The sequence below is a fragment of the Taudactylus pleione genome, unplaced genomic scaffold (genome assembly GCF_031769625.1).
Source record: "Taudactylus pleione unplaced genomic scaffold, aTauple2 ptg000914l, whole genome shotgun sequence".
Lineage (NCBI taxonomy): Eukaryota > Metazoa > Chordata > Amphibia > Anura > Myobatrachidae > Taudactylus > Taudactylus pleione.
Genome location: NW_028285315.1, coordinates 1076117 through 1220295, shown reverse-complemented (window position 1 = coordinate 1220295; position 144179 = coordinate 1076117). Strand labels below are relative to the sequence as shown.

At 31.8% G+C, this 144179-nt stretch overlaps 32 non-coding genes across 32 annotated transcripts; all 32 read left to right on the top strand.

Annotated features, from left to right (window-relative positions):
* Nucleotides 1-29214: 29214 nt before the first annotated feature.
* On the top strand, nt 29215-29287 carry TRNAR-UCG (transfer RNA arginine (anticodon UCG)). The gene has a single exon. It is a non-coding gene; the product is annotated as a tRNA-Arg (tRNA).
* A 3832-nt stretch (nt 29288-33119) lies between these two features.
* On the top strand, nt 33120-33192 carry TRNAR-UCG (transfer RNA arginine (anticodon UCG)). Its single transcript has one exon. It is a non-coding gene; the product is annotated as a tRNA-Arg (tRNA).
* A 6740-nt stretch (nt 33193-39932) lies between these two features.
* TRNAR-UCG (transfer RNA arginine (anticodon UCG)) lies at nt 39933-40005 on the top strand. Its single transcript has one exon. It is a non-coding gene; the product is annotated as a tRNA-Arg (tRNA).
* A 1663-nt stretch (nt 40006-41668) lies between these two features.
* Nucleotides 41669-41741, top strand: TRNAR-UCG (transfer RNA arginine (anticodon UCG)). Its single transcript has one exon. It is a non-coding gene; the product is annotated as a tRNA-Arg (tRNA).
* A 3339-nt stretch (nt 41742-45080) lies between these two features.
* Nucleotides 45081-45153, top strand: TRNAR-UCG (transfer RNA arginine (anticodon UCG)). Its single transcript has one exon. It is a non-coding gene; the product is annotated as a tRNA-Arg (tRNA).
* A 1159-nt stretch (nt 45154-46312) lies between these two features.
* Nucleotides 46313-46385, top strand: TRNAR-UCG (transfer RNA arginine (anticodon UCG)). The gene has a single exon. It is a non-coding gene; the product is annotated as a tRNA-Arg (tRNA).
* Nucleotides 46386-50228: 3843 nt separating this feature from the next.
* TRNAR-UCG (transfer RNA arginine (anticodon UCG)) lies at nt 50229-50301 on the top strand. The gene has a single exon. It is a non-coding gene; the product is annotated as a tRNA-Arg (tRNA).
* A 3336-nt stretch (nt 50302-53637) lies between these two features.
* TRNAR-UCG (transfer RNA arginine (anticodon UCG)) lies at nt 53638-53710 on the top strand. The gene has a single exon. It is a non-coding gene; the product is annotated as a tRNA-Arg (tRNA).
* Nucleotides 53711-54869: 1159 nt separating this feature from the next.
* Nucleotides 54870-54942, top strand: TRNAR-UCG (transfer RNA arginine (anticodon UCG)). The gene has a single exon. It is a non-coding gene; the product is annotated as a tRNA-Arg (tRNA).
* A 3338-nt stretch (nt 54943-58280) lies between these two features.
* Nucleotides 58281-58353, top strand: TRNAR-UCG (transfer RNA arginine (anticodon UCG)). Its single transcript has one exon. It is a non-coding gene; the product is annotated as a tRNA-Arg (tRNA).
* Nucleotides 58354-59512: 1159 nt separating this feature from the next.
* Nucleotides 59513-59585, top strand: TRNAR-UCG (transfer RNA arginine (anticodon UCG)). The gene has a single exon. It is a non-coding gene; the product is annotated as a tRNA-Arg (tRNA).
* A 3338-nt stretch (nt 59586-62923) lies between these two features.
* On the top strand, nt 62924-62996 carry TRNAR-UCG (transfer RNA arginine (anticodon UCG)). The gene has a single exon. It is a non-coding gene; the product is annotated as a tRNA-Arg (tRNA).
* Nucleotides 62997-66332: 3336 nt separating this feature from the next.
* TRNAR-UCG (transfer RNA arginine (anticodon UCG)) lies at nt 66333-66405 on the top strand. Its single transcript has one exon. It is a non-coding gene; the product is annotated as a tRNA-Arg (tRNA).
* Nucleotides 66406-68795: 2390 nt separating this feature from the next.
* On the top strand, nt 68796-68868 carry TRNAR-UCG (transfer RNA arginine (anticodon UCG)). The gene has a single exon. It is a non-coding gene; the product is annotated as a tRNA-Arg (tRNA).
* Nucleotides 68869-72703: 3835 nt separating this feature from the next.
* On the top strand, nt 72704-72776 carry TRNAR-UCG (transfer RNA arginine (anticodon UCG)). Its single transcript has one exon. It is a non-coding gene; the product is annotated as a tRNA-Arg (tRNA).
* A 2603-nt stretch (nt 72777-75379) lies between these two features.
* On the top strand, nt 75380-75452 carry TRNAR-UCG (transfer RNA arginine (anticodon UCG)). Its single transcript has one exon. It is a non-coding gene; the product is annotated as a tRNA-Arg (tRNA).
* Nucleotides 75453-78560: 3108 nt separating this feature from the next.
* Nucleotides 78561-78633, top strand: TRNAR-UCG (transfer RNA arginine (anticodon UCG)). Its single transcript has one exon. It is a non-coding gene; the product is annotated as a tRNA-Arg (tRNA).
* Nucleotides 78634-81741: 3108 nt separating this feature from the next.
* TRNAR-UCG (transfer RNA arginine (anticodon UCG)) lies at nt 81742-81814 on the top strand. Its single transcript has one exon. It is a non-coding gene; the product is annotated as a tRNA-Arg (tRNA).
* A 2107-nt stretch (nt 81815-83921) lies between these two features.
* On the top strand, nt 83922-83994 carry TRNAR-UCG (transfer RNA arginine (anticodon UCG)). Its single transcript has one exon. It is a non-coding gene; the product is annotated as a tRNA-Arg (tRNA).
* Nucleotides 83995-86102: 2108 nt separating this feature from the next.
* On the top strand, nt 86103-86175 carry TRNAR-UCG (transfer RNA arginine (anticodon UCG)). The gene has a single exon. It is a non-coding gene; the product is annotated as a tRNA-Arg (tRNA).
* Nucleotides 86176-93645: 7470 nt separating this feature from the next.
* On the top strand, nt 93646-93718 carry TRNAR-UCG (transfer RNA arginine (anticodon UCG)). Its single transcript has one exon. It is a non-coding gene; the product is annotated as a tRNA-Arg (tRNA).
* A 9204-nt stretch (nt 93719-102922) lies between these two features.
* TRNAR-UCG (transfer RNA arginine (anticodon UCG)) lies at nt 102923-102995 on the top strand. Its single transcript has one exon. It is a non-coding gene; the product is annotated as a tRNA-Arg (tRNA).
* Nucleotides 102996-106547: 3552 nt separating this feature from the next.
* On the top strand, nt 106548-106620 carry TRNAR-UCG (transfer RNA arginine (anticodon UCG)). The gene has a single exon. It is a non-coding gene; the product is annotated as a tRNA-Arg (tRNA).
* A 3108-nt stretch (nt 106621-109728) lies between these two features.
* TRNAR-UCG (transfer RNA arginine (anticodon UCG)) lies at nt 109729-109801 on the top strand. The gene has a single exon. It is a non-coding gene; the product is annotated as a tRNA-Arg (tRNA).
* A 5288-nt stretch (nt 109802-115089) lies between these two features.
* On the top strand, nt 115090-115162 carry TRNAR-UCG (transfer RNA arginine (anticodon UCG)). Its single transcript has one exon. It is a non-coding gene; the product is annotated as a tRNA-Arg (tRNA).
* Nucleotides 115163-117270: 2108 nt separating this feature from the next.
* Nucleotides 117271-117343, top strand: TRNAR-UCG (transfer RNA arginine (anticodon UCG)). The gene has a single exon. It is a non-coding gene; the product is annotated as a tRNA-Arg (tRNA).
* A 3108-nt stretch (nt 117344-120451) lies between these two features.
* TRNAR-UCG (transfer RNA arginine (anticodon UCG)) lies at nt 120452-120524 on the top strand. Its single transcript has one exon. It is a non-coding gene; the product is annotated as a tRNA-Arg (tRNA).
* Nucleotides 120525-123632: 3108 nt separating this feature from the next.
* Nucleotides 123633-123705, top strand: TRNAR-UCG (transfer RNA arginine (anticodon UCG)). Its single transcript has one exon. It is a non-coding gene; the product is annotated as a tRNA-Arg (tRNA).
* Nucleotides 123706-125813: 2108 nt separating this feature from the next.
* TRNAR-UCG (transfer RNA arginine (anticodon UCG)) lies at nt 125814-125886 on the top strand. Its single transcript has one exon. It is a non-coding gene; the product is annotated as a tRNA-Arg (tRNA).
* A 3108-nt stretch (nt 125887-128994) lies between these two features.
* TRNAR-UCG (transfer RNA arginine (anticodon UCG)) lies at nt 128995-129067 on the top strand. Its single transcript has one exon. It is a non-coding gene; the product is annotated as a tRNA-Arg (tRNA).
* A 3108-nt stretch (nt 129068-132175) lies between these two features.
* TRNAR-UCG (transfer RNA arginine (anticodon UCG)) lies at nt 132176-132248 on the top strand. Its single transcript has one exon. It is a non-coding gene; the product is annotated as a tRNA-Arg (tRNA).
* Nucleotides 132249-134866: 2618 nt separating this feature from the next.
* On the top strand, nt 134867-134939 carry TRNAR-UCG (transfer RNA arginine (anticodon UCG)). The gene has a single exon. It is a non-coding gene; the product is annotated as a tRNA-Arg (tRNA).
* The last annotated feature ends 9240 nt before the right edge of the window (nt 134940-144179 follow it).

The window sequence follows — 144179 nt, the reverse complement described above, 5'->3', positions numbered from 1 at the left end:
GATACTCTTACAGGGATAGGCAATACAATACAACAGTTTGGCATGAATCCATTGGTTCTTCTTCCTGGTTCTTCTGTTACAGTATAGTTCATAGGTCAATTCGAATGGACACAATCCAGCCTCCAACAGCCCTATGTGTCCTTTTTCCCGCTGCATAATAAATCTAAGCTGGCTACATTACAAAGTACATTTTAATGTTTAACTCTCTATAGTCCATAGTTTGCAGACACATTTTGAGATCTTCTCACCGATGGTACCAGAAATCTGCAAAGACACAGTGGATCAGTACAACACCAAACACAGTCTGCTTACCATGTACTAAACCTTAGATATCAAATTACATTTATTTCACAACATTAATAATACTGAATAAACCTTGATTATTACACTTTAATGCTAGGGAACCTTTTATGTAAGTGTGCAGTGTGTAAGTATTGGGGTTTTGGGAAAAGATGCTAGTTAGCGTTGTGCGACTATGTGTTTGTGAAGTACACCATGGTACGTGTTTTGCAGGGTTGATCATTTTATATGTTTTAGTGACTGTCTGTATTTATATGATGAGGACTTTTAACTTCTTTCTATTGCATGGGAATTGCACGACGCTAAATAATAGCATCGCCGTATGTACTTATAATGGGCGAGATTCACTAAAATGGCGCTGGGCGGCCAGTCGCAAAATGGTGTCTCATTGTCATTCGCAAAATGGCGTCACGCAGATTTAATTTTAAACCGATCCTGTCTCAGCCAATTATCCGGCTTCGACAGCACACCTTTGATAGCAAACAACATGCTATCCCACTATGATCTTAAAATTAATTTAGGCTTACATTATGACATATTATTTAATGTTAATTAATGGGATGGCACAATGTGGTTCATAATCCATCAATAATGTGTCTCTAGGAGGGGATATAAAACTTCCCTTATACGCACACCGCGAATCTTGGGAGATCATGGGAAAAATGTGGGGATGCACCAATCCTATAAAGGAAGTCTTGAGGGGGAATAGGGACTTACATTATTTAAGATGTTTTAAAATAACATTTTAATAACACATTTTTATGCCTCTCTAAATCTTATACATCATATGATGGTACCTTCTAGTTCAGGATTGTAATGCAGTCCTACATTTACCTCAGTATTCATATTGTTACTACTGACCACGATCGTAATTTCATTCTTTCGGTTCACCTTATCTTTACATTTTCCACATTTCAACACAGTAGGAACACACCTGACACATAGGCCAATTACTATGATGACAACCAGTATGAGGATCAGGAGTTTACCTATACTTGCAATCATTTCCTGGACCCACTCTCCTAGATCTGAGAACCATTTCACTGGATTCAACCAAGAAACCCATTCCTCTACCTTTTCTTCTACTTCAGCCACTGAAGCATTATGATTCCTTCGAAATTCCCATTTCAGCTGCAGAATTTCATCCATCTTCTGGTCTATTACCTCCTTGGGATCGCCGGTATCATTTGTAATGTAAGTGTAACATTTTACACCAAATTGGGTTGCCAAAGTTTCGCAATACCCTCCAGTGACAGCTGTTAAATAATTTAACACTAGTCTATGTTGCACGAGTTCTTTCTTGTAAGCTTGCAACTCCCTACCTGTATACCTGAATGTGTCATCATACATCTCAGTGATAATATCTATTAATTTAGCAAGATCTTGGATATATCTAAAATTTAATGTACCCCGAGAGATCCTGGTGGGATCCAATGCTACCAAAACTTGAAGGCCAGTTGTCTCACTAATTAACTGTGTGGCTTTATGCACGTCACCAGGTATCATATTTCTTTTGTCACTGTGTTCATACTGTGTGGGAAAATATGGTGTTGGTGTGTTTTTATGAATACCAAGCATTTCACCATGTGTAAGGATCATAACTTCTGGAACTACTCTTCCCAAGTAACACAAACCTTCGGAACTTGGAGAGAGCCACTTATACGCTTTCCTTCCACATATAAAATATACATCATCGGGGAGAACATAAGGAATATAATGCATCATAATCATCCAACACATTTCCCTCACAAATGATCCTATCTCAGGTTCTCCCATCTGGCTGATACATGTTTCTGGTTGTATAACCCTAGCAGAGTACCCTTCTGGTATTCTGCCAACCAATTCCTTGGTGTTACTTAGTGTATATTTATACCGGAAGTGTCTTCCACCTGACCTAATTGTGCGTAACAGTTCATAATTCATAGGCTCATGATCAGCTCTTTGTGAGAAGGTCATTGTCTGATTATTCCCAGTCACCTCCCAACTTCCTGGTTCATTGGAGTTGGTGATGTTCAAACATAAAAGTGTTTTATCTACCTGGTACTGGTGGAGTTTAAAATGGGGTGGTTTGGTGTTAAAAAATGTTCCATCCAGTGTCTTCCCTTTTTGCAATTCTAAAATTTCAAAGATATTTAATAGGAATGGCACTAATCCTACATTATGCTGTCCTTGGGGCATGTGAGAGCACACACAACAGTCTGTTTGGTTCAAAATTTTGCCCACCATGGTATGATAATCCTCTAAAGGATACCCATCCCAATACTGATTATACTTAGATTGGCACTATTGTATGCATCTCTCGTTGACTATGGACCCACAGAACTCACACATACAATAATCCTCAGACGATAAACCTTCACACTGTCTCCGAGTATCCAGAATAGCAGATCTCTTAACAATTACTGTACTAAGGTTGGTCAGACACTCCCCTGATTGGCATAGCACTCCTCCTCTTGACTTTACTCCATCAATACTGCCATTAGCTCCCATCTCCTCTATTGGTCCCCCTTCACAGAAACCAGAAATCCCCGAACAAACCAGGATGATGGAAACTCTGGAAAAGAATACAAAAATTAACACAGCAGACCAGTCCATTGCCGTAGCAAGGAACTACAGATTTCTTTAGTTCTTTAGTTTAGATATCTCACTGCAACCTTTTAACCCTCCTGGAACAAGCTCGCGATCGACAGGTCCATGTTATCTGCCTCATCTCCGCCTTGTATCTCCACCGGTTGGTTGACCTTCATACAGTGAGTGGAATGGACCCCGGTATCTCTCTCCACCACCTTCAATGAGGTTGTACTTGTCAGCAACACCTGATACGGACCTTCCCACAGATCAGTCAAACAACCTGAACGCAAGAAATTTCTGATCATAACAAATTCTCCAGGTTCAACATCATGATAGTTTGTTTCAGGCATATCATGTGACAACAATTTCAGTTTCTGCTGTTGCTGTTTTAACTGCTTACTCATTGTTATAAGATACCTTACAGTTACCTCGTTGTTACCTTTCAAATCTTACTGCGGACTTATAATCAAATGAGGTTGTCTAACAAACAGTATTTCAAAGGGGGACAGATTAAGAGGAGGCCTAGGAGTTGTCCTGATACTATGAAGGACAAGTGGTAGTGCTTCTGGCCAACCTAGTCCAGTTTCCAACACGATTTTACTTAATTTGTTTTTAATAGTCCCGTTCATCCTCTCCACCCTGGCACTGGCTTGTGGTCGGTAGGGGGTATGAAGTCAACTATTAATACCCATCAGCTTACACATATTTTGGAAAACATCACCTGTGAAATGAGTACCCCTATCACTCTCAATAATTTTATGGATACCGTATCTGCATACAAACTCCTGAACAATTTTCTTGGCAGTAAATGCAGCAGTATTAGTGGTATGCCTCAACCCAATTAGAAAACACGTCAGTGCACACTAATACATACTTGAGATTCCTGCAGGGTGGTAATTGTATGAAATCAATTTGTATTACCTGAAAAGGTCCATCAGTCGGAGGAATGTGGGATGGTTCGGTAGGGATCGTTTTCCCAATGTTTTTCCTCAAGCAGGTCAGACAGGACATTGCTCTCTTTTCCGATTGAGAAGAAAAACCCGGTGCACAGCAGTATGCTCTCACCAATTTGCACATACCTTGCTTTCCCAAATGAGTCAGACTGTGTGCTGCCTCAGCCATGCTTGGGTAGTACGCCTTGGGAGCCACTGGCTTACCTTGTCCATTTCCAGAGTCCAGAAGACTCTTGCCCACATCCCTTGGACCTCCAGACTGCCTTTTCCTGAATGGAACACAAATTTTGCATCTCAACTAATTTCAGCATGTCAATCGTTTGAAAAGTCATCATTTGTTCAGTTGGTACATTAATTCTTAACCCTGCTGCCCATTTTGCAGCTCCGTCTGCCCTGTTGTTGCCCTGTGACACCGGATCATCCTCACATGTATGGGCTTTACACTTAATTACCGCCACTGTTTTAGGCAATTGGATTGCTGTTAATAGTCCTTTTATATGTCTGGAATGTGCAATTGGTGTGCCTGCTGCTGTCATAAATTTTCTCAGATGCCATAGAGCGCCGAAATCGTGTACTACCCTGAAGGCGTACCTAGAGTCATTGTAGATATTAGCAGATTTACCTTCCGCTAATTCACACGCCCTCTTTAGTGCCACCAGTTACGCCACTTGGGCCGAGTGTGGTGGGCCTAAAGGTTCGGACTCTATAACGACCTCGTCATTTACCACAGCATAACCTGTACATAACTTTCCAGTGTCAGTTTGTCTATGACAACTCCCATCCGTGTAAAATGTCACATCTACATTTTCTAAAGGTGTATCCCGTATGTCAGGTCTTGCAGTAAAGGTTTGATTCAGATATTCCATACAATCATGTGCATCAATATACCTGCAGAACTCACCTTTCACCAGCGACTCACCTCTCTACACCCTTTGTGCATCATGTTGCACATATGGTAAATACGTAGCTGGGTTTAACGTACTGCACCTTTTGATGGTGATGTTTGCAGGTGCTATTAAGGCTAGTTCACATTTTGTTAATCTAGCTGAGGAGACATGTCTGGTTTGGGTAGAGTTTAGCAAAGCAGATACCGCATGGGGAGTATAGACAATCATATCATGGCCTAGTACCACATCCTCACTCTTACTGACCAATAGAGCAGTTGCTGCTACACTTCTTAAACATGTTGGGAATGATCTTACCACAGTGTCCAATTGTGCACTGTAGTATGCTACGGGCCTACTTGCATCACCATGTTTTTGTGTGAGGACACATGCTGCACAACCATCAGCTTCCGTACAATACAAGTCAAAAGGTTTTTCATAATCAGGTATTCCCGATGCAGGTGCTCTTGTCAGACTATCCTTAAGATTAAGGAAAGCCTGCTCTGATTCCTCTCTGTGTATGACATGATCGGGCTTTGAGGAAGAGATTAAGGGTCTCATTCAGACCCGATCACGAGCGCTATATGCTCACAAGCGGGTCGATGTTACCCAAATGTGCATGAGCATGATGGAGGCGGCTCCGTCGCGCGCATGCGCAAGACCTGGCGAGTGACGGGGAAGCTGTCACGCGGGGTCTCGCACCAAAGGGGGCGTGCTGTCGATGGTGAGTGACAGCATGCCCCCTTTGGTGGGCGTGTCAGAGGCATGGCTGCCCAGACAGAGGCGTTCCCATGGGAACGCCTACCGTCTGGGTCCGGCCCCACTGACATCACTAGTGATGTCAGTGGGAGTGTTTTTGGCTCTGATAGAGCCAAAAGCACTCCGGGCTTGCGGCAGACGAGACCCTACCGCAAGGGTCTCATCGCAAGCCCGATGGTCACGATGGTCTTGACCATCGCAACCATCTTTTTGGCCGCTCGCATAAGCTGTGGGTGGTCACCCACAGCTATGCAAGCGGCTAGGAGGCCGCTCCAATTTGAGGTAGGACGTGCCAGATTCAGAGCGAGCGCTCTTGTCAGAGCGTCCGGCTTGAATCAGGCCCTAAGTCCTGTATTGGCAAGGCCAAAATACAAAAACCTGGGATCCACATCCTGCAGTATCCAAACATTCCCAAGAAGGTACGAATTTTCTGTTGATTCTGCGGCAGTGTCATGTTCTGTATGGCCTGGATTCTGTAATTTGTCAGATGTCGTAGCCCCTGGGTTAGGCAATGTCCCAAGTATTTAACCCTGGACTGGCATGGCTGTAGTTTGTCCTTAGCAACCTTGTGTCCTGTTTCCAAGAGATGAAGCAATAAAAGTTTAGTATCATTTAAACATGACATAAATGAATCAGAACATAACAATAAATCATCCACATATTGTATTAGAACAGATCCATTGGCAGGTTGAAAAGATTGTAAACAGTCGTGTAAGGCCTGGGAGCAGATACTGGGACTGTCTATGAAACCTTGGGGAAATCGTGTCCATGTGTATTGTACACCTCTGTATGTAAAAGTGAATAGGTACTGACAGTCAGGATGAAGAGGTACAGAGAAGAAAGCATAACAGAGGTCAATGACAGGGAAATGGGTTGTATTTGGTGGGATCTGCATAATAATGACAGCTGGATTTGGCACTACGGGAAATTGGCTCTCTACTACCTCATTAACCCCTCTAAGGTCTTGTACCAGCCTATAACCCCTCCCACCACTCTTCTTCACAGGAAAGATGGGACTGTTGGCTACACTTGCTGTATGGACTAAAATTCCCTGCTGTAATAACCGCTCAATTATGGGATAAACCCTTAACTCTACCTCCTGTTTTAATGGTTACTGGGGAATTTTTGGAGCTTGCCTACCATTTTTTAGATTTACCATTCCGGGAGCTACATTTGCCATTAATCCAGTGTCCTGTCCATCCTTGGTCCAAAGTGAATCTGGAATTTGGGATAACATTTGATCTACCTGAGATGGATTTTTACCTGAACCTGTAGAGTGATACATTATCCTTTGGAGAGTGTCCAACATATCCCTCACCTTGTGCACAACTCTCTCTGGGATATCTAGAAATATACCATCAGGGGTACAATATATGACACATCCCATCTTACATAACCAATCCCTTACCAGTAGGTTAGTAAGAGCCGCTGCTGCCAGGAGGAAAGAATGCCTGGTATGCAATGGCCCGATAGTGACCTCTGTGGATTTGGTTAAAGGATAATGTTGCAGTTTACCCGTTACACCCACTGTCTCGCTGGTCACCTGTAAATTATAAGGAGATTTTATCACTGATCTGGTCACCCCTGTGTCTACAAGAAAAGGATATTTAGTACCAGCTACATCAACCATCATCACCGGTTCTTCCCTAGTACTTCCTGTTAACCTGACTATCTGTAGACTACAGGTATGACCTGACCCCTAGCGTTGACTCTCACTCTCCAATACAGCATTTAAGGCCACAATTGGAGCTGGTGACTGTTGTAAATTTCCTGTACTTTGTGTATATCCCTTATGGGGATATCCAGGTACTCCCTGGTTAGGGGGTCCTACCTTCTTCACCTTACAATTCCTACTTACATGTCCCACTTGGTTTCAGTTAATGCACCTTCGTGAGTGGGGTGGGTGAAAGGGTTGCTGTGTGGGTTGAGCAGTAGGGAAAGATTGTAGGGTGTGGATAAGGATGTTGAGGGTTATATGGTGGTTGTGGATAGTATGGGTTTTGAGGCTGTGTGTGATAAGTGGGATAGGGCTGTGTTTGTGGTGGTGCAGGATTGGTGAGGATGTGTAGCTGTGCATGTGAATGTGTGTCTGGTGGCTGTGATGTTACAGTCATTCCTTCTAGAGCTTGAATGCTAACAGCCATTAGCTTCTTGCTCTGGGTCTCTCTCTTTTTGAGGATGTTTTTATCATGTTCAATAGCGGATTCTATGAGTGTGTCTACAGTAACTCCTCTCCAGCCTGGTAGTGAGGTCTGAACTTGGGTCTTTAGATTCTCTTTTAGACACTCCATAAGTACCGTGATGATCATTCCCCTGTGATGAGTGCTATCTTTAATATCCTCTATCCTAGTGTACTGGGTGATAGCCTGCAGAGCTCAGTTACAATAATCTTCTGCAGATTCACTCTTTTTGTTTTATGTTGAAAATTTTACTCCAGTTAACTACTACTGGAAAATATACACCCAAATGAGTTATTATGCGGGTAATGTTACCTTGGTTACTCTCGTCTGTTATGGGACCATCTCCATCCAATACGCAATCCGTGATAAACTTTTTCACATCGGTATTGTGTGGGAGACAAGCCATTAACACCACTCACCAATCTTTATTGGTTGGCTCATGAGCACTACCCAAATTTTTCAAAAATCTTTGGTATTTGGCTAATTCCTTTTTAGGATCAGGGAAATCATTCATTATGGAATTTAGCTGCAAACTTGTCCAAGGACAATGCATTGCTACCTCCCCTGTGGGCACTGTTCGCATCAGCATTCCCATTCGGAACAGTTATTGTCTGGATGGGATGGAGGGGTTAACACGGGTGCAGTGGATGTTAACACTTCCTGTACTATCACTGATGAAGATGGCAGCACCACTTGTGCTTGTTGTGATGGAGCATCTAACATGTGTACAGCATGGGAAATGGCAGACATAACAACATGTTCATCATCCGCATCATAAACATTTTCTTTGTGATTACTCAAGAGAGGGTACAAGTTACTTGTTACATTTTTATGGGTTTTTACAATGACTGTACCTGCATCTCCATCCGCATAGGGCGGTGGTGGTGTGCGTGAACCACTGGCAATACCTTCTGCAATGCTACCGTGCTGCACGTGTGCGCTATTTTGTGGCGCACACGCACCGCAGTTTAGCGCTGCGTGTGCACTCTCCTGTAATGTGCTCATGATGCTAGTTTGCGTCGAGTGCACACCTTTAAGCCACGCATCCCCCTCACGCTGCCACAACTTTAAACACTCATTATATTTTACCTTTTTCATTTGAGAGCGCATCATACAGATGCTATCTTGGACATTGTTCAATACCTCCTTATCAAAGCTGCCAATTCTGGGGAAAGGTCTTACACTCTTCATCATCATTTTAAACTATACATCACAGTACTTAGTCGCATAAGCGTCATATTTAGTATGCATAATACGCCGTGCCGACCCAAGCGGCGCTTCCAACAGCAGCACATCATCTAACATCTCTACCGTTTGCTTCGCTCCCATTCTGGGAGAACCCTAAGCTTTTCAATAGAGATTTAGACTGGTGAAAGAAAGTCAAGATACTTTCACTTTACCTGTGGATGATATTAACAGGATGCGCCCACACACCTATGGAAGAATAACCAGGCTGCTTCCATGCACCTAATCCCTTTTTGACTACCTTTCAACTGCTAACATGTAGGCATTCCAATAACACCTACCCTTTTCAGTGATTTCGTCCACCCTCTACCCAGTTCACAATCACAATTCAGCCAAAACTGTGCGGTTCAATTACAATGCTCATATAACCCTAACTGATAACTGAATACTGTAATCACACAGAGAGCCGAAACTACAACAAAACCAACAACTACACCTGCTTATGTGTATAGACTGCGGTATCTATGACTGAGCCACTAGGCTGACACCAGCTGCCTAGCACTTAAGGGTCATACGATACCCTTAACTAGGGAACATGTTACCCCTACCAACAAATATTCACTGTTACACACCCTTTTCTTGCGCAGAAAAATACACGTTTTCCCAGACCATGGCAACACTGATTCAAGATATTTACAACAATGCTATCTATAAATGCAATCTCAATGGCTTTGTTTAAACTACGTGGCAGCAATACAGGAAATACGTATACGCTATTGTGTGACTGGTTGCATACACAATAATGTGACTACTACACAAAATGTATTATTACCCTTACGCTATTGTGTGGCTTCCCCTTTTTAACATAAAAAAAAAATCTATCAATGAAGGAAAACAAACTTTTTCCTCCCTTGTCCCTGGATTCTAATCAGCGCTCCTTAAGCCACAATAATAATGGGTAGCGGACTCTCAGCAACAAAGTGGTAGCAGATTTTTTAAGGCACAATGCGTTCTCCTGCTATGGCGCCTCCACCCTTTTGCTGAGAGATCGCTGACCGAGTGTTACTAAGTGACTGGTAGCGTGAATCAAACTGCAAGCCCCCAACAATCAATTCCTACCTATCGATTCCTACCTACCTATACCTTCTAAAATTGTCGCTATTTAGCGTTACGAGTCGCACAAGAAATAAATGCTTTCCGACTTTGAGTGCAGTTCCAAAGCACAAAAAGTTATTATTCAATATAAAAACAGATGGTTACACGCTGTGATCTAAATACAGTTAGCGCAAATAAATCATACAGACCCAAGGTACAGTTGTTACATACGCACGCGCTCTGGACCCAGATACCAGCATCAATATAGAAACCTCCGTCAAGAGCAAGGCAAGAAGACTGGCATCCAAGTTTAGAGAGCCCACATATATACTCTTACAGGGATAGGCAATACAATAGAACAGTTTGGCATGATTCCATTGGTTCTTCTTCTTGGTTCTTCTGTTACAGTATAGTTCATAGGTCAATTCGAATGGACACAATCCAGCCTCCAACAGCCCTATGTGTCCTTTTTTCCACTGCATAATAAATCTAAGCTGGCTACATTACAAAGTACATTTTAATGTTTAACTGTCTATAGTCCATAGTTTGTAGGCACATGTTGCGATCTTCTCACCGATGGAACCGGAAATCTGCAAAGACACAGTGGATCAGTACAACACCAAACACGGTCTGCTTACCATGTACTAAACCTTAGATATCAAATTACATTTATTTCACAACATTAATAATACTGAATAAACCTTGAATATTACACTTTAATGCTAGGGAACCTTTTATGTAAGTGTGCAGTGTGTAAGTATTGGGGTTTTGGGAAAAGATGCTAGTTAGCGTTGTGCGACTACGTGTTTGTGGAGTACACCATGGTATGTGTTTTGCAGGGTTGATCATTTTATATGTTTTAGTGACTGTCTGTATTTAAATGATGAGGACTTTTAACTTCTTTCTATTGCGTGGGAACCGCATGATGCTAAATAATAGCATCGCTGTATGTACTTATAATGGGCGAGATTCACTAAAATGGTTCTGGGCGGCCAATTGCAAAATGGTGTCTCATTGCCAATCGCAAAAAGGCGTCATGCAGATTTAATTTTAAACCGATCCTGCCTCAGCCAATTATCCGGCTACGACACGGCTCTCAGCCAATCAGCGTTAAGCCCATTTAATATGCACACAGGAAGCAAAAGAAAATAGCGCCCACCATCCCGCTCCCCTCGACCACATGCACCCCTGCTGCCGACACCGCCGGCACCCCACTGGCAGTATCCCTCACTGCTGACACTCCTGCACTGCTGCCCCACATACTGAGGACACCGTCAGCGACCCCCACACTGCCGACACTGCCGGCACTGCCACACTGTCAGCACACATGCACTGAGGATACCGCTGGCTCCCCCGCTCTGCCGACACCACAGGAACCCTGCATTAAGAACACCCCTGCACTGCCGACACAGTCAGCAAACCTACACTGAGGACACCGCTGGCACCTCCGCTCTGCCGACATTGCTGGCACCCTGCATTGAGAACACCCCTACACTGCCAACACTGTCAGCAAACCTGCACTGAGGACACTGCTGGCACCCCCGCACTCTCGACATCACCGGTACCCTTCACTGAGGACACTGCCAGCACCACAGCACTGCCATTCCATGTACTAAGGACACCACCAGCAACCCCTGCACTGCTGACACAGCCAGAAAACCAACACTGAAGACACCTCTGGCACCCCTGCTCTGCCGACATCGCCAGCACCCTGCATTGAGAACACCCTTGCACTGCCAACACAGTCAGCAAACCTGCACTGAGGACACTGCTGGCACCCCCGCACTGCCGACATCGCCGGCACCCTTCACTGAGGACACTGCCAGCAGTGGAACACTGCCATTCCATGTACTAAGGACACTGTCAGCAACCTCTGCACTGCCGACACAGCCAGAAAACCTTCACTAAAGACACCACTGGCACCCCTGCACTGCTGACATCGCCAGTACCCTTCACTGAGGACACTGCCAGCACCACAGCATGGCCAATTCACATACTGAGGACACTATCAGCAACCCCTGCACTTCCGATGCAGCCAGCAAACCTGCATTAAAGACACCACTGGCACTGCCGACATCGCCAGTACCCTTCACTGAGGACACTGCCAGCACCAATGCATTGCCATTCCATGTACTGCTATGCCAACACTGCTGTCACAGTAAGTGCACTATTGCTATCACTGTAAGTGCACTAGGGATACAGTGTATAACACACTGTATCCATGTTGGAAATTGAAAGATGAACTGCCACATGTTAGTGTCGCCCACTGTGTCACTTAGCTTAGTCAGCCAGCTAGCTGGATGCAACCATTTGACCTTAACTAGATGAAAAAAATAATATTGTGAGGTGGTCAAAATTACTTGGAAATGACTGTAAATAAATGTTATTGAGGTTAATAATACTGTAGGAACAAAAACAAGCCCATTTTGTTATTTTAACTGTTTTTATGATATTTTAAGAAAATATCCAGATCCAAAACCAAAACACAAAACGCCAAGGAAAAAAATCCAAAACCAGACTCAGATCCAAAACCAGGGGAGATCCAGATCCAAAACCAAAATACGAGGGTGGGCGCACATCTCTCTCTCTCTTTCTCTCTCTCTCTCTCTCTCTCTCTCTCTCTCTCTCTATATATATATATATATATATATATAGCAACAGACATACTGAGTATACTTTACTGTAATAACAAAGTGGAAAACAAAACATTGTGCTTCCAGCTACATTACTGGTCAATGAATGTACAATATAACCATGGAAAATGAGTACAGTTTTGGGAGGAAGGGAGGGACTGAAAGTACAAAAGTGTCTCTAGACACAAAGGGCAACATTAATGAGTAGTAACAAAACACGGGGAGGGCTAATGAAAACTTGATTTGTTGTCTGTGTAAAATGTGCAGCCTTTACAAATGAATTCCTCCTCCCTCCCCCTCTGTGTTGAGGCAAACAATGGGCAGGGTTATTCTGAAAAAGGACATGAACAAACTGTAAATTACTGATGGCCAGTTTTTGAATTATAATGTATATCTAGAACCAGTACTGTATATGAATACTGGGATGGCAGTGCTGCAGTGCTGGCAGTGTCCTCAGTGACAGGTAACGGAGGTGTTGGTAGTGTGGGGGTGCCAGCAGTATCTTCAGTGCAGGTTTGCTGGCTGTGTCGGCAGTGCAGGGGTTGCTGATGGTGTCCTCAGTACATGGGATGGCAGTGCTGTAGTGCTGGCAGTGTCCTCAGTAAAGGGTACCGGCAATGTCAGCAGAGCCAGTGGTGTCTATGGGTGAGAGGGGCACACAGAGCCACTGCTGCTGTGTTCATAGAGGGGGAAGGAGGAGGAGAGCTGCTGCTGTAAAGGTGCATACACGTAGCAATTTAAAAGGATTATTTAAATTATATCGATATCGTTATCGTTACCGTTATCTATCAAATCATCCTTTTTTAATGTAGCCTACTAAATTACCTTCAACCAGCAATGTGCAGGCACGTATGGATGATAGCGATATCGCCCATCGCCTCTGCATGCTGCACAACCTGCTGATCGTGTGTCGCTATAGTTGCTGGCAAGTTATTGGTGTGTTGGATTATCTATATAGATCATCCAACACACCAGGGAGTGTGCAGTATGATCTACCAGCGATATTGTATTGCTGGCAGATTGCTACGTGCGTATGCACCATTACACTGCTATGGGTGGGGGAGGGGGGCACACAGAGCCAGTGATTCTGTTATTAGGATTAGGGGGATGGGGAGAACTGCTTGGCATGTGTGCACTAAGGATAGGACATAAAAAGACACCATTGAAGGTACTGTACAGTTTTTAATGTTGATTACAAAACATTGTTTAGACCTAAACATTGGATCTGGAACATCGATGTTAACCAATTTTTCTATATTTTAATAGACCTGTAGGTGCTTAAATATATAAAACACCAATAAACTTCTGAAATCATACTTATTTTATATTTAATTTATGAGGGCTTACAGTATGTATAGTCCCACATACTGTATATCACTCCCTTGGAATGGCACTCTTTGGGCCTGATTCAGAGTTGTACACTAACCCAATGGCTAGGGCACATCTCCGATGGTGGGAGGACTGCGCATGTGCAGCCCTCTGGCTCTGAGTCCGCTTACAGTGTCTCCCGGCTGCAGCCTGATTGACAGGCTGTGGCGTTCTGGAGGCAGAGCGGGGGTGGTCCCTGGCAGTGGGATGGTAGGCATCCTCATTCAAACGAGTCTTAGTGTTTTTATTTTCAGGACTTGTTATTAAATATAGAGGTCCTGTTTTTTATCTTTAATATATTTAATAAAATAGCTGTTTGTTGAAGCAGTATTATGCTACAGTGCATCCGGAAAGTACTCACAGCGCATCACTTTTTCCACATTTTGTTATGTTATAGCCTTACTTCAAAATGGAATAAATTAATTTTTGTCCTCAAAATTCTACACACAATACCCCATAATGACAACATGTAAAAAGTTTTTTTGAGATGTTTGCAAATTTAATAAAAAAAAAACACTAAGATATCACATATACATAAGTATTCACAGCCTTTGTCATGAAGCTCAAAATTGAGCTCACGTACATCCTCTTTCCACTGATCATCCTTGAGATGTTCCTACAGCTTAATTGGAGTCCACCTGTGGTAAATTCATTTGAGTAGACATGATTTTGAAAGGCATACATCTGTCTATATAAGGTCCCACACTTGACAGTGCATATCAGAGCACAAAACAAGCATGAAGTCCAAGGAATTGTCTGTAGACCTCTGAGACAGGATTGTCTCAAGGCACAAATCTGGTGAAGGGTACAGAAAAATATCTGCTGCTTAGAAGGTCCCAATGAGCACAGTGGTCCCCATCATCCGTAAATGGAAGAAGATCGGAACCACCAGGACTCTTCCTAGAGTTGGCTGTCCATCTAAACGGAGCGATCGGGGGAGAAGGGCCCTAGTCAGGGAGGTGACCAAGAACCCGATGGTCACTCTGTCAAAGCTACAGCATTCCTCTGTGGAGAGACAAGAACCTTCTAGAAGGACAACCATCTCTGCAGCAATCCACCAATCAGGCCTGTATGGTAGAGTGGCCAGATGGAAGCCACTCCTTAGTAAAAAGCTCATGGCAGCCTGCCTGGAGTTTGCCAAAATGCACCTGAAGGACTCTCAGACCATGAGAGACAAAGATTGAACTCTTTGGCAAGAATGCCAAGTGTTCTATTTGGGGGAAACCAGGCACCGCTCATCACCAGGCCAATGCCATCTCTACAGTGAAGCATGGTGGTGGCAGCATCATGCTGTGGGGATGTTTTTCAGCAGCAGGAAATGGGAGACTAGTCAGGATAGAGGGAAAAATTAATGCAGCAGTGTACAGAGACATCCTGGATGAAAACCTGCTCCAGAGCACTCTTGACCTCAGACTGGGGCGAGGGTTAATCTTCTAGCAGGACAACGACCCTAAGCACACAGCCAAGATATCAAAGGAGTGGCTTCAGGACAACTCTGTGAATGTCCTTGAGTGGCCCAGTCAGAGCCCAGGCTTGAATCCAATTGAACATCTCTGGAGAGATCTGAAAATGGCTGTGCATCGACGCTTCCCATCCAACCTGATGGAGCTTGAGAGGTGCTGCAAAGAGGAATGGACAAAACTGCCCAAAGATAGGTGTGCCAAGCTTGTGGCATCATATTCAAAAAGACTTGAGGCTGTAATTGCTGTCAAAAGTTCATCAACAAAGTATTGAGCAAAGGCTGTGAATACTTATGTACATGTGATTTTTTAAGGTTTTTTTTATTAAATTTGAACAAATCTCAAAAAAAAACTTTTTACACGTTGTCATTATGGGGTATTTGGTGTAGAATTTTGAGGAGAAAATTTAATTTATTCCATTTTGGAATAAGGCTGTAACATGACAAAATGTGAAGAAAGTGACGCGCTGTGAATACTTTCCGGATGCACTGTATGTACTGTACCTCTATTTACTTTTATGTTAGTACATGAAATATCATCTGGAAATCATCTGTTGGAGTTGCAATAAAGGATTTTATTGAAATCTACTGTATGCTGTTGAATCCTCTTTATGTGAAGAAAATTATAAGGTAATCTTAAAACCTGAAGGGGTAATAAGAGGTGTTTGCTTTAAATATATCAAGAGGTATGTACCTTGAACATCAGGTGGATGGGACTGTTCTATCAACACCTATTTTTCAGATATAAATAATCCCGCACATTGGGTGGATCAACAATAATTTTAAAATACTACACTATGGGTCGCATTTATTAACGAGTTTTATCCCAGAATGAGTGAAACATTTCACTGTGTATGATAAATGATGCTCCAGCCAATCAGCTCCCAACTGTCAACTGTTAGAAAAGTGACAGTTGGGAGCTGATTGGCTGGAGCAAATTTTATCAAACACAATGACATTTGTCACTCGTTTTGGTGATAAAACTAGTTAATAAATGGGTGCCTTTGATTGTTTCCTTTTCTTGTCATCATTTTGAGGTATATATAAGGACACAAAGGGCCTGGATGGAATTGCAGAGCTGCACATATGTGCAATTCTGTTCATTTAAAATGCAAATGCAGAAGGAGGTCTCGCACACCTCCTTTCTGCATTTGCATGATCTCAGCTCTGCAACTGAGGCCACAGCCTGGTGTCACCATCAGAACAATTGCGACTGATGGTTGCCGATGTTCCTTAGGCCAGGCTGCGGGAGCTAAAACTTCCCACAGCCTGGCCAGGTCCTGGCAGCTTGCAAGGCCAGAAAGTCTGCGTGCACCCATATGGACACTGCCCTCACCCCTTCTTGAAAACTGGGGCAACATGCCCCTGTTTCCGGGAACGCTGCCAGGGAACATCCCCGCTCCACCTCCAAAACACTGCAACCTGTCAATCAGGCTGTGGCCGGGAGACACTGCAAGCAGACTTGCAGGCAGAGGGCTGCACATGCTCAGTACACCTCCTGCGCATGTGCAGTCCTACCACCATCGGAGATGTGCGCTAACCATTGGGTTTCAAAACCAATGTTTAGGTCTAAACAATGTTTTGTAATTAATGTTAAAAACATTGGTACAGTACTTTCAATGTTGTCTTTTTATGTCCTATCCATAGTGCACACACTCCAAGCAGCTCTGCTTCTCCCCCATCCCTGATAACAGCATCACTGGCTCTGTGTGCCCCCCTCCCCCACCCACAACAATGTAACAGCAGCAGCTCACCTCCTCCTCCTCCTTTCCCCTCTATGAACACAGCAGTGGTGGGTCAGTGTGCAACCCTCACCCAGGGCCAAATTTAGGTCTGTGGGGGTTCCTGGGCAACAAATGTGGGGGGCTATCAAGATTATTTATATATATATATATATATTTATATATATAGCAACTGGCATACTGTGTATACTTTATTGTAATAACAAAGTGGAAAACAAAACATTGAGCTACATTACTGGTCAATGAATGTACAATATAAGCATGGAAAATGAGTACTATTTTGGGAGGATGGTAGGGATCGAAAGTACAAAAGTGTCTTAATACACAAAGGGCAACATTAATGAGTAGTAACAAAACACAGGGGGAGGGCTAATGAAAACTTGATTTGTTGTCTGTGTAAAAAGTGCAGCCTTTACAAGTGAATTCCTCCTCCCTCCCCCTCTGTGTTGAGACAAACAATGGGCAGGGTTATTCTGAAAAAGGACATGAACACACTGTAAATTACTGATGGGCAATTTTTGAATTATAATGTATATCTAGAACCAGTACTGTATATGAAATATTGAGCCATATTTTCATGGGGAAATTTCTACACTAAGAAATCACTACACACACACGCCGTCCTCATTGACTCAGATCCCCACATAGTGTACACATATTTCTAGATGAAATATGATATTATTCTAAAAAGTTTAATTATTATTACAATAATATTATTGATATTATTATATTATTCAAATTTATTTTTGGAGCAAAAAAAAATGTTTACACTGGGATTTAAACCCTAACTGCCAAGTGTGATGTGCAGTGACTTTACCACTACACCACAATACTGGTGAACGGGTAGTATAGAATCTGTCTTTTTAGGAACTGATGACAGTTTCCTAGTGACAGTTTTTTGGTGCTAGTACAGTGTTTAAGCGGCTAGTACAGTGATATAGCCGCAAATGCATATAAACTCATTTAATATGCACACAGGAAGCAAAAAAGATGGTTTCCTGTCATCACCCACTGCATGACACCGCCTGCACCCTCGCTGCTGACACAGCCAGCACCCCACTGGCAGCATCCCCCACTGCTGACACCACCACTGCCGACACTGCCAGCACCCCTGCACTGCTGCCCCATGTACTGAGGTCACCGTTAGTGACCCCCACACTGCCAACACTGCTGGCAGTCCCACACTGAGGACACCACCAGCACCCCTGCACTGCCTACACTGTCAGCACACATGCACTGAGGACACTGCTGGCTCCGCTGCTCTGCCGACATTGCCAGCACCCTGCATTGAGAACACCCCTGCACTGCCAACACAGTCAGCAAACCAGCACTGAGGACACCACTGGCACCCCCGCACTGCCGAAATCACCAGTACCCTTCACTGAGGACACTGCCAGCACCACAGCACTGCCATTTCATGTACTTAGGATGCTGCCAGCAACCCCTGCACTGACGACACAGCCAGCAAACCTGCACAAAAGATACCACTGGCACTGCCTACATTGCCAGTACCCCACACTGAGGACACTGCCAGCACCACAGCACTGCCATTCCATGTACAGAGGACACCGTCAGCAACCCCTGCACTGCTGACACAGCCAGCAAACCTGCACCGACAATACCACTGGCACCCCAGCACTGCCGATATTGCCAGTACCCTTCACTGAGGACACTGCCAGCACCTCAGCACTGCCATTCCATGTACTGAGGACACCGTCAGCAACCCCTGCACTGCCGACACAGCCAGCATACCTGCACCGAAGATACCACTGGCACCCCCACTCTGCTTACACTGCCAGTTCATTGCACTGTGGATACTGCCAGCACCACAGCACTGCCATTCCATGTACAGAGGACACCGTCAGCAACCCCTGCACTGCTTACACAGCCAGCAAACCTGCACCGACAATACCACTGGCACCCCAGCACTGCTGATATTGCCAGTACCCTTCACTGAGGACACTGCCAGCACCACAGCACTGCCATTCCATTTACTGAGGACACCGTCAGCAACCCCTGCAATGCCGACACAGCCAGCAAACCTGCACTGAAGACACCACTGGCACCCCCGCTCTGCCGACATATATAAGGATATTTGCATATCTGCATATAAAAATTACAACTCACATGTTTAGAAGCAATCAATGAAATCAGAACACCCATAGTTCAATGAGAAATTGCTCTAAAGCCTACATCCCTAATATTTTCATAAAACTTTAGATCATGCTTATAGAAAAGTTAAGTTATTTCTCAGCTAAGTTAAGGATTTTTCAAAATCTAGTCTATGTGAAAGGTATACTTTGTAATGTTCTCTCAAAATAAATCATTAAAATATGTTGTTGGATTTCATTTTGTAATTCATATGCAAAACGTCTACATTTTGAATGTTATACTTGAGGTTACTATTACCACACCTTCCACAAGTTCGACTACTTCTACATGGATGACCGCATGGCCTAATGGATACGCTTTCTTTTTGATTACTATTTGAACTTTTCATGAAATCAATGGATGACAATGTTGTAAAAAATTTACATTTCTAAATGTAATTCCTAAAGGAAAATAAATACAACTTAAACAATGATGTGTATGATGTACACATAGTTACTTTTTTTTTTAGGTTTTTGGTGGATAGTAAAAGGTATCCTTTTGGAAAGGTAAGTGTTTACCTGTTAACTTGTTCAATTTTGGTAATCTGTGTTGCAAAACAATTCTTTGACCAAATTGATACTATCATGGTTATTTGCATATCTGCATATAAAAATGACATCACACATGTTTAGAAGGAACCAATGAAATCACAACACCGATAGTTCAATGAGAAATTGCTCTAAAGCCTACATCCCTAATATATTCATAAAACTTTATAGCATGACTATAGAAAAGTTAAGTTATTTCTCAGCTAAGTTAAGGAATTTACAAAATCTAGGATATGTGAAAGGTATACTTTGTAATGTTCACTCAAAATAAATCATTAAAATATGTTGTTGGATTTCATTTTGAAATTCATATGCAAGTTTTTCCAAAATATTCCTCTAGAAAAAACTTCTACATTTTGAATGTTATACTTCAGGTTACTATTACGACACCTTCCACAAGTTCGACCACTTCTACATGGATGACCGCGTGGCCTAATGGATAAGGCGTCTGACTTCGGATCAGAAGATTGAGGTTTCGAGTCCCAACGTGGTTGAGGTTTTCTTTTCGATCACTATTTGAACTCTTCATGAAATAAATGGATGACAATGTTGTAAAGAATGTACATTTCTAAATGTAATTCCTATTGGAAAATAAATACAACATAATCAATGATGTGTATGACGTACACATATTTACAGTTTTTTTAGGTTTTTGGTGGATAGTAAAAGGTATCCTTTTGGAAAAGGTAAGTGTTTACCTGTTAACTTGTTCAATTTTGGTAACCTGTGTTGCAAAAAAATTCTTTGACCAAATTGATACAATAAAGGATATTTGCATATCTGCATATAAAAATTACATCTCACATGTTTAGAAGGAATCAATGAAATCAGAACACCCGTATTTCAATGAGAAATTGCTCTAAAGACTACATCCCTAATCTTTTCATAAAACTTTAGATCATGCTTATAGAAAAGTTAAGTTATTTCTCAGCTAAGTTAAGGATTTTTCAAAATCTAGTCTATGTGAAAGGTATACTTTGTAATGTTCTCTCAAAATAAATCATTAAAATATGTTGTTGGATTTCATTTTGTAATTCATATGCAAAACGTCTACATTTTGAATGTTATACTTGAGGTTACTATTACCACACCTTCCACAAGTTCGACTATTTCTACATGGATGACCGCATGGCCTAATGGATAAGGCGTCTGACTTCGGATCAGAAGATTTGGGGGTCGAGTCCCTTCATGGTCGAGGTTTTCTTTTCGATCACTATTTGAACTCTTCATGAAATAAATGGATGACAATGTTGTAAAGAATGTACATTTCTAAATGTAATTCCTATAGGAAAATAAATACAACATAAACAATAATCTGTATGATGTACACATATTTACAGTTTTATTAGGTTTTTGGTAGATAGTAAAGGGTATCATTTTGGAAAAGGTATGTGTTTACCTGTTAACTTGTTCAATTTTGGTAATCTGTGTTGCAAAAAAATTCTTTGACCAAATTGATACAATATAGGATATTTGCATATCTGCATATAAAAATTACATCTCACATATTTAGAAGGAATCAATGAAATCAGAACACCCATAGTTCAATGAGAAATTGCTCTAATGCCTACATCCCTAATCTTTTCATAAAACTGTATAGCATGCCAATAGAAAAGTTAAGTTATTTCTTAGCTAAGTTAAGGATTTTACAAAATCTAGGCTATGTGAAAGGTATACTTTGTAATGTTCACTCAAATTTAATCATTAAAATATGTTGTTGGATTTCATTTTGTAATTCATATGCAAGTTTTTCCAAAATATTCCTCTAGATAAAACTTCTACATTTTGAATGTTATACTTGAGGTTACTATTACCACACCTTCCAGAAGATCGACTAGTTCCACATGGATGACAGTGTGGCCTAATGGATACGGCGTCTGACTTCAGATCGGAAGATTGAGGGTTCAAGTCCCTTTGTGGTCAGGGGGTTTCTTTTCGATCACTATTTGAACTCTTCATGAAGTCAATGGATGACAATGTTGTAAATATGTACATTTCTAAATGTAATTCCTATAAGAAAATAAATACAACATAAACAATAATCTGTATGACGTACACATATTTACAGTTTTTTGGTGGACAGTAAAAGGTATCCTTTTGGAAAAGGTAAGTGTTTACCTGTTAACTTGTTCAATTTTGTTAATATGTGTTGCAAAAAAATTCTTTGACCAAATTCATACAATATAGGATATTTGCATATCTGCATATAAAAATTACATCTCACATGTTTAGAAGGAATCAATGAAATGACAATGTTGTAAAGAATGTACATTTCTAAATGTAATTCCTATAGGAAAATAAATACAACATAAACAATAATCTGTATGATGTACACATATTTACAGTTTTTTTAGGTTTTTGGTAGATAGTAAAAGGTATCCTTTTGGAAAAGGTATGTGTTTACCTGTTAACTTGTTCAATTTTGGTAATCTGTGTTGCAAAAAAATTCTTTGACCAAATTGATACAATATAGGATATTTGCATATCTGCATATAAAAATTACATCTCACATGTTTAGAAGGAATCAATGAAATCAGAACACCCATATTTCAATGAGAAATTGCTCTAATGCCTACATCCCTAATCTTTTCATAAAACTGTATAGCATGCCTATAGAAAAGTTAAGTTATTTCTCAGCTAAGTTAAGGATTTTACAAAATCTAGGCTATGTGAAAGGTATACTTTGTAATGTTCTCTCAAAATAAATCATTAAAATATTTTGTTGGATTTCATTTTCTAATTCATATGCAAGTTTTTTCAAAATATTCCTCTAGAAAAAACCTCTAAATTTTGAATGTTATACTTGAGGTTACTATTACCACACCTTCCCCAAGTTCGATCAATTCAACATGGATGACCACATGGCCTAATGGATAAGGCGTCTGACTTCACATCAGAAGATTGAGGTTACCTCGTCCCTTCGTGGTCGAGGTTTTCTTTTCGATCACTCTTTGAACTCTTCATGAAGTCAATGGATGACAGTTGTAAAGAATGTACATTTCTAAAAATTATTCCTATAGGAAAATAAATACAACATAAACAATAACGTGTATGATGTACACATATTTGCAGTTTTTTTAGGTTTTTGGTGAACAGTAAAAGGTATCCTTTTGGAAAAGGTAAGTGTTTACCTGTTAACTTGTTCAATTTTGGTAACCTGTGTTGCAAAAAATTGATTTGACCAAATTGATACAATAAAGGATATTTGTATATCTGCATATAAAAATTACATCTCACATGTTTAGAAGGAATCAATGAAATCAGAACTCCCATAGTTCAATGAGAAATTGCTCTAAAGCCTACATCCCTAATATTTTCATAAAACTTTATAGCATGCCTATAGAAAAGTTAAGTTATTTCTCAGCTAAGTTAAGGATTTTACAAAATCTAGGCTATGTGAAAGGTATACTTTGTAATTTTCACTCAAAATAAATCATTAAAATATGTTGTTGGATTTCATTTTGAAATTCATATGGAAGTTTTTCCAAAATATTCCTCTAGATCAAACTTCTACATTTTGAATGTTATACTTGAGGTTACTATTACCACACCTTCCACAATATTGTCGTTTTTTACATGGATGACAGCTTGGCCTAATGGATAAGGCGTCTGACTTCGGATCAGAAGATTTGGGGGTCGAGTCCCTTCATGGTCGAGATTTTCTTTTCGATCACTCTTTGAACTCTTCATGAAATAAATGGGTGACAATGTTGTAAAGAATGTACATTTCTAAATGTAATTCCTATAGGAAAATAAATACAACATAAACAATAATCTGTATAATGTACACATATTTACAGTTTTATTAGGTTTTTGGTAGATAGTAAAAGGTATCATTTTGGAAAAGGTATGTGTTTACCTGTTAACTTGTTCAATTTTGGTAATCTGTGTTGCAAAAAAATTCTTTGACCAAATTGATACAATATAGGATATTTCCATATCTGCATATAAAAATTACATCTCACATGTTTAGAAGGAATCAATGAAATCAGAACACCAATAGTTCAATGAGAAATTGCTCTAATGCCTACATCCCTAATCTTTTCATAAAACTGTATAGCATGCCTATAGAAAAGTTAAGTTATTTCTCAGCTAAGTTAAGGATTTTACAAAATCTAGGCTATGTGAAAGGTATACTTTGTAATGTTCACTCAAATTTAATCATTAAAATATGTTGTTGGATTTCATTTTGTAATTCATATGCAAGTTTTTCCAATATATTCCTCTAGATAAAACTTCTACATTTTGAATGTTATACTTGAGGTTACTATTACCACACCTTCCACAAGATCGACTACTTCCACATGGATGACCGTGTGGCCAAATGGATACGGCGTCTGACTTCAGATCAGAAGATTGAGGGTTCAAGTCCCTTTTTGGTCAGGGGGTTTCTTTTCGATCACTATTTGACCTCTTCATGATGTCAATGGATGAAAATGTTGTAAAGAATGTACATTTCTAAATGTAATTCCTATAGGAAAATAAATACAATATAAACAATGATGTGTATGACGTACACATAGTTACAGTTTTTTTAGGTTTTTGGTGGATAGTAAAAGGTACCTTTTGGAAAAGGTATGTGTTTACCTGTTAACTTGTTCAATTTTGGTAATCTGTGTTGCAAAAAAATTCTTTGACCAAATTGATACAATATAGGATATTTGCATATCTGCATATAAAAATTACATCTCACATGTTTAGAAGGAATCAATGAAATCAGAACACCCATAGTTCAATGAGAAATTGCTCTAATGCCTACATTCCTAATCTTTTCATAAAACTGTATAGCATGCCTATAGAAAAGTTAAGTTATTTCTCAGCTAAGTTAAGGATTTTACAAAATCTAGGCTATGTGAAAGGTATACTTTGTAATGTTCACTCATATTTAATCATTAAAATATGTTGTTGGATTTCATTTTGTAATTCATATGCAAGTTTTTCCAAAATATTCCTCTAGATAAAACTTCTACATTTTGAATGTTATACTTGAGGTTACTATTACCACACCTTCCAGAAGATCGACTACTTCCACATGGAGGACCGCGTGGCCTAATGGATACGGCGTCTGACTTCGGATCAGAAGATTGAGGTTTCAAGTCCCTTTGTGGTCAGGGGGTTTCTTTTCGATCACTATTTGAACTCTTCATGAAGTCAATGGATGACAATGTTGTAAATATGTACATTTCTAAATGTATTTCCTATAAGAAAATAAATACAAAATAAACAATAATCTGTATGACGTACACATATTTACCGTTCTTTGGTGGACAGTAAAAGGTATCCTTTTGGAAAAGGTAAGTGTTTAACTGTTAACTTGTTCAATTTTAGTAATATGTGTTGCAAAAAAATTCTTTGACCAAATTCATACAATAAAGGATATTTGCATATCTGCATTTAAAAATTACATCTCACATGTTTAGAAGGAATCAATGAAATCAGAACACCCATAGTTCAATGAGAAATTGCTCTAAAGCCTACATCCCTAATCTTTTCATAAAACTTTATAGCATGGCTATAGAAAAGTTAAGTTATTTCTCAGCTAAATTAAGGATTTAACAAAATCTAGGCTATGTGAAAGGTATACTTTGTAATGTTCACTCAAAATAAATCATTAAAATATGTTGTTGGATTTCATTTTGTAATTCATATGCAAGTTTTTCCAAAACATTCCTCTAGAAAAAACTTCTAAATTTTGAATGTTATACTTGAGGTTGCTATTACCACACTTTCCACAGGTTCGACATTATCTACATAGTTTGATGTGTGCCCTAATGGATAAGGCGTCTGAGTTCGGATCAGAAGATTGAGGGTTCGAGTCCCTTCGTGGTCGAGATTTTCTTTTCGATCACTATTTAAACTATTCATGAAATAAATGGATGACAATGTTGTAAAGAATGTACATTTCTAAATGTAATTCCTATAGAAAAATAAATGCAACATAAACAATGATGTGTATGATGTACATATAGTTACAGTTTTTTTAGATTTATTGGTGGATAGTAAAAGTTATCCTTTTGGAAAAGATAAGTATTTACCTGTTAACTTGTTCAATTTTGGTAATCTGTGTTGCAAAAAATTCTTTGACCAAATTGATACAATAAAGGATATTTGCATATCTGCATAAAAAAATTATATCTCACATGTTCAAAAGGAATCAATGAAATCAGAACACCCATAGTCCAATGAGAAATTGCTATAAAGCCTACATCCCTAATATTTTCATAAAACTTAAAAATTCTTTTTGAAAATGTAAGTGTTTACCTGTTAACTTGTTCGATTTTGGTAATCTGTGTTGCAAAGCAATTCTTTGACCAAATTGATACAATAAAGGATATTTGCATATCTGCATATAAAAATTATATCTCACATGTGTAAAAGGAATCAATGAAATCAGAACACCCATAGTCCAATGAGAAATTGCTCTAAAGCCTACATCCCTAATCTTATCGTAAAACTTTATAGCATGCATATATAAAAAATAAGTTATCTCTCAGCTAAGTTAAGGATTTAACAAAATCTAGGCTATGTGAAAGTTATACTTTGTAATGTTCACTCAAAATAAATCATTGAAATATGTTGTTGGATTTCATTTTGTAATTCATATGCAAGTTTTTCCAAAACATACTTCTAGAAAAAACTTCTCACATGTTTAAAGGAATCAATGAAATCAGAACACCCATAGTCCAATGAGAAATTGCTATAAAGCCTACATCCCTAATATTTTCATAAAACTTAAAAATCCTTTTGGAAAATGTAAGTGTTTACCTGTTAACTTGTTGGATTTTGGTAATCTGTGTTGCAAAGCAATTCTTTGACCAAATTGATACTATAATGGTTATTTGCATATCTGCATATAAAAACTACATCTCACATGTTTAGAAGGAATCAATGAAATCAGAACACCCATAATTCAATGAGAAATTGCTCTAATGGCTACATCCCTAATCTTTTCATAAAACTTTATAGCATGCCTATAGAAAAGTTAAGTTATTTCTCAGCTAAGTTAAGGATTTAACAAAATATAGGCTATGTGAAAAGTATACTTTGTAATGTTCACTCAAAACAAATCATTAAAATATGTTGTTGGATTTCATTTTGTAATTCATATGCAAGTTTTTCCAAAACATACCTCTAGAAAAAACTTCTAAATTTTGAATGTTATACTTGAGGTTACTATTACCACACCTTCCACAGGTTCGACAACTTCTACATAGTTGACTGCTTGGCCTAATGGGTAAGGTGTCTGACTTCAGATCAGAAGATTGAGGGTCCGTGTTCGAGGTTTTCTTTTCGATCACTATTTGAACTCTTCATGAAATAAATGGATGACAATATTGTAAAGAATGTAATTACTATAGGAAAATAAATACAACATAAACAATGATGTGTATGATGTACACATAGTTACAGTTTTTTTAGGTTTTAGGTGGATAGTAAAAGTTATCCTTTTGGAAAAGGTAAGTGTTTACCTGTTAACTTGTTCAATTTTGGTAATCTGTGTTGCAAAAAATTCTTTGACCAAATTGATACAATAAAGGATATTTGCATATCTGCATATAAAAATTACATCTCACATGTTTAAAAGGAATCAATGAAATCTGAACACCCAAAGTCCAATGAGAAATTGCTGTAAAGCCTACATCCCTAATATTTTCATAAAACTTAAAAATCCTTATGGAAAATGTAAGTGTTTACCTGTTAACTTGTTTGATTTTGGTAATCTGTGTTGCAAAGCAATTCTTTGACCAAATTGATACTATAATGGTTATTTGCATATCTGCATATAAAAATTACATCTCACATGTTTAGAAGGAATCAATGCAATCAGAACACCCATAGTTCAATGAGAAATTGCTCTAATGCCTACATCCCTAATCTTTTTGTAAAACTTTATAGCATGCCTATAGAAAAGTTAAGTTATTTCTCAGCTAGGTTAAGGATTTTACAAAATCTAGGCTATGTGAAAGGTATACTTTGTAATGTTCACTCAAAATATATCATTAAAATATATTGATGGATTTCATTTTGTAATTCATATGAAAGTTTTTCCAAAACTTACCTCTAGAAAAAACTTCTAAATTTTGAATGTTATACTTGAGGTTACTATTACCACACCTTCCACAGGTTCAAAAACTTCTACATAGATGACCACATGGTCTAATGGATAAGGCGTCTGACTTCAGATCAGAAAATTGAGGGTTCGAGTCCCTTCGTGGTCAAAGTTTTCTTTTTGTCACTATTTGAAATCTTCAAACTCTGCATGTATTCAATGGAAGACAAAGTTGTAAAGAATGTACATTTCTAAATGTAATTCCTATAGGAAAATAAATACAACATAAACAATGATGTGTATGATGTACATATAGTTACAGTTTTTTTAGCTTTTAGGTGGATAGTAAAAGTTATCCTTTTGGAAAAGATAAGTATTTACCTGTTAACTTGTTCAATTTTGGTAATCTGTGTTGCAAAAAATTCTTTGACCAAATTGATACAATAAAGGATATTTGCATATCTGCATATAAAAATTATATCTCACATGTTTAAAAGGAATCAATGAAATTAGAACACCCATAGTCCAATGAGAAATTGCTCTAAAGCCTACATCCCTAATCTTTTCATAAAACTTTATAGCATGCATATAGAAAAAATAAGTTATCTCTCAGCTAAGTTAAGGATTTAACAAAATCTAGGCTATGTGAAAGTTATACTTTGTAATGTTCACTCAAAGTAAATCATTAAAATATGTTGTTGGATTTCATTTTGTAATTCATATGCAAGTTTTTCCAAAACATACTTCTTGAAAAAACTTCTCACATGTTTAAAGGAATCAATGAAATCAGAACACCCATAGTCCAATGAGAAATTGCTATAAAGCCTACATCCCTAATATTTTCATAAAACTTAAAAATCCTTTTGGAAAATGTAAGTGTTTACCTGTTAACTTGTTCGATTTTGGTAATCTGTGTTGCAAAGCAAATCTTTGACCAAATTGATACTATAATGGTTATTTGCATATCTGCATATAAAAAATACATCTCACATCTTTAGAAGGAATCAATGAAATCAGAACACCCATAGTTCAATGAGAAATTGCTCTAATGCCTACATCCCTAATCTTTTCATAAAACTTTATAGCATGCATATAGAAAAGTTAAGTTATTTCTCAGCTAAGTTAAGGATTTAACAAAATCTAGGCTATGTGAAAGGTATACTTTGTAATGTTCACTCAAAATAAATCATTAAAATATGTTGTTGGAAGATCATTTTGTAATTCATATGCAAGTTTTTCCAAAACATTCTTCTAGAAAAAATTTCTAAATTTTGAATGTTATACTTGAGGTTGCTATTACCACACCTTCCACAGGTTGGACACCTTCTACATAGTTGACTGCGTGGCCTAATGGATAAGGCGTCTGACTTCGGATCAGAAGATTGAGGGTTCGAGTCCCATCGTGGTCGAGTTTTTCTTTTCAATCACTATTTAAACTATTCATGAAATAAATGGATGACAATGTTGTAAAGAATGTACATTTCTAAAAGTAATTCCTATAGGAAAATAAATACAACATAAACAATGATGTGTATGATGTACATATAGTTACAGTTTTTTTAGATTTTAGGTGCATAGTAAAAGTTATCCTTTTGGAAAAGATAAGTATTTACCTGTTAACTTGTTCAATTTTGGTAATCTGTGTTGCAAAAAATTCTTTGACCAAATTGATACAATAAAGGATATTTGCATATCTGCATATAAAAATTATATCTCACATGTTTAAAAGGAATCAATGAAATCAGAACACCCATAGTCCAATGAGAAATTGCTCTAAAGCCTACATCCCTAATCTTTTCATAAAACTTTTTAGCATGCATATATAAAAAATAAGTTATCTCTCAGCTAAGTTAAGGATTTAACAAAATCTAGGCTATGTGAAAGTTATACTTTGTAATGTTCACTCAAAATAAATCATTGAAATATGTTGTTGGATTTCATTTTGTAATTCATATGCAAGTTTTTCCAAAACATACTTCTAGAAAAAACTTCTCACATGTTTAAAGGAATCAATGAAATCAGAACACCCATAGTCCAATGAGAAATTGCTATAAAGCCTACATCCCTAATATTTTCATAAAACTTAAAAATCCTTTTGGAAAATGTAAGTGTTTACCTGTTAACTTGTTGGATTTTGGTAATCTGTGTTGCAAAGCAATTCTTTGACCAAATTGATACTATAATGGTTATTTGCATATCTGCATATAAAAACTACATCTCACATGTTTAGAAGGAATCAATGAAATCAGAACACCCATAATTCAATGAGAAATTGCTCTAATGGCTACATCCCTAATCTTTTCATAAAACTTTATAGCATGCCTATAGAAAAGTTAAGTTATTTCTCAGCTAAGTTAAGGATTTAACAAAATATAGGCTATGTGAAAAGTATACTTTGTAATGTTCACTCAAAACAAATCATTAAAATATGTTGTTGGATTTCATTTTGTAATTCATATGCAAGTTTTTCCAAAACATACCTCTAGAAAAAACTTCTAAATTTTGAATGTTATACTTGAGGTTACTATTACCACACCTTCCACAGGTTCGACAACTTCTACATAGTTGACTGCTTGGCCTAATGGGTAAGGTGTCTGACTTCAGATCAGAAGATTGAGGGTTCGTGTTCGAGGTTTTCTTTTCGATCACTATTTGAACTCTTCATGAAATAAATGGATGACAATATTGTAAAGAATGTAATTACTATAGGAAAATAAATACAACATAAACAATGATGTGTATGATGTACACATAGTTACAGTTTTTTTAGGTTTTAGGTGGATAGTAAAAGTTATCCTTTTGGAAAAGGTAAGTGTTTACCTGTTAACTTGTTCAATTTTGGTAATCTGTGTTGCAAAAAATTCTTTGACCAAATTGATACAATAAAGGATATTTGCATATCTGCATATAAAAATTACATCTCACATGTTTAAAAGGAATCAATGAAATCTGAACACCCAAAGTCCAATGAGAAATTGCTGTAAAGCCTACATCCCTAATATTTTCATAAAACTTAAAAATCCTTATGGAAAATGTAAGTGTTTACCTGTTAACTTGTTTGATTTTGGTAATCTGTGTTGCAAAGCAATTCTTTGACCAAATTGATACTATAATGGTTATTTGCATATCTGCATATAAAAATTACATCTCACATGTTTAGAAGGAATCAATGCAATCAGAACACCCATAGTTCAATGAGAAATTGCTCTAATGCCTACATCCCTAATCTTTTTGTAAAACTTTATAGCATGCCTATAGAAAAGTTAAGTTATTTCTCAGCTAGGTTAAGGATTTTACAAAATCTAGGCTATGTGAAAGGTATACTTTGTAATGTTCACTCAAAATATATCATTAAAATATATTGATGGATTTCATTTTGTAATTCATATGAAAGTTTTTCCAAAACTTACCTCTAGAAAAAACTTCTAAATTTTGAATGTTATACTTGAGGTTACTATTACCACACCTTCCACAGGTTCAAAAACTTCTACATAGATGACCACATGGTCTAATGGATAAGGCGTCTGACTTCAGATCAGAAAATTGAGGGTTCGAGTCCCTTCGTGGTCAAAGTTTTCTTTTTGTCACTATTTGAAATCTTCAAACTCTGCATGTATTCAATGGAAGACAAAGTTGTAAAGAATGTACATTTCTAAATGTAATTCCTATAGGAAAATAAATACAACATAAACAATGATGTGTATGATGTACATATAGTTACAGTTTTTTTAGCTTTTAGGTGGATAGTAAAAGTTATCCTTTTGGAAAAGATAAGTATTTACCTGTTAACTTGTTCAATTTTGGTAATCTGTGTTGCAAAAAATTATTTGACCAAATTGATACAATAAAGGATATTTGCATATCTGCATATAAAAATTATATCTCACATGTTTAAAAGGAATCAATGAAATTAGAACACTCATAGTCCAATGAGAAATTGCTCTAAAGCCTACATCCCTAATCTTTTCATAAAACTTTATAGCATGCATATAGAAAAAATAAGTTATCTCTCAGCTAAGTTAAGGATTTAACAAAATCTAGGCTATGTGAAAGTTATACTTTGTAATGTTCACTCAAAATAAATCATTAAAATATGTTGTTGGATTTCATTTTGTAATTCATATGCAAGTTTTTCCAAAACATACTTCTAGAAAAAACTTCTCACATGTTTAAAGGAATCAATGAAATCAGAACACCCATAGTCCAATGAGAAATTGCTATAAAGCCTACATCCCTAATATTTTCATAAAACTTAAAAATCCTTTTGGAAAATGTAAGTGTTTACCTGTTAACATGTTCGATTTTGGTAATCTGTGTTGCAAAGCAATTCTTTGACCAAATTGAGACTATAATGGTTATTTGCATATCTGCATATAAAAAATACATCTCACATGTTTAGAAGGAATCAATGAAATCAGAACACCCATAGTTCAATGAGAAATTGCTCTAATGCCTACATCCCTAATCTTTTCATAAAACTTTATAGCATGCATATAGAAAAGTTAAGTTATTTCTCAGCTAAGTTAAGGATTTAACAAAATCTAGGCTATGTGAAAGTTATACTTTGTAATGTTCACTCAAAATAAATCATTAAAATATGTTGTTGGATTTCATTTTGTAATTCATATGCAAGTTTTTCTAAAACATACCTCTAGAAAAAACTTCTCACATGTTTAAAAGGAATCAATGAAATCAGAACACCCATAGTCCAATGAGAAATTGCTATAAGGACTACATCCCTAATATTTTCATAAAACTTCAAAATCCTTTTGGAAAATGTAAGTGTTTACCTGTTAACTTGTTCGATTTTGGTAATCTGTGTTGCAAAGCAATTCTTTGACCAAATTGATACCATAATGGTTATTTGCATATTTGCATATAAAAATAACATCTCACATGTTTAGAAGGAATCAATGAAATCAGAACACCCATAGTTCAATGAGAAATTGCTCTAATGCCTACATCCCTAATCTTTTCATAAAACTTTATAGCATGCATATAGAAAAGTTAAGTTATTTCTCAGCTAAGTTAAGGATTTAACAAAATCTAGGCTATGTGAAAGGTATACTTTGTAATGTTCACTCAAAATAAATCATTAAAATATGTTGTTGGATTTCATTTTGTAATTCATATGCAAGTTTTTCCAAAACATTCCTCTAGAAAAAACTTCTAAATTTTGAATGTTATACTTGAGGTTGCTATTACCACACCTTCCACAGGTTCGACATCTTCTACATAGTTGACTGCGTGGCCTAATGGATAAGGCGTCTGACTTCGGATCAGAGGATTGAGGCTTCGATTCCCTTCGTGGTCGAGGTTTTCTTTTCGATCACTATTTAAACTATTCATGAAATAAATGGATGACATTGTTGTAAAGAATGTACATTTCTAAATGTAATTCCTATAGGAAAATAAATACAACATAAACAATGATGTGTATGATGTACATATAGTTACAGTTTTTTTAGCTTTTAGGTGGATAGTAAAAGTTATCCTTTTGGAAAAGATAAGTATTTACCTGTTAACTAGTTCAATTTTGGTAATCTGTGTTGCAAAAAATTCTTTGACCAAATTGATACAATAAAGGATATTTGCATATCTGCATATAAAAATTATATCTCACATGTTTAAAAGGAATCAATGAAATTAGAACACCCATAGTCCAATGAGAAATTGCTCTAAAGCCTACATCCCTAATCTTTTCATAAAACTTTATAGCATGCATATAGAAAAAATAAGTTATCTCTCAGCTAAGTTAAGGATTTAACAAAATCTAGGCTATGTGAAAGTTATACTTTGTAATGTTCACTCAAAATAAATCATTAAAATATGTTGTTGGATTTCAATTTGTAATTCATATGCAAGTTTTTCCAAAACATACTTCTTGAAAAAACTTCTCACATGTTTAAAGGAATCAATGAAATCAGAACACCCATAGTCCAATGAGAAATTGCTATAAAGCCTACATCCCTAATATTTTCATAAAACTTAAAAATCCTTTTGGAAAATGTAAGTGTTTACCTGTTAACTTGTTCGATTTTGGTAATCTGTGTTGCAAAGCAATTCTTTGACCAAATTGATACTATAATGGTTATTTGCATATCTGCATATAAAAAATACATCTCACATGTTTAGAAGGAATCAATGAAATCAGAACACCCATAGTTCAATGAGAAATTGCTCTAATGCCTACATCCCTAATCTTTTCATCAAACTTTATAGCATGCATATAGAAAAGTTAAGTTATTTCTCAGCTAAGTTAAGGATTTAACAAAATCTAGGCTATGTGAAAGGTATACTTTGTAATGTTCACTCAAAATAAATCATTAAAATATGTTGTTGGAAGATCATTTTGTAATTCATATGCAAGTTTTTCCAAAACATTCTTCTAGAAAAAACTTCTAAATTTTGAATGTTATACTTGAGGTTGCTATTACCACACCTTCCACAGGTTCGACATCTTCTACATAGTTGACTGCGTGGACTAATGGATAAGGCGTCTGACTTCGGATCAGCGGATTGAGGCTTCGATTCCCTTCGTGGTCGAGGTCTTGTTTTTGATCACTATTTGAACTCTTCATGAAATAAATGGATGACAATGTTGTAAAGAATGTAATTAGTATAGGAATATAAATACAACATAAACAATGATGTGTATGATGTACACATAGTTACAGTTTTTTTAGGTTTTAGGTGGATAGTAAAAGTAATCCTTTTGGAAAAGGTAAATGTTTACCTGTTAACTTGTTCAATTTTGGTAATCTGTGTTGCAAAAAATTCTTTGACCAAATTGATACAATAAAGGATATTTGCATATCTGCATATAAAAATTACATCTCACATGTTTAAAAGGAATCAATGAAATCTGAACACCCATAGTCCAATGAGAAATTGCTATAAAGCCTACATCCCTAATATTTTCATAAAACTTAAAAATCCTTTTGGAAAATGTAAGTGTTTACCTGTTAACTTGTTTGATTTTGGTAATCTGTGTTGCAAAGCAATTCTTTGACCAAATTGATACTATAATGGTTATTTGCATATCTGCATATAAAAATTACATCTCACATGTTTAGAAGGAATCAATGAAATCAGAACACCCATAGTTCAATGAGAAATTGCTCTAATGCCTACATCCCTAATCTTTTTGTAAAACTTTATAGCATGCCTATAGAAAAGTTATGTTATTTCTCTGCTAAGTTAAGGATTTAACAAAATCTAGGCTATGTGAAAGGTATACTTTGTAATGTTCACTCAAAATATATCATTAAAATATATTGTTGGATTTCATTTTGTAATTCATATGCAAGTTTTTCCAAAACTTACCTCTAGAAAAAACTTCTAAATTTTGAATGTTATACTTGAGGTTTCTATTACCACACCTTCCACAGGTTCGAGAACTTCTACATAGATGACCACGTGGTCTAATGGATAAGGTGTCTGACTTCAGGTCAGAAGATTGAGGGTTCGAGTCCCTTCGTGGTCGAAGTTATCTTTTTGTTACTATTTGAAATCTTCAAACTCTGCATGAATTCAATGGATGACAAAGTTGTAAAGAATGTACATTTCTAAATGTAATTCCTATAGGAAAATAAATACAACATAAACAATGATGTGTATGACGTACACATAGTTACAGTTTTTTTAGGTTTTTGGTGTATAGTAAAAGGTATCCTTTTGGAAAAGGTAAGTATTTACCTGTTAACTTGTTCAATTTTGGTAATCTGTGTTAAAAACAATTCTTTGACCAAATTGATACTATAATGGTTATTTGCATATTTGCATATAAAAATTACATCTCACATGTTTAGAAGGAATCAATGAAATCAGAACACCCATAGTTCAATGAGAAATTGCTCTAAAGCCTACATCCCTAATCTTTTCATAAAACTTTATAGCATGCATATAGAAAAGTTAAGTTATTTCTCAGCTAAGTTAAGGATTTAACAAAATCTAGGCTATGTGAAAGGTATACTTTGTAATGTTCACACAAAATAAATCATTAAAATATGTTGTTGGATTTCATTTTGTAATTCATATGCAAGTTTTTCTAAAACATACCTCTAGAAAAAACTTCTCACATGTTTAAAAGGAATCAATGAAATCAGAACACCCATAGTCCAATGAGAAATTGCTATAAGGACTACATCCCTAATATTTTCATAAAACTTAAAAATCCTTTTGGAAAATGTAAGTGTTTACCTGTTAACTTGTTCGATTTTGGTAATCTGTGTTGCAAAGCAATTCTTTGACCAAATTGATACCATAATGGTTATTTGCATATTTGCATATAAAAATAACATCTCACATGTTTAGAAGGAATCAATGAAATCAGAACACCCATAGTTCAATGAGAAATTGCTCTAATGCCTACATCCCTAATCTTTTCATCAAACTTTATAGCATGCATATAGAAAAGTTAAGTTATTTCTCAGCTAAGTTAAGGATTTAACAAAATCTAGGCTATGTGAAAGGTATACTTTGTAATGTTCACTCAAAATAAATCATTAAAATATGTTGTTGGATTTCATTTTGTAATTCATATGCAAGTTTTTCCAAAACATTCCTCTAGAAAAAACTTCTAAATTTTGAATGTTATACTTGAGGTTGCTATTACCACACCTTCCACAGGTTCGACATCTTCTACATAGTTGACTGCGTGGCCTAATGGATAAGGCGTCTGACGTCGGATCAGAGGATTGAGGCTTCGATTCCCTTCGTGGTCGAGGTTTTCTTTTCGATCACTATTTAAACTATTCATGAAATAAATGGATGACAATGTTGTAAAGAATGTACATTTCTAAATGTAATTCCTATAGGAAAATAAATACAACATAAACAATGATGTGTATGATGTACATATAGTTACAGTTTTTTTAGCTTTTAGGTGGATAGTAAAAGTTATCCTTTTGGAAAAGATAAGTATTTACCTGTTAACTTGTTCAATTTTGGTAATCTGTGTTGCAAAAAATTCTTTGACCAAATTGATACAATAAAGGATATTTGCATATCTGCATATAAAAATTATATCTCACATGTTTAAAAGGAATCAATGAAATTAGAACACCCATAGTCCAATGAGAAATTTCTCTAAAGCGTACATCCCTAATCTTTTCATAAAACATTATAGCATGCATATAGAAAAAATAAGTTATCTCTCAGCTAAGTTAAGGATTTAACAAAATCTAGGCTATGTGAAAGTTATACTTTGTAATGTTCACTCAAAATAAATCATTAAAATATGTTGTTGGATTTCAATTTGTAATTCATATGCAAGTTTTTCCAAAACATACTTCTTGAAAAAACTTCTCACATGTTTAAAGGAATCAATGAAATCAGAACACCCATAGTCCAATGAGAAATTGCTATAAAGCCTACATCCCTAATATTTTCATAAAACTTAAAAATCCTTTTGGAAAATGTAAGTGTTTACCTGTTAACTTGTTCGATTTTGGTAATCTGTGTTGCAAAGCAATTCTTTGACCAAATTGATACTATAATGGTTATTTGCATATCTGCATATAAAAAATACATCTCACATGTTTAGAAGGAATCAATGAAATCAGAACACCCATAGTTCAATGAGAAATTGCTCTAATGCCTACATCCCTAATCTTTTCATCAAACTTTATAGCATGCCTATAGAAAATTTAAGTTATTTCTCAGCTAAGTTAAGGATTTAACAAAATATAGGCTATGTGAAAAGTATACTTTGTAATGTTCACTCAAAACAAATCATTAAAATATGTTGTTGGATTTCATTTTGTAATTCATATGCAAGTTTTTCCAAAACATACCTCTAGAAAAAACTTCTAAATTTTGAATGTTATAGTTGAGGTTACTATTACCACACCTTCCACAGGTTCGACAACTTCTACATAGTTGACTGCTTGGCCTAATGGGTAAGGTGTCTGACTTCAGATCAGAAGATTGAGGGTTCGTGTTCGAGGTTTTCTTTTCGATCACTATTTGAACTCTTCATGAAATAAATGGATGACAATATTGTAAAGAATGTAATTACTATAGGAAAATAAATACAACATAAACAATGATGTGTATGATGTACACATAGTTACAGTTTTTTTAGGTTTTAGGTGGATAGTAAAAGTTATCCTTTTGGAAAAGGTAAGTGTTTACCTGTTAACTTGTTCAATTTTGGTAATCTGTGTTGCAAAAAATTCTTTGACCAAATTGATACAATAAAGGATATTTGCATATCTGCATATAAAAATTACATCTCACATGTTTAAAAGGAATCAATGAAATCTGAACACCCAAAGTCCAATGAGAAATTGCTGTAAAGCCTACATCCCTAATATTTTCATAAAACTTAAAAATCCTTATGGAAAATGTAAGTGTTTACCTGTTAACTTGTTTGATTTTGGTAATCTGTGTTGCAAAGCAATTCTTTGACCAAATTGATACTATAATGGTTATTTGCATATCTGCATATAAAAATTACATCTCACATGTTTAGAAGGAATCAATGCAATCAGAACACCCATAGTTCAATGAGAAATTGCTCTAATGCCTACATCCCTAATCTTTTTGTAAAACTTTATAGCATGCCTATAGAAAAGTTAAGTTATTTCTCAGCTAGGTTAAGGATTTTACAAAATCTAGGCTATGTGAAAGGTATACTTTGTAATGTTCACTCAAAATATATCATTAAAATATATTGATGGATTTCATTTTGTAATTCATATGAAAGTTTTTCCAAAACTTACCTCTAGAAAAAACTTCTAAATTTTGAATGTTATACTTGAGGTTACTATTACCACACCTTCCACAGGTTCAAAATCTTCTACATAGATGACCACATGGTCTAATGGATAAGGCGTCTGACTTCAGATCAGAAAATTGAGGGTTCGAGTCCCTTCGTGGTCAAAGTTTTCTTTTTGTCACTATTTGAAATCTTCAAACTCTGCATGTATTCAATGGAAGACAAAGTTGTAAAGAATGTACATTTCTAAATGTAATTCCTATAGGAAAATAAATACAACATAAACAATGATGTGTATGATGTACATATAGTTACAGTTTTTTTAGCTTTTAGGTGGATAGTAAAAGTTATCCTTTTGGAAAAGATAAGTATTTACCTGTTAACTTGTTCAATTTTGGTAATCTGTGTTGCAAAAAATTATTTGACCAAATTGATACAATAAAGGATATTTGCATATCTGCATATAAAAATTATATCTCACATGTTTAAAAGGAATCAATGAAATTAGAACACCCATAGTCCAATGAGAAATTGCTCTAAAGCCTACATCCCTAATCTTTTCATAAAACTTTATAGCATGCATATAGAAAAAATAAGTTATCTCTCAGCTAAGTTAAGGATTTAACAAAATCTAGGCTATGTGAAAGTTATACTTTGTAATGTTCACTCAAAATAAATCATTAAAATATGTTGTTGGATTTCATTTTGTAATTCATATGCAAGTTTTTCCAAAACATACTTCTTGAAAAAACTTCTCACATGTTTAAAGGAATCAATGAAAGCAGAACACCCATAGTCCAATGAGAAATTGCTATAAAGCCTACATCCCTAATATTTTCATAAAACTTAAAAATCCTTTTGGAAAATGTAAGTGTTTACCTGTTAACTTGTTCGATTTTGGTAATCTGTGTTGCAAAGCAAATCTTTGACCAAATTGATACTATAATGGTTATTTGCATATCTGCATATAAAAAATACATCTCACATCTTTAGAAGGAATCAATGAAATCAGAACACCCATAGTTCAATGAGAAATTGCTCTAATGCCTACATCCCTAATCTTTTCATAAAACTTTATAGCATGCATATAGAAAAGTTAAGTTATTTCTCAGCTAAGTTAAGGATTTAACAAAATCTAGGCTATGTGAAAGGTATACTTTGTAATGTTCACTCAAAATAAATCATTAAAATATGTTGTTGGAAGATCATTTTGTAATTCATATGCAAGTTTTTCCAAAACATTCTTCTAGAAAAAATTTCTAAATTTTGAATGTTATACTTGAGGTTGCTATTACCACACCTTCCACAGGTTGGACACCTTCTACATAGTTGACTGCGTGGCCTAATGGATAAGGCGTCTGACTTCGGATCAGAAGATTGAGGGTTCGAGTCCCATCGTGGTCGAGTTTTTCTTTTCAATCACTATTTAAACTATTCATGAAATAAATGGATGACAATGTTGTAAAGAATGTACATTTCTAAAAGTAATTCCTATAGGAAAATAAATACAACATAAACAATGATGTGTATGATGTACATATAGTTACAGTTTTTTTAGATTTTAGATGCATAGTAAAAGTTATCCTTTTGGAAAAGATAAGTATTTACCTGTTAACTTGTTCAATTTTGGTAATCTGTGTTGCAAAAAATTCTTTGACCAAATTGATACAATAAAGGATATTTGCATATCTGCATATAAAAATTATATCTCACATGTTTAAAAGGAATCAATGAAATCAGAACACCCATAGTCCAATGAGAAATTGCTCTAAAGCCTACATCCCTAATCTTTTCATAAAACTTTTTAGCATGCATATAGAAAAAATAAGTTATCTCTCAGCTAAGTTAAGGATTTAACAAAATCTAGGCTATGTGAAAGTTATACTTTGTAATGTTCACTCAAAATAAATCATTAAAATATGTTGTTGGATTTCATTTTGTAATTCATATGCAAGTTTTTCCAAAACATACTTCTAGAAAAAACTTCTCACATGTTTAAAGGAATCAATGAAATCAGAACACCCATAGTCCAATGAGAAATTGCTATAAAGCCTACATCCCTAATATTTTCATAAAACTTAAAAATCCTTTTGGAAAATGTAAGTGTTTACCTGTTAACATGTTCGATTTTGGTAATCTGTGTTGCAAAGCAATTCTTTGACCAAATTGAGACTATAATGGTTATTTGCATATCTGCATATAAAAAATACATCTCACATGTTTAGAAGGAATCAATGAAATCAGAACACCCATAGTTCAATGAGAAATTGCTCTAATGCCTACATCCCTAATCTTTTCATAAAACTTTATAGCATGCATATAGAAAAGTTAAGTTATTTCTCAGCTAAGTTAAGGATTTAACAAAATCTAGGCTATGTGAAAGTTATACTTTGTAATGTTCACTCAAAATAAATCATTAAAATATGTTGTTGGATTTCATTTTGTAATTCATATGCAAGTTTTTCTAAAACATACCTCTAGAAAAAACTTCTCACATGTTTAAAAGGAATCAATGAAATCAGAACACCCATAGTCCAATGAGAAATTGCTATAAGGACTACATCCCTAATATTTTCATAAAACTTCAAAATCCTTTTGGAAAATGTAAGTGTTTACCTGTTAACTTGTTCGATTTTGGTAATCTGTGTTGCAAAGCAATTCTTTGACCAAATTGATACCATAATGGTTATTTGCATATTTGCATATAAAAATAACATCTCACATGTTTAGAAGGAATCAATGAAATCAGAACACCCATAGTTCAATGAGAAATTGCTCTAATGCCTACATCCCTAATCTTTTCATAAAACTTTATAGCATGCATATAGAAAAGTTAAGTTATTTCTCAGCTAAGTTAAGGATTTAACAAAATCTAGGCTATGTGAAAGGTATACTTTGTAATGTTCACTCAAAATAAATCATTAAAATATGTTGTTGGATTTCATTTTGTAATTCATATGCAAGTTTTTCCAAAACATTCCTCTAGAAAAAACTTCTAAATTTTGAATGTTATACTTGAGGTTGCTATTACCACACCTTCCACAGGTTCGACATCTTCTACATAGTTGACTGCGTGGCCTAATGGATAAGGCGTCTGACTTCGGATCAGAGGATTGAGGCTTCGATTCCCTTCGTGGTCGAGGTTTTCTTTTCGATCACTATTTAAACTATTCATGAAATAAATGGATGACATTGTTGTAAAGAATGTACATTTCTAAATGTAATTCCTATAGGAAAATAAATACAACATAAACAATGATGTGTATGATGTACATATAGTTACAGTTTTTTTAGCTTTTAGGTGGATAGTAAAAGTTATCCTTTTGGAAAAGATAAGTATTTACCTGTTAACTAGTTCAATTTTGGTAATCTGTGTTGCAAAAAATTCTTTGACCAAATTGATACAATAAAGGATATTTGCATATCTGCATATAAAAATTATATCTCACATGTTTAAAAGGAATCAATGAAATTAGAACACCCATAGTCCAATGAGAAATTGCTCTAAAGCCTACATCCCTAATCTTTTCATAAAACTTTATAGCATGCATATAGAAAAAATAAGTTATCTCTCAGCTAAGTTAAGGATTTAACAAAATCTAGGCTATGTGAAAGTTATACTTTGTAATGTTCACTCAAAATAAATCATTAAAATATGTTGTTGGATTTCAATTTGTAATTCATATGCAAGTTTTTCCAAAACATACTTCTTGAAAAAACTTCTCACATGTTTAAAGGAATCAATGAAATCAGAACACCCACAGTCCAATGAGAAATTGCTATAAAGCCTACATCCCTAATATTTTCATAAAACTTAAAAATCCTTTTGGAAAATGTAAGTGTTTACCTGTTAACTTGTTCGATTTTGGTAATCTGTGTTGCAAAGCAATTCTTTGACCAAATTGATACTATAATGGTTATTTGCATATCTGCATATAAAAAATACATCTCACATGTTTAGAAGGAATCAATGAAATCAGAACACCCATAGTTCAATGAGAAATTGCTCTAATGCCTACATCCCTAATCTTTTCATCAAACTTTATAGCATGCATATAGAAAAGTTAAGTTATTTCTCAGCTAAGTTAAGGATTTAACAAAATCTAGGCTATGTGAAAGGTATACTTTGTAATGTTCACTCAAAATAAATCATTAAAATATGTTGTTGGAAGATCATTTTGTAATTCATATGCAAGTTTTTCCAAAACATTCTTCTAGAAAAAACTTCTAAATTTTGAATGTTATACTTGAGGTTGCTATTACCACACCTTCCACAGGTTCGACATCTTCTACATAGTTGACTGCGTGGCCTAATGGATAAGGCGTCTGACTTCGGATCAGCGGATTGAGGCTTCGATTCCCTTCGTGGTCGAGGTCTTCTTTTTGATCACTATTTGTACTCTTCATGAAATAAATGGATAACAATGTTGTAAAGAATGTAATTACTATAGGAATATAAATACAACATAAACAATGATGTGTATGATGTACACATAGTTACAGTTTTTTTAGGTTTTAGGTGGATAGTAAAAGTAATCCTTTTGGAAAAGGTAAATGTTTACCTGTTAACTTGTTCAATTTTGGTAATCTGTGTTGCAAAAAATTCTTTGACCAAATTGATACAATAAAGGATATTTGCATATCTGCATATAAAAATTACATCTCACATGTTTAAAAGGAATCAATGAAATCTGAACACCCATAGTCCAATGAAAAATTGCTATAAAGCCTACATCCCTAATATTTTCATAAAACTTAAAAATCCTTTTGGAAAATGTAAGTGTTTACCTGTTAACTTGTTTGATTTTGGTAATCTGTGTTGCAAAGCAATTCTTTGACCAAATTGATACTATAATGGTTATTTGCATATCTGCATATAAAAATTACATCTCACATGTTTAGAAGGAATCAATGAAATCAGAACACCCATAGTTCAATGAGAAATTGCTCTAATGCCTACATCCCTAATCTTTTTGTAAAACTTTATAGCATGCCTATAGAAAAGTTATGTTATTTCTCTGCTAAGTTAAGGATTTAACAAAATCTAGGCTATGTGAAAGGTATACTTTGTAATGTTCACTCAAAATATATCATTAAAATATATTGTTGGATTTCATTTTGTAATTCATATGCAAGTTTTTCCAAAACTTACCTCTAGAAAAAACTTCTAAATTTTGAATGTTATACTTGAGGTTTCTATTACCACACCTTCCACAGGTTCGAGAACTTCTACATAGATGACCACGTGGTCTAATGGATAAGGTGTCTGACTTCAGATCAGAAGATTGAGGGTTCGAGTCCCTTCGTGGTCGAAGTTATCTTTTTGTTACTATTTGAAATCTTCAAACTCTGCATGAATTCAATGGATGACAAAGTTGTAAAGAATGTACATTTCTAAATGTAATTCCTATAGGAAAATAAATACAACATAAACAATGATGTGTATGACGTACACATAGTTACAGTTTTTTTAGGTTTTTGGTGTATAGTAAAAGGTATCCTTTTGGAAAAGGTAAGTATTTACCTGTTAACTTGTTCAATTTTGGTAATCTGTGTTAAAAACAATTCTTTGACCAAATTGATACTATAATGGTTATTTGCATATTTGCATATAAAAATTACATCTCACATGTTTAGAAGGAATCAATGAAATCAGAACACCCATAGTTCAATGAGAAATTGCTCTAAAGCCTACATCCCTAATCTTTTCATAAAACTTTATAGCATGCATATAGAAAAGTTAAGTTATTTCTCAGCTAAGTTAAGGATTTAACAAAATCTAGGCTATGTGAAAGGTATACTTTGTAATGTTCACACAAAATAAATCATTAAAATATGTTGTTGGATTTCATTTTGTAATTCATATGCAAGTTTTTCTAAAACATACCTCTAGAAAAAACTTCTCACATGTTTAAAAGGAATCAATGAAATCAGAACACCCATAGTCCAATGAGAAATTGCTATAAGGACTACATCCCTAATATTTTCATAAAACTTCAAAATCCTTTTGGAAAATGTAAGTGTTTACCTGTTAACTTGTTCGATTTTGGTAATCTGTGTTGCAAAGCAATTCTTTGACCAAATTGATACCATAATGGTTATTTGCATATTTGCATATAAAAATAACATCTCACATGTTTAGAAGGAATCAATGAAATCAGAACACCCATAGTTCAATGAGAAATTGCTCTAATGCCTACATCCCTAATCTTTTCATCAAACTTTATAGCATGCATATAGAAAAGTTAAGTTATTTCTCAGCTAAGTTAAGGATTTAACAAAATCTAGGCTATGTGAAAGGTATACTTTGTAATGTTCACTCAAAATAAATCATTAAAATATGTTGTTGGATTTCATTTTGTAATTCATATGCAAGTTTTTCCAAAACATTCCTCTAGAAAAAACTTCTAAATTTTGAATGTTATACATGAGGTTGCTATTACCACACCTTCCACAGGTTCGACATCTTCTACATAGTTGACTGCGTGGCCTAATGGATAAGGCGTCTGACTTCGGATCAGAGGATTGAGGCTTCGATTCCCTTCGTGGTCGAGGTTTTCTTTTTGATCACTATTTAAACTATTCATGAAATAAATGGATGACAATGTTGTAAAGAATGTACATTTCTAAATGTAATTCCTATAGGAAAATAAATACAACATAAACAATGATGTGTATGATGTACATATAGTTACAGTTTTTTTAGCTTTTAGGTGGATAGTAAAAGTTATCCTTTTGGAAAAGATAAGTATTTACCTGTTAACTTGTTCAATTTTGGTAATCTGTGTTGCAAAAAATTATTTGACCAAATTGATACAATAAAGGATATTTGCATATCTGCATATAAAAATTATATCTCACATGTTTAAAAGGAATCAATGAAATTAGAACACCCATAGTCCAATGAGAAATTGCTCTAAAGCCTACATCCCTAATCTTTTCATAAAACTTTATAGCATGCATATAGAAAAAATAAGTTATCTCTCAGCTAAGTTAAGGATTTAACAAAATCTAGGCTATGTGAAAGTTATACTTTGTAATGTTCACTCAAAATAAATCATTAAAATATGTTGTTGGATTTCAATTTGTAATTCATATGCAAGTTTTTCCAAAACATACTTCTTGAAAAAACTTCTCACATGTTTAAAGGAATCAATGAAATCAGAACACCCATAGTCCAATGAGAAATTGCTATAAAGCCTACATCCCTAATATTTTCATAAAACTTAAAAATCCTTTTGGAAAATGTAAGTGTTTACCTGTTAACTTGTTCGATTTTGGTAATCTGTGTTGCAAAGCAATTCTTTGACCAAATTGATACTATAATGGTTATTTGCATATCTGCATATAAAAAATACATCTCACATGTTTAGAAGGAATCAATGAAATCAGAACACCCATAGTTCAATGAGAAATTGCTCTAATGCCTACATCCCTAATCTTTTCATCAAACTTTATAGCATGCATATAGAAAAGTTAAGTTATTTCTCAGCTAAGTTAAGGATTTAGCAAAATCTAGGCTATGTGAAAGGTATACTTTGTAATGTTCACTCAAAATAAATCATTAAAATATGTTGTTGGAAGATCATTTTGTAATTCATATGCAAGTTTTTCCAAAACATTCTTCTAGAAAAATCTTCTAAATTTTGAATGTTATACTTGAGGTTGCTATTACCACACCTTCCACAGGTTCGACACCTTCTACATAGTTGACAGCGTGGCCTAATGGATAAGGCGTCTGACTTCGGATCAGAAGATTGAGGGTTCGAGTCCCTTCGTGGTCGAGGTTTTCTTTTCAATCACTATTTAAACTATTCATGAAATAAATGGATGACAATGTTGTAAAGAATGTACATTTCTAAATGTAATTCCTATAGGAAAATAAATACAACATAAACAATGATGTGTATGATATACATATAGTTACAGTTTTTTTAGATTTTAGGTGCATAGTAAAAGTTATCCTTTTGGAAAAGATAAGTATTTACCTGTTAACTTGTTCAATTTTGGTAATCTGTGTTGCAAAAAATTCTTTGACCAAATTGATACAATAAAGGATATTTGCATATCTGCATATAAAAATTATATCTCACATGTTTAAAAGGAATCAATGAAATCAGAACACCCATAGTCCAATGAGAAATTGCTCTAAAGCCTACATCCCTAATCTTTTCATAAAACTTTATAGCATGCATATAGAAAAAATAAGTTATCTCTCAGCTAAGTTAAGGATTTAACAAAATCTAGGCTATGTGAAAGTTATACTTTGTAATGTTCACTCAAAATAAATCATTAAAATATGTTGTTGGATTTCATTTTGTAATTCATATGCAAGTTTTTCCAAAACATACTTCTAGAAAAAACTTCTCACATGTTTAAAGGAATCAATGAAATCAGAACACCCATAGTCCAATGAGAAATTGCTATAAAGCCTACATCCCTAATATTTTCATAAAACTTAAAAATCCTTTTGGAAAATGTAAGAGTTTACCTGTTAACATGTTCGATTTTGGTAATCTGTGTTGCAAAGCAATTCTTTGACCAAATTGATACTATAATGGTTATTTGCATATCTGCATATAAAAAATACATCTCACATGTTTAGAAGGAATCAATGAAATCAGAACACCCATAGTTCAATGAGAAATTGCTCTAATGCCTACATCCCTAATCTTTTCATAAAACTTTATAGCATGCATATAGAAAAGTTAAGTTATTTCTCAGCTAAGTTAAGGATTTAACAAAATCTAGGCTATGTGAAAGTTATACTTTGTAATGTTCACTCAAAATAAATCATTAAAATATGTTGTTGGATTTCATTTTGTAATTCATATGCAAGTTTTTCTAAAACATACCTCTAGAAAAAACTTCTCACATGTTTAAAAGGAATCAATGAAATCAGAACACCCATAGTCCAATGAGAAATTGCTATAAGGACTACATCCCTAATATTTTCATAAAACTTCAAAATCCTTTTGGAAAATGTAAGTGTTTACCTGTTAACTTGTTCGATTTTGGTAATCTGTGTTGCAAAGCAATTCTTTGACCAAATTGATACCATAATGGTTATTTGCATATTTGCATATAAAAATAACATCTCACATGTTTAGAAGGAATCAATGAAATCAGAACACCCATAGTTCAATGAGAAATTGCTCTAATGCCTACATCCCTAATCTTTTCATAAAACTTTATAGCATGCATATAGAAAAGTTAAGTTATTTCTCAGCTAAGTTAAGGATTTAACAAAATCTAGGCTATGTGAAAGGTATACTTTGTAATGTTCACTCAAAATAAATCATTAAAATATGTTGTTGGATTTCATTTTGTAATTCATATGCAAGTTTTTCCAAAACATTCTTCTAGAAAAAACTTCTAAATTTTGAATGTTATACTTGAGGTTGCTATTACCACACCTTCCACAGGTTCGACATCTTCTACATAGTTGACTGCGTGGCCTAATGGATAAGGCGTCTGACTTCGGATAAGAGGATTGAGGCTTCGATTCCCTTCGTGGTCGAGGTCTTCTTTTTGATCACTATTTGAACTCTTCATGAAATAAATGGATGACAATGTTGTAAAGAATGTAATTACTATAGGAATATAAATACAACATAAACAATGATGTGTATGATGTACACATAGTTACAGTTTTTTTAGGTTTTAGGTGGATAGTAAAAGTAATCCTTTTGGAAAAGGTAAATGTTTACCTGTTAACTTGTTCAATTTTGGTAATCTGTGTTGCAAAAAATTCTTTGACCAAATTGATACAATAAAGGATATTTGCATATCTGCATATAAAAATTACATCTCACATGTTTAAAAGGAATCAATGAAATCTGAACACCCATAGTCCAATGAGAAATTGCTATAAAGCCTACATCCCTAATATTTTCATAAAACTTAAAAATCCTTTTGGAAAATGTAAGTGTTTACCTGTTAACTTGTTTGATTTTGGTAATCTGTGTTGCAAAGCAATTCTTTGACCAAATTGATTCTATAATGGTTATTTGCATATCTGCATATAAAAATTACATCTCACATGTTTAGAAGGAATCAATGAAATCAGAACACCCATAGTTCAATGAGAAATTGCTCTAATGCCTACATCCCTAAGCTTTTTGTAAAACTTTATAGCATGCCTATAGAAAAGTTATGTTATTTCTCTGCTAAGTTAAGGATTTAACAAAATCTAGGCTATGTGAAAGGTATACTTTGTAATGTTCACTCAAAATATATCATTAAAATATATTGTTGGATTTCATTTTGTAATTCATATGCAAGTTTTTCCAAAACTTACCTCTAGAAAAAACTTCTAAATTTTGAATGTTATACTTGAGGTTTCTATTACCACACCTTCCACAGGTTCGAGAACTTCTACATAGATGACCACGTGGTCTAATGGATAAGGTGTCTGACTTCAGATCAGAAGATTGAGGGTTCGAGTCCCTTCGTGGTCGAAGTTATCTTTTTGTTACTATTTGAAATCTTCAAACTCTGCATGAATTCAATGGATGACAAAGTTGTAAAGAATGTACATTTCTAAATGTAATTCCTATAGGAAAATAAATACAACATAAACAATGATGTGTATGACGTACACATAGTTACAGTTTTTTTAGGTTTTTGGTGTATAGTAAAAGGTATCCTTTTGGAAAAGGTAAGTATTTACCTGTTAACTTGTTCAATTTTGGTAATCTGTGTTAAAAACAATTCTTTGACCAAATTGATACTATAATGGTTATTTGCATATTTGCATATAAAAATTACATCTCACATGTTTAGAAGGAATCAATGAAATCAGAACACCCATAGTTCAATGAGAAATTGCTCTAAAGCCTACATCCCTAATCTTTTCATAAAACTTTATAGCATGCATATAGAAAAGTTAAGTTATTTCTCAGCTAAGTTAAGGATTTAACAAAATCTAGGCTATGTGAAAGGTATACTTTGTAATGTTCACACAAAATAAATCATTAAAATATGTTGTTGGATTTCATTTTGTAATTCATATGCAAGTTTTTCTAAAACATACCTCTAGAAAAAACTTCTCACATGTTTAAAAGGAATCAATGAAATCAGAACACCCATAGTCCAATGAGAAATTGCTATAAGGACTACATCCCTAATATTTTCATAAAACTTAAAAATCCTTTTGGAAAATGTAAGTGTTTACCTGTTAACTTGTTCGATTTTGGTAATCTGTGTTGCAAAGCAATTCTTTGACCAAATTGATACCATAATGGTTATTTGCATATTTGCATATAAAAATAACATCTCACATGTTTAGAAGGAATCAATGAAATCAGAACACCCATAGTTCAATGAGAAATTGCTCTAATGCCTACATCCCTAATCTTTTCATCAAACTTTATAGCATGCATATAGAAAAGTTAAGTTATTTCTCAGCTAAGTTAAGGATTTAACAAAATCTAGGCTATGTGAAAGGTATACTTTGTAATGTTCACTCAAAATAAATCATTAAAATATGTTGTTGGATTTCATTTTGTAATTCATATGCAAGTTTTTCCAAAACATTCCTCTAGAAAAAACTTCTAAATTTTGAATGTTATACTTGAGGTTGCTATTACCACACCTTCCACAGGTTCGACATCTTCTACATAGTTGACTGCGTGGCCTAATGGATAAGGCGTCTGACTTCGGATCAGAGGATTGAGGCTTCGATTCCCTTCGTGGTCGAGGTTTTCTTTTCGATCACTATTTAAACTATTCATGAAATAAATGGATGACAATGTTGTAAAGAATGTACATTTCTAAATGTAATTCCTATAGGAAAATAAATACAACATAAACAATGATGTGTATGATGTACATATAGTTACAGTTTTTTTAGCTTTTAGGTGGATAGTAAAAGTTATCCTTTTGGAAAAGATAAGTATTTACCTGTTAACTTGTTCAATTTTGGTAATCTGTGTTGCAAAAAATTCTTTGACCAAATTGATACAATAAAGGATATTTGCATATCTGCATATAAAAATTATATCTCACATGTTTAAAAGGAATCAATGAAATTAGAACACCCATAGTCCAATGAGAAATTGCTCTAAAGCCTACATCCCTAATCTTTTCATAAAACTTTATAGCATGCATATAGAAAAAATAAGTTATCTCTCAGCTAAGTTAAGGATTTAACAAAATCTAGGCTGTGAAAGTTATACTTTGTAATGTTCACTCAAAATAAATCATTAAAATATGTTGTTGGATTTCAATTTGTAATTCATATGCAAGTTTTTCCAAAACATACTTCTTGAAAAAACTTCTCACATGTTTAAAGGAATCAATGAAATCAGAACACCCATAGTCCAATGAGAAATTGCTATAAAGCCTACATCCCTAATATTTTCATAAAACTTAAAAATCCTTTTGGAAAATGTAAGTGTTTACCTGTTAACTTGTTCGATTTTGGTAATCTGTGTTGCAAAGCAATTCTTTGACCAAATTGATACTATAATGGTTATTTGCATATCTGCATATAAAAAATACATCTCACATGTTTAGAAGGAATCAATGAAATCAGAACACCCATAGTTCAATGAGAAATTGCTCTAATGCCTACATCCCTAATCTTTTCATCAAACTTTATAGCATGCATATAGAAAAGTTAAGTTATTTCTCAGCTAAGTTAAGGATTTAACAAAATCTAGGCTATGTGAAAGGTATACTTTGTAATGTTCACTCAAAATAAATCATTAAAATATGTTGTTGGAAGATCATTTTGTAATTCATATGCAAGTTTTTCCAAAACATTCTTCTAGAAAAAACTTCTAAATTTTGAATGTTATACTTGAGGTTGCTATTACCACACCTTCCACAGGTTCGACATCTTCTACATAGTTGACTGCGTGGCCTAATGGATAAGGCGTCTGACTTCGGATCAGCGGATTGAGGCTTCGATTCCCTTCGTGGTCGAGGTCTTCTTTTTGATCACTATTTGAACTCTTCATGAAATAAATGGATGACAATGTTGTAAAGAATGTAATTACTATAGGAATATAAATACAACATAAACAATGATGTGTATGATGTACACATAGTTACAGTTTTTTTAGGTTTTAGGTGGATAGTAAAAGTAATCCTTTTGGAAAAGGTAAATGTTTACCTGTTAACTTGTTCAATTTTGGTAATCTGTGTTGCAAAAAATTCTTTGACCAAATTGATACAATAAAGGATATTTGCATATCTGCATATAAAAATTACATCTCACATGTTTAAAAGGAATCAATGAAATCTGAACACCCATAGTCCAATGAGAAATTGCTATAAAGCCTACATCCCTAATATTTTCATAAAACTTAAAAATCCTTTTGGAAAATGTAAGTGTTTACCTGTTAACTTGTTTGATTTTGGTAATCTGTGTTGCAAAGCAATTCTTTGACCAAATTGATACTATAATGGTTATTTGCATATCTGCATATAAAAATTACATCTCACATGTTTAGAAGGAATCAATGAAATCAGAACACCCATAGTTCAATGAGAAATTGCTCTAATGCCTACATCCCTAATCTTTTTGTAAAACTTTATAGCATGCCTATAGAAAAGTTATGTTATTTCTCTGCTAAGTTAAGGATTTAACAAAATCTAGGCTATGTGAAAGGTATACTTTGTAATGTTCACTCAAAATATATCATTAAAATATATTGTTGGATTTCATTTTGTAATTCATATGCAAGTTTTCCAAAACTTACCTCTAGAAAAAACTTCTAAATTTTGAATGTTATACTTGAGGTTTCTATTACCACACCTTCCACAGGTTCGAGAACTTCTACATAGATGACCACGTGGTCTAATGGATAAGGTGTCTGACTTCAGATCAGAAGATTGAGGGTTCGAGTCCCTTCGTGGTCGAAGTTATCTTTTTGTTACTATTTGAAATCTTCAAACTCTGCATGAATTCAATGGATGACAAAGTTGTAAAGAATGTACATTTCTAAATGTAATTCCTATAGGAAAATAAATACAACATAAACAATGATGTGTATGACGTACACATAGTTACAGTTTTTTTAGGTTTTTGGTGTATAGTAAAAGGTATCCTTTTGGAAAAGGTAAGTATTTACCTGTTAACTTGTTCAATTTTGGTAATCTGTGTTAAAAACAATTCTTTGACCAAATTGATACTATAATGGTTATTTGCATATTTGCATATAAAAATTACATCTCACATGTTTAGAAGGAATCAATGAAATCAGAACACCCATAGTTCAATGAGAAATTGCTCTAAAGCCTTCATCCCTAATCTTTTCATAAAACTTTATAGCATGCATATAGAAAAGTTAAGTTATTTCTCAGCTAAGTTAAGGATTTAACAAAATCTAGGCTATGTGAAAGGTATACTTTGTAATGTTCACACAAAATAAATCATTAAAATATGTTGTTGGATTTCATTTTGTAATTCATATGCAAGTTTTTCTAAAACATACCTCTAGAAAAAACTTCTCACATGTTTAAAAGGAATCAATGAAATCAGAACACCCATAGTCCAATGAGAAATTGCTATAAGGACTACATCCCTAATATTTTCATAAAACTTAAAAATCATTTTGGAAAATGTAAGTGTTTACCTGTTAACTTGTTCGATTTTGGTAATCTGTGTTGCAAAGCAATTCTTTGACCAAATTGATACCATAATGGTTATTTGCATATTTGCATATAAAAATAACATCTCACATGTTTAGAAGGAATCAATGAAATCAGAACACCCATAGTTCAATGAGAAATTGCTCTAATGCCTACATCCCTAATCTTTTCATCAAACTTTATAGCATGCATATAGAAAAGTTAAGTTATTTCTCAGCTAAGTTAAGGATTTAACAAAATCTAGGCTATGTGAAAGGTATACTTTGTAATGTTCACTCAAAATAAATCATTAAAATATGTTGTTGGATTTCATTTTGTAATTCATATGCAAGTTTTTCCAAAACATTCCTCTAGAAAAAACTTCTAAATTTTGAATGTTATACTTGAGGTTGCTATTACCACACCTTCCACAGGTTCGACATCTTCTACATAGTTGACTGCGTGGCCTAATGGATAAGGCGTCTGACTTCGGATCAGAGGATTGAGGCTTCGATTCCCTTCGTGGTCGAGGTTTTCTTTTCGATCACTATTTAAACTATTCATGAAATAAATGGATGACAATGTTGTAAAGAATGTACATTTCTAAATGTAATTCCTATAGGAAAATAAATACAACATAAACAATGATGTGTATGATGTACATATAGTTACAGTTTTTTTAGCTTTTAGGTGGATAGTAAAAGTTATCCTTTTGGAAAAGATAAGTATTTACCTGTTAACTTGTTCAATTTTGGTAATCTGTGTTGCAAAAAATTCTTTGACCAAATTGATACAATAAAGGATATTTGCATATCTGCATATAAAAATTATATCTCACATGTTTAAAAGGAATCAATGAAATTAGAACACCCATAGTCCAATGAGAAATTGCTCTAAAGCCTACATCCCTAATCTTTTCATAAAACTTTATAGCATGCATATAGAAAAAATAAGTTATCTCTCAGCTAAGTTAAGGATTTAACAAAATCTAGGCTATGTGAAAGTTATACTTTGTAATGTTCACTCAAAATAAATCATTAAAATATGTTGTTGGATTTCAATTTGTAATTCATATGCAAGTTTTTCCAAAACATACTTCTTGAAAAAACTTCTCACATGTTTAAAGGAATCAATGAAATCAGAACACCCATAGTCCAATGAGAAATTGCTATAAAGCCTACATCCCTAATATTTTCATAAAACTTAAAAATCCTTTTGGAAAATGTAAGTGTTTACCTGTTAACTTGTTCGATTTTGGTAATCTGTGTTGCAAAGCAATTCTTTGACCAAATTGATACTATAATGGTTATTTGCATATCTGCATATAAAAAATACATCTCACATGTTTAGAAGGAATCAATGAAATCAGAACACCCATAGTTCAATGAGAAATTGCTCTAATGCCTACATCCCTAATCTTTTCATCAAACTTTATAGCATGCATATAGAAAAGTTAAGTTATTTCTCAGCTAAGTTAAGGATTTAGCAAAATCTAGGCTATGTGAAAGGTATACTTTGTAATGTTCACTCAAAATAAATCATTAAAATATGTTGTTGGAAGATCATTTTGTAATTCATATGCAAGTTTTTCCAAAACATTCTTCTAGAAAAATCTTCTAAATTTTGAATGTTATACTTGAGGTTGCTATTACCACACCTTCCACAGGTTCGACACCTTCTACATAGTTGACAGCGTGGCCTAATGGATAAGGCGTCTGACTTCGGATCAGAAGATTGAGGGTTCGAGTCCCTTCGTGGTCGAGGTTTTCTTTTCAATCACTATTTAAACTATTCATGAAATAAATGGATGACAATGTTGTAAAGAATGTACATTTCTAAATGTAATTCCTATAGGAAAATAAATACAACATAAACAATGATGTGTATGATATACATATAGTTACAGTTTTTTTAGATTTTAGGTGGATAGTAAAAGTTATCCTTTTGGAAAAGATAAGTATTTACCTGTTAACTTGTTCAATTTTGGTAATCTGTGTTGCAAAAAATTCTTTGACCAAATTGATACAATAAAGGATATTTGCATATCTGCATATAAAAATTATATCTCACATGTTTAAAAGGAATCAATGAAATCAGAACACCCATAGTCCAATGAGAAATTGCTCTAAAGCCTACATCCCTAATCTTTTCATAAAACTTTATAGCATGCATATAGAAAAAATAAGTTATCTCTCAGCTAAGTTAAGGATTTAACAAAATCTAGGCTATGTGAAAGTTATACTTTGTAATGTTCACTCAAAATAAATCATTAAAATATGTTGTTGGATTTCATTTTGTAATTCATATGCAAGTTTTTCCAAAACATACTTCTAGAAAAAACTTCTCACGTGTTTAAAGGAATCAATGAAATCAGAACACCCATAGTCCAATGAGAAATTGCTATAAAGCCTACATCCCTAATATTTTCATAAAACTTAAAAATCCTTTTGGAAAATGTAAGAGTTTACCTGTTAACATGTTCGATTTTGGTAATCTGTGTTGCAAAGCAATTCTTTGACCAAATTGATACTATAATGGTTATTTGCATATCTGCATATAAAAAATACATCTCACATGTTTAGAAGGAATCAATGAAATCAGAACACCCATAGTTCAATGAGAAATTGCTCTAATGCCTACATCCCTAATCTTTTCATAAAACTTTATAGCATGCATATAGAAAAGTTAAGTTATTTCTCAGCTAAGTTAAGGATTTAACAAAATCTAGGCTATGTGAAAGGTATACTTTGTAATGTTCACTCAAAATAAATCATTAAAATATGTTGTTGGAAGATCATTTTGTAATTCATATGCAAGTTTTTCCAAAACATTCTTCTAGAAAAAACTTCTAAATTTTGAATGTTATACTTGAGGTTGCTATTACCACACCTTCCACAGGTTCGACATCTTCTACATAGTTGACTGCGTGGCCTAATGGATAAGGCGTCTGACTTCGGATCAGCGGATTGAGGCTTCGATTCCCTTCGTGGTCGAGGTCTTCTTTTTGATCACTATTTGAACTCTTCATGAAATAAATGGATGACAATGTTGTAAAGAATGTAATTACTATAGGAATATAAATACAACATAAACAATGATGTGTATGATGTACACATAGTTACAGTTTTTTTAGGGTTTAGGTGGATAGTAAAAGTAATCCTTTTGGAAAAGGTAAATGTTTACCTGTTAACTTGTTCAATTTTGGTAATCTGTGTTGCAAAAAATTCTTTGACCAAATTGATACAATAAAGGATATTTGCATATCTGCATATAAAAATTACATCTCACATGTTTAAAAGGAATCAATGAAATCTGAACACCCATAGTCCAATGAGAAATTGCTATAAAGCCTACATCCCTAATATTTTCATAAAACTTAAAAATCCTTTTGGAAAATGTAAGTGTTTACCTGTTAACTTGTTTGATTTTGGTAATCTGTGTTGCAAAGCAATTCTTTGACCAAATTGATACTATAATGGTTATTTGCATATCTGCATATAAAAATTACATCTCACATGTTTAGAAGGAATCAATGAAATCAGAACACCCATAGTTCAATGAGAAATTGCTCTAATGCCTACATCCCTAATCTTTTTGTAAAACTTTATAGCATGCCTATAGAAAAGTTATGTTATTTCTCTGCTAAGTTAAGGATTTAACAAAATCTAGGCTATGTGAAAGGTATACTTTGTAATGTTCACTCAAAATATATCATTAAAATATATTGTTGGATTTCATTTTGTAATTCATATGCAAGTTTTCCAAAACTTACCTCTAGAAAAAACTTCTAAATTTTGAATGTTATACTTGAGGTTTCTATTACCACACCTTCCACAGGTTCGAGAACTTCTACATAGATGACCACGTGGTCTAATGGATAAGGTGTCTGACTTCAGATCAGAAGATTGAGGGTTCGAGTCCCTTCGTGGTCGAAGTTATCTTTTTGTTACTATTTGAAATCTTCAAACTCTGCATGAATTCAATGGATGACAAAGTTGTAAAGAATGTACATTTCTAAATGTAATTCCTATAGGAAAATAAATACAACATAAACAATGATGTGTATGACGTACACATAGTTACAGTTTTTTTAGGTTTTTGGTGTATAGTAAAAGGTATCCTTTTGGAAAAGGTAAGTATTTACCTGTTAACTTGTTCAATTTTGGTAATCTGTGTTAAAAACAATTCTTTGACCAAATTGATACTATAATGGTTATTTGCATATTTGCATATAAAAATTACATCTCACATGTTTAGAAGGAATCAATGAAATCAGAACACCCATAGTTCAATGAGAAATTGCTCTAAAGCCTACATCCCTAATCTTTTCATAAAACTTTATAGCATGCATATAGAAAAGTTAAGTTATTTCTCAGCTAAGTTAAGGATTTAACAAAATCTAGGCTATGTGAAAGGTATACTTTGTAATGTTCACACAAAATAAATCATTAAAATATGTTGTTGGATTTCATTTTGTAATTCATATGCAAGTTTTTCTAAAACATACCTCTAGAAAAAACTTCTCACATGTTTAAAAGGAATCAATGAAATCAGAACACCCATAGTCCAATGAGAAATTGCTATAAGGACTACATCCCTAATATTTTCATAAAACTTAAAAATCCTTTTGGAAAATGTAAGTGTTTACCTGTTAACTTGTTCGATTTTGGTAATCTGTGTTGCAAAGCAATTCTTTGACCAAATTGATACCATAATGGTTATTTGCATATTTGCATATAAAAATAACATCTCACATGTTTAGAAGGAATCAATGAAATCAGAACACCCATAGTTCAATGAGAAATTGCTCTAATGCCTACATCCCTAATCTTTTCATCAAACTTTATAGCATGCATATAGAAAAGTTAAGTTATTTCTCAGCTAAGTTAAGGATTTAACAAAATCTAGGCTATGTGAAAGGTATACTTTGTAATGTTCACTCAAAATAAATCATTAAAATATGTTGTTGGATTTCATTTTGTAATTCATATGCAAGTTTTTCCAAAACATTCCTCTAGAAAAAACTTCTAAATTTTGAATGTTATACTTGAGGTTGCTATTACCACACCTTCCACAGGTTCGACATCTTCTACATAGTTGACTGCGTGGCCTAATGGATAAGGCGTCTGACTTCGGATCAGAGGATTGAGGCTTCGATTCCCTTCGTGGTCGAGGTTTTCTTTTCGATCACTATTTAAACTATTCATGAAATAAATGGATGACAATGTTGTAAAGAATGTACATTTCTAAATGTAATTCCTATAGGAAAATAAATACAACATAAACAATGATGTGTATGATGTACATATAGTTACAGTTTTTTTAGCTTTTAGGTGGATAGTAAAAGTTATCCTTTTGGAAAAGATAAGTATTTACCTGTTAACTTGTTCAATTTTGGTAATCTGTGTTGCAAAAAATTCTTTGACCAAATTGATACAATAAAGGATATTTGCATATCTGCATATAAAAATTATATCTCACATGTTTAAAAGGAATCAATGAAATTAGAACACCCATAGTCCAATGAGAAATTGCTCTAAAGCCTACATCCCTAATCTTTTCATAAAACTTTATAGCATGCATATAGAAAAAATAAGTTATCTCTCAGCTAAGTTAAGGATTTAACAAAATCTAGGCTATGTGAAAGTTATACTTTGTAATGTTCACTCAAAATAAATCATTAAAATATGTTGTTGGATTTCAATTTGTAATTCATATGCAAGTTTTTCCAAAACATACTTCTTGAAAAAACTTCTCACATGTTTAAAGGAATCAATGAAATCAGAACACCCATAGTCCAATGAGAAATTGCTATAAAGCCTACATCCCTAATATTTTCATAAAACTTAAAAATCCTTTTGGAAAATGTAAGTGTTTACCTGTTAACTTGTTCGATTTTGGTAATCTGTGTTGCAAAGCAATTCTTTGACCAAATTGATACTATAATGGTTATTTGCATATCTGCATATAAAAAATACATCTCACATGTTTAGAAGGAATCAATGAAATCAGAACACCCATAGTTCAATGAGAAATTGCTCTAATGCCTACATCCCTAATCTTTTCATCAAACTTTATAGCATGCATATAGAAAAGTTAAGTTATTTCTCAGCTAAGTTAAGGATTTAGCAAAATCTAGGCTATGTGAAAGGTATACTTTGTAATGTTCACTCAAAATAAATCATTAAAATATGTTGTTGGAAGATCATTTTGTAATTCATATGCAAGTTTTTCCAAAACATTCTTCTAGAAAAATCTTCTAAATTTTGAATGTTATACTTGAGGTTGCTATTACCACACCTTCCACAGGTTCGACACCTTCTACATAGTTGACAGCGTGGCCTAATGGATAAGGCGTCTGACTTCGGATCAGAAGATTGAGGGTTCGAGTCCCTTCGTGGTCGAGGTTTTCTTTTCAATCACTATTTAAACTATTCATGAAATAAATGGATGACAATGTTGTAAAGAATGTACATTTCTAAATGTAATTCCTATAGGAAAATAAATACAACATAAACAATGATGTGTATGATATACATATAGTTACAGTTTTTTTAGATTTTAGGTGGATAGTAAAAGTTATCCTTTTGGAAAAGATAAGTATTTACCTGTTAACTTGTTCAATTTTGGTAATCTGTGTTGCAAAAAATTCTTTGACCAAATTGATACAATAAAGGATATTTGCATATCTGCATATAAAAATTATATCTCACATGTTTAAAAGGAATCAATGAAATCAGAACACCCATAGTCCAATGAGAAATTGCTCTAAAGCCTACATCCCTAATCTTTTCATAAAACTTTATAGCATGCATATAGAAAAAATAAGTTATCTCTCAGCTAAGTTAAGGATTTAACAAAATCTAGGCTATGTGAAAGTTATACTTTGTAATGTTCACTCAAAATAAATCATTAAAATATGTTGTTGGATTTCATTTTGTAATTCATATGCAAGTTTTTCCAAAACATACTTCTAGAAAAAACTTCTCACATGTTTAAAGGAATCAATGAAATCAGAACACCCATAGTCCAATGAGAAATTGCTATAAAGCCTACATCCCTAATATTTTCATAAAACTTAAAAATCCTTTTGGAAAATGTAAGAGTTTACCTGTTAACATGTTCGATTTTGGTAATCTGTGTTGCAAAGCAATTCTTTGACCAAATTGATACTATAATGGTTATTTGCATATCTGCATATAAAAAATACATCTCACATGTTTAGAAGGAATCAATGAAATCAGAACACCCATAGTTCAATGAGAAATTGCTCTAATGCCTACATCCCTAATCTTTTCATAAAACTTTATAGCATGCATATAGAAAAGTTAAGTTATTTCTCAGCTAAGTTAAGGATTTAACAAAATCTAGGCTATGTGAAAGGTATACTTTGTAATGTTCACTCAAAATAAATCATTAAAATATGTTGTTGGAAGATCATTTTGTAATTCATATGCAAGTTTTTCCAAAACATTCTTCTAGAAAAAACTTCTAAATTTTGAATGTTATACTTGAGGTTGCTATTACCACACCTTCCACAGGTTCGACATCTTCTACATAGTTGACTGCGTGGCCTAATGGATAAGGCGTCTGACTTCGGATCAGCGGATTGAGGCTTCGATTCCCTTCGTGGTCGAGGTCTTCTTTTTGATCACTATTTGAACTCTTCATGAAATAAATGGATGACAATGTTGTAAAGAATGTAATTACTATAGGAATATAAATACAACATAAACAATGATGTGTATGATGTACACATAGTTACAGTTTTTTTAGGGTTTAGGTGGATAGTAAAAGTAATCCTTTTGGAAAAGGTAAATGTTTACCTGTTAACTTGTTCAATTTTGGTAATCTGTGTTGCAAAAAATTCTTTGACCAAATTGATACAATAAAGGATATTTGCATATCTGCATATAAAAATTACATCTCACATGTTTAAAAGGAATCAATGAAATCTGAACACCCATAGTCCAATGAGAAATTGCTATAAAGCCTACATCCCTAATATTTTCATAAAACTTAAAAATCCTTTTGGAAAATGTAAGTGTTTACCTGTTAACTTGTTTGATTTTGGTAATCTGTGTTGCAAAGCAATTCTTTGACCAAATTGATACTATAATGGTTATTTGCATATCTGCATATAAAAATTACATCTCACATGTTTAGAAGGAATCAATGAAATCAGAACACCCATAGTTCAATGAGAAATTGCTCTAATGCCTACATCCCTAATCTTTTTGTAAAACTTTATAGCATGCCTATAGAAAAGTTATGTTATTTCTCTGCTAAGTTAAGGATTTAACAAAATCTAGGCTATGTGAAAGGTATACTTTGTAATGTTCACTCAAAATATATCATTAAAATATATTGTTGGATTTCATTTTGTAATTCATATGCAAGTTTTCCAAAACTTACCTCTAGAAAAAACTTCTAAATTTTGAATGTTATACTTGAGGTTTCTATTACCACACCTTCCACAGGTTCGAGAACTTCTACATAGATGACCACGTGGTCTAATGGATAAGGTGTCTGACTTCAGATCAGAAGATTGAGGGTTCGAGTCCCTTCGTGGTCGAAGTTATCTTTTTGTTACTATTTGAAATCTTCAAACTCTGCATGAATTCAATGGATGACAAAGTTGTAAAGAATGTACATTTCTAAATGTAATTCCTATAGGAAAATAAATACAACATAAACAATGATGTGTATGACGTACACATAGTTACAGTTTTTTTAGGTTTTTGGTGTATAGTAAAAGGTATCCTTTTGGAAAAGGTAAGTATTTACCTGTTAACTTGTTCAATTTTGGTAATCTGTGTTAAAAACAATTCTTTGACCAAATTGATACTATAATGGTTATTTGCATATTTGCATATAAAAATTACATCTCACATGTTTAGAAGGAATCAATGAAATCAGAACACCCATAGTTCAATGAGAAATTGCTCTAAAGCCTACATCCCTAATCTTTTCATAAAACTTTATAGCATGCATATAGAAAAGTTAAGTTATTTCTCAGCTAAGTTAAGGATTTAACAAAATCTAGGCTATGTGAAAGGTATACTTTGTAATGTTCACACAAAATAAATCATTAAAATATGTTGTTGGATTTCATTTTGTAATTCATATGCAAGTTTTTCTAAAACATACCTCTAGAAAAAACTTCTCACATGTTTAAAAGGAATCAATGAAATCAGAACACCCACAGTCCAATGAGAAATTGCTATAAGGACTACATCCCTAATATTTTCATAAAACTTAAAAATCCTTTTGGAAAATGTAAGTGTTTACCTGTTAACTTGTTCGATTTTGGTAATCTGTGTTGCAAAGCAATTCTTTGACCAAATTGATACCATAATGGTTATTTGCATATTTGCATATAAAAATAACATCTCACATGTTTAGAAGGAATCAATGAAATCAGAACACCCATAGTTCAATGAGAAATTGCTCTAATGCCTACATCCCTAATCTTTTCATCAAACTTTATAGCATGCATATAGAAAAGTTAAGTTATTTCTCAGCTAAGTTAAGGATTTAACAAAATCTAGGCTATGTGAAAGGTATACTTTGTAATGTTCACTCAAAATAAATCATTAAAATATGTTGTTGGATTTCATTTTGTAATTCATATGCAAGTTTTTCCAAAACATTCCTCTAGAAAAAACTTCTAAATTTTGAATGTTATACTTGAGGTTGCTATTACCACACCTTCCACAGGTTCGACATCTTCTACATAGTTGACTGCGTGGCCTAATGGATAAGGCGTCTGACTTCGGATCAGAGGATTGAGGCTTCGATTCCCTTCGTGGTCGAGGTTTTCTTTTCGATCACTATTTAAACTATTCATGAAATAAATGGATGACAATGTTGTAAAGAATGTACATTTCTAAATGTAATTCCTATAGGAAAATAAATACAACATAAACAATGATGTGTATGATGTACATATAGTTACAGTTTTTTTAGCTTTTAGGTGGATAGTAAAAGTTATCCTTTTGGAAAAGATAAGTATTTACCTGTTAACTTGTTCAATTTTGGTAATCTGTGTTGCAAAAAATTCTTTGACCAAATTGATACAATAAAGGATATTTGCATATCTGCATATAAAAATTATATCTCACATGTTTAAAAGGAATCAATGAAATTAGAACACCCATAGTCCAATGAGAAATTGCTCTAAAGCCTACATCCCTAATCTTTTCATAAAACTTTATAGCATGCATATAGAAAAAATAAGTTATCTCTCAGCTAAGTTAAGGATTTAACAAAATCTAGGCTGTGAAAGTTATACTTTGTAATGTTCACTCAAAATAAATCATTAAAATATGTTGTTGGATTTCAATTTGTAATTCATATGCAAGTTTTTCCAAAACATACTTCTTGAAAAAACTTCTCACATGTTTAAAGGAATCAATGAAATCAGAACACCCATAGTCCAATGAGAAATTGCTATAAAGCCTACATCCCTAATATTTTCATAAAACTTAAAAATCCTTTTGGAAAATGTAAGTGTTTACCTGTTAACTTGTTCGATTTTGGTAATCTGTGTTGCAAAGCAATTCTTTGACCAAATTGATACTATAATGGTTATTTGCATATCTGCATATAAAAAATACATCTCACATGTTTAGAAGGAATCAATGAAATCAGAACACCCATAGTTCAATGAGAAATTGCTCTAATGCCTACATCCCTAATCTTTTCATCAAACTTTATAGCATGCATATAGAAAAGTTAAGTTATTTCTCAGCTAAGTTAAGGATTTAACAAAATCTAGGCTATGTGAAAGGTATACTTTGTAATGTTCACTCAAAATAAATCATTAAAATATGTTGTTGGAAGATCATTTTGTAATTCATATGCAAGTTTTTCCAAAACATTCTTCTAGAAAAAACTTCTAAATTTTGAATGTTATACTTGAGGTTGCTATTACCACACCTTCCACAGGTTCGACATCTTCTACATAGTTGACTGCGTGGCCTAATGGATAAGGCGTCTGACTTCGGATCAGCGGATTGAGGCTTCGATTCCCTTCGTGGTCGAGGTCTTCTTTTTGATCACTATTTGAACTCTTCATGAAATAAATGGATGACAATGTTGTAAAGAATGTAATTACTATAGGAATATAAATACAACATAAACAATGATGTGTATGATGTACACATAGTTACAGTTTTTTTAGGTTTTAGGTGGATAGTAAAAGTAATCCTTTTGGAAAAGGTAAATGTTTACCTGTTAACTTGTTCAATTTTGGTAATCTGTGTTGCAAAAAATTCTTTGACCAAATTGATACAATAAAGGATATTTGCATATCTGCATATAAAAATTACATCTCACATGTTTAAAAGGAATCAATGAAATCTGAACACCCATAGTCCAATGAGAAATTGCTATAAAGCCTACATCCCTAATATTTTCATAAAACTTAAAAATCCTTTTGGAAAATGTAAGTGTTTACCTGTTAACTTGTTTGATTTTGGTAATCTGTGTTGCAAAGCAATTCTTTGACCAAATTGATACTATAATGGTTATTTGCATATCTGCATATAAAAATTACATCTCACATGTTTAGAAGGAATCAATGAAATCAGAACACCCATAGTTCAATGAGAAATTGCTCTAATGCCTACATCCCTAATCTTTTTGTAAAACTTTATAGCATGCCTATAGAAAAGTTATGTTATTTCTCTGCTAAGTTAAGGATTTAACAAAATCTAGGCTATGTGAAAGGTATACTTTGTAATGTTCACTCAAAATATATCATTAAAATATATTGTTGGATTTCATTTTGTAATTCATATGCAAGTTTTCCAAAACTTACCTCTAGAAAAAACTTCTAAATTTTGAATGTTATACTTGAGGTCTCTATTACCACACCTTCCACAGGTTCGAGAACTTCTACATAGATGACCACGTGGTCTAATGGATAAGGTGTCTGACTTCAGATCAGAAGATTGAGGGTTCGAGTCCCTTCGTGGTCGAAGTTATCTTTTTGTTACTATTTGAAATCTTCAAACTCTGCATGAATTCAATGGATGACAAAGTTGTAAAGAATGTACATTTCTAAATGTAATTCCTATAGGAAAATAAATACAACATAAACAATGATGTGTATGACGAACACATAGTTACAGTTTTTTTAGGTTTTTGGTGTATAGTAAAAGGTATCCTTTTGGAAAAGGTAAGTATTTACCTGTTAACTTGTTCAATTTTGGTAATCTGTGTTAAAAACAATTCTTTGACCAAATTGATACTATAATGGTTATTTGCATATTTGCATATAAAAATTACATCTCACATGTTTAGAAGGAATCAATGAAATCAGAACACCCATAGTTCAATGAGAAATTGCTCTAAAGCCTACATCCCTAATCTTTTCATAAAACTTTATAGCATGCATATAGAAAAGTTAAGTTATTTCTCAGCTAAGTTAAGGATTTAACAAAATCTAGGCTATGTGAAAGGTATACTTTGTAATGTTCACACAAAATAAATCATTAAAATATGTTGTTGGATTTCATTTTGTAATTCATATGCAAGTTTTTCTAAAACATACCTCTAGAAAAAACTTCTCACATGTTTAAAAGGAATCAATGAAATCAGAACACCCATAGTCCAATGAGAAATTGCTATAAGGACTACATCCCTAATATTTTCATAAAACTTCAAAATCCTTTTGGAAAATGTAAGTGTTTACCTGTTAACTTGTTCGATTTTGGTAATCTGTGTTGCAAAGCAATTCTTTGACCAAATTGATACCATAATGGTTATTTGCATATTTGCATATAAAAATAACATCTCACATGTTTAGAAGGAATCAATGAAATCAGAACACCCATAGTTCAATGAGAAATTGCTCTAATGCCTACATCCCTAATCTTTTCATCAAACTTTATAGCATGCATATAGAAAAGTTAAGTTATTTCTCAGCTAAGTTAAGGATTTAACAAAATCTAGGCTATGTGAAAGGTATACTTTGTAATGTTCACTCAAAATAAATCATTAAAATATGTTGTTGGATTTCATTTTGTAATTCATATGCAAGTTTTTCCAAAACATTCCTCTAGAAAAAACTTCTAAATTTTGAATGTTATACTTGAGGTTGCTATTACCACACCTTCCACAGGTTCGACATCTTCTACATAGTTGACTGCGTGGCCTAATGGATAAGGCGTCTGACTTCGGATCAGAGGATTGAGGCTTCGATTCCCTTCGTGGTCGAGGTTTTCTTTTCGATCACTATTTAAACTATTCATGAAATAAATGGATGACAATGTTGTAAAGAATGTACATTTCTAAATGTAATTCCTATAGGAAAATAAATACAACATAAACAATGATGTGTATGATGTACATATAGTTACAGTTTTTTTAGCTTTTAGGTGGATAGTAAAAGTTATCCTTTTGGAAAAGATAAGTATTTACCTGTTAACTTGTTCAATTTTGGTAATCTGTGTTGCAAAAAATTCTTTGACCAAATTGATACAATAAAGGATATTTGCATATCTGCATATAAAAATTATATCTCACATGTTTAAAAGGAATCAATGAAATTAGAACACCCATAGTCCAATGAGAAATTGCTCTAAAGCCTACATCCCTAATCTTTTCATAAAACTTTATAGCATGCATATAGAAAAAATAAGTTATCTCTCAGCTAAGTTAAGGATTTAACAAAATCTAGGCTATGTGAAAGTTATACTTTGTAATGTTCACTCAAAATAAATCATTAAAATATGTTGTTGGATTTCAATTTGTAATTCATATGCAAGTTTTTCCAAAACATACTTCTTGAAAAAACTTCTCACATGTTTAAAGGAATCAATGAAATCAGAACACCCATAGTCCAATGAGAAATTGCTATAAAGCCTACATCCCTAATATTTTCATAAAACTTAAAAATCCTTTTGGAAAATGTAAGTGTTTACCTGTTAACTTGTTCGATTTTGGTAATCTGTGTTGCAAAGCAATTCTTTGACCAAATTGATACTATAATGGTTATTTGCATATCTGCATATAAAAAATACATCTCACATGTTTAGAAGGAATCAATGAAATCAGAACACCCATAGTTCAATGAGAAATTGCTCTAATGCCTACATCCCTAATCTTTTCATCAAACTTTATAGCATGCATATAGAAAAGTTAAGTTATTTCTCAGCTAAGTTAAGGATTTAGCAAAATCTAGGCTATGTGAAAGGTATACTTTGTAATGTTCACTCAAAATAAATCATTAAAATATGTTGTTGGAAGATCATTTTGTAATTCATATGCAAGTTTTTCCAAAACATTCTTCTAGAAAAATCTTCTAAATTTTGAATGTTATACTTGAGGTTGCTATTACCACACCTTCCACAGGTTCGACACCTTCTACATAGTTGACAGCGTGGCCTAATGGATAAGGCGTCTGACTTCGGATCAGAAGATTGAGGGTACGAGTCCCTTCGTGGTCGAGGTTTTCTTTTCAATCACTATTTAAACTATTCATGAAATAAATGGATGACAATGTTGTAAAGAATGTACATTTCTAAATGTAATTCCTATAGGAAAATAAATACAACATAAACAATGATGTGTATGATATACATATAGTTACAGTTTTTTTAGATTTTAGGTGGATAGTAAAAGTTATCCTTTTGGAAAAGATAAGTATTTACCTGTTAACTTGTTCAATTTTGGTAATCTGTGTTGCAAAAAATTCTTTGACCAAATTGATACAATAAAGGATATTTGCATATCTGCATATAAAAATTATATCTCACATGTTTAAAAGGAATCAATGAAATCAGAACACCCATAGTCCAATGAGAAATTGCTCTAAAGCCTACATCCCTAATCTTTTCATAAAACTTTATAGCATGCATATAGAAAAAATAAGTTATCTCTCAGCTAAGTTAAGGATTTAACAAAATCTAGGCTATGTGAAAGTTATACTTTGTAATGTTCACTCAAAATAAATCATTAAAATATGTTGTTGGATTTCATTTTGTAATTCATATGCAAGTTTTTCCAAAACATACTTCTAGAAAAAACTTCTCACATGTTTAAAGGAATCAATGAAATCAGAACACCCATAGTCCAATGAGAAATTGCTATAAAGCCTACATCCCTAATATTTTCATAAAACTTAAAAATCCTTTTGGAAAATGTAAGAGTTTACCTGTTAACATGTTCGATTTTGGTAATCTGTGTTGCAAAGCAATTCTTTGACCAAATTGATACTATAATGGTTATTTGCATATCTGCATATAAAAAATACATCTCACATGTTTAGAAGGAATCAATGAAATCAGAACACCCATAGTTCAATGAGAAATTGCTCTAATGCCTACATCCCTAATCTTTTCATAAAACTTTATAGCATGCATATAGAAAAGTTAAGTTATTTCTCAGCTAAGTTAAGGATTTAACAAAATCTAGGCTATGTGAAAGGTATACATTGTAATGTTCACTCAAAATAAATCATTAAAATATGTTGTTGGATTTCATTTTGTAATTCATATGCAAGTTTTTCCAAAACATTCTTCTAGAAAAAACTTCTAAATTTTGAATGTTATACTTGAGGTTGCTATTACCACACCTTCCACAGGTTCGACATCTTCTACATAGTTGACTGCGTGGCCTAATGGATAAGGCGTCTGACTTCGGATCAGAGGATTGAGGCTTCGATTCCCTTCGTGGTCGAGGTCTTCTTTTTGATCACTATTTGAACTCTTCATGAAATAAATGGATGACAATGTTGTAAAGAATGTAATTACTATAGGAATATAAATACAACATAAACAATGATGTGTATGATGTACACATAGTTACAGTTTTTTTAGGTTTTAGGTGGATAGTAAAAGTAATCCTTTTGGAAAAGGTAAATGTTTACCTGTTAACTTGTTCAATTTTGGTAATCTGTGTTGCAAAAAATTCTTTGACCAAATTGATACAATAAAGGATATTTGCATATCTGCATATAAAAATTACATCTCACATGTTTAAAAGGAATCAATGAAATCTGAACACCCATAGTCCAATGAGAAATTGCTATAAAGCCTACATCCCTAATATTTTCATAAAACTTAAAAATCCTTTTGGAAAATGTAAGTGTTTACCTGTTAACTTGTTTGATTTTGGTAATCTGTGTTGCAAAGCAATTCTTTGACCAAATTGATACTATAATGGTTATTTGCATATCTGCATATAAAAATTACATCTCACATGTTTAGAAGGAATCAATGAAATCAGAACACCCATAGTTCAATGAGAAATTGCTCTAATGCCTACATCCCTAATCTTTTTGTAAAACTTTATAGCATGCCTATAGAAAAGTTATGTTATTTCTCTGCTAAGTTAAGGATTTAACAAAATCTAGGCTATGTGAAAGGTATACTTTGTAATGTTCACTCTAAATATATCATTAAAATATATTGTTGGATTTCATTTTGTAATTCATATGCAAGTTTTTCTAAAACATACCTCTAGAAAAAACTTCTCACATGTTTAAAAGGAATCAATGAAATCAGAAAACCCATAGTCCAATGAGAAATTGCTATAAGGACTACATCCCTAATATTTTCATAAAACTTCAAAATCCTTTTGGAAAATGTAAGTGTTTACCTGTTAACTTGTTTGATTTTGGTAATCTGTGTTGCAAAGCAATTCTTTGACCAAATTGATACCATAATGGTTATTTGCATATTTGCATATAAAAATAACATCTCACATGTTTAGAAGGAATCAATGAAATCAGAACACCCATAGTTCAATGAGAAATTGCTCTAATGCCTACATCCCTAATCTTTTCATCAAACTTTATAGCATGCATATAGAAAAGTTAAGTTATTTCTCAGCTAAGTTAAGGATTTAACAAAATCTAGGCTATGTGAAAGGTATACTTTGTAATGTTCACTCAAAATAAATCATTAAAATATGTTGTTGGATTTCATTTTGTAATTCATATGCAAGTTTTTCCAAAACATTCCTCTAGAAAAAACTTCTAAATTTTGAATGTTATACTTGAGGTTGCTATTACCACACCTTCCACAGGTTCGACATCTTCTACATAGTTGACTGCGTGGCCTAATGGATAAGGCGTCTGACTTCGGATCAGAGGATTGAGGCTTCGATTCCCTTCGTGGTTGAGGTTTTCTTTTCGATCACTATTTAAACTATTCATGAAATAAATGGATGACAATGTTGTAAAGAATGTACATTTCTAAATGTAATTCCTATAGGAAAATAAATACAACATAAACAATGATGTGTATGATGTACATATAGTTACAGTTTTTTTAGCTTTTAGGTGGATAGTAAAAGTTATCCTTTTGGAAAAGATAAGTATTTACCTGTTAACTTGTTCAATTTTGGTAATCTGTGTTGCAAAAAATTCTTTGACCAAATTGATACAATAAAGGATATTTGCATATCTGCATATAAAAATTATATCTCACATGTTTAAAAGGAATCAATGAAATTAGAACACCCATAGTCCAATGAGAAATTGCTCTAAAGCCTACATCCCTAATCTTTTCATAAAACTTTATAGCATGCATATTGAAAAAATAAGTTATCTCTCAGCTAAGTTAAGGATTTAACAAAATCTAGGCTATGTGAAAGTTATACTTTGTAATGTTCACTCAAAATAAATCATTAAAATATGTTGTTGGATTTCATTTTGTAATTCATATGCAAGTTTTTCCAAAACATACTTCTAGAAAAAACTTCTCACATGTTTAAAGGAATCAATGAAATCAGAACACCCATAGTCCAATGAGAAATTGCTATAAAGCCTACATCCCTAATATTTTCATAAAACTTAAAAATCCTTTTGGAAAATGTAAGAGTTTACCTGTTAACATGTTCGATTTTGGTAATCTGTGTTGCAAAGCAATTCTTTGACCAAATTGATACTATAATGGTTATTTGCATATCTGCATATAAAAAATACATCTCACATGTTTAGAAGGAATCAATGAAATCAGAACACCCATAGTTCAATGAGAAATTGCTCTAATGCCTACATCCCTAATCTTTTCATAAAACTTTATAGCATGCATATAGAAAAGTTAAGTTATTTCTCAGCTAAGTTAAGGATTTAACAAAATCTAGGCTATGTGAAAGGTATACTTTGTAATGTTCACTCAAAATAAATCATTAAAATATGTTGTTGGAAGATCATTTTGTAATTCATATGCAAGTTTTTCCAAAACATTCTTCTAGAAAAATCTTCTAAATTTTGAATGTTATACTTGAGGTTGCTATTACCACACCTTCCACAGGTTCGACACCTTCTACATAGTTGACAGCGTGGCCTAATGGATAAGGCGTCTGACTTCGGATCAGAAGATTGAGGGTACGAGTCCCTTCGTGGTCGAGGTTTTCTTTTCAATCACTATTTAAACTATTCATGAAATAAATGGATGACAATGTTGTAAAGAATGTACATTTCTAAATGTAATTCCTATAGGAAAATAAATACAACATAAACAATGATGTGTATGATATACATATAGTTACAGTTTTTTTAGATTTTAGGTGGATAGTAAAAGTTATCCTTTTGGAAAAGATAAGTATTTACCTGTTAACTTGTTCAATTTTGGTAATCTGTGTTGCAAAAAATTCTTTGACCAAATTGATACAATAAAGGATATTTGCATATCTGCATATAAAAATTATATCTCACATGTTTAAAAGGAATCAATGAAATCAGAACACCCATAGTCCAATGAGAAATTGCTCTAAAGCCTACATCCCTAATCTTTTCATAAAACTTTATAGCATGCATATAGAAAAAATAAGTTATCTCTCAGCTAAGTTAAGGATTTAACAAAATCTAGGCTATGTGAAAGTTATACTTTGTAATGTTCACTCAAAATAAATCATTAAAATATGTTGTTGGATTTCATTTTGTAATTCATATGCAAGTTTTTCCAAAACATACTTCTAGAAAAAACTTCTCACATGTTTAAAGGAATCAATGAAATCAGAACACCCATAGTCCAATGAGAAATTGCTATAAAGCCTACATCCCTAATATTTTCATAAAACTTAAAAATCCTTTTGGAAAATGTAAGAGTTTACCTGTTAACATGTTCGATTTTGGTAATCTGTGTTGCAAAGCAATTCTTTGACCAAATTGATACTATAATGGTTATTTGCATATCTGCATATAAAAAATACATCTCACATGTTTAGAAGGAATCAATGAAATCAGAACACCCATAGTTCAATGAGAAATTGCTCTAATGCCTACATCCCTAATCTTTTCATAAAACTTTATAGCATGCATATAGAAAAGTTAAGTTATTTCTCAGCTAAGTTAAGGATTTAACAAAATCTAGGCTATGTGAAAGGTATACATTGTAATGTTCACTCAAAATAAATCATTAAAATATGTTGTTGGATTTCATTTTGTAATTCATATGCAAGTTTTTCCAAAACATTCTTCTAGAAAAAACTTCTAAATTTTGAATGTTATACTTGAGGTTGCTATTACCACACCTTCCACAGGTTCGACATCTTCTACATAGTTGACTGCGTGGCCTAATGGATAAGGCGTCTGACTTCGGATCAGAGGATTGAGGCTTCGATTCCCTTCGTGGTCGAGGTCTTCTTTTTGATCACTATTTGAACTCTTCATGAAATAAATGGATGACAATGTTGTAAAGAATGTAATTACTATAGGAATATAAATACAACATAAACAATGATGTGTATGATGTACACATAGTTACAGTTTTTTTAGGTTTTAGGTGGATAGTAAAAGTAATCCTTTTGGAAAAGGTAAATGTTTACCTGTTAACTTGTTCAATTTTGGTAATCTGTGTTGCAAAAAATTCTTTGACCAAATTGATACAATAAAGGATATTTGCATATCTGCATATAAAAATTACATCTCACATGTTTAAAAGGAATCAATGAAATCTGAACACCCATAGTCCAATGAGAAATTGCTATAAAGCCTACATCCCTAATATTTTCATAAAACTTAAAAATCCTTTTGGAAAATGTAAGTGTTTACCTGTTAACTTGTTTGATTTTGGTAATCTGTGTTGCAAAGCAATTCTTTGACCAAATTGATACTATAATGGTTATTTGCATATCTGCATATAAAAATTACATCTCACATGTTTAGAAGGAATCAATGAAATCAGAACACCCATAGTTCAATGAGAAATTGCTCTAATGCCTACATCCCTAATCTTTTTGTAAAACTTTATAGCATGCCTATAGAAAAGTTATGTTATTTCTCTGCTAAGTTAAGGATTTAACAAAATCTAGGCTATGTGAAAGGTATACTTTGTAATGTTCACTCTAAATATATCATTAAAATATATTGTTGGATTTCATTTTGTAATTCATATGCAAGTTTTTCTAAAACATACCTCTAGAAAAAACTTCTCACATGTTTAAAAGGAATCAATGAAATCAGAAAACCCATAGTCCAATGAGAAATTGCTATAAGGACTACATCCCTAATATTTTCATAAAACTTCAAAATCCTTTTGGAAAATGTAAGTGTTTACCTGTTAACTTGTTTGATTTTGGTAATCTGTGTTGCAAAGCAATTCTTTGACCAAATTGATACCATAATGGTTATTTGCATATTTGCATATAAAAATAACATCTCACATGTTTAGAAGGAATCAATGAAATCAGAACACCCATAGTTCAATGAGAAATTGCTCTAATGCCTACATCCCTAATCTTTTCATCAAACTTTATAGCATGCATATAGAAAAGTTAAGTTATTTCTCAGCTAAGTTAAGGATTTAACAAAATCTAGGCTATGTGAAAGGTATACTTTGTAATGTTCACTCAAAATAAATCATTAAAATATGTTGTTGGATTTCATTTTGTAATTCATATGCAAGTTTTTCCAAAACATTCCTCTAGAAAAAACTTCTAAATTTTGAATGTTATACTTGAGGTTGCTATTACCACACCTTCCACAGGTTCGACATCTTCTACATAGTTGACTGCGTGGCCTAATGGATAAGGCGTCTGACTTCGGATCAGAGGATTGAGGCTTCGATTCCCTTCGTGGTTGAGGTTTTCTTTTCGATCACTATTTAAACTATTCATGAAATAAATGGATGACAATGTTGTAAAGAATGTACATTTCTAAATGTAATTCCTATAGGAAAATAAATACAACATAAACAATGATGTGTATGATGTACATATAGTTACAGTTTTTTTAGCTTTTAGGTGGATAGTAAAAGTTATCCTTTTGGAAAAGATAAGTATTTACCTGTTAACTTGTTCAATTTTGGTAATCTGTGTTGCAAAAAATTCTTTGACCAAATTGATACAATAAAGGATATTTGCATATCTGCATATAAAAATTATATCTCACATGTTTAAAAGGAATCAATGAAATTAGAACACCCATAGTCCAATGAGAAATTGCTCTAAAGCCTACATCCCTAATCTTTTCATAAAACTTTATAGCATGCATATTGAAAAAATAAGTTATCTCTCAGCTAAGTTAAGGATTTAACAAAATCTAGGCTATGTGAAAGTTATACTTTGTAATGTTCACTCAAAATAAATCATTAAAATATGTTGTTGGATTTCATTTTGTAATTCATATGCAAGTTTTTCCAAAACATACTTCTAGAAAAAACTTCTCACATGTTTAAAGGAATCAATGAAATCAGAACACCCATAGTCCAATGAGAAATTGCTATAAAGCCTACATCCCTAATATTTTCATAAAACTTAAAAATCCTTTTGGAAAATGTAAGAGTTTACCTGTTAACATGTTCGATTTTGGTAATCTGTGTTGCAAAGCAATTCTTTGACCAAATTGATACTATAATGGTTATTTGCATATCTGCATATAAAAAATACATCTCACATGTTTAGAAGGAATCAATGAAATCAGAACACCCATAGTTCAATGAGAAATTGCTCTAATGCCTACATCCCTAATCTTTTCATAAAACTTTATAGCATGCATATAGAAAAGTTAAGTTATTTCTCAGCTAAGTTAAGGATTTAACAAAATCTAGGCTATGTGAAAGGTATACATTGTAATGTTCACTCAAAATAAATCATTAAAATATGTTGTTGGATTTCATTTTGTAATTCATATGCAAGTTTTTCCAAAACATTCTTCTAGAAAAAACTTCTAAATTTTGAATGTTATACTTGAGGTTGCTATTACCACACCTTCCACAGGTTCGACATCTTCTACATAGTTGACTGCGTGGCCTAATGGATAAGGCGTCTGACTTCGGATCAGAGGATTGAGGCTTCGATTCCCTTCGTGGTCGAGGTCTTCTTTTTGATCACTATTTGAACTCTTCATGAAATAAATGGATGACAATGTTGTAAAGAATGTAATTACTATAGGAATATAAATACAACATAAACAATGATGTGTATGATGTACACATAGTTACAGTTTTTTTAGGTTTTAGGTGGATAGTAAAAGTAATCCTTTTGGAAAAGGTAAATGTTTACCTGTTAACTTGTTCAATTTTGGTAATCTGTGTTGCAAAAAATTCTTTGACCAAATTGATACAATAAAGGATATTTGCATATCTGCATATAAAAATTACATCTCACATGTTTAAAAGGAATCAATGAAATCTGAACACCCATAGTCCAATGAGAAATTGCTATAAAGCCTACATCCCTAATATTTTCATAAAACTTAAAAATCCTTTTGGAAAATGTAAGTGTTTACCTGTTAACTTGTTTGATTTTGGTAATCTGTGTTGCAAAGCAATTCTTTGACCAAATTGATACTATAATGGTTATTTGCATATCTGCATATAAAAATTACATCTCACATGTTTAGAAGGAATCAATGAAATCAGAACACCCATAGTTCAATGAGAAATTGCTCTAATGCCTACATCCCTAATCTTTTTGTAAAACTTTATAGCATGCCTATAGAAAAGTTATGTTATTTCTCTGCTAAGTTAAGGATTTAACAAAATCTAGGCTATGTGAAAGGTATACTTTGTAATGTTCACTCTAAATATATCATTAAAATATATTGTTGGATTTCATTTTGTAATTCATATGCAAGTTTTTCTAAAACATACCTCTAGAAAAAACTTCTCACATGTTTAAAAGGAATCAATGAAATCAGAAAACCCATAGTCCAATGAGAAATTGCTATAAGGACTACATCCCTAATATTTTCATAAAACTTCAAAATCCTTTTGGAAAATGTAAGTGTTTACCTGTTAACTTGTTTGATTTTGGTAATCTGTGTTGCAAAGCAATTCTTTGACCAAATTGATACCATAATGGTTATTTGCATATTTGCATATAAAAATAACATCTCACATGTTTAGAAGGAATCAATGAAATCAGAACACCCATAGTTCAATGAGAAATTGCTCTAATGCCTACATCCCTAATCTTTTCATCAAACTTTATAGCATGCATATAGAAAAGTTAAGTTATTTCTCAGCTAAGTTAAGGATTTAACAAAATCTAGGCTATGTGAAAGGTATACTTTGTAATGTTCACTCAAAATAAATCATTAAAATATGTTGTTGGATTTCATTTTGTAATTCATATGCAAGTTTTTCCAAAACATTCCTCTAGAAAAAACTTCTAAATTTTGAATGTTATACTTGAGGTTGCTATTACCACACCTTCCACAGGTTCGACATCTTCTACATAGTTGACTGCGTGGCCTAATGGATAAGGCGTCTGACTTCGGATCAGAGGATTGAGGCTTCGATTCCCTTCGTGGTTGAGGTTTTCTTTTCGATCACTATTTAAACTATTCATGAAATAAATGGATGACAATGTTGTAAAGAATGTACATTTCTAAATGTAATTCCTATAGGAAAATAAATACAACATAAACAATGATGTGTATGATGTACATATAGTTACAGTTTTTTTAGCTTTTAGGTGGATAGTAAAAGTTATCCTTTTGGAAAAGATAAGTATTTACCTGTTAACTTGTTCAATTTTGGTAATCTGTGTTGCAAAAAATTCTTTGACCAAATTGATACAATAAAGGATATTTGCATATCTGCATATAAAAATTATATCTCACATGTTTAAAAGGAATCAATGAAATTAGAACACCCATAGTCCAATGAGAAATTGCTCTAAAGCCTACATCCCTAATCTTTTCATAAAACTTTATAGCATGCATATTGAAAAAATAAGTTATCTCTCAGCTAAGTTAAGGATTTAACAAAATCTAGGCTATGTGAAAGTTATACTTTGTAATGTTCACTCAAAATAAATCATTAAAATATGTTGTTGGATTTCATTTTGTAATTCATATGCAAGTTTTTCCAAAACATACTTCTAGAAAAAACTTCTCACATGTTTAAAGGAATCAATGAAATCAGAACACCCATAGTCCAATGAGAAATTGCTATAAAGCCTACATCCCTAATATTTTCATAAAACTTAAAAATCCTTTTGGAAAATGTAAGAGTTTACCTGTTAACATGTTCGATTTTGGTAATCTGTGTTGCAAAGCAATTCTTTGACCAAATTGATACTATAATGGTTATTTGCATATCTGCATATAAAAAATACATCTCACATGTTTAGAAGGAATCAATGAAATCAGAACACCCATAGTTCAATGAGAAATTGCTCTAATGCCTACATCCCTAATCTTTTCATAAAACTTTATAGCATGCATATAGAAAAGTTAAGTTATTTCTCAGCTAAGTTAAGGATTTAACAAAATCTAGGCTATGTGAAAGTTATACTTTGTAATGTTCACTCAAAATAAATCATTAAAATATGTTGTTGGATTTCATTTTGTAATTCATATGCAAGTTTTTCTAAAACATACCTCTAGAAAAAACTTCTCACATGTTTAAAAGGAATCAATGAAATCAGAACACCCATAGTCCAATGAGAAATTGCTATAAGGACTACATCCCTAATATTTTCATAAAACTTCAAAATCCTTTTGGAAAATGTAAGTGTTTACCTGTTAACTTGTTCGATTTTGGTAATCTGTGTTGCAAAGCAATTCTTTGACCAAATTGATACCATAATGGTTATTTGCATATTTGCATATAAAAATAACATCTCACATGTTTAGAAGGAATCAATGAAATCAGAACACCCATAGTTCAATGAGAAATTGCTCTAATGCCTACATCCCTAATCTTTTCATAAAACTTTATAGCATGCATATAGAAAAGTTAAGTTATTTCTCAGCTAAGTTAAGGATTTAACAAAATCTAGGCTATGTGAAAGGTATACATTGTAATGTTCACTCAAAATAAATCATTAAAATATGTTGTTGGATTTCATTTTGTAATTCATATGCAAGTTTTTCCAAAACATTCTTCTAGAAAAAACTTCTAAATTTTGAATGTTATACTTGAGGTTGCTATTACCACACCTTCCACAGGTTCGACATCTTCTACATAGTTGACTGCGTGGCCTAATGGATAAGGCGTCTGACTTCGGATCAGAGGATTGAGGCTTCGATTCCCTTCGTGGTCGAGGTCTTCTTTTTGATCACTATTTGAACTCTTCATGAAATAAATGGATGACAATGTTGTAAAGAATGTAATTACTATAGGAATATAAATACAACATAAACAATGATGTGTATGATGTACACATAGTTACAGTTTTTTTAGGTTTTAGGTGGATAGTAAAAGTAATCCTTTTGGAAAAGGTAAATGTTTACCTGTTAACTTGTTCAATTTTGGTAATCTGTGTTGCAAAAAATTCTTTGACCAAATTGATACAATAAAGGATATTTGCATATCTGCATATAAAAATTACATCTCACATGTTTAAAAGGAATCAATGAAATCTGAACACCCATAGTCCAATGAGAAATTGCTATAAAGCCTACATCCCTAATATTTTCATAAAACTTAAAAATCCTTTTGGAAAATGTAAGTGTTTACCTGTTAACTTGTTTGATTTTGGTAATCTGTGTTGCAAAGCAATTCTTTGACCAAATTGATACTATAATGGTTATTTGCATATCTGCATATAAAAATTACATCTCACATGTTTAGAAGGAATCAATGAAATCAGAACACCCATAGTTCAATGAGAAATTGCTCTAATGCCTACATCCCTAATCTTTTTGTAAAACTTTATAGCATGCCTATAGAAAAGTTATGTTATTTCTCTGCTAAGTTAAGGATTTAACAAAATCTAGGCTATGTGAAAGGTATACTTTGTAATGTTCACTCTAAATATATCATTAAAATATATTGTTGGATTTCATTTTGTAATTCATATGCAAGTTTTTCTAAAACATACCTCTAGAAAAAACTTCTCACATGTTTAAAAGGAATCAATGAAATCAGAAAACCCATAGTCCAATGAGAAATTGCTATAAGGACTACATCCCTAATATTTTCATAAAACTTCAAAATCCTTTTGGAAAATGTAAGTGTTTACCTGTTAACTTGTTTGATTTTGGTAATCTGTGTTGCAAAGCAATTCTTTGACCAAATTGATACCATAATGGTTATTTGCATATTTGCATATAAAAATAACATCTCACATGTTTAGAAGGAATCAATGAAATCAGAACACCCATAGTTCAATGAGAAATTGCTCTAATGCCTATATCCCTAATCTTTTCATCAAACTTTATAGCATGCATATAGAAAAGTTAAGTTATTTCTCAGCTAAGTTAAGGATTTAACAAAATCTAGGCTATGTGAAAGGTATACTTTGTAATGTTCACTCAAAATAAATCATTAAAATATGTTGTTGGATTTCATTTTGTAATTCATATGCAAGTTTTTCCAAAACATTCCTCTAGAAAAAACTTCTAAATTTTGAATGTTATACTTGAGGTTGCTATTACCACACCTTCCACAGGTTCGACATCTTCTACATAGTTGACTGCGTGGCCTAATGGATAAGGCGTCTGACTTCGGATCAGAGGATTGAGGCTTCGATTCCCTTCGTGGTTGAGGTTTTCTTTTCGATCACTATTTAAACTATTCATGAAATAAATGGATGACAATGTTGTAAAGAATGTACATTTCTAAATGTAATTCCTATAGGAAAATAAATACAACATAAACAATGATGTGTATGATGTACATATAGTTACAGTTTTTTTAGCTTTTAGGTGGATAGTAAAAGTTATCCTTTTGGAAAAGATAAGTATTTACCTGTTAACTTGTTCAATTTTGGTAATCTGTGTTGCAAAAAATTCTTTGACCAAATTGATACAATAAAGGATATTTGCATATCTGCATATAAAAATTATATCTCACATGTTTAAAAGGAATCAATGAAATTAGAACACCCATAGTCCAATGAGAAATTGCTCTAAAGCCTACATCCCTAATCTTTTCATAAAACTTTATAGCATGCATATTGAAAAAATAAGTTATCTCTCAGCTAAGTTAAGGATTTAACAAAATCTAGGCTATGTGAAAGTTATACTTTGTAATGTTCACTCAAAATAAATCATTAAAATATGTTGTTGGATTTCATTTTGTAATTCATATGCAAGTTTTTCCAAAACATACTTCTAGAAAAAACTTCTCACATGTTTAAAGGAATCAATGAAATCAGAACACCCATAGTCCAATGAGAAATTGCTATAAAGCCTACATCCCTAATATTTTCATAAAACTTAAAAATCCTTTTGGAAAATGTAAGAGTTTACCTGTTAACATGTTCGATTTTGGTAATCTGTGTTGCAAAGCAATTCTTTGACCAAATTGATACTATAATGGTTATTTGCATATCTGCATATAAAAAATACATCTCACATGTTTAGAAGGAATCAATGAAATCAGAACACCCATAGTTCAATGAGAAATTGCTCTAATGCCTACATCCCTAATCTTTTCATAAAACTTTATAGCATGCATATAGAAAAGTTAAGTTATTTCTCAGCTAAGTTAAGGATTTAACAAAATCTAGGCTATGTGAAAGTTATACTTTGTAATGTTCACTCAAAATAAATCATTAAAATATGTTGTTGGATTTCATTTTGTAATTCATATGCAAGTTTTTCTAAAACATACCTCTAGAAAAAACTTCTCACATGTTTAAAAGGAATCAATGAAATCAGAACACCCATAGTCCAATGAGAAATTGCTATAAGGACTACATCCCTAATATTTTCATAAAACTTCAAAATCCTTTTGGAAAATGTAAGTGTTTACCTGTTAACTTGTTCGATTTTGGTAATCTGTGTTGCAAAGCAATTCTTTGACCAAATTGATACCATAATGGTTATTTGCATATTTGCATATAAAAATAACATCTCACATGTTTAGAAGGAATCAATGAAATCAGAACACCCATAGTTCAATGAGAAATTGCTCTAATGCCTACATCCCTAATCTTTTCATAAAACTTTATAGCATGCATATAGAAAAGTTAAGTTATTTCTCAGCTAAGTTAAGGATTTAACAAAATCTAGGCTATGTGAAAGGTATACATTGTAATGTTCACTCAAAATAAATCATTAAAATATGTTGTTGGATTTCATTTTGTAATTCATATGCAAGTTTTTCCAAAACATTCTTCTAGAAAAAACTTCTAAATTTTGAATGTTATACTTGAGGTTGCTATTACCACACCTTCCACAGGTTCGACATCTTCTACATAGTTGACTGCGTGGCCTAATGGATAAGGCGTCTGACTTCGGATCAGAGGATTGAGGCTTCGATTCCCTTCGTGGTCGAGGTCTTCTTTTTGATCACTATTTGAACTCTTCATGAAATAAATGGATGACAATGTTGTAAAGAATGTAATTACTATAGGAATATAAATACAACATAAACAATGATGTGTATGATGTACACATAGTTACAGTTTTTTTAGGTTTTAGGTGGATAGTAAAAGTAATCCTTTTGGAAAAGGTAAATGTTTACCTGTTAACTTGTTCAATTTTGGTAATCTGTGTTGCAAAAAATTCTTTGACCAAATTGATACAATAAAGGATATTTGCATATCTGCATATAAAAATTACATCTCACATGTTTAAAAGGAATCAATGAAATCTGAACACCCATAGTCCAATGAGAAATTGCTATAAAGCCTACATCCCTAATATTTTCATAAAACTTAAAAATCCTTTTGGAAAATGTAAGTGTTTACCTGTTAACTTGTTTGATTTTGGTAATCTGTGTTGCAAAGCAATTCTTTGACCAAATTGATTCTATAATGGTTATTTGCATATCTGCATATAAAAATTACATCTCACATGTTTAGAAGGAATCAATGAAATCAGAACACCCATAGTTCAATGAGAAATTGCTCTAATGCCTACATCCCTAATCTTTTTGTAAAACTTTATAGCATGCCTATAGAAAAGTTATGTTATTTCTCTGCTAAGTTAAGGATTTAACAAAATCTAGGCTATGTGAAAGGTATACTTTGTAATGTTCACTCAAAATATATCATTAAAATATATTGTTGGATTTCATTTTGTAATTCATATGCAAGTTTTTCCAAAACTTACCTCTAGAAAAAACTTCTAAATTTTGAATGTTATACTTGAGGTTTCTATTACCACACCTTCCACAGGTTCGAGAACTTCTACATAGATGACTACGTGGTCTAATGGATAAGGCGTCTGACTTCAGATCAGAAGATTAAGGGTTCGCGTCCCTTCGTGGTCGAAGTTATCTTTTTGTCACTATTTGAAATCTTCAAACTCTGCATGAATTCAATGGATGACAAAGTTGTAAAGAATGTACATTTCTAAATGTAATTCCTATAGGAAAATAAATACAACATAAACAATGATGTGTATGACGTACACATAGTTACAGTTTTTTTAGGTTTTTGGTGTATAGTAAAAGGTATCCTTTTGGAAAAGGTAAGTATTTACCTGTTAACTTGTTCAATTTTGGTAATCTGTGTTAAAAACAATTCTTTGACCAAATTGATACTATAATGGTTATTTGCATATTTGCATATAAAAATTACATCTCACATGTTTAGAAGGAATCAATGAAATCAGAACACCCATAGTTCAATGAGAAATTGCTCTAAAGCCTACATCCCTAATCTTTTCATAAAACTTTATAGCATGCATATAGAAAAGTTAAGTTATTTCTCAGCTAAGTTAAGGATTTAACAAAATCTAGGCTATGTGAAAGGTATACTTTGTAATGTTCACTCAAAATAAATCATTAAAATATGTTGTTGGATTTCATTTTGTAATTCATATGCAAGTTTTTCTAAAACATACCTCTAGAAAAAATTTCTCACATGTTTAAAAGGAATCAATGAAATCAGAAAACCCATAGTCCAATGAGAAATTGCTATAAGGACTACATCCCTAATATTTTCATAAAACTTCAAAATCCTTTTGGAAAATGTAAGTGTTTACCTGTTAACTTGTTCGATTTTGGTAATCTGTGTTGCAAAGCAATTCTTTGACCAAATTGATAACATAATGGTTATTTGCATATTTGCATATAAAAATAACATCTCACATGTTTAGAAGGAATCAATGAAATCAGAACACCCATAGTTCAATGAGAAATTGCTCTAATGCCTACATCCCTAATCTTTTCATAAAACTTTATAGCATGCATATAGAAAAGTTAAGTTATTTCTCAGCTAAGTTAAGGATTTAACAAAATCTAGGCTATGTGAAAGGTATACATTGTAATGTTCACTCAAAATAAATCATTAAAATATGTTGTTGGATTTCATTTTGTAATTCATATGCAAGTTTTTCCAAAACATTCTTCTAGAAAAAACTTCTAAATTTTGAATGTTATACTTGAGGTTGCTATTACCACACCTTCCACAGGTTCGACATCTTCTACATAGTTGACTGCGTGGCCTAATGGATAAGGCGTCTGACTTCGGATCAGAGGATTGAGGCTTCGATTCCCTTCGTGGTCGAGGTCTTCTTTTTGATCACTATTTGAACTCTTCATGAAATAAATGGATGACAATGTTGTAAAGAATGTAATTACTATAGGAATATAAATACAACATAAACAATGATGTGTATGATGTACACATAGTTACAGTTTTTTTAGGTTTTAGGTGGATAGTAAAAGTAATCCTTTTGGAAAAGGTAAATGTTTACCTGTTAACTTGTTCAATTTTGGTAATCTGTGTTGCAAAAAATTCTTTGACCAAATTGATACAATAAAGGATATTTGCATATCTGCATATAAAAATTACATCTCACATGTTTAAAAGGAATCAATGAAATCTGAACACCCATAGTCCAATGAGAAATTGCTATAAAGCCTACATCCCTAATATTTTCATAAAACTTAAAAATCCTTTTGGAAAATGTAAGTGTTTACCTGTTAACTTGTTTGATTTTGGTAATCTGTGTTGCAAAGCAATTCTTTGACCAAATTGATTCTATAATGGTTATTTGCATATCTGCATATAAAAATTACATCTCACATGTTTAGAAGGAATCAATGAAATCAGAACACCCATAGTTCAATGAGAAATTGCTCTAATGCCTACATCCCTAATCTTTTTGTAAAACTTTATAGCATGCTTATAGAAAAGTTATGTTATTTCTCTGCTAAGTTAAGGATTTAACAAAATCTAGGCTATGTGAAAGGTATACTTTGTAATGTTCACTCAAAATATATCATTAAAATATATTGTTGGATTTCATTTTGTAATTCATATGCAAGTTTTTCCAAAACTTACCTCTAGAAAAAACTTCTAAATTTTGAATGTTATACTTGAGGTTTCTATTACCACACCTTCCACAGGTTCGAGAACTTCTACATAGATGACTACGTGGTCTAATGGATAAGGCGTCTGACTTCAGATCAGAAGATTAAGGGTTCGAGTCCCTTCGTGGTCGAAGTTATCTTTTTGTCACTATTTGAAATCTTCAAACTCTGCATGAATTCAATGGATGACAAAGTTGTAAAGAATGTACATTTCTAAATGTAATTCCTATAGGAAAATAAATACAACATAAACAATGATGTGTATGACGTACACATAGTTACAGTTTTTTTAGGTTTTTGGTGTATAGTAAAAGGTATCCTTTTGGAAAAGGTAAGTATTTACCTGTTAACTTGTTCAATTTTGGTAATCTGTGTTAAAAACAATTCTTTGACCAAATTGATACTATAATGGTTATTTGCATATTTGCATATAAAAATTACATCTCACATGTTTAGAAGGAAGCAATGAAATCAGAACACCCATAGTTCAATGAGAAATTGCTCTAAAGCCTACATCCCTAATCTTTTCATAAAACTTTATAGCATGCATATAGAAAAGTTAAGTTATTTCTCAGCTAAGTTAAGGATTTAACAAAATCTAGGCTATGTGAAAGGTATACTTTGTAATGTTCACTCAAAATAAATCATTAAAATATGTTGTTGGATTTCATTTTGTAATTCATATGCAAGTTTTTCTAAAACATACCTCTAGAAAAAATTTCTCACATGTTTAAAAGGAATCAATGAAATCAGAAAACCCATAGTCCAATGAGAAATTGCTATAAGGACTACATCCCTAATATTTTCATAAAACTTCAAAATCCTTTTGGAAAATGTAAGTGTTTACCTGTTAACTTGTTCGATTTTGGTAATCTGTGTTGCAAAGCAATTCTTTGACCAAATTGATACCATAATGGTTATTTGCATATTTGCATATAAAAATAACATCTCACATGTTTAGAAGGAATCAATGAAATCAGAACACCCATAGTTCAATGAGAAATTGCTCTAATGCCTACATCCCTAATCTTTTCATAAAACTTTATAGCATGCATATAGAAAAGTTAAGTTATTTCTCAGCTAAGTTAAGGATTTAACAAAATCTAGGCTATGTGAAAGGTATACTTTGTAATGTTCACTCAAAATAAATCATTAAAATATGTTGTTGGAAGATCATTTTGTAATTCATATGCAAGTTTTTCCAAAACATTCTTCTAGAAAAATCTTCTAAATTTTGAATGTTATATTTGAGGTTGCTATTACCACACCTTCCACAGGTTCGACACCTTCTACATAGTTGACAGCGTGGCCTAATGGATAAGGCGTCTGACTTCGGATCAGAAGATTGAGGGTTCGAGTCCCTTCGTGGTCGAGGTTTTCTTTTCAATCACTATTTAAACTATTCATGAAATAAATGGATGACAATGTTGTAAAGAATGTACATTTCTAAATGTAATTCCTATAGGAAAATAAATACAACATAAACAATGATGTGTATGATATACATATAGTTACAGTTTTTTTAGATTTTAGGTGCATAGTAAAAGTTATCCTTTTGGAAAAGATAAGTATTTACCTGTTAACTTGTTCAATTTTGGTAATCTGTGTTGCAAAAAATTCTTTGACCAAATTGATACAATAAAGGATATTTGCATATCTGCATATAAAAATTATATCTCACATGTTTAAAAGGAATCAATGAAATCAGAACACCCATAGTCCAATGAGAAATTGCTCTAAAGCCTACATCCCTAATCTTTTCATAAAACTTTATAGCATGCATATAGAAAAAATAAGTTATCTCTCAGCTAAGTTAAGGATTTAACAAAATCTAGGCTATGTGAAAGTTATACTTTGTAATGTTCAATCAAAATAAATCATTAAAATATGTTGTTGGATTTCATTTTGTAATTCATATGCAAGTTTTTCCAAAACATACTTCTAGAAAAAACTTCTCACATGTTTAAAGGAATCAATGAAATCAGAACACCCATAGTCCAATGAGAAATTGCTATAAAGCCTACATCCCTAATATTTTCATAAAACTTAAAAATCCTTTTGGAAAATGTAAGAGTTTACCTGTTAACATGTTCGATTTTGGTAATCTGTGTTGCAAAGCAATTCTTTGACCAAATTGATACTATAATGGTTATTTGCATATCTGCATATAAAAAATACATCTCACATGTTTAGAAGGAATCAATGAAATCAGAACACCCATAGTTCAATGAGAAATTGCTCTAATGCCTACATCCCTAATCTTTTCATAAAACTTTATAGCATGCATATAGAAAAGTTAAGTTATTTCTCAGCTAAGTTAAGGATTTAACAAAATCTAGGCTATGTGAAAGTTATACTTTGTAATGTTCACTCAAAATAAATCATTAAAATATGTTGTTGGATTTCATTTTGTAATTCATATGCAAGTTTTTCTAAAACATACCTCTAGAAAAAACTTCTCACATGTTTAAAAGGAATCAATGAAATCAGAACACCCATAGTCCAAAGAGAAATTGCTATAAGGACTACATCCCTAATATTTTCATAAAACTTCAAAATCCTTTTGGAAAATGTAAGTGTTTACCTGTTAACTTGTTCGATTTTGGTAATCTGTGTTGCAAAGCAATTCTTTGACCAAATTGATACCATAATGGTTATTTGCATATTTGCATATAAAAATAACATCTCACATGTTTAGAAGGAATCAATGAAATCAGAACACCCATAGTTCAATGAGAAATTGCTCTAATGCCTACATCCCTAATCTTTTCATAAAACTTTATAGCATGCATATAGAAAAGTTAAGTTATTTCTCAGCTAAGTTAAGGATTTAACAAAATCTAGGCTATGTGAAAGGTATACTTTGTAATGTTCACTCAAAATAAATCATTAAAATATGTTGTTGGATTTCATTTTGTAATTCATATGCAAGTTTTTCCAAAACATTCTTCTAGAAAAAACTTCTAAATTTTGAATGTTATACTTGAGGTTGCTATTACCACACCTTCCACAGGTTCGACATCTTCTACATAGTTGACTGCGTGGCCTAATGGATAAGGCGTCTGACTTCGGATAAGAGGATTGAGGCTTCGATTCCCTTCGTGGTCGAGGTCTTCTTTTTGATCACTATTTGAACTCTTCAGGAAATAAATGGATGACAATGTTGTAAAGAATGTAATTACTATAGGAATATAAATACAACATAAACAATGATGTGTATGATGTACACATAGTTACAGTTTTTTTAGGTTTTAGGTGGATAGTAAAAGTAATCCTTTTGGAAAAGGTAAATGTTTACCTGTTAACTTGTTCAATTTTGGTAATCTGTGTTGCAAAAAATTCTTTGACCAAATTGATACAATAAAGGATATTTGCATATCTGCATATAAAAATTACATCTCACATGTTTAAAAGGAATCAATGAAATCTGAACACCCATAGTCCAATGAGAAATTGCTATAAAGCCTACATCCCTAATATTTTCATAAAACTTAAAAATCCTTTTGGAAAATGTAAGTGTTTACCTGTTAACTTGTTTGATTTTGGTAATCTGTGTTGCAAAGCAATTCTTTGACCAAATTGATTCTATAATGGTTATTTGCATATCTGCATATAAAAATTACATCTCACATGTTTAGAAGGAATCAATGAAATCAGAACACCCATAGTTCAATGAGAAATTGCTCTAATGCCTACATCCCTAATCTTTTTGTAAAACTTTATAGCATGCCTATAGAAAAGTTATGTTATTTCTCTGCTAAGTTAAGGATTTAACAAAATCTAGGCTATGTGAAAGGTATACTTTGTAATGTTCACTCAAAATATATCATTAAAATATATTGTTGGATTTCATTTTGTAATTCATATGCAAGTTTTTCCAAAACTTACCTCTAGAAAAAACTTCTAAATTTTGAATGTTATACTTGAGGTTTCTATTACCACACCTTCCACAGGTTCGAGAACTTCTACATAGATGACCACGTGGTCTAATGGATAAGGCGTCTGACTTCAGATCAGAAGATTAAGGGTTCGAGTCCCTTCGTGGTCGAAGTTATCTTTTTGTCACTATTTGAAATCTTCAAACTCTGCATGAATTCAATGGATGACAAAGTTGTAAAGAATGTACATTTCTAAATGTAATTCCTATAGGAAAATAAATACAACATAAACAATGATGTGTATGACGTACACATAGTTACAGTTTTTTTAGGTTTTTGGTGTATAGTAAAAGGTATCCTTTTGGAAAAGGTAAGTATTTACCTGTTAACTTGTTCAATTTTGGTAATCTGTGTTAAAAACAATTCTTTGACCAAATTGATACTATAATGGTTATTTGCATATTTGCATATAAAAATTACATCTCACATGTTTAGAAGGAATCAATGAAATCAGAACACCCATAGTTCAATGAGAAATTGCTCTAAAGCCTACATCCCTAATCTTTTCATAAAACTTTATAGCATGCATATAGAAAAGTTAAGTTATTTCTCAGCTAAGTTAAGGATTTAACAAAATCTAGGCTATGTGAAAGGTATACTTTGTAATGTTCACTCAAAATAAATCATTAAAATATGTTGTTGGATTTCATTTTGTAATTCATATGCAAGTTTTTCTAAAACATACCTCTAGAAAAAACTTCTCACATGTTTAAAAGGAATCAATGAAATCAGAACACCCATAGTCCAATGAGAAATTGCTATAAGGACTACATCCCTAATATTTTCATAAAACTTCAAAATCCTTTTGGAAAATGTAAGTGTTTACCTGTTAACTTGTTCGATTTTGGTAATCTGTGTTGCAAAGCAATTCTTTGACCAAATTGATACCATAATGGTTATTTGCATATTTGCATATAAAAATAACATCTCACATGTTTAGAAGGAATCAATGAAATCAGAACACCCATAGTTCAATGAGAAATTGCTCTAATGCCTACATCCCTAATCTTTTCATAAAACTTTATAGCATGCATATAGAAAAGTTAAGTTATTTCTCTGCTAAGTTAAGGATTTAACAAAATCTAGGCTATGTGAAAGGTATACTTTGTAATGTTCACTCAAAATAAATCATTAAAATATGTTGTTGGATTTCATTTTGTAATTCATATGCAAGTTTTTCCAAAACATTCTTCTAGAAAAAACTTCTAAATTTTGAATGTTATACTTGAGGTTGCTATTACCACACCTTCCACAGGTTCGACATCTTCTACATAGTTGACTGCGTGGCCTAATGGATAAGGCGTCTGACTTCGGATAAGAGGATTGAGGCTTCGATTCCCTTCGTGGTCGAGGTCTTCTTTTTGATCACTATTTGAACTCTTCATGAAATAAATGGATGACAATGTTGTAAAGAATGTAATTACTATAGGAATATAAATACAACATAAACAATGATGTGTATGATGTACACATAGTTACAGTTTTTTTAGGTTTTAGGTGGATAGTAAAAGTAATCCTTTTGGAAAAGGTAAATGTTTACCTGTTAACTTGTTCAATTTTGGTAATCTGTGTTGCAAAAAATTCTTTGACCAAATTGATACAATAAAGGATATTTGCATATCTGCATATAAAAATTACATCTCACATGTTTAAAAGGAATCAATGAAATCTGAACACCCATAGTCCAATGAGAAATTGCTATAAAGCCTACATCCCTAATATTTTCATAAAACTTAAAAATCCTTTTGGAAAATGTAAGTGTTTACCTGTTAACTTGTTTGATTTTGGTAATCTGTGTTGCAAAGCAATTCTTTGACCAAATTGATTCTATAATGGTTATTTGCATATCTGCATATAAAAATTACATCTCACATGTTTAGAAGGAATCAATGAAATCAGAACACCCATAGTTCAATGAGAAATTGCTCTAATGCCTACATCCCTAATCTTTTTGTAAAACTTTATAGCATGCCTATAGAAAAGTTATGTTATTTCTCTGCTAAGTTAAGGATTTAACAAAATCTAGGCTATGTGAAAGGTATACTTTGTAATGTTCACTCAAAATATATCATTAAAATATATTGTTGGATTTCATTTTGTAATTCATATGCAAGTTTTTCCAAAACTTACCTCTAGAAAAAACTTCTAAATTTTGAATGTTATACTTGAGGTTTCTATTACCACACCTTCCACAGGTTCGAGAACTTCTACATAGATGACCACGTGGTCTAATGGATAAGGCGTCTGACTTCAGATCAGAAGATTAAGGGTTCGAGTCCCTTCGTGGTCGAAGTTATCTTTTTGTCACTATTTGAAATCTTCAAACTCTGCATGAATTCAATGGATGACAAAGTTGTAAAGAATGTACATTTCTAAATGTAATTCCTATAGGAAAATAAATACAACATAAACAATGATGTGTATGACGTACACATAGTTACAGTTTTTTTTAGGTTTTTGGTGTATAGTAAAAGGTATCCTTTTGGAAAAGGTAAGTATTTACCTGTTAACTTGTTCAATTTTGGTAATCTGTGTTAAAAACAATTCTTTGACCAAATTGATACTATAATGGTTATTTGCATATTTGCATATAAAAATTACATCTCACATGTTTAGAAGGAATCAATGAAATCAGAACACCCATAGTTCAATGAGAAATTGCTCTAAAGCCTACATCCCTAATCTTTTCATAAAACTTTATAGCATGCATATAGAAAAGTTAAGTTATTTCTCAGCTAAGTTAAGGATTTAACAAAATCTAGGCTATGTGAAAGGTATACTTTGTAATGTTCACTCAAAATAAATCATTAAAATATGTTGTTGGATTTCATTTTGTAATTCATATGCAAGTTTTTCTAAAACATACCTCTAGAAAAAACTTCTCACATGTTTAAAAGGAATCAATGAAATCAGAAAACCCATAGTCCAATGAGAAATTGCTATAAGGACTACATCCCTAATATTTTCATAAAACTTCAAAATCCTTTTGGAAAATGTAAGTGTTTACCTGTTAACTTGTTCGATTTTGGTAATCTGTGTTGCAAAGCAATTCTTTGACCAAATTGATAACATAATGGTTATTTGCATATTTGCATATAAAAATAACATCTCACATGTTTAGAAGGAATCAATGAAATCAGAACACCCATAGTTCAATGAGAAATTGCTCTAATGCCTACATCCCTAATCTTTTCATAAAACTTTATAGCATGCATATAGAAAAGTTAAGTTATTTCTCAGCTAAGTTAAGGATTTAACAAAATCTAGGCTATGTGAAAGGTATACTTTGTAATGTTCACTCAAAATAAATCATTAAAATATGTTGTTGGATTTCATTTTGTAATTCATATTCAAGTTTTTCCAAAACATTCTTCTAGAAAAAACTTCTAAATTTTGAATGTTATACTTGAGGTTGCTATTACCACACCTTCCACAGGTTCGACATCTTCTACATAGTTGACTGCGTGGCCTAATGGATAAGGCGTCTGACTTCGGATCAGAGGATTGAGGCTTCGATTCCCTTCGTGGTTGAGGTCTTCTTTTTGATCACTATTTGAACTCTTCATGAAATAAATGGATGACAATGTTGTAAAGAATGTAATTACTATAGGAATATAAATACAACATAAACAATGATGTGTATGATGTACACATAGTTACAGTTTTTTTAGGTTTTAGGTGGATAGTAAAAGTAATCCTTTTGGAAAAGGTAAATGTTTACCTGTTAACTTGTTCAATTTTGGTAATCTGTGTTGCAAAAAATTCTTTGACCAAATTGATACAATAAAGGATATTTGCATATCTGCATATAAAAATTACATCTCACATGTTTAAAAGGAATCAATGAAATCTGAACACCCATAGTCCAATTAGAAATTGCTATAAAGCCTACATCCCTAATATTTTCATAAAACTTAAAAATCCTTTTGGAAAATGTAAGTGTTTACCTGTTAACTTGTTTGATTTTGGTAATCTGTGTTGCAAAGCAATTCTTTGACCAAATTGATACTATAATGGTTATTTGCATATCTGCATATAAAAATTACATCTCACATGTTTAGAAGGAATCAATGAAATCAGAACACCCATAGTTCAATGAGAAATTGCTCTAATGCCTACATCCCTAATCTTTTTGTAAAACTTTATAGCATGCCTATAGAAAAGTTATGTTATTTCTCTGCTAAGTTAAGGATTTAACAAAATCTAGGCTATGTGAAAGGTATACTTTGTAATGTTCACTCAAAATAAATCATTAAAATATGTTGTTGGATTTCATTTTGTAATTCATATGCAAGTTTTTCTAAAACATACCTCTAGAAAAAACTTCTCACATGTTTAAAAGGAATCAATGAAATCAGAAAACCCATAGTCCAATGAGAAATTGCTATAAGGACTACATCCCTAATATTTTCATAAAACTTCAAAATCCTTTTGGAAAATGTAAGTGTTTACCTGTTAACTTGTTCGATTTTGGTAATCTGTGTTGCAAAGCAATTCTTTGACCAAATTGATAACATAATGGTTATTTGCATATTTGCATATAAAAATAACATCTCACATGTTTAGAAGGAATCAATGAAATCAGAACACCCATAGTTCAATGAGAAATTGCTCTAATGCCTACATCCCTAATCTTTTCATAAAACTTTATAGCATGCATATAGAAAAGTTAAGTTATTTCTCAGCTAAGTTAAGGATTTAACAAAATCTAGGCTATGTGAAAGGTATACTTTGTAATGTTCACTCAAAATAAATCATTAAAATATGTTGTTGGAAGATCATTTTGTAATTCATATGCAAGTTTTTCCAAAACATTCTTCTAGAAAAATCTTCTAAATTTTGAATGTTATACTTGAGGTTGCTATTACCACACCTTCCACAGGTTCGACACCTTCTACATAGTTGACAGCGTGGCCTAATGGATAAGGCGTCTGACTTCGGATCAGAAGATTGAGGGTTCGAGTCCCTTCGTGGTCGAGGTTTTCTTTTCAATCACTATTTAAACTATTCATGAAATAAATGGATGACAATGTTGTAAAGAATGTACATTTCTAAATGTAATTCCTATAGGAAAATAAATACAACATAAACAATGATGTGTATGATATACATATAGTTACAGTTTTTTTAGATTTTAGGTGCATAGTAAAAGTTATCCTTTTGGAAAAGATAAGTATTTACCTGTTAACTTGTTCAATTTTGGTAATCTGTGTTGCAAAAAATTCTTTGACCAAATTGATACAATAAAGGATATTTGCATATCTGCATATAAAAATTATATCTCACATGTTTAAAAGGAATCAATGAAATCAGAACACCCATAGTCCAATGAGAAATTGCTCTAAAGCCTACATCCCTAATCTTTTCATAAAACTTTATAGCATGCATATAGAAAAAATAAGTTATCTCTCAGCTAAGTTAAGGATTTAACAAAATCTAGGCTATGTGAAAGTTATACTTTGTAATGTTCACTCAAAATAAATCATTAAAATATGTTGTTGGATTTCATTTTGTAATTCATATGCAAGTTTTTCCAAAACATACTTCTAGAAAAAACTTCTCACATGTTTAAAGGAATCAATGAAATCAGAACACCCATAGTCCAATGAGAAATTGCTATAAAGCCTACATCCCTAATATTTTCATAAAACTTAAAAATCCTTTTGGAAAATGTAAGAGTTTACCTGTTAACATGTTCGATTTTGGTAATCTGTGTTGCAAAGCAATTCTTTGACCAAAATGATACTATAATGGTTATTTGCATATCTGCATATAAAAAATACATCTCACATGTTTAGAAGGAATCAATGAAATCAGAACACCCATAGTTCAATGAGAAATTGCTCTAATGCCTACATCCCTAATCTTTTCATAAAACTTTATAGCATGCATATAGAAAAGTTAAGTTATTTCTCAGCTAAGTTAAGGATTTAACAAAATCTAGGCTATGTGAAAGTTATACTTTGTAATGTTCACTCAAAATAAATCATTAAAATATGTTGTTGGATTTCATTTTGTAATTCATATGCAAGTTTTTCTAAAACATACCTCTAGAAAAAACTTCTCACATGTTTAAAAGGAATCAATGAAATCAGAACACCCATAGTCCAATGAGAAATTGCTATAAGGACTACATCCCTAATATTTTCATAAAACTTCAAAATCCTTTTGGAAAATGTAAGTGTTTACCTGTTAACTTGTTCGATTTTGGTAATCTGTGTTGCAAAGCAATTCTTTGACCAAATTGATAACATAATGGTTATTTGCATATTTGCATATAAAAATAACATCTCACATGTTTAGAAGGAATCAATGAAATCAGAACACCCATAGTTCAATGAGAAATTGCTCTAATGCCTACATCCCTAATCTTTTCATAAAACTTTATAGCATGCATATAGAAAAGTTAAGTTATTTCTCAGCTAAGTTAAGGATTTAACAAAATCTAGGCTATGTGAAAGGTATACTTTGTAATGTTCACTCAAAATAAATCATTAAAATATGTTGTTGGATTTCATTTTGTAATTCATATGCAAGTTTTTCCAAAACATTCTTCTAGAAAAAACTTCTAAATTTTGAATGTTATACTTGAGGTTGCTATTACCACACCTTCCACAGGTTCGACATCTTCTACATAGTTGACTGCGTGGCCTAATGGATAAGGCGTCTGACTTCGGATAAGAGGATTGAGGCTTCGATTCCCTTCGTGGTCGAGGTATTCTTTTTGATCACTATTTGAACTCTTCATGAAATAAATGGATGACAATGTTGTAAAGAATGTAATTACTATAGGAATATAAATACAACATAAACAATGATGTGTATGATGTACACATAGTTACAGTTTTTTTAGGTTTTAGGTGGATAGTAAAAGTAATCCTTTTGGAAAAGGTAAATGTTTACCTGTTAACTTGTTCAATTTTGGTAATCTGTGTTGCAAAAAATTCTTTGACCAAATTGATACAATAAAGGATATTTGCATATCTGCATATAAAAATTACATCTCACATGTTTAAAAGGAATCAATGAAATCTGAACACCCATAGTCCAATGAGAAATTGCTATAAAGCCTACATCCCTAATATTTTCATAAAACTTAAAAATCCTTTTGGAAAATGTAAGTGTTTACCTGTTAACTTGTTTGATTTTGGTAATCTGTGTTGCAAAGCAATTCTTTGACCAAATTGATTCTATAATGGTTATTTGCATATCTGCATATAAAAATTACATCTCACATGTTTAGAAGGAATCAATGAAATCAGAACACCCATAGTTCAATGAGAAATTGCTCTAATGCCTACATCCCTAATCTTTTTGTAAAACTTTATAGCATGCCTATAGAAAAGTTATGTTATTTCTCTGCTAAGTTAAGGATTTAACAAAATCTAGGCTATGTGAAAGGTATACTTTGTAATGTTCACTCAAAATATATCATTAAAATATATTGTTGGATTTCATTTTGTAATTCATATGCAAGTTTTTCCAAAACTTACCTCTAGAAAAAACTTCTAAATTTTGAATGTTATACTTGAGGTTTCTATTACCACACCTTCCACAGGTTCGAGAACTTCTACATAGATGACCACGTGGTCTAATGGATAAGGCGTCTGACTTCAGATCAGAAGATTAAGGGTTCGAGTCCCTTCGTGGTCGAAGTTATCTTTTTGTCACTATTTGAAATCTTCAAACTCTGCATGAATTCAATGGATGACAAAGTTGTAAAGAATGTACATTTCTAAATGTAATTCCTATAGGAAAATAAATACAACATAAACAATGATGTGTATGACGTACACATAGTTACAGTTTTTTTAGGTTTTTGGTGTATAGTAAAAGGTATCCTTTTGGAAAAGGTAAGTATTTACCTGTTAACTTGTTCAATTTTGGTAATCTGTGTTAAAAACAATTCTTTGACCAAATTGATACTATAATGGTTATTTGCATATTTGCATATAAAAATTACATCTCACATGTTTAGAAGGAATCAATGAAATCAGAACACCCATAGTTCAATGAGAAATTGCTCTAAAGCCTACATCCCTAATCTTTTCATAAAACTTTATAGCATGCATATAGAAAAGTTAAGTTATTTCTCAGCTAAGTTAAGGATTTAACAAAATCTAGGCTATGTGAAAGGTATACTTTGTAATGTTCACTCAAAATAAATCATTAAAATATGTTGTTGGATTTCATTTTGTAATTCATATGCAAGTTTTTCTAAAACATACCTCTAGAAAAAACTTCTCACATGTTTAAAAGGAATCAATGAAATCAGAACACCCATAGTCCAATGAGAAATTGCTATAAGGACTACATCCCTAATATTTTCATAAAACTTCAAAATCCTTTTGGAAAATGTAAGTGTTTACCTGTTAACTTGTTCGATTTTGGTAATCTGTGTTGCAAAGCAATTCTTTGACCAAATTGATACCATAATGGTTATTTGCATATTTGCATATAAAAATAACATCTCACATGTTTAGAAGGAATCAATGAAATCAGAACACCCATAGTTCAATGAGAAATTGCTCTAATGCCTACATCCCTAATCTTTTCATAAAACTTTATAGCATGCATATAGAAAAGTTAAGTTATTTCTCAGCTAAGTTAAGGATTTAACAAAATCTAGGCTATGTGAAAGGTATACTTTGTAATGTTCACTCAAAATAAATCATTAAAATATGTTGTTGGATTTCATTTTGTAATTCATATGCAAGTTTTTCCAAAACATTCTTCTAGAAAAAACTTCTAAATTTTGAATGTTATACTTGAGGTTGCTATTACCACACCTTCCACAGGTTCGACATCTTCTACATAGTTGACTGCGTGGCCTAATGGATAAGGCGTCTGACTTCGGATAAGAGGATTGAGGCTTCGATTCCCTTCGTGGTCGAGGTCTTCTTTTTGATCACTATTTGAACTCTTCATGAAATAAATGGATGACAATGTTGTAAAGAATGTAATTACTATAGGAATATAAATACAACATAAACAATGATGTGTATGATGTACACATAGTTACAGTTTTTTTAGGTTTTAGGTGGATAGTAAAAGTAATCCTTTTGGAAAAGGTAAATGTTTACCTGTTAACTTGTTCAATTTTGGTAATCTGTGTTGCAAAAAATTCTTTGACCAAATTGATACAATAAAGGATATTTGCATATCTGCATATAAAAATTACATCTCACATGTTTAAAAGGAATCAATGAAATCTGAACACCCATAGTCCAATGAGAAATTGCTATAAAGCCTACATCCCTAATATTTTCATAAAACTTAAAAATCCTTTTGGAAAATGTAAGTGTTTACCTGTTAACTTGTTTGATTTTGGTAATCTGTGTTGCAAAGCAATTCTTTGACCAAATTGATTCTATAATGGTTATTTGCATATCTGCATATAAAAATTACATCTCACATGTTTAGAAGGAATCAATGAAATCAGAACACCCATAGTTCAATGAGAAATTGCTCTAATGCCTACATCCCTAATCTTTTTGTAAAACTTTATAGCATGCCTATAGAAAAGTTATGTTATTTCTCTGCTAAGTTAAGGATTTAACAAAATCTAGGCTATGTGAAAGGTATACTTTGTAATGTTCACTCAAAATATATCATTAAAATATATTGTTGGATTTCATTTTGTAATTCATATGCAAGTTTTTCCAAAACTTACCTCTAGAAAAAACTTCTAAATTTTGAATGTTATACTTGAGGTTTCTATTACCACACCTTCCACAGGTTCGAGAACTTCTACATAGATGACCACGTGGTCTAATGGATAAGGCGTCTGACTTCAGATCAGAAGATTAAGGGTTCGAGTCCCTTCGTGGTCGAAGTTATCTTTTTGTCACTATTTGAAATCTTCAAACTCTGCATGAATTCAATGGATGACAAAGTTGTAAAGAATGTACATTTCTAAATGTAATTCCTATAGGAAAATAAATACAACATAAACAATGATGTGTATGACGTACACATAGTTACAGTTTTTTTAGGTTTTTGGTGTATAGTAAAAGGTATCCTTTTGGAAAAGGTAAGTATTTACCTGTTAACTTGTTCAATTTTGGTAATCTGTGTTAAAAACAATTCTTTGACCAAATTGATACTATAATGGTTATTTGCATATTTGCATATAAAAATTACATCTCACATGTTTAGAAGGAATCAATGAAATCAGAACACCCATAGTTCAATGAGAAATTGCTCTAAAGCCTACATCCCTAATCTTTTCATAAAACTTTATAGCATGCATATAGAAAAGTTAAGTTATTTCTCAGCTAAGTTAAGGATTTAACAAAATCTAGGCTATGTGAAAGGTATACTTTGTAATGTTCACTCAAAATAAATCATTAAAATATGTTGTTGGATTTCATTTTGTAATTCATATGCAAGTTTTTCTAAAACATACCTCTAGAAAAAACTTCTCACATGTTTAAAAGGAATCAATGAAATCAGAAAACCCATAGTCCAATGAGAAATTGCTATAAGGACTACATCCCTAATATTTTCATAAAACTTCAAAATCCTTTTGGAAAATGTAAGTGTTTACCTGTTAACTTGTTCGATTTTGGTAATCTGTGTTGCAAAGCAATTCTTTGACCAAATTGATAACATAATGGTTATTTGCATATTTGCATATAAAAATAACATCTCACATGTTTAGAAGGAATCAATGAAATCAGAACACCCATAGTTCAATGAGAAATTGCTCTAATGCCTACATCCCTAATCTTTTCATAAAACTTTATAGCATGCATATAGAAAAGTTAAGTTATTTCTCAGCTAAGTTAAGGATTTAACAAAATCTAGGCTATGTGAAAGGTATACTTTGTAATGTTCACTCAAAATAAATCATTAAAATATGTTGTTGGATTTCATTTTGTAATTCATATTCAAGTTTTTCCAAAACATTCTTCTAGAAAAAACTTCTAAATTTTGAATGTTATACTTGAGGTTGCTATTACCACACCTTCCACAGGTTCGACATCTTCTACATAGTTGACTGCGTGGCCTAATGGATAAGGCGTCTGACTTCGGATCAGAGGATTGAGGCTTCGATTCCCTTCGTGGTTGAGGTCTTCTTTTTGATCACTATTTGAACTCTTCATGAAATAAATGGATGACAATGTTGTAAAGAATGTAATTACTATAGGAATATAAATACAACATAAACAATGATGTGTATGATGTACACATAGTTACAGTTTTTTTAGGTTTTAGGTGGATAGTAAAAGTAATCCTTTTGGAAAAGGTAAATGTTTACCTGTTAACTTGTTCAATTTTGGTAATCTGTGTTGCAAAAAATTCTTTGACCAAATTGATACAATAAAGGATATTTGCATATCTGCATATAAAAATTACATCTCACATGTTTAAAAGGAATCAATGAAATCTGAACACCCATAGTCCAATTAGAAATTGCTATAAAGCCTACATCCCTAATATTTTCATAAAACTTAAAAATCCTTTTGGAAAATGTAAGTGTTTACCTGTTAACTTGTTTGATTTTGGTAATCTGTGTTGCAAAGCAATTCTTTGACCAAATTGATACTATAATGGTTATTTGCATATCTGCATATAAAAATTACATCTCACATGTTTAGAAGGAATCAATGAAATCAGAACACCCATAGTTCAATGAGAAATTGCTCTAATGCCTACATCCCTAATCTTTTTGTAAAACTTTATAGCATGCCTATAGAAAAGTTATGTTATTTCTCTGCTAAGTTAAGGATTTAACAAAATCTAGGCTATGTGAAAGGTATACTTTGTAATGTTCACTCAAAATATATCATTAAAATATATTGTTGGATTTCATTTTGTAATTCATATGCAAGTTTTTCTAAAACATACCTCTAGAAAAAACTTCTCACATGTTTAAAAGGAATCAATGAAATCAGAAAACCCATAGTCCAATGAGAAATTGCTATAAGGACTACATCCCTAATATTTTCATAAAACTTCAAAATCCTTTTGGAAAATGTAAGTGTTTACCTGTTAACTTGTTTGATTTTGGTAATCTGTGTTGCAAAGCAATTCTTTGACCAAATTGATACCATAATGGTTATTTGCATATTTGCATATAAAAATAACATCTCACATGTTTAGAAGGAATCAATGAAATCAGAACACCCATAGTTCAATGAGAAATTGCTCTAATGCCTACATCCCTAATCTTTTCATCAAACTTTATAGCATGCATATAGAAAAGTTAAGTTATTTCTCAGCTAAGTTAAGGATTTAACAAAATCTAGGCTATGTGAAAGGTATACTTTGTAATGTTCACTCAAAATAAATCATTAAAATATGTTGTTGGATTTCATTTTGTAATTCATATGCAAGTTTTTCCAAAACATTCCTCTAGAAAAAACTTCTAAATTTTGAATGTTATACTTGAGGTTGCTATTACCACACCTTCCACAGGTTCGACATCTTCTACATAGTTGACTGCGTGGCCTAATGGATAAGGCGTCTGACTTCGGATCAGAGGATTGAGGCTTCGATTCCCTTCGTGGTTGAGGTTTTCTTTTCGATCACTATTTAAACTATTCATGAAATAAATGGATGACAATGTTGTAAAGAATGTACATTTCTAAATGTAATTCCTATAGGAAAATAAATACAACATAAACAATGATGTGTATGATGTACATATAGTTACAGTTTTTTTAGCTTTTAGGTGGATAGTAAAAGTTATCCTTTTGGAAAAGATAAGTATTTACCTGTTAACTTGTTCAATTTTGGTAATCTGTGTTGCAAAAAATTCTTTGACCAAATTGATACAATAAAGGATATTTGCATATCTGCATATAAAAATTATATCTCACATGTTTAAAAGGAATCAATGAAATTAGAACACCCATAGTCCAATGAGAAATTGCTCTAAAGCCTACATCCCTAATCTTTTCATAAAACTTTATAGCATGCATATTGAAAAAATAAGTTATCTCTCAGCTAAGTTAAGGATTTAACAAAATCTAGGCTATGTGAAAGTTATACTTTGTAATGTTCACTCAAAATAAATCATTAAAATATGTTGTTGGATTTCATTTTGTAATTCATATGCAAGTTTTTCCAAAACATACTTCTAGAAAAAACTTCTCACATGTTTAAAGGAATCAATGAAATCAGAACACCCATAGTCCAATGAGAAATTGCTATAAAGCCTACATCCCTAATATTTTCATAAAACTTAAAAATCCTTTTGGAAAATGTAAGAGTTTACCTGTTAACATGTTCGATTTTGGTAATCTGTGTTGCAAAGCAATTCTTTGACCAAATTGATACTATAATGGTTATTTGCATATCTGCATATAAAAAATACATCTCACATGTTTAGAAGGAATCAATGAAATCAGAACACCCATAGTTCAATGAGAAATTGCTCTAATGCCTACATCCCTAATCTTTTCATAAAACTTTATAGCATGCATATAGAAAAGTTAAGTTATTTCTCAGCTAAGTTAAGGATTTAACAAAATCTAGGCTATGTGAAAGTTATACTTTGTAATGTTCACTCAAAATAAATCATTAAAATATGTTGTTGGATTTCATTTTGTAATTCATATGCAAGTTTTTCTAAAACATACCTCTAGAAAAAACTTCTCACATGTTTAAAAGGAATCAATGAAATCAGAACACCCATAGTCCAATGAGAAATTGCTATAAGGACTACATCCCTAATATTTTCATAAAACTTCAAAATCCTTTTGGAAAATGTAAGTGTTTACCTGTTAACTTGTTCGATTTTGGTAATCTGTGTTGCAAAGCAATTCTTTGACCAAATTGATACCATAATGGTTATTTGCATATTTGCATATAAAAATAACATCTCACATGTTTAGAAGGAATCAATGAAATCAGAACACCCATAGTTCAATGAGAAATTGCTCTAATGCCTACATCCCTAATCTTTTCATAAAACTTTATAGCATGCATATAGAAAAGTTAAGTTATTTCTCAGCTAAGTTAAGGATTTAACAAAATCTAGGCTATGTGAAAGGTATACATTGTAATGTTCACTCAAAATAAATCATTAAAATATGTTGTTGGATTTCATTTTGTAATTCATATGCAAGTTTTTCCAAAACATTCTTCTAGAAAAAACTTCTAAATTTTGAATGTTATACTTGAGGTTGCTATTACCACACCTTCCAAAGGTTCGACATCTTCTACATAGTTGACTGCGTGGCCTAATGGATAAGGCGTCTGACTTCGGATCAGAGGATTGAGGCTTCGATTCCCTTCGTGGTCGAGGTCTTCTTTTTGATCACTATTTGAACTCTTCATGAAATAAATGGATGACAATGTTGTAAAGAATGTAATTACTATAGGAATATAAATACAACATAAACAATGATGTGTATGATGTACACATAGTTACAGTTTTTTTAGGTTTTAGGTGGATAGTAAAAGTAATCCTTTTGGAAAAGGTAAATGTTTACCTGTTAACTTGTTCAATTTTGGTAATCTGTGTTGCAAAAAATTCTTTGACCAAATTGATACAATAAAGGATATTTGCATATCTGCATATAAAAATTACATCTCACATGTTTAAAAGGAATCAATGAAATCTGAACACCCATAGTCCAATTAGAAATTGCTATAAAGCCTACATCCCTAATATTTTCATAAAACTTAAAAATCCTTTTGGAAAATGTAAGTGTTTACCTGTTAACTTGTTTGATTTTGGTAATCTGTGTTGCAAAGCAATTCTTTGACCAAATTGATTCTATAATGGTTATTTGCATATCTGCATATAAAAATTACATCTCACATGTTTAGAAGGAATCAATGAAATCAGAACACCCATAGTTCAATGAGAAATTGCTCTAATGCCTACATCCCTAATCTTTTTGTAAAACTTTATAGCATGCCTATAGAAAAGTTATGTTATTTCTCTGCTAAGTTAAGGATTTAACAAAATCTAGGCTATGTGAAAGGTATACTTTGTAATGTTCACTCAAAATATATCATTAAAATATATTGTTGGATTTCATTTTGTAATTCATATGCAAGTTTTTCCAAAACTTACCTCTAGAAAAAACTTCTAAATTTTGAATGTTATACTTGAGGTTTCTATTACCACACCTTCCACAGGTTCGAGAACTTCTACATAGATGACCACGTGGTCTAATGGATAAGGCGTCTGACTTCAGATCAGAAGATTAAGGGTTCGAGTCCCTTCGTGGTCGAAGTTATCTTTTTGTCACTATTTGAAATCTTCAAACTCTGCATGAATTCAATGGATGACAAAGTTGTAAAGAATGTACATTTCTAAATGTAATTCCTATAGGAAAATAAATACAACATAAACAATGATGTGTATGACGTACACATAGTTACAGTTTTTTTAGGTTTTTGGTGTATAGTAAAAGGTATCCTTTTGGAAAAGGTAAGTATTTACCTGTTAACTTGTTCAATTTTGGTAATCTGTGTTAAAAACAATTCTTTGACCAAATTGATACTATAATGGTTATTTGCATATTTGCATATAAAAATTACATCTCACATGTTTAGAAGGAATCAATGAAATCAGAACACCCATAGTTCAATGAGAAATTGCTCTAATGCCTACATCCCTAATCTTTTCATAAAACTTTATAGCATGCATATAGAAAAGTTAAGTTATTTCTCAGCTAAGTTAAGGATTTAACAAAATCTAGGCTATGTGAAAGGTATACTTTGTAATGTTCACTCAAAATAAATCATTAAAATATGTTGTTGGATTTCATTTTGTAATTCATATGCAAGTTTTTCTAAAACATACCTCTAGAAAAAACTTCTCACATGTTTAAAAGGAATCAATGAAATCAGAAAACCCATAGTCCAATGAGAAATTGCTATAAGGACTACATCCCTAATATTTTCATAAAACTTCAAAATCCTTTTGGAAAATGTAAGTGTTTACCTGTTAACTTGTTCGATTTTGGTAATCTGTGTTGCAAAGCAATTCTTTGACCAAATTGATACCATAATGGTTATTTGCATATTTGCATATAAAAATAACATCTCACATGTTTAGAAGGAATCAATGAAATCAGAACACCCATAGTTCAATGAGAAATTGCTCTAATGCCTACATCCCTAATCTTTTCATAAAACTTTATAGCATGCATATAGAAAAGTTAAGTTATTTCTCAGCTAAGTTAAGGATTTAACAAAATCTAGGCTATGTGAAAGGTATACTTTGTAATGTTCACTCAAAATAAATCATTAAAATATGTTGTTGGATTTCATTTTGTAATTCATATGCAAGTTTTTCCAAAACATTCTTCTAGAAAAAACTTCTAAATTTTGAATGTTATACTTGAGGTTGCTATTACCACACCTTCCACAGGTTCGACATCTTCTACATAGTTGACTGCCTGGCCTAATGGATAAGGCGTCTGACTTCGGATCAGAGGATTGAGGCTTCGATTCCCTTCGTGGTTGAGGTCTTTTTTTTGATCACTATTTGAACTCTTCATGAAATAAATGGATGACAATGTTGTAAAGAATGTAATTACTATAGGAATATAAATACAACATAAACAATGATGTGTATGATGTACACATAGTTACAGTTTTTTTAGGTTTTAGGTGGATAGTAAAAGTAATCCTTTTGGAAAAGGTAAATGTTTACCTGTTAACTTGTTCAATTTTGGTAATCTGTGTTGCAAAAAATTCTTTGACCAAATTGATACAATAAAGGATATTTGCATATCTGCATATAAAAATTACATCTCACATGTTTAAAAGGAATCAATGAAATCTGAACACCCATAGTCCAATGAGAAATTGCTATAAAGCCTACATCCCTAATATTTTCATAAAACTTAAAAATCCTTTTGGAAAATGTAAGTGTTTACCTGTTAACTTGTTTGATTTTGGTAATGTGTGTTGCAAAGCAATTCTTTGACCAAATTGATACTATAATGGTTATTTGCATATCTGCATATAAAAATTACATCTCACATGTTTAGAAGGAATCAATGAAATCAGAACACCCATAGTTCAATGAGAAATTGCTCTAATGCCTACATCCCTAATCTTTTTGTAAAACTTTATAGCATGCCTATAGAAAAGTTATGTTATTTCTCTGCTAAGTTAAGGATTTAACAAAATCTAGGCTATGTGAAAGGTATACTTTGTAATGTTCACTCAAAATATATCATTAAAATATATTGTTGGATTTCATTTTGTAATTCATATGCAAGTTTTTCTAAAACATACCTCTAGAAAAAACTTCTCACATGTTTAAAAGGAATCAATGAAATCAGAAAACCCATAGTCCAATGAGAAATTGCTATAAGGACTACATCCCTAATATTTTCATAAAACTTCAAAATCCTTTTGGAAAATGTAAGTGTTTACCTGTTAACTTGTTCGATTTTGGTAATCTGTGTTGCAAAGCAATTCTTTGACCAAATTGATACCATAATGGTTATTTGCATATTTGCATATAAAAATAACATCTCACATGTTTAGAAGGAATCAATGAAATCAGAACACCCATAGTTCAATGAGAAATTGCTCTAATGCCTACATCCCTAATCTTTTCATCAAACTTTATAGCATGCATATAGAAAAGTTAAGTTATTTCTCAGCTAAGTTAAGGATTTAACAAAATCTAGGCTATGTGAAAGGTATACTTTGTAATGTTCACTCAAAATAAATCATTAAAATATGTTGTTGGATTTCATTTTGTAATTCATATTCAAGTTTTTCCAAAACATTCTTCTAGAAAAAACTTCTAAATTTTGAATGTTATACTTGAGGTTGCTATTACCACACCTTCCACAGGTTCGACATCTTCTACATAGTTGACTGCGTGGCCTAATGGATAAGGCGTCTGACTTCGGATCAGAGGATTGAGGCTTCGATTCCCTTCGTGGTCGAGGTCTTCTTTTTGATCACTATTTGAACTCTTCATGAAATAAATGGATGACAATGTTGTAAAGAATGTAATTACTATAGGAATATAAATACAACATAAACAATGATGTGTATGATGTACACATAGTTACAGTTTTTTTAGGTTTTAGGTGGATAGTAAAAGTAATCCTTTTGGAAAAGGTAAATGTTTACCTGTTAACTTGTTCAATTTTGGTAATCTGTGTTGCAAAAAATTCTTTGACCAAATTGATACAATAAAGGATATTTGCATATCTGCATATAAAAATTACATCTCACATGTTTAAAAGGAATCAATGAAATCTGAACACCCATAGTCCAATTAGAAATTGCTATAAAGCCTACATCCCTAATATTTTCATAAAACTTAAAAATCCTTTTGGAAAATGTAAGTGTTTACCTGTTAACTTGTTTGATTTTGGTAATCTGTGTTGCAAAGCAATTCTTTGACCAAATTGATACTATAATGGTTATTTGCATATCTGCATATAAAAATTACATCTCACATGTTTAGAAGGAATCAATGAAATCAGAACACCCATAGTTCAATGAGAAATTGCTCTAATGCCTACATCCCTAATCTTTTTGTAAAACTTTATAGCATGCCTATAGAAAAGTTATGTTATTTCTCTGCTAAGTTAAGGATTTAACAAAATCTAGGCTATGTGAAAGGTATACTTTGTAATGTTCACTCAAAATATATCATTAAAATATATTGTTGGATTTCATTTTGTAATTCATATGCAAGTTTTTCTAAAACATACCTCTAGAAAAAACTTCTCACATGTTTAAAAGGAATCAATGAAATCAGAAAACCCATAGTCCAATGAGAAATTGCTATAAGGACTACATCCCTAATATTTTCATAAAACTTCAAAATCCTTTTGGAAAATGTAAGTGTTTACCTGTTAACTTGTTTGATTTTGGTAATCTGTGTTGCAAAGCAATTCTTTGACCAAATTGATACCATAATGGTTATTTGCATATTTGCATATAAAAATAACATCTCACATGTTTAGAAGGAATCAATGAAATCAGAACACCCATAGTTCAATGAGAAATTGCTCTAATGCCTACATCCCTAATCTTTTCATCAAACTTTATAGCATGCATATAGAAAAGTTAAGTTATTTCTCAGCTAAGTTAAGGATTTAACAAAATCTAGGCTATGTGAAAGGTATACTTTGTAATGTTCACTCAAAATAAATCATTAAAATATGTTGTTGGATTTCATTTTGTAATTCATATGCAAGTTTTTCCAAAACATTCCTCTAGAAAAAACTTCTAAATTTTGAATGTTATACTTGAGGTTGCTATTACCACACCTTCCACAGGTTCGACATCTTCTACATAGTTGACTGCGTGGCCTAATGGATAAGGCGTCTGACTTCGGATCAGAGGATTGAGGCTTCGATTCCCTTCGTGGTTGAGGTTTTCTTTTCGATCACTATTTAAACTATTCATGAAATAAATGGATGACAATGTTGTAAAGAATGTACATTTCTAAATGTAATTCCTATAGGAAAATAAATACAACATAAACAATGATGTGTATGATGTACATATAGTTACAGTTTTTTTAGCTTTTAGGTGGATAGTAAAAGTTATCCTTTTGGAAAAGATAAGTATTTACCTGTTAACTTGTTCAATTTTGGTAATCTGTGTTGCAAAAAATTCTTTGACCAAATTGATACAATAAAGGATATTTGCATATCTGCATATAAAAATTATATCTCACATGTTTAAAAGGAATCAATGAAATTAGAACACCCATAGTCCAATGAGAAATTGCTCTAAAGCCTACATCCCTAATCTTTTCATAAAACTTTATAGCATGCATATTGAAAAAATAAGTTATCTCTCAGCTAAGTTAAGGATTTAACAAAATCTAGGCTATGTGAAAGTTATACTTTGTAATGTTCACTCAAAATAAATCATTAAAATATGTTGTTGGATTTCATTTTGTAATTCATATGCAAGTTTTTCCAAAACATACTTCTAGAAAAAACTTCTCACATGTTTAAAGGAATCAATGAAATCAGAACACCCATAGTCCAATGAGAAATTGCTATAAAGCCTACATCCCTAATATTTTCATAAAACTTAAAAATCCTTTTGGAAAATGTAAGAGTTTACCTGTTAACATGTTCGATTTTGGTAATCTGTGTTGCAAAGCAATTCTTTGACCAAATTGATACTATAATTGTTATTTGCATATCTGCATATAAAAAATACATCTCACATGTTTAGAAGGAATCAATGAAATCAGAACACCCATAGTTCAATGAGAAATTGCTCTAATGCCTACATCCCTAATCTTTTCATAAAACTTTATAGCATGCATATAGAAAAGTTAAGTTATTTCTCAGCTAAGTTAAGGATTTAACAAAATCTAGGCTATGTGAAAGTTATACTTTTTAATGTTCACTCAAAATAAATCATTAAAATATGTTGTTGGATTTCATTTTGTAATTCATATGCAAGTTTTTCTAAAACATACCTCTAGAAAAAACTTCTCACATGTTTAAAAGGAATCAATGAAATCAGAACACCCATAGTCCAATGAGAAATTGCTATAAGGACTACATCCCTAATATTTTCATAAAACTTCAAAATCCTTTTGGAAAATGTAAGTGTTTACCTGTTAACTTGTTCGATTTTGGTAATCTGTGTTGCAAAGCAATTCTTTGACCAAATTGATACCATAATGGTTATTTGCATATTTGCATATAAAAATAACATCTCACATGTTTAGAAGGAATCAATGAAATCAGAACACCCATAGTTCAATGAGAAATTGCTCTAATGCCTACATCCCTAATCTTTTCATAAAACTTTATAGCATGCATATAGAAAAGTTAAGTTATTTCTCAGCTAAGTTAAGGATTTAACAAAATCTAGGCTATGTGAAAGGTATACATTGTAATGTTCACTCAAAATAAATCATTAAAATATGTTGTTGGATTTCATTTTGTAATTCATATGCAAGTTTTTCCAAAACATTCTTCTAGAAAAAACTTCTAAATTTTGAATGTTATACTTGAGGTTGCTATTACCACACCTTCCACAGGTTCGACATCTTCTACATAGTTGACTGCGTGGCCTAATGGATAAGGCGTCTGACTTCGAATCAGAGGATTGAGGCTTCGATTCCCTTCGTGGTCGAGGTCTTCTTTTTGATCACTATTTGAACTCTTCATGAAATAAATGGATGACAATGTTGTAAAGAATGTAATTACTATAGGAATATAAATACAACATAAACAATGATGTGTATGATGTACACATAGTTACAGTTTTTTTAGGTTTTAGGTGGATAGTAAAAGTAATCCTTTTGGAAAAGGTAAATGTTTACCTGTTAACTTGTTCAATTTTGGTAATCTGTGTTGCAAAAAATTCTTTGACCAAATTGATACAATAAAGGATATTTGCATATCTGCATATAAAAATTACATCTCACATGTTTAAAAGGAATCAATGAAATCTGAACACCCATAGTCCAATGAGAAATTGCTATAAAGCCTACATCCCTAATATTTTCATAAAACTTAAAAATCCTTTTGGAAAATGTAAGTGTTTACCTGTTAACTTGTTTGATTTTGGTAATCTGTGTTGCAAAGCAATTCTTTGACCAAATTGATTCTATAATGGTTATTTGCATATCTGCATATAAAAATTACATCTCACATGTTTAGAAGGAATCAATGAAATCAGAACACCCATAGTTCAATGAGAAATTGCTCTAATGCCTACATCCCTAATCTTTTTGTAAAACTTTATAGCATGCCTATAGAAAAGTTATGTTATTTCTCTGCTAAGTTAAGGATTTAACAAAATCTAGGCTATGTGAAAGGTATACTTTGTAATGTTCACTCAAAATATATCATTAAAATATATTGTTGGATTTCATTTTGTAATTCATATGCAAGTTATTCCAAAACTTACCTCTAGAAAAAACTTCTAAATTTTGAATGTTATACTTGAGGTTTCTATTACCACACCTTCCACAGGTTCGAGAGCTTCTACATAGATGACCACGTGGTCTAATGGATAAGGCGTCTGACTTCAGATCAGAAGATTAAGGGTTCGAGTCCCTTCGTGGTCGAAGTTATCTTTTTGTCACTATTTGAAATCTTCAAACTCTGCATGAATTCAATGGATGACAAAGTTGTAAAGAATGTACATTTCTAAATGTAATTCCTATAGGAAAATAAATACAACATAAACAATGATGTGTATGACGTACACATAGTTACAGTTTTTTTAGGTTTTTGGTGTATAGTAAAAGGTATCCTTTTGGAAAAGGTAAGTATTTACCTGTTAACTTGTTCAATTTTGGTAATCTGTGTTAAAAACAATTCTTTGACCAAATTGATACTATAATGGTTATTTGCATATTTGCATATAAAAATTACATCTCACATGTTTAGAAGGAATCAATGAAATCAGAACACCCATAGTTCAATGAGAAATTGCTCTAAAGCCTACATCCCTAATCTTTTCATAAAACTTTATAGCATGCATATAGAAAAGTTAAGTTATTTCTCAGCTAAGTTAAGGATTTAACAAAATCTAGGCTATGTGAAAGGTATACTTTGTAATGTTCACTCAAAATAAATCATTAAAATATGTTGTTGGATTTCATTTTGTAATTCATATGCAAGTTTTTCTAAAACATACCTCTAGAAAAAACTTCTCACATGTTTAAAAGGAATCAATGAAATCAGAAAACCCATAGTCCAATGAGAAATTGCTATAAGGACTACATCCCTAATATTTTCATAAAACTTCAAAATCCTTTTGGAAAATGTAAGTGTTTACCTGTTAACTTGTTCGATTTTGGTAATCTGTGTTGCAAAGCAATTCTTTGACCAAATTGATACCATAATGGTTATTTGCATATTTGCATATAAAAATAACATCTCACATGTTTAGAAGGAATCAATGAAATCAGAACACCCATAGTTCAATGAGAAATTGCTCTAATGCCTACATCCCTAATCTTTTCATAAAACTTTATAGCATGCATATAGAAAAGTTAAGTTATTTCTCAGCTAAGTTAAGGATTTAACAAAATCTAGGCTATGTGAAAGGTATACTTTGTAATGTTCACTCAAAATAAATCATTAAAATATGTTGTTGGATTTCATTTTGTAATTCATATGCAAGTTTTTCCAAAACATTCTTCTAGAAAAAACTTCTAAATTTTGAATGTTATACTTGAGGTTGCTATTACCACACCTTCCACAGGTTCGACATCTTCTACATAGTTGACTGCGTGGCCTAATGGATAAGGCGTCTGACTTCGGATCAGAGGATTGAGGCTTCGATTCCCTTCGTGGTTGAGGTCTTTTTTTTGATCACTATTTGAACTCTTCATGAAATAAATGGATGACAATGTTGTAAAGAATGTAATTACTATAGGAATATAAATACAACATAAACAATGATGTGTATGATGTACACATAGTTACAGTTTTTTTAGGTTTTAGGTGGATAGTAAAAGTAATCCTTTTGGAAAAGGTAAATGTTTACCTGTTAACTTGTTCAATTTTGGTAATCTGTGTTGCAAAAAATTCTTTGACCAAATTGATACAATAAAGGATATTTGCATATCTGCATATAAAAATTACATCTCACATGTTTAAAAGGAATCAATGAAATCTGAACACCCATAGTCCAATGAGAAATTGCTATAAAGCCTACATCCCTAATATTTTCATAAAACTTAAAAATCCTTTTGGAAAATGTAAGTGTTTACCTGTTAACTTGTTTGATTTTGGTAATGTGTGTTGCAAAGCAATTCTTTGACCAAATTGATACTATAATGGTTATTTGCATATCTGCATATAAAAATTACATCTCACATGTTTAGAAGGAATCAATGAAATCAGAACACCCATAGTTCAATGAGAAATTGCTCTAATGCCTACATCCCTAATCTTTTTGTAAAACTTTATAGCATGCCTATAGAAAAGTTATGTTATTTCTCTGCTAAGTTAAGGATTTAACAAAATCTAGGCTATGTGAAAGGTATACTTTGTAATGTTCACTCAAAATATATCATTAAAATATATTGTTGGATTTCATTTTGTAATTCATATGCAAGTTTTTCTAAAACATACCTCTAGAAAAAACTTCTCACATGTTTAAAAGGAATCAATGAAATCAGAAAACCCATAGTCCAATGAGAAATTGCTATAAGGACTACATCCCTAATATTTTCATAAAACTTCAAAATCCTTTTGGAAAATGTAAGTGTTTACCTGTTAACTTGTTCGATTTTGGTAATCTGTGTTGCAAAGCAATTCTTTGACCAAATTGATACCATAATGGTTATTTGCATATTTGCATATAAAAATAACATCTCACATGTTTAGAAGGAATCAATGAAATCAGAACACCCATAGTTCAATGAGAAATTGCTCTAATGCCTACATCCCTAATCTTTTCATCAAACTTTATAGCATGCATATAGAAAAGTTAAGTTATTTCTCAGCTAAGTTAAGGATTTAACAAAATCTAGGCTATGTGAAAGGTATACTTTGTAATGTTCACTCAAAATAAATCATTAAAATATGTTGTTGGATTTCATTTTGTAATTCATATGCAAGTTTTTCCAAAACATTCCTCTAGAAAAAACTTCTAAATTTTGAATGTTATACTTGAGGTTGCTATTACCACACCTTCCACAGGTTCGACATCTTCTACATAGTTGACTGCGTGGCCTAATGGATAAGGCGTCTGACTTCGGATCAGAGGATTGAGGCTTCGATTCCCTTCGTGGTTGAGGTTTTCTTTTCGATCACTATTTAAACTATTCATGAAATAAATGGATGACAATGTTGTAAAGAATGTACATTTCTAAATGTAATTCCTATAGGAAAATAAATACAACATAAACAATGATGTGTATGATGTACATATAGTTACAGTTTTTTTAGCTTTTAGGTGGATAGTAAAAGTTATCCTTTTGGAAAAGATAAGTATTTACCTGTTAACTTGTTCAATTTTGGTAATCTGTGTTGCAAAAAATTCTTTGACCAAATTGATACAATAAAGGATATTTGCATATCTGCATATAAAAATTATATCTCACATGTTTAAAAGGAATCAATGAAATTAGAACACCCATAGTCCAATGAGAAATTGCTCTAAAGCCTACATCCCTAATCTTTTCATAAAACTTTATAGCATGCATATTGAAAAAATAAGTTATCTCTCAGCTAAGTTAAGGATTTAACAAAATCTAGGCTTTGTGAAAGTTATACTTTGTAATGTTCACTCAAAATAAATCATTAAAATATGTTGTTGGATTTCATTTTGTAATTCATATGCAAGTTTTTCCAAAACATACTTCTAGAAAAAACTTCTCACATGTTTAAAGGAATCAATGAAATCAGAACACCCATAGTCCAATGAGAAATTGCTATAAAGCCTACATCCCTAATATTTTCATAAAACTTAAAAATCCTTTTGGAAAATGTAAGAGTTTACCTGTTAACATGTTCGATTTTGGTAATCTGTGTTGCAAAGCAATTCTTTGACCAAATTGATACTATAATGCTTATTTGCATATCTGCATATAAAAAATACATCTCACATGTTTAGAAGGAATCAATGAAATCAGAACACCCATAGTTCAATGAGAAATTGCTCTAATGCCTACATCCCTAATCTTTTCATAAAACTTTATAGCATGTATATAGAAAAGTTAAGTTATTTCTCAGCTAAGTTAAGGATTTAACAAAATCTAGGCTATGTGAAAGTTATACTTTGTAATGTTCACTCAAAATAAATCATTAAAATATGTTGTTGGATTTCATTTTGTAATTCATATGCAAGTTTTTCTAAAACATACCTCTAGAAAAAACTTCTCACATGTTTAAAAGGAATCAATGAAATCAGAACACCAATAGTCCAATGAGAAATTGCTATAAGGACTACATCCCTAATATTTTCATAAAACTTCAAAATCCTTTTGGAAAATGTAAGTGTTTACCTGTTAACTTGTTCGATTTTGGTAATCTGTGTTGCAAAGCAATTCTTTGACCAAATTGATACCATAATGGTTATTTGCATATTTGCATATAAAAATAACATCTCACATGTTTAGAAGGAATCAATGAAATCAGAACACCCATAGTTCAATGAGAAATTGCTCTAATGCCTACATCCCTAATCTTTTCATCAAACTTTATAGCATGCATATAGAAAAGTTAAGTTATTTCTCAGCTAAGTTAAGGATTTAACAAAATCTAGGCTATGTGAAAGGTATACTTTGTAATGTTCACTCAAAATAAATCATTAAAATATGTTGTTGGATTTCATTTTGTAATTCATATGCAAGTTTTTCCAAAACATTCTTCTAGAAAAAACTTCTAAATTTTGAATGTTATACTTGAGGTTGCTATTACCACACCTTCCACAGGTTCGACATCTTCTACATAGTTGACTGCGTGGCCTAATGGATAAGGCGTCTGACTTCGGATCAGAGGATTGAGGCTTCGATTCCCTTCGTGGTCGAGGTCTTCTTTTTGATCACTATTTGAACTCTTCATGAAATAAATGGATGACAATGTTGTAAAGAATGTAATTACTATAGGAATATAAATACAACATAAACAATGATGTGTATGATGTACACATAGTTACAGTTTTTTTAGGTTTTAGGTGGATAGTAAAAGTAATCCTTTTGGAAAAGGTAAATGTTTACCTGTTAACTTGTTCAATTTTGGTAATCTGTGTTGCAAAAAATTCTTTGACCAAATTGATACAATAAAGGATATTTGCATATCTGCATATAAAAATTACATCTCACATGTTTAAAAGGAATCAATGAAATCTGAACACCCATAGTCCAATGAGAAATTGCTATAAAGCCTACATCCCTAATATTTTCATAAAACTTAAAAATCCTTTTGGAAAATGTAAGTGTTTACCTGTTAACTTGTTTGATTTTGGTAATCTGTGTTGCAAAGCAATTCTTTGACCAAATTGATTCTATAATGGTTATTTGCATATCTGCATATAAAAATTACATCTCACATGTTTAGAAGGAATCAATGAAATCAGAACACCCATAGTTCAATGAGAAATTGCTCTAATGCCTACATCCCTAATCTTTTTGTAAAACTTTATAGCATGCCTATAGAAAAGTTATGTTATTTCTCTGCTAAGTTAAGGATTTAACAAAATCTAGGCTATGTGAAAGGTATACTTTGTAATGTTCACTCAAAATATATCATTAAAATATATTGTTGGATTTCATTTTGTAATTCATATGCAAGTTTTTCCAAAACTTACCTCTAGAAAAAACTTCTAAATTTTGAATGTTATACTTGAGGTTTCTATTACCACACCTTCCACAGGTTCGAGAACTTCTACATAGATGACCACGTGGTCTAATGGATAAGGCGTCTGACTTCAGATCAGAAGATTAAGGGTTCGAGTCCCTTCGTGGTCGAAGTTATCTTTTTGTCACTATTTGAAATCTTCAAACTCTGCATGAATTCAATGGATGACAAAGTTGTAAAGAATGTACATTTCTAAATGTAATTCCTATAGGAAAATAAATACAACATAAACAATGATGTGTATGACGTACACATAGTTACAGTTTTTTTTAGGTTTTTGGTGTATAGTAAAAGGTATCCTTTTGGAAAAGGTAAGTATTTACCTGTTAACTTGTTCAATTTTGGTAATCTGTGTTAAAAACAATTCTTTGACCAAATTGATACTATAATGGTTATTTGCATATTTGCATATAAAAATTACATCTCACATGTTTAGAAGGAATCAATGAAATCAGAACACCCATAGTTCAATGAGAAATTGCTCTAAAGCCTACATCCCTAATCTTTTCATAAAACTTTATAGCATGCATATAGAAAAGTTAAGTTATTTCTCAGCTAAGTTAAGGATTTAACAAAATCTAGGCTATGTGAAAGGTATACTTTGTAATGTTCACTCAAAATAAATCATTAAAATATGTTGTTGGATTTCATTTTGTAATTCATATGCAAGTTTTTCTAAAACATACCTCTAGAAAAAACTTCTCACATGTTTAAAAGGAATCAATGAAATCAGAAAACCCATAGTCCAATGAGAAATTGCTATAAGGACTACATCCCTAATATTTTCATAAAACTTCAAAATCCTTTTGGAAAATGTAAGTGTTTACCTGTTAACTTGTTCGATTTTGGTAATCTGTGTTGCAAAGCAATTCTTTGACCAAATTGATACCATAATGGTTATTTGCATATTTGCATATAAAAATAACATCTCACATGTTTAGAAGGAATCAATGAAATCAGAACACCCATAGTTCAATGAGAAATTGCTCTAATGCCTACATCCCTAATCTTTTCATAAAACTTTATAGCATGCATATAGAAAAGTTAAGTTATTTCTCAGCTAAGTTAAGGATTTAACAAAATCTAGGCTATGTGAAAGGTATACTTTGTAATGTTCACTCAAAATAAATCATTAAAATATGTTGTTGGATTTCATTTTGTAATTCATATGCAAGTTTTTCCAAAACATTCTTCTAGAAAAAACTTCTAAATTTTGAATGTTATACTTGAGGTTGCTATTACCACACCTTCCACAGGTTCGACATCTTCTACATAGTTGACTGCGTGGCCTAATGGATAAGGCGTCTGACTTCGGATCAGAGGATTGAGGCTTCGATTCCCTTCGTGGTCGAGGTCTTCTTTTTGATCACTATTTGAACTCTTCATGAAATAAATGGATGACAATGTTGTAAAGAATGTAATTACTATAGGAATATAAATACAACATAAACAATGATGTGTATGATGTACACATAGTTACAGTTTTTTTAGGTTTTAGGTGGATAGTAAAAGTAATCCTTTTGGAAAAGGTAAATGTTTACCTGTTAACTTGTTCAATTTTGGTAATCTGTGTTGCAAAAAATTCTTTGACCAAATTGATACAATAAAGGATATTTGCATATCTGCATATAAAAATTACATCTCACATGTTTAAAAGGAATCAATGAAATCTGAACACCCATAGTCCAATGAGAAATTGCTATAAAGCCTACATCCCTAATATTTTCATAAAACTTAAAAATCCTTTTGGAAAATGTAAGTGTTTACCTGTTAACTTGTTTGATTTTGGTAATCTGTGTTGCAAAGCAATTCTTTGACCAAATTGATACTATAATGGTTATTTGCATATCTGCATATAAAAATTACATCTCACATGTTTAGAAGGAATCAATGAAATCAGAACACCCATAGTTCAATGAGAAATTGCTCTAATGCCTACATCCCTAATCTTTTTGTAAAACTTTATAGCATGCCTATAGAAAAGTTATGTTATTTCTCTGCTAAGTTAAGGATTTAACAAAATCTAGGCTATGTGAAAGGTATACTTTGTAATGTTCACTCAAAATATATCATTAAAATATATTGTTGGATTTCATTTTGTAATTCATATGCAAGTTTTTCTAAAACATACCTCTAGAAAAAACTTCTCACATGTTTAAAAGGAATCAATGAAATCAGAAAACCCATAGTCCAATGAGAAATTGCTATAAGGACTACATCCCTAATATTTTCATAAAACTTCAAAATCCTTTTGGAAAATGTAAGTGTTTACCTGTTAACTTGTTCGATTTTGGTAATCTGTGTTGCAAAGCAATTCTTTGACCAAATTGATACCATAATGGTTATTTGCATATTTGCATATAAAAATAACATCTCACATGTTTAGAAGGAATCAATGAAATCAGAACACCCATAGTTCAATGAGAAATTGCTCTAATGCCTACATCCCTAATCTTTTCATCAAACTTTATAGCATGCATATAGAAAAGTTAAGTTATTTCTCAGCTAAGTTAAGGATTTAACAAAATCTAGGCTATGTGAAAGGTATACTTTGTAATGTTCACTCAAAATAAATCATTAAAATATGTTGTTGGATTTCATTTTGTAATTCATATGCAAGTTTTTCCAAAACATTCCTCTAGAAAAAACTTCTAAATTTTGAATGTTATACTTGAGGTTGCTATTACCACACCTTCCACAGGTTCGACATCTTCTACATAGTTGACTGCGTGGCCTAATGGATAAGGCGTCTGACTTCGGATCAGAGGATTGAGGCTTCGATTCCCTTCGTGGTTGAGGTTTTCTTTTCGATCACTATTTAAACTATTCATGAAATAAATGGATGACAATGTTGTAAAGAATGTACATTTCTAAATGTAATTCCTATAGGAAAATAAATACAACATAAACAATGATGTGTATGATGTACATATAGTTACAGTTTTTTTAGCTTTTAGGTGGATAGTAAAAGTTATCCTTTTGGAAAAGATAAGTATTTACCTGTTAACTTGTTCAATTTTGGTAATCTGTGTTGCAAAAAATTCTTTGACCAAATTGATACAATAAAGGATATTTGCATATCTGCATATAAAAATTATATCTCACATGTTTAAAAGGAATCAATGAAATTAGAACACCCATAGTCCAATGAGAAATTGCTCTAAAGCCTACATCCCTAATCTTTTCATAAAACTTTATAGCATGCATATTGAAAAAATAAGTTATCTCTCAGCTAAGTTAAGGATTTAACAAAATCTAGGCTATGTGAAAGTTATACTTTGTAATGTTCACTCAAAATAAATCATTAAAATATGTTGTTGGATTTCATTTTGTAATTCATATGCAAGTTTTTCCAAAACATACTTCTAGAAAAAACTTCTCACATGTTTAAAGGAATCAATGAAATCAGAACACCCATAGTCCAATGAGAAATTGCTATAAAGCCTACATCCCTAATATTTTCATAAAACTTAAAAATCCTTTTGGAAAATGTAAGAGTTTACCTGTTAACATGTTCGATTTTGCTAATCTGTGTTGCAAAGCAATTCTTTGACCAAATTGATACTATAATGGTTATTTGCATATCTGCATATAAAAAATACATCTCACATGTTTAGAAGGAATCAATGAAATCAGAACACCCATAGTTCAATGAGAAATTGCTCTAATGCCTACATCCCTAATCTTTTCATAAAACTTTATAGCATGCATATAGAAAAGTTAAGTTATTTCTCAGCTAAGTTAAGGATTTAACAAAATCTAGGCTATGTGAAAGTTATACTTTGTAATGTTCACTCAAAATAAATCATTAAAATATGTTGTTGGATTTCATTTTGTAATTCATATGCAAGTTTTTCTAAAACATACCTCTAGAAAAAACTTCTCACATGTTTAAAAGAAATCAATGAAATCAGAACACCCATAGTCCAATGAGAAATTGCTATAAGGACTACATCCCTAATATTTTCATAAAACTTCAAAATCCTTTTGGAAAATGTAAGTGTTTACCTGTTAACTTGTTCGATTTTGGTAATCTGTGTTGCAAAGCAATTCTTTGACCAAATTGATACCATAATGGTTATTTGCATATTTGCATATAAAAATAACATCTCACATGTTTAGAAGGAATCAATGAAATCAGAACACCCATAGTTCAATGAGAAATTGCTCTAATGCCTACATCCCTAATCTTTTCATAAAACTTTATAGCATGCATATAGAAAAGTTAAGTTATTTCTCAGCTAAGTTAAGGATTTAACAAAATCTAGGCTATGTGAAAGGTATACTTTGTAATGTTCACTCAAAATAAATCATTAAAATATGTTGTTGGATTTCATTTTGTAATTCATATGCAAGTTTTTCCAAAACATTCTTCTAGAAAAAACTTCTAAATTTTGAATGTTATACTTGAGGTTGCTATTACCACACCTTCCACAGGTTCGACATCTTCTACATAGTTGACTGCGTGGCCTAATGGATAAGGCGTCTGACTTCGGATCAGAGGATTGAGGCTTCGATTCCCTTCGTGGTCGAGGTCTTCTTTTTGATCACTATTTGAACTCTTCATGAAATAAATGGATGACAATGTTGTAAAGAATGTAATTACTATAGGAATATAAATACAACATAAACAATGATGTGTATGATGTACACATAGTTACAGTTTTTTTAGGTTTTAGGTGGATAGTAAAAGTAATCCTTTTGGAAAAGGTAAATGTTTACCTGTTAACTTGTTCAATTTTGGTAATCTGTGTTGCAAAAAATTCTTTGACCAAATTGATACAATAAAGGATATTTGCATATCTGCATATAAAAATTACATCTCACATGTTTAAAAGGAATCAATGAAATCTGAACACCCATAGTCCAATGAGAAATTGCTATAAAGCCTACATCCCTAATATTTTCATAAAACTTAAAAATCCTTTTGGAAAATGTAAGTGTTTACCTGTTAACTTGTTTGATTTTGGTAATCTGTGTTGCAAAGCAATTCTTTGACCAAATTGATACTATAATGGTTATTTGCATATCTGCATATAAAAATTACATCTCACATGTTTAGAAGGAATCAATGAAATCAGAACACCCATAGTTCAATGAGAAATTGCTCTAATGCCTACATCCCTAATCTTTTTGTAAAACTTTATAGCATGCCTATAGAAAAGTTATGTTATTTCTCTGCTAAGTTAAGGATTTAACAAAATCTAGGCTATGTGAAAGGTATACTTTGTAATGTTCACTCAAAATATATCATTAAAATATATTGTTGGATTTCATTTTGTAATTCATATGCAAATTTTTCTAAAACATACCTCTAGAAAAAACTTCTCACATGTTTAAAAGGAATCAATGAAATCAGAAAACCCATAGTCCAATGAGAAATTGCTATAAGGACTACATCCCTAATATTTTCATAAAACTTCAAAATCCTTTTGGAAAATGTAAGTGTTTACCTGTTAACTTGTTCGATTTTGGTAATCTGTGTTGCAAAGCAATTCTTTGACCAAATTGATACCATAATGGTTATTTGCATATTTGCATATAAAAATAACATCTCACATGTTTAGAAGGAATCAATGAAATCAGAACACCCATAGTTCAATGAGAAATTGCTCTAATGCCTACATCCCTAATCTTTTCATCAAACTTTATAGCATGCATATAGAAAAGTTAAGTTATTTCTCAGCTAAGTTAAGGATTTAACAAAATCTAGGCTATGTGAAAGGTATACTTTGTAATGTTCACTCAAAATAAATCATTAAAATATGTTGTTGGATTTCATTTTGTAATTCATATGCAAGTTTTTCCAAAACATTCCTCTAGAAAAAACTTCTAAATTTTGAATGTTATACTTGAGGTTGCTATTACCACACCTTCCACAGGTTCGACATCTTCTACATAGTTGACTGCGTGGCCTAATGGATAAGGCGTCTGACTTCGGATCAGAGGATTGAGGCTTCGATTCCCTTCGTGGTTGAGGTTTTCTTTTCGATCACTATTTAAACTATTCATGAAATAAATGGATGACAATGTTGTAAAGAATGTACATTTCTAAATGTAATTCCTATAGGAAAATAAATACAACATAAACAATGATGTGTATGATGTACATATAGTTACAGTTTTTTTAGCTTTTAGGTGGATAGTAAAAGTTATCCTTTTGGAAAAGATAAGTATTTACCTGTTAACTTGTTCAATTTTGGTAATCTGTGTTGCAAAAAATTCTTTGACCAAATTGATACAATAAAGGATATTTGCATATCTGCATATAAAAATTATATCTCACATGTTTAAAAGGAATCAATGAAATTAGAACACCCATAGTCCAATGAGAAATTGCTCTAAAGCCTACATCCCTAATCTTTTCATAAAACTTTATAGCATGCATATTGAAAAAATAAGTTATCTCTCAGCTAAGTTAAGGATTTAACAAAATCTAGGCTATGTGAAAGTTATACTTTGTAATGTTCACTCAAAATAAATCATTAAAATATGTTGTTGGATTTCATTTTGTAATTCATATGCAAGTTTTTCCAAAACATACTTCTAGAAAAAACTTCTCACATGTTTAAAGGAATCAATGAAATCAGAACACCCATAGTCCAATGAGAAATTGCTATAAAGCCTACATCCCTAATATTTTCATAAAACTTAAAAATCCTTTTGGAAAATGTAAGAGTTTACCTGTTAACATGTTCGATTTTGGTAATCTGTGTTGCAAAGCAATTCTTTGACCAAATTGATACTATAATGGTTATTTGCATATCTGCATATAAAAAATACATCTCACATGTTTAGAAGGAATCAATGAAATCAGAACACCCATAGTTCAATGAGAAATTGCTCTAATGCCTACATCCCTAATCTTTTCATAAAACTTTATAGCATGCATATAGAAAAGTTAAGTTATTTCTCAGCTAAGTTAAGGATTTAACAAAATCTAGGCTATGTGAAAGTTATACTTTGTAATGTTCACTCAAAATAAATCATTAAAATATGTTGTTGGATTTCATTTTGTAATTCATATGCAAGTTTTTCTAAAACATACCTCTAGAAAAAACTTCTCACATGTTTAAAAGGAATCAATGAAATCAGAACACCAATAGTCCAATGAGAAATTGCTATAAGGACTACATCCCTAATATTTTCATAAAACTTCAAAATCCTTTTGGAAAATGTAAGTGTTTACCTGTTAACTTGTTCGATTTTGGTAATCTGTGTTGCAAAGCAATTCTTTGACCAAATTGATACCATAATGGTTATTTGCATATTTGCATATAAAAATAACATCTCACATGTTTAGAAGGAATCAATGAAATCAGAACACCCATAGTTCAATGAGAAATTGCTCTAATGCCTACATCCCTAATCTTTTCATAAAACTTTATAGCATGCATATAGAAAAGTTAAGTTATTTCTCAGCTAAGTTAAGGATTTAACAAAATCTAGGCTATGTGAAAGGTATACTTTGTAATGTTCACTCAAAATAAATCATTAAAATATGTTGTTGGATTTCATTTTGTAATTCATATGCAAGTTTTTCCAAAACATTCTTCTAGAAAAAACTTCTAAATTTTGAATGTTATACTTGAGGTTGCTATTACCACACCTTCCACAGGTTCAACATCTTCTACATAGTTGACTGCGTGGCCTAATGGATAAGGCGTCTGACTTCGGATCAGAGGATTGAGGCTTCGATTCCCTTCGTGGTCGAGGTCTTCTTTTTGATCACTATTTGAACTCTTCATGAAATAAATGGATGACAATGTTGTAAAGAATGTAATTACTATAGGAATATAAATACAACATAAACAATGATGTGTATGATGTACACATAGTTACAGTTTTTTTAGGTTTTAGGTGGATAGTAAAAGTAATCCTTTTGGAAAAGGTAAATGTTTACCTGTTAACTTGTTCAATTTTGGTAATCTGTGTTGCAAAAAATTCTTTGACCAAATTGATACAATAAAGGATATTTGCATATCTGCATATAAAAATTACATCTCACATGTTTAAAAGGAATCAATGAAATCTGAACACCCATAGTCCAATGAGAAATTGCTATAAAGCCTACATCCCTAATATTTTCATAAAACTTAAAAATCCTTTTGGAAAATGTAAGTGTTTACCTGTTAACTTGTTTGATTTTGGTAATCTGTGTTGCAAAGCAATTCTTTGACCAAATTGATTCTATAATGGTTATTTGCATATCTGCATATAAAAATTACATCTCACATGTTTAGAAGGAATCAATGAAATCAGAACACCCATAGTTCAATGAGAAATTGCTCTAATGCCTACATCCCTAATCTTTTTGTAAAACTTTATAGCATGCCTATAGAAAAGTTATGTTATTTCTCTGCTAAGTTAAGGATTTAACAAAATCTAGGCTATGTGAAAGGTATACTTTGTAATGTTCACTCAAAATATATCATTAAAATATATTGTTGGATTTCATTTTGTAATTCATATGCAAGTTTTTCCAAAACTTACCTCTAGAAAAAACTTCTAAATTTTGAATGTTATACTTGAGGTTTCTATTACCACACCTTCCACAGGTTCGAGAACTTCTACATAGATGACCACGTGGTCTAATGGATAAGGCGTCTGACTTCAGATCAGAAGATTAAGGGTTCGAGTCCCTTCGTGGTCGAAGTTATCTTTTTGTCACTATTTGAAATCTTCAAACTCTGCATGAATTCAATGGATGACAAAGTTGTAAAGAATGTACATTTCTAAATGTAATTCCTATAGGAAAATAAATACAACATAAACAATGATGTGTATGACGTACACATAGTTACAGTTTTTTTTAGGTTTTTGGTGTATAGTAAAAGGTATCCTTTTGGAAAAGGTAAGTATTTACCTGTTAACTTGTTCAATTTTGGTAATCTGTGTTAAAAACAATTCTTTGACCAAATTGATACTATAATGGTTATTTGCATATTTGCATATAAAAATTACATCTCACATGTTTAGAAGGAATCAATGAAATCAGAACACCCATAGTTCAATGAGAAATTGCTCTAAAGCCTACATCCCTAATCTTTTCATAAAACTTTATAGCATGCATATAGAAAAGTTAAGTTATTTCTCAGCTAAGTTAAGGATTTAACAAAATCTAGGCTATGTGAAAGGTATACTTTGTAATGTTCACTCAAAATAAATCATTAAAATATGTTGTTGGATTTCATTTTGTAATTCATATGCAAGTTTTTCTAAAACATACCCCTAGAAAAAACTTCTCACATGTTTAAAAGGAATCAATGAAATCAGAAAACCCATAGTCCAATGAGAAATTGCTATAAGGACTACATCCCTAATATTTTCATAAAACTTCAAAATCCTTTTGGAAAATGTAAGTGTTTACCTGTTAACTTGTTCGATTTTGGTAATCTGTGTTGCAAAGCAATTCTTTGACCAAATTGATACCATAATGGTTATTTGCATATTTGCATATAAAAATAACATCTCACATGTTTAGAAGGAATCAATGAAATCAGAACACCCATAGTTCAATGAGAAATTGCTCTAATGCCTACATCCCTAATCTTTTCATAAAACTTTATAGCATGCATATAGAAAAGTTAAGTTATTTCTCAGCTAAGTTAAGGATTTAACAAAATCTAGGCTATGTGAAAGGTATACTTTGTAATGTTCACTCAAAATAAATCATTAAAATATGTTGTTGGATTTCATTTTGTAATTCATATGCAAGTTTTTCCAAAACATTCTTCTAGAAAAAACTTCTAAATTTTGAATGTTATACTTGAGGTTGCTATTACCACACCTTCCACAGGTTCGACATCTTCTACATAGTTGACTGCGTGGCCTAATGGATAAGGCGTCTGACTTCGGATCAGAGGATTGAGGCTTCGATTCCCTTCGTGGTCGAGGTCTTCTTTTTGATCACTATTTGAACTCTTCATGAAATAAATGGATGACAATGTTGTAAAGAATGTAATTACTATAGGAATATAAATACAACATAAACAATGATGTGTATGATGTACACATAGTTACAGTTTTTTTAGGTTTTAGGTGGATAGTAAAAGTAATCCTTTTGGAAAAGGTAAATGTTTACCTGTTAACTTGTTCAATTTTGGTAATCTGTGTTGCAAAAAATTCTTTGACCAAATTGATACAATAAAGGATATTTGCATATCTGCATATAAAAATTACATCTCACATGTTTAAAAGGAATCAATGAAATCTGAACACCCATAGTCCAATGAGAAATTGCTATAAAGCCTACATCCCTAATATTTTCATAAAACTTAAAAATCCTTTTGGAAAATGTAAGTGTTTACCTGTTAACTTGTTTGATTTTGGTAATCTGTGTTGCAAAGCAATTCTTTGACCAAATTGATACTATAATGGTTATTTGCATATCTGCATATAAAAATTACATCTCACATGTTTAGAAGGAATCAATGAAATCAGAACACCCATAGTTCAATGAGAAATTGCTCTAATGCCTACATCCCTAATCTTTTTGTAAAACTTTATAGCATGCCTATAGAAAAGTTATGTTATTTCTCTGCTAAGTTAAGGATTTAACAAAATCTAGGCTATGTGAAAGGTATACTTTGTAATGTTCACTCAAAATATATCATTAAAATATATTGTTGGATTTCATTTTGTAATTCATATGCAAGTTTTTCTAAAACATACCTCTAGAAAAAACTTCTCACATGTTTAAAAGGAATCAATGAAATCAGAAAACCCATAGTCCAATGAGAAATTGCTATAAGGACTACATCCCTAATATTTTCATAAAACTTCAAAATCCTTTTGGAAAATGTAAGTGTTTACCTGTTAACTTGTTCGATTTTGGTAATCTGTGTTGCAAAGCAATTCTTTGACCAAATTGATACCATAATGGTTATTTGCATATTTGCATATAAAAATAACATCTCACATGTTTAGAAGGAATCAATGAAATCAGAACACCCATAGTTCAATGAGAAATTGCTCTAATGCCTACATCCCTAATCTTTTCATCAAACTTTATAGCATGCATATAGAAAAGTTAAGTTATTTCTCAGCTAAGTTAAGGATTTAACAAAATCTAGGCTATGTGAAAGGTATACTTTGTAATGTTCACTCAAAATAAATCATTAAAATATGTTGTTGGATTTCATTTTGTAATTCATATGCAAGTTTTTCCAAAACATTCCTCTAGAAAAAACTTCTAAATTTTGAATGTTATACTTGAGGTTGCTATTACCACACCTTCCACAGGTTCGACATCTTCTACATAGTTGACTGCGTGGCCTAATGGATAAGGCGTCTGACTTCGGATCAGAGGATTGAGGCTTCGATTCCCTTCGTGGTTGAGGTTTTCTTTTCGATCACTATTTAAACTATTCATGAAATAAATGGATGACAATGTTGTAAAGAATGTACATTTCTAAATGTAATTCCTATAGGAAAATAAATACAACATAAACAATGATGTGTATGATGTACATATAGTTACAGTTTTTTTAGCTTTTAGGTGGATAGTAAAAGTTATCCTTTTGGAAAAGATAAGTATTTACCTGTTAACTTGTTCAATTTTGGTAATCTGTGTTGCAAAAAATTATTTGACCAAATTGATACAATAAAGGATATTTGCATATCTGCATATAAAAATTATATCTCACATGTTTAAAAGGAATCAATGAAATTAGAACACCCATAGTCCAATGAGAAATTGCTCTAAAGCCTACATCCCTAATCTTTTCATAAAACTTTATAGCATGCATATTGAAAAAATAAGTTATCTCTCAGCTAAGTTAAGGATTTAACAAAATCTAGGCTATGTGAAAGTTATACTTTGTAATGTTCACTCAAAATAAATCATTAAAATATGTTGTTGGATTTCATTTTGTAATTCATATGCAAGTTTTTCCAAAACATACTTCTAGAAAAAACTTCTCACATGTTTAAAGGAATCAATGAAATCAGAACACCCATAGTCCAATGAGAAATTGCTATAAAGCCTACATCCCTAATATTTTCATAAAACTTAAAAATCCTTTTGGAAAATGTAAGAGTTTACCTGTTAACATGTTCGATTTTGCTAATCTGTGTTGCAAAGCAATTCTTTGACCAAATTGATACTATAATGGTTATTTGCATATCTGCATATAAAAAATACATCTCACATGTTTAGAAGGAATCAATGAAATCAGAACACCCATAGTTCAATGAGAAATTGCTCTAATGCCTACATCCCTAATCTTTTCATAAAACTTTATAGCATGCATATAGAAAAGTTAAGTTATTTCTCAGCTAAGTTAAGGATTTAACAAAATCTAGGCTATGTGAAAGTTATACTTTGTAATGTTCACTCAAAATAAATCATTAAAATATGTTGTTGGATTTCATTTTGTAATTCATATGCAAGTTTTTCTAAAACATACCTCTAGAAAAAACTTCTCACATGTTTAAAAGAAATCAATGAAATCAGAACACCCATAGTCCAATGAGAAATTGCTATAAGGACTACATCCCTAATATTTTCATAAAACTTCAAAATCCTTTTGGAAAATGTAAGTGTTTACCTGTTAACTTGTTCGATTTTGGTAATCTGTGTTGCAAAGCAATTCTTTGACCAAATTGATACCATAATGGTTATTTGCATATTTGCATATAAAAATAACATCTCACATGTTTAGAAGGAATCAATGAAATCAGAACACCCATAGTTCAATGAGAAATTGCTCTAATGCCTACATCCCTAATCTTTTCATAAAACTTTATAGCATGCATATAGAAAAGTTAAGTTATTTCTCAGCTAAGTTAAGGATTTAACAAAATCTAGGCTATGTGAAAGGTATACTTTGTAATGTTCACTCAAAATAAATCATTAAAATATGTTGTTGGATTTCATTTTGTAATTCATATGCAAGTTTTTCCAAAACATTCTTCTAGAAAAAACTTCTAAATTTTGAATGTTATACTTGAGGTTGCTATTACCACACCTTCCACAGGTTCGACATCTTCTACATAGTTGACTGCGTGGCCTAATGGATAAGGCGTCTGACTTCGGATCAGAGGATTGAGGCTTCGATTCCCTTCGTGGTCGAGGTCTTCTTTTTGATCACTATTTGAACTCTTCATGAAATAAATGGATGACAATGTTGTAAAGAATGTAATTACTATAGGAATATAAATACAACATAAACAATGATGTGTATGATGTACACATAGTTACAGTTTTTTTAGGTTTTAGGTGGATAGTAAAAGTAATCCTTTTGGAAAAGGTAAATGTTTACCTGTTAACTTGTTCAATTTTGGTAATCTGTGTTGCAAAAAATTCTTTGACCAAATTGATACAATAAAGGATATTTGCATATCTGCATATAAAAATTACATCTCACATGTTTAAAAGGAATCAATGAAATCTGAACACCCATAGTCCAATGAGAAATTGCTATAAAGCCTACATCCCTAATATTTTCATAAAACTTAAAAATCCTTTTGGAAAATGTAAGTGTTTACCTGTTAACTTGTTTGATTTTGGTAATCTGTGTTGCAAAGCAATTCTTTGACCAAATTGATACTATAATGGTTATTTGCATATCTGCATATAAAAATTACATCTCACATGTTTAGAAGGAATCAATGAAATCAGAACACCCATAGTTCAATGAGAAATTGCTCTAATGCCTACATCCCTAATCTTTTTGTAAAACTTTATAGCATGCCTATAGAAAAGTTATGTTATTTCTCTGCTAAGTTAAGGATTTAACAAAATCTAGGCTATGTGAAAGGTATACTTTGTAATGTTCACTCAAAATATATCATTAAAATATATTGTTGGATTTCATTTTGTAATTCATATGCAAGTTTTTCTAAAACATACCTCTAGAAAAAACTTCTCACATGTTTAAAAGGAATCAATGAAATCAGAAAACCCATAGTCCAATGAGAAATTGCTATAAGGACTACATCCCTAATATTTTCATAAAACTTCAAAATCCTTTTGGAAAATGTAAGTGTTTACCTGTTAACTTGTTCGATTTTGGTAATCTGTGTTGCAAAGCAATTCTTTGACCAAATTGATACCATAATGGTTATTTGCATATTTGCATATAAAAATAACATCTCACATGTTTAGAAGGAATCAATGAAATCAGAACACCCATAGTTCAATGAGAAATTGCTCTAATGCCTACATCCCTAATCTTTTCATCAAACTTTATAGCATGCATATAGAAAAGTTAAGTTATTTCTCAGCTAAGTTAAGGATTTAACAAAATCTAGGCTATGTGAAAGGTATACTTTGTAATGTTCCCTCAAAATAAATCATTAAAATATGTTGTTGGATTTCATTTTGTAATTCATATGCAAGTTTTTCCAAAACATTCCTCTAGAAAAAACTTCTAAATTTTGAATGTTATACTTGAGGTTGCTATTACCACACCTTCCACAGGTTCGACATCTTCTACATAGTTGACTGCGTGGCCTAATGGATAAGGCGTCTGACTTCGGATCAGAGGATTGAGGCTTCGATTCCCTTCGTGGTTGAGGTTTTCTTTTCGATCACTATTTACACTATTCATGAAATAAATGGATGACAATGTTGTAAAGAATGTACATTTCTAAATGTAATTCCTATAGGAAAATAAATACAACATAAACAATGATGTGTATGATGTACATATAGTTACAGTTTTTTTAGCTTTTAGGTGGATAGTAAAAGTTATCCTTTTGGAAAAGATAAGTATTTACCTGTTAACTTGTTCAATTTTGGTAATCTGTGTTGCAAAAAATTCTTTGACCAAATTGATACAATAAAGGATATTTGCATATCTGCATATAAAAATTATATCTCACATGTTTAAAAGGAATCAATGAAATTAGAACACCCATAGTCCAATGAGAAATTGCTCTAAAGCCTACATCCCTAATCTTTTCATAAAACTTTATAGCATGCATATTGAAAAAATAAGTTATCTCTCAGCTAAGTTAAGGATTTAACAAAATCTAGGCTATGTGAAAGTTATACTTTGTAATGTTCACTCAAAATAAATCATTAAAATATGTTGTTGGATTTCATTTTGTAATTCATATGCAAGTTTTTCCAAAACATACTTCTAGAAAAAACTTCTCACATGTTTAAAGGAATCAATGAAATCAGAACACCCATAGTCCAATGAGAAATTGCTATAAAGCCTACATCCCTAATATTTTCATAAAACTTAAAAATCCTTTTGGAAAATGTAAGAGTTTACCTGTTAACATGTTCGATTTTGCTAATCTGTGTTGCAAAGCAATTCTTTGACCAAATTGATACTATAATGGTTATTTGCATATCTGCATATAAAAAATACATCTCACATGTTTAGAAGGAATCAATGAAATCAGAACACCCATAGTTCAATGAGAAATTGCTCTAATGCCTACATCCCTAATCTTTTCATAAAACTTTATAGCATGCATATAGAAAAGTTAAGTTATTTCTCAGCTAAGTTAAGGATTTAACAAAATCTAGGCTATGTGAAAGTTATACTTTGTAATGTTCACTCAAAATAAATCATTAAAATATGTTGTTGGATTTCATTTTGTAATTCATATGCAAGTTTTTCTAAAACATACCTCTAGAAAAAACTTCTCACATGTTTAAAAGAAATCAATGAAATCAGAACACCCATAGTCCAATGAGAAATTGCTATAAGGACTACATCCCTAATATTTTCATAAAACTTCAAAATCCTTTTGGAAAATGTAAGTGTTTACCTGTTAACTTGTTCGATTTTGGTAATCTGTGTTGCAAAGCAATTCTTTGACCAAATTGATACCATAATGGTTATTTGCATATTTGCATATAAAAATAACCTCTCACATGTTTAGAAGGAATCAATGAAATCAGAACACCCATAGTTCAATGAGAAATTGCTCTAATGCCTACATCCCTAATCTTTTCATAAAACTTTATAGCATGCATATAGAAAAGTTAAGTTATTTCTCAGCTAAGTTAAGGATTTAACAAAATCTAGGCTATGTGAAAGGTATACTTTGTAATGTTCACTCAAAATAAATCATTAAAATATGTTGTTGGATTTCATTTTGTAATTCATATGCAAGTTTTTCCAAAACATTCTTCTAGAAAAAACTTCTAAATTTTGAATGTTATACTTGAGGTTGCTATTACCACACCTTCCACAGGTTCGACATCTTCTACATAGTTGACTGCGTGGCCTAATGGATAAGGCGTCTGACTTCGGATCAGAGGATTGAGGCTTCGATTCCCTTCGTGGTCGAGGTCTTCTTTTTGATCACTATTTGAACTCTTCATGAAATAAATGGATGACAATGTTGTAAAGAATGTAATTACTATAGGAATATAAATACAACATAAACAATGATGTGTATGATGTACACATAGTTACAGTTTTTTTAGGTTTTAGGTGGATAGTAAAAGTAATCCTTTTGGAAAAGGTAAATGTTTACCTGTTAACTTGTTCAATTTTGGTAATCTGTGTTGCAAAAAATTCTTTGACCAAATTGATACAATAAAGGATATTTGCATATCTGCATATAAAAATTACATCTCACATGTTTAAAAGGAATCAATGAAATCTGAACACCCATAGTCCAATGAGAAATTGCTATAAAGCCTACATCCCTAATATTTTCATAAAACTTAAAAATCCTTTTGGAAAATGTAAGTGTTTACCTGTTAACTTGTTTGATTTTGGTAATCTGTGTTGCAAAGCAATTCTTTGACCAAATTGATACTATAATGGTTATTTGCATATCTGCATATAAAAATTACATCTCACATGTTTAGAAGGAATCAATGAAATCAGAACACCCATAGTTCAATGAGAAATTGCTCTAATGCCTACATCCCTAATCTTTTTGTAAAACTTTATAGCATGCCTATAGAAAAGTTATGTTATTTCTCTGCTAAGTTAAGGATTTAACAAAATCTAGGCTATGTGAAAGGTATACTTTGTAATGTTCACTCAAAATATATCATTAAAATATATTGTTGGATTTCATTTTGTAATTCATATGCAAGTTTTTCCAAAACTTACCTCTAGAAAAAACTTCTAAATTTTGAATGTTATACTTGAGGTTTCTATTACCACACCTTCCACAGGTTCGAGAACTTCTACATAGATGACCATGTGGTCTAATGGATAAGGCGTCTGACTTCAGATCAGAAGATTGAGGGTTCGAGTCCCTTTGTGGTCGAAGTTATCTTTTTGTCACTATTTGAAATAGTGACTTCAAACTCTGCATGAATTCAATGGATGACAAAGTTGTAAAGAATGTACATTTCTAAATGTAATTCCTATAGGAAAATAAATACAACATAAACAATGATGTGTATGACGTACACATAGTTACAGTTTTTTTTAGGTTTTTGGTGTATAGTAAAAGGTATCCTTTTGGAAAAGGTAAGTATTTACCTGTTAACTTGTTCAATTTTGGTAATCTGTGTTAAAAACAATTCTTTGACCAAATTGATACTATAATGGTTATTTGCATATTTGCATATAAAAATTACATCTCACATGTTTAGAAGGAATCAATGAAATCAGAACACCCATAGTTCAATGAGAAATTGCTCTAAAGCCTACATCCCTAAACTTTTCATAAAACTTTATAGCATGCCTATAGAAAAGTTAAGTCATTTCTCAGCTAAGTTAAGGATTTAACAAAATCTAGGCTATGTGAAAGGTATACTTTGTAATGTTCACTCAAAATAAATCATTAAAATATGTTGTTGGATTTCATTTTGTAATTCATATGCAAGTTTTTCCAAAACATACCTCTAGAAAAAACTTCTCACATGTTTAACAGGAATCAATGAAATCAGAACACCCATAGTCCAATGAGAAATTGCTATAAAGCCTACATCCCTAATATTTTCATAAAACTTCAAAATCCTTTTGGAAAATGTAAGTGTTTACCTATTAACTTGTTCGATTTTGGTAATCTGTTTTGCAAAGCAATTCTTTGACCAAATTGATACTATAATGGTTATTTGCATATTTGCATATAAAAATAACATCTCACATGTTTATAAGTAATCACTGAAATCAGAACACCCATAGTTCAATGAGAAATTGCTCTAAAGCCTACATCCCTATTCTTTTCATAAAACTTTATAGCATGGCTATAGAAAAGTTAAGTTATTTCTCAGCTAAATTAAGGATTTAACAAAATCTAGGCTATGTGAAAGGTATACTTTGTAATGTTCACTGAAAATAAATCATTAAAATATGTTGTTGGATTTCATTTTGTAATTCATATGCAAGTTTTTCTAAAACATACCTCTAGAAAAAACTTCTCACATGTTTAAAAGGAATCAATGAAATCAGAACACCCATAGTCCAATGAGAAATTGCTATAAGGACTACATCCCTAATATTTTCATAAAACTTCAAAATCCTTTTGGAAAATGTAAGTGTTTACCTGTTAACTTGTTCGATTTTGGTAATCTGTGTTGCAAAGCAATTCATTGACCAAATTGATACTATAATGGTTATTTGCATATTTGCATATAAAAATAACATCTCACATGTTTAGAAGGAATCAATGAAATCAGAATACCCATAGTTCAATGAGAAATTGCTCTAATGCCTACATCCCTAATCTTTTCATAAAACTTTATAGCATGCATATAGAAAAGTTAAGTTATTTCTCTGCTAAGTTAAGGATTTAACAAAATCTAGGCTATGTGAAAGGTATGCTTTGTAATGTTCACTCAAAATAAATCATTAAAATATGTTGTTGGATTTCATTTTTTAATTCATATGCAAGTTTTTCCAAAACATTCCTCTAGAAAAAACTTCTAAATTTTGAATGTTATACTTGAGGTTGCTATTACCACACCTTCCTCAGGTTCAACATCTTCTACATAGTTGACTGCGTGGCCTAATGGATAAGGCGTCTGATTTCGGATCAGAAGATTGAGGCTTCAAGTCCCTTCGTGGTCGAGGTTTTCATTTCGATCACTATTTAAACTATTCATGAAATAAATTGATGACAATGTTGTAAAGAATGTACATTTCTAAATGTAATTCCTATAGGAAAATAAATACAACATAAACAATGATGTGTATGATGTACATATAGTTACAGTTTTTTTAGATTTTAGGTGGATAGTAAAAGTTATCCTTTTGGAAAAGATAAGTATTTACCTGTTAACTTGTTCAATTTTGGTAATCTGTGTTGCAAAAAATTCTTTGACCAAATTGATACAATAAAGGATATTTGCATATCTGCATATAAAAATTATATCTCACATGTTTAAAAGGAATCAATGAAATCAGAACACCCATAGTCCAATGAGAAATTGCTCTAAAGCCTACATCCCTAATCTTTTCGTAAAACTTTATAGCATGCATATAGAAAAAATAAGTTATCTCTCAGCTAAGTTAAGGATTTAACAAAATCTAGGCTATGTGAAAGTTATACTTTGTAATGTTCACTCAAAATAAATCATTAAAATATGTTGTTGGATTTCATTTTGTAATTCATATGCAAGTTTTTCGAAAACATACTTCTAGAAAAAAGTTCTCACATGTTTAAAGGAATCAATGAAATCAGAACACCCATAGTCCAATGAGAAATTGCTATAAAGCCTACATCCCTAATATTTTCATAAAACTTAAAAATCCTTTTGGAAAATGTAAGTGTTTACCTGTTAACTTGTTGGATTTTGGTAATGTGTGTTGCAAAGCAATTCTTTGACCAAATTGATACTATATTGGTTATTTGCATATCTGCATATAAAAAATACATCTCACATGTTTAGAAGGAATCAATGAAATCCGAACACCCATAGTCCAATGAGAAATTGCTCTAATGCCTACATCCCTAATCTTTTCATAAAACTTTATAGCATGCATATAGATAAATTAAGTTATTTCTCAGCTAAGTTAAGGATTTAACAAAATCTAGGCTATGTGAAAGGTATACTTTGTAATGTTCACTCAAAACAAATCATTAAAATATGTTGTTGGATTTCATTTTGTAATTCATATGCAACTTTTTCCAAAACATACCTCTAGAAAAAACTTCTACATTTTGAATGCTATACATGAGGTTACTATTACCACACCTTCCACAGGTTCGACAACTCCTACATAGTTGACTGCTTGGCCTAATGGATAAGGCATCTGACTTCAGATCAGAAGATTGGGGGTTCGAGTCCCTTCCTGGTCGAGGTCTTCTTTTTGATCACTATTTGAACTCTTCATGAAATAAAAGGATGACAATGTTGTAAAGAATGTAATACTATAGGAATATAAATACAACATAAACAATGATGTGTATGATGTACACATAGTTACAGTTTTTTTAGGTTTTAGGTGGATAGTAAAAGTTATTCTTTTGGAAAAGGTAAATGTTTACCTGTTAACTTGTTCAATTTTGGTAATCTGTGTTGCAAAAAATTCTTTGACCAAATTGATACAATAAAGGATATTTGCATATCTGCATATAAAAATTACATCTCACATGTTTAAAAGGAATCAATGAAATCTGAACACCCATAGTCCAATGAGAAATTGCTATAAAGCCTACATCCCTAATATTTTCATAAAACTTAAAAATCCTTTTGGAAAATGTAAGTGTTTACCTGTTAACTTGTTTGATTTTGGTAATCTGTGTTGCAAAGCAATTCTTTGACCAAACTGATACTATAATGGTTATTTGCATATCTGCATATAAAAATTACATCTCACATGTTTAGAAGGAATCAATGAAATCAGAACACCCATAGTTCAATGAGAAATTGCTCTAATGCCTACATCCCTAATCTTTTTGTAAAACTTTATAGCATGCCTATAGAAAAGTTAAGTTATTTCTCTGCTAAGTTAAGGATTTTACAAAATCTAGGCTATGTGAAAGGTATACTTTGTAATGTTCACTCAAAATATATCATTAAAATATATTGTTGGATTTCATTTTGTAATTCATATGAAAGTTTTTCCAAAACTTACCTCTAGAAAAAACTTCTAAATTTTGAATGTTATACTTGAGGTTTCTATTACCACACCTTCCACAGGTTCAAGAACTTCTTCATAGATGACCACGTGGTCTAATGGATAAGGCGTCTGACTTCAGATCAGAAGATTGAGGGTTCGAGTCCCTTCGTGGTCGAAGTTATCTTTCTGTCACAATTTGAAATCTTCAAACTCTGCATGAATTCAATGGATGACAAAGTTGTAAAGAATGTACATTTCTAAATGTAATTCCTATAGGAAAATAAATACAACATAAACAATGATGTGTATGACGTACACATAGTTACAGTTTTTTTAGGTTTTTGGTGGATAGTAAAAGGTATCCTTTTGGAAAAGTTAAGAATTTACCTGTTAACTTGTTCAATTTTGGTAATCTGTGTTAAAAACAATTCTTTGACCAAATTGATACTATAATGGTTATTTGCATATTTGCATATAAAAATTACATCTCACATGTTTAGAAGGAATCAATGAAATCAGAACACCTATAGTTCAATGAGAAATTGCTCTAAAGCCTACATCCCTAATCTTTTCATAAAACTTTACAGCATGCATATAGAAAAGTTAAGTCATTTCTCAGCTAAGTTAAGGATTTAACAAAATCTAGGCTATGTGAAAGTTATACTTTGTAATGTTCACTCAAAATAAATCATTAAAATATGTTGTTGGATTTCATTTTGTAATTCATATGCAAGTTTTTCCAAAACATACCTCTAGAAAAAACTTCTCACATGTTTAAAAGGAATCAATGAAATCAGAACACCCATAGTCCAATGAGAAATTGCTATAAAGCCTACATCCCTAATATTTTCATAAAACTTCAAAATCCTTTTGGAAAATGTAAGTGTTTACCTATTAACTTGTTCGATTTTGGTAATCTGTTTTGCAAAGCAATTCTTTGACCAAATTGATACTATAATGGTTATTTGCATATTTGCATATAAAAATAACATCTCACATGTTTAGAAGTAATCAATGAAATCAAAACACCCATAGTTCAATGAGAAATTGCTCTAAAGCCTACATCCCTAATCTTTTCATAAAACTTTATAGCATGGCTATAAAAAAGTTATGTTATTTCTCAGCTAAATTAAGGATTTAACAAAATCTAGGCTATGTGAAAGGTATACTTTGTAATGTTCACTCAAAATAAATCATTAAAATATGTTGTTGGATTTCTTTTTATAATTCATATGCAAGTTTTTCCAAAACATACCTCTAGAAAAAACTTCTCACATGTTTAAAAGGAATCAATGAAATCAGAACACCCATAGTCCAATGAGAAATTGCTATAAAGCCTACATCCCTAATATTTTCATAAAACTTCAAAATCGTTTTGGAAAATGTAAGTGTTTACCTATTAACTTGTTCGATTTTGGTAATCTGTTTTGCAAAGCAATTCTTTGACCAAATTGATACTATAATGGTTATTTGCATATTTGCATATAAAAATAACATCTCACATGTTTATAAGTAATCACTGAAATCAGAACACCCATAGTTCAATGAGAAATTGCTCTAAAGCCTACATCCCTATTCTTTTCATAAAACTTTATAGCATGGCTATAGAAAAGTTAAGTTATTTCTCAGCTAAATTAAGGATTTAACAAAATCTAGGCTATGTGAAAGGTATACTTTGTAATGTTCACTGAAAATAAATCATTAAAATATGTTGTTGGATTTCATTTTGTAATTCATATGCAAGTTTTTCCAAAACATACCTCTAGAAAAAACTTCTCACATGTTTAAAAGGAATCAATGAAATCAGAACACCCATAGTCCAATGAGAAATTGCTGTAAGGACTACATCCCTAATATTTTCATAAAACTTCAAAATCCTTTTGGAAAATGTAAGTGTTTACCTGTTAACTTGTTCGATTTTGGTAATCTGTGTTGCAAAGCAATTCATTGACCAAATTGATACTATAATGGTTATTTGCATATTTGCATATAAAAATAACATCATACATGTTTAGAAGGAATCAATGAAATCAGAATACCCATAGTTCAATGAGAAATTGCTCTAATGCCTACATCCCTAATCTTTTCATAAAACTTTATAGCATGCATATAGAAAAGTTAAGTTATTTCTCAGCTAAGTTAAGGATTTTACAAAATCTAGGCTATGTGAAAGGTATACTTTGTAATGTTCACTCAAAATATATCATTAAAATATATTGTTGGATTTCATTTTGTAATTCATATGAAAGTTTTTCCAAAACTTACCTCTAGAAAAAACTTCTAAATTTTGAATGTTATACTTGAGGTTTCTATTACCACACCTTCCACAGGTTCAAGAACTTCTTCATAGATGACCACGTGGTCTAATGGATAAGGCGTCTGACTTCAGATCAGAAGATTGAGGGTTCAAGTCCCTTCGTGGTCGAAGTTATCTTTCTGTCACTATTTGAAATCTTCAAACTCTGCATGAATTCAATGGATGACAAAGTTGTAAAGAATGTACATTTCTAAATGTAATTCCTATAGGAAAATAAATACAACATAAACAATGATGTGTATGACGTACACATAGTTACAGTTTTTTTAGGTTTTTGGTGGATAGTAAAAGGTATCCTTTTGGAAAAGGTAAGAATTTACCTGTTAACTTGTTCAATTTTGGTAATCTGTGTTAAAAACAATTCTTTGACCAAATTGATACTATAATGGTTATTTGCATATTTGCATATAAAAATTACATCTCACATGTTTAGAAGGAATCAATGAAATCAGAACACCCATAGTTCAATGAGAAATTGCTCTAAAGCCTACATCCCTAATCTTTTCATAAAACTTTATAGCATGCATATAGAAAAGTTAAGTCATTTCTCAGCTAAGTTAAGGATTTAACAAAATCTAGGCTATGTGAAAGTTATACTTTGTAATGTTCACTCAAAATAAATCATTAAAATATGTTGTTGGATTTCATTTTGTAATTCATATGCAAGTTTTTCCAAAACATACCTCTAGAAAAAACTTCTCACATGTTTAAAAGGAATCAATGAAATCAGAACACCCATAGTCGAATGAGAAATTGCTATAAAGCCTACATCCCTAATATTTTCATAAAACTTCAAAATCCTTTTGGAAAATGTAAGTGTTTACCTATTAACTTGTTCGATTTTGGTAATCTGTTTTGCAAAGCAATTCTTTGACCAAATTGATACTATAATGGTTATTTGCATATTTGCATATAAAAATAACATCTCACATGTTTAGAAGTAATCAATGAAATCAAAACACCCATAGTTCAATGAGAAATTGCTCTAAAGCCTACATCCCTAATCTTTTCATAAAACTTTATAGCATGGCTATAAAAAAGTTATGTTATTTCTCAGCTAAATTAAGGATTTAACAAAATCTAGGCTATGTGAAAGGTATACTTTGTAATGTTCACTCAAAATAAATCATTAAAATATGTTGTTGGATTTCATTTTGTAATTCATATGCAAGTTTTTCCAAAACATACCTCTAGAAAAAACTTCTCACATGTTTAAAAGGAATCAATGAAATCAGAACACCCATAGTCCAATGAGAAATTGCTATAAAGCCTACATCCCTAATATTTTCATAAAACTTCAAAATCGTTTTGGAAAATGTAAGTGTTTACCTATTAACTTGTTCGATTTTGGTAATCTGTTTTGCAAAGCAATTCTTTGACCAAATTGATACTATAATGGTTATTTGCATATTTGCATATAAAAATAACATCTCACATGTTTATAAGTAATCACTGAAATCAGAACACCCATAGTTCAATGAGAAATTGCTCTAAAGCCTACATCCCTATTCTTTTCATAAAACTTTATAGCATGGCTATAGAAAAGTTAAGTTATTTCTCAGCTAAATTAAGGATTTAACAAAATCTAGGCTATGTGAAAGGTATACTTTGTAATGTTCACTGAAAATAAATCATTAAAATATGTTGTTGGATTTCATTTTGTAATTCATATGCAAGTTTTTCCAAAACATACCTCTAGAAAAAACTTCTCACATGTTTAAAAGGAATCAATGAAATCAGAACACCCATAGTCCAATGAGAAATTGCTATAAGGACTACATCCCTAATATTTTCATAAAACTTCAAAATCCTTTTGGAAAATGTAAGTGTTTACCTGTTAACTTGTTCGATTTTGGTAATCTGTGTTGCAAAGCAATTCATTGAACAAATTGATACTATAATGGTTATTTGCATATTTGCATATAAAAATAACATCTCACATGTTTAGAAGGAATCAATGAAATCAGAATACCCATAGTTCAATGAGAAATTGCTCTAATGCCTACATCCCTAATCTTTTCATAAAACTTTATAGCATGCATATAGAAAAGTTAAGTTATTTCTCAGCTAAGTTAAGGATTTAACAAAATCTAGGCTATGTGAAAGGTATACTTTGTAATGTTCACTCAAAATAAATCATTAAAATATGTTGTTGGATTTCATTTTTTAATTCATATGCAAGTTTTTCCAAAACATTCCTCTAGAAAAAACTTCTAAATTTTGAATGTTATACTTGAGGTTGCTATTACCACACCTTCCACAGGTTCGACATCTTCTACATAGTTGACTGCATGGCCTAATGGATAAGGCGTCTGACTTCGGATCAGAAGATTGAGGCTTCGAGTCCCTTCGTGGTCGAGGTTTTCATTTCGATCACTATTTAAACTATTCATGAAATAAATGGATGACAATGTTGTAAAGAATGTACATTTCTAAATGTAATTCCTATAGGAAAATAAATACAACATAAACAATGATGTGTATGATGTACATATAGTTACAGTTTTTTTAGATTTTAGGTGGATAGTAAAAGTTATCCTTTTGGAAAAGATAAGTATTTACCTGTTAACTTGTTCAATTTTGGTAATCTGTGTTGCAAAAAATTCTTTGACCAAATTGATACAATAAAGGATATTTGCATATCTGCATATAAAAATTATATCTCACATGTTTAAAAGGAATCAATGAAATCAGAACACCCATAGTCCAATGAGAAATTGCTCTAAAGCCTACATCCCTAATCTTTTCGTAAAACTTTATAGCATGCATATAGAAAAAATAAGTTATCTCTCAGCTAAGTTAAGGATTTAACAAAATCTAGGCTATGTGAAAGTTATACTTTGTAATGTTCACTCAAAATAAATCATTAAAATATGTTGTTGGATTTCATTTTGTAATTCATATGCAAGTTTTTCCAAAACATACTTCTAGAAAAAACTTCTCACATGTTTAAAGGAATCAATGAAATCAGAACACCCATAGTCCAATGAGAAATTGCTATAAAGCCTACATCCCTAATATTTTCATAAAACTTAAAAATCCTTTTGGAAAATGTAAGTGTTTACCTGTTAACTTGTTGGATTTTGGTAATGTGTGTTGCAAAGCAATTCTTTGACCAAATTGATACTATATTGGTTATTTGCATATCTGCATATAAAAAATACATCTCACATGTTTAGAAGGAATCAATGAAATCCGAACACCCATAGTCCAATGAGAAATTGCTCTAATGCCTACATCCCTAATCTTTTCATAAAACTTTATAGCATGCATATAGATAAATTAAGTTATTTCTCAGCTAAGTTAAGGATTTAACAAAATCTAGGCTATGTGAAAGGTATACTTTGTAATGTTCACTCAAAACAAAACATTAAAATATGTTGTTGGATTTCATTTTGTAATTCATATGCAAGTTTTTCCAAAACATACCTCTAGATAAAACTTCTACATTTTGAATGCTATACATGAGGTTACTATTACCACACCTTCCACAGGTTCGACAACTCCTACATAGTTGACTGCTTGGCCTAATGGATAAGGCATCTGACTTCAGATCAGAAGATTGGGGGTTCGAGTCCCTTCGTGGTCGAGGTCTTCTTTTTGATCACTATTTGAACTCTTCATGAAATAAAAGGATGACAATGTTGTAAAGAATGTAATACTATAGGAATATAAATACAACATAAACAATGATGTGTATGATGTACACATAGTTACAGTTTTTTTAGGTTTTAGGTGGATAGTAAAATTTATTCTTTTGGAAAAGGTAAATGTTTACCTGTTAACTTGTTCAATTTTGGTAATCTGTGTTGCAAAAAATTCTTTGACCAAATTGATACAATAAAGGATATTTGCATATCTGCATATAAAAATTACATCTCACATGTTTAAAAGGAATCAATGAAATCTGAACACCCATAGTCCAATGAGAAATTGCTATAAAGCCTACATCCCTAATATTTTCATAAAACTTAAAAATCCTTTTGGAAAATGTAAGTGTTTACCTGTTAACTTGTTTGATTTTGGTAATCTGTGTTGCAAAGCAATTCTTTGACCAAACTGATACTATAATGGTTATTTGCATATCTGCATATAAAAATTACATCTCACATGTTTAGAAGGAATCAATGAAATCAGAACACCCATAGTTCAATGAGAAATTGCTCTAATGCCTACATCCCTAATCTTTTTGTAAAACTTTATAGCATGCCTATAGAAAAGTTAAGTTATTTCTCTGCTAAGTTAAGGATTTTACAAAATCTAGGCTATGTGAAAGGTATACTTTGTAATGTTCACTCAAAATATATCATTAAAATATATTGTTGGATTTCATTTTGTAATTCATATGAAAGTTTTTCCAAAACTTACCTCTAGAAAAAACTTCTAAATTTTGAATGTTATACTTGAGGTTTCTATTACCACACCTTCCACAGGTTCAAGAACTTCTTCATAGATGACCACGTGGTCTAATGGATAAGGCGTCTGACTTCAGATCAGAAGATTGAGGGTTCGAGCCCCTTTGTGGTCGAAGTTATCTTTCTGTCACTATTTGAAATCTTCAAACTCTGCATGAATTCAATGGATGACAAAGTTGTAAAGAATGTACATTTCTAAATGTAATTCCTATAGGAAAATAAATACAACATAAACAATGATGTGTATGATGTACACATAGTTACAGTTTTTTTAGGTTTTTGGTGGATAGTAAAAGGTATCCTTTTGGAAAAGGTAAGAATTTACCTGTTAACTTGTTCAATTTTGGTAATCTGTGTTAAAAACAATTCTTTGACCAAATTGATACTATAATGGTTATTTGCATATTTACATATAAAAATTACATCTCACATGTTTAGAAGGAATCAATGAAATCAGAACACCCATAGTTCAATGAGAAATTGCTCTAAAGCCTACATCCCTAATCTTTTCAT